Raw genomic sequence first — 134204 nt, 5'->3', positions numbered from 1 at the left:
AGAGAAAGGGATGTGGGCGACTTGACGGATAACGTCGGGATAACGGGAAAGGGATGAGATGGGATGAGCTCACTTCTTTGGCGGTGCTTAAAGGAGCCCGAGCCAGCTGCAGTGAGGGATTGTGCTTGCGATTAGGAAGCAAAAGGAAAGCTCCAGAGGAAGGGGATTTAGGCAGGAGAAACAGACGCAAACACTGATAGAGGACAACCCATCTGACGTTTAACACGTACTGCGCGACCATTAAAAGCGGGATGAGAGGCCTCCATGAGGCAACGCGCCAAAAGCAATATTTGGATGACGATAAATACATGTCATAAATATTTATCTGCTCCCACTTCATAAATCAGCCTCATTATTCCACCGCTTGACGTTTCTCTACCTGGGACACCTTGTTAATTTGTCTTTTATGCCCGCGACGTTGCCGTCGACTGTCAGCACGGCCACTCGTTGGATTTAAGCACTCGTCGATAGCTTTTTATAGCAAAGAATGGAGTTGTGTGTGTGTGTGTGTGTGTGTGTGTGTGTGTGTGTGTGTGTGTGTGTGTGTGTGTGTGTGTGTTGAGCGGTTACTGTGTTTGGCTCCTGGATATGTCGTAACGCTTAATCCGCTAACTGGACCAGTGAAGGGGCCAAGAAGGCGACTATCCATAAGACCAATCTCTTCAACATCTGCGTCGTTGCCTTTCCCCGAGCTGCAGACAGATGCTGACTACGGGTTAAGCTGCCGGGGTTCTAAAGCATAAGAAGATAGCAGCGTGTGCCACTCGGGTAAACAAAAGCTTTTTTGAGAGGAAAACAATCAAAGAAAATGCTCAGTGCATTATAAGCAGGTGCTTTGGCATGGTGAAGAAAAATCAAATGTCTTGCCTCTTTCTCATGCAAACAGCTTAAGGCGGGCTTTATGTCACACTGCTGCATCACACCTGATTCAAATGCCCTGCCCAAACTGAATAATGATCTTGAGCAGTTGAATCGGGGCCTGTTGCAGCAGAACATGTAGGACACTGGACCCAAAGGATCAGGAAGGAAGACCATCGCTTTAGGATTTCTTTGTAGGTATGTTGATTGATTGTCTGGCATATATTGAAGGGGAATCTTTTGCTGATTGCCAGACAATTACCCCTAAAAATTAAGAAAGTTGTATGGTGCGCTCTCTTCTTTGGAAGAGACAAGTTAATAATTTTTTTTTTTGGGTCATTTGACTTTTTGTCTGGTTAGGAATTTCAGTTTCGGCCCCAACAGAATTGCTCCCCAAACATTGGAATTAAAAATGGTACAGTCCAGTTGTTTCACATTCACGTATAAATTCAAGTATAAATGCTAGCTGTCATGATTTTCTTCTTCTTCGCACATACATTGTTGATGTACCTAATATTGTGGCTGGCGGGAGTCAACGCTGCATATTGTGATAAAATTCTCTGATGATCTCGTAATGTCCAGTTATCTGTCCATAATGCCGATGATATAGTTTGATTGGTTGGATTAAACACTTATCCCTCCCCTTAGTCTACTTTATTGATTTCCCCATATTCCCCCTCCTCCCTCCACCTTTCCTCAAAGGTGAGCTGGACGCCCGGCCTGATAAATGGCGGGCGATTGATTTGTATTTAATTAACAATTTACCTCAGACTGTCGCTCTCTCCTTCTCTGCCTGTTTCTCGACTACCCCTTCCCGTTTCTATAAGGTCCCCGAAGGCGAGGAGAGGTGATGCATTGGTAATTTATGGGCTGATCAATAAGCCCTGGCCTAACTTGCACGCGGCCCGGATGTCAGGGCCGGGGACTGCACAAACAAGGCGGGAAGTGAACTACAGGGAATTAAAAGAGTGACAGCTCGGGAATAAAGCCACACACACTCCATGGAGCAGTGGCGGTTATACACTAAATTACTCACTGGGCAAGATTATTTTTGAGCGCCAAATATGACATAAAAAATGCCGCTCGTGCCAAAAACTGCCATGGAGTGCTTTCACCTGACTCTTATAATAGACAAACATGGTTGCAATATTTCAAACTTCCTGCCAGGTTGAATTGCTTGCAGTTCATAAAATGGCTGCAAAGAATTTTGCCTTGAAAAACACAAGGTCACACAAATTGGATTATTTTATTTTTGAGCAGATAAAGCATTTTTTGTTTTTGTTTTTTTATTGCGCAGGAATGAGCATTGCATCATTCCTACAGCTATGACACTCGTGTTTGCTTGACAATTACTAACCCGGATCAAGGTGAGAAAAAAGACAATTAAGAGCAACCACTCCTCCCTTTGAACCCATCTGAGCTCTGATTCTGGACACCCCCAGAAAATGGGCCTCTGAGTGCGCACAATGGCTGTGTATAGTGACACCGAGGCATTTACAACCCTCCCTATAAAAATGTTTTATCACATATCTTGTAATGCAACACATTAAGGCTTGCTGTTGTTATTTCCTTACAAGGTCGTTGGTCTGCAGCCGCCACACTGTTACCCCCCCCCCCCCCCCCCTTTTTGTTGTTGTTGTTGTCACATACCAACGCATAATCTTGTTGCAAGAACATTTTTTTTTTTTGCGTTTACTTTTCAGAAATGAACTGAACGGTTATTGTCATTTGCACGGAAACATTGTGGGAGGTGCTTAATATTAAATCAAGTCTCTCAACTGCAGAGAGTACCAAGCTAACTATTTTTATGACAATAATAATCATACATTTAATGTACCTTTATATCAATAATAAACTATTTGTAATTATTACAATGTTCCTGGGCGGCTTGGTGACGCACTTGTTTTTAAATGTTGTTTATTTTTCCTCGATACAAAAATGCTACAAAAAAATATATAGTACAGTTATTTAGTACACTGAATATGTATGATACATATTTTGTATTGTTTATCCACTTTACTTGGCTTACCCTGGATTTCTTTTGTCGATCATCATACATGCGTGTAATCAAGTGAGTCGTGTTTCGGAATGCTTTACGGCTCATCCTTGGATTACAACTTTTGTGTTAGACCTTCTTTTACCTGTTTTTCACCATTCTAGCATAATCTACATGAAGAAAAATCATTATTATTCCTCTGTTCAATTTTTAAATCCTGGGGCTTTTTCTGGTAATCCTGTCATTCTGGGCTCACCCCTGTAACCTTGCTGAGACTCTCCTGCAGCTCCAGTAATAAAAGAAAAGTATAATCTTCTGATGTCAAAATATACAGTCGTATATTATATGTCAGAATCTGGATTAAGGTTCAGGATGAGGCAATAGATGTTAGAAGTTGTGTTGGTGTCGGGAAGGGCATACAAGTTGTAAAATACTATTACATTTTCTTTTGACAAGAATTTCTTAAAATAATATGTCCAAACTGTTTTGAATGAATGATACATAATTAAGTGTAACCATGCTTTTAAAAACAATAATACACTCTTCAATGTCAAAAGTGAGAAGTCATAGTCAACACATCTTCATTTTTTTTTAAACAAGAATGACCACACAAGTATGAAATAAATATGTCATCGATTTTCTATTCTGTTTGTTGTAATGTACGGGGGAGCAATAACCACGGTTGATTTGTTTTCTATGTTTAATCATGTGACTTGACCCCCCCACTTCAAACTATCTTTATATAAATAAAAAGAGAAGAGATAGTATAGTCTATAAACTGCTGCCTCATCGCGTTAAAACGTTTTCACGGGTTTTGGGGATGGAGTGAGGAAAAGGGCTAATTTCAGCAAGACAAGTGTCTAAAGTGTGCTATAATACTTGATCCCGATTCCTCGCAGTATTTCGACAAAAGCATGAAATGAACTTAAATCCTTTTCGCCTTTTCCCTCGAAAATGTACAGACTTTAAGGTGAGAGTTACATTTTTGTGTGCAGTGTGTGTAAGTAAAAGCAGCTATCAAGCAAATGTGTGTTTGCGTGCGCGTGCATGTGTGTGATTTATTTCTGACTGCCAGGATTTGAGCTAGAACAGGAAATTGGGTCGCTTTTTCCCCTTCTTTTTCTCTCCCCCTCTGTCCCTCATCCACTAGCCTATTTTACCGCACCTCTCTCATTTCTTTAATAAAATGTAAATCCGTATGCACACATGCATCCCCCTCCCACCTCGGCCCCGTCCTACCCCCGATGTGAATTTTATGTAAACCCCCCCCCTCCCCATAACTCAAGTTGACGACGTAACATATGACTCTGTGTAATTTCATTATGTAAAAGGGTTTTGTGTTTGTTGGAGAGCAACAACGACGTGTGTGCATGTGTGTGTGCGTTAAGAAGATAGAAGATGTGATTATCGGTAAAGCCCTAAGTGATGTAAAACACAGTCTGATCTGAACTTATATGATAAAGCTCCAAAATGAACAATAGAAAGCATGGAAATGTATTTTATTCAGCAAAGTACTACTGTCAACATGTTTGTGTCTATTCATTGGATTCTAATGCCTACCTTTTGGACTCACAGTGTCAGGGTACATATTGATTTCACAACATATTTATTATTGTGCTTGTAGGAGTTCTCAGTGGGCTGGGTGAGAAGAACCATATGAAAATTTTGTAAATGGTCTAAATATGAAGCATGACATTGTTACTCTCAATAACTTTGTAGATGAGTAGTTTATATCCCAAGCTGGTTTCCCTCACCTATGCAATGCATATTTGTTTTTTTTTGGGGGGGGTGACCCGAGCATACATACTACAGGCGCCTTGGGTACAGAACTGATTGGCCAGGGACTGTCCATCTTGTAGTATCATAAGACATTCCAGAAAATGCACAAAAACTGTGTACAGGTAGTCCGCAATTTACGAACGTTTGATTTACAAATATATGTAGGTATACGCACTGGCAGAGCTAGAGGGGGGTCGTGGGGGCACTGCCTCCCCCTGAAATACTATGCTTGAACCCTTTAGATGCCTGATAATTGACTTTTGTGTATTTTCTGATTTTCCAGGATATTTTTTTTCCCACATTTGTCACTGTAGGGAAAATACAGTATATAGGCATGTCATTAAAATGTATTTTTTCATTTAATTTATGTGAAGATAGCTAGTTGTATAAACAGTATATACCGCATATAAGTGATTATTTTTAAAATGATCTATTTTCTTTAAAAAATAATTTTAAAACAAAATTTAATGTGTTTCAATTCAATTTACAGTACAAACAGCTTATCGGAAACCATTGCGTTTTGTACTGTGAGCATTTTATCAAATAAGAGTTTCACCGATAAAAAAACCCCAACACACAAATAGGTAATTTGTGAAAAAGCTAACCGCGAATAGGCCGAGGGGTTCGATGTACACCGACATACGTGCACCTTTTCTTTTATTAAGCCCGTGCCAATCTATAATGTGGAAATCATGCGCTGCCGTTATTGATCGCGGGAGGCCGAGTTGGCGCTCTCCCGTGTGTGTCCGGGAAAGTATCCGAGCATATGTATTTGCCTGGAGCTTGTGCGTGCGGTGTAGCAGACACTCCAGTCTATTGGATTGAGATTCATTCCCTATTTAAGGGTCAAGGGTTCGGACCGGTGCATGCCTCGCTGATCAATACCTCCGCCGCACACCCGGGCTGACCCCGGCATTTTATCACCGTAAATCCCTCGAGCTGCCGCAGCCCAGCCACCCACCTTCCTAATCGTCCTTGTTTTGCTTCTTGAGTCATTTAAAAGAAGAGATGGAGTCAAGAGGGGAGCACTTTGTTGGATATCGTATCAGACAAGGCCATGTAAAATGGTCGTTTGATGGCTAATCCATTCAGTTTGGTGTCTTTTCAAGCTCTTTGTGTCTTGCGCTCACTTAAGGATGGATTTGTAGTAGTCAAGCCACACAATTCAGATTTTTTAAATTTTTGATCATCAGTTGATCACACTCCCTTTTACTACTTGAGTGTTTAAAGAAGGCTGGTTGCTATTCGCGTGAATAGTAAGATGATCACCCGAAGAGGCCGAAGATCTACACATACACTAATGCATGCGTGCAAAAATTAAAGTGTCACGGTAGTCTGCTTGGTTTGCATATGTCCTTCAGTCACCCTGAAGTGCTGCTCCTTATTCCAAACAAAGATGCAAAGCGTGCACGCCGCCATTGCCCCTTCACCTCCCATCACTTCTGTCGCACCCCCATCCTCCATCTTAGGTCCTCCGGTGGCAGCCGTCAAGAGCGACGCGGACGGCATCCTCCCGTTCTCTCGGCCGTGATATAGTGGCGCCGGGTTCACCTGATCGCCAAGGTCAGGGACGAACAATCTATTCAATCCACTCATTCTTATTAGGGACATAAACACATTTGGTTGGCAGACTGCACCTTGAACTTTGAACCTGTACACTTTGAGCAAATTCATCTTTTGGAATCATTTTTTTTCCCCTCTGCCGCCAAAAAATGTCCCTTGCCGCTTGTTTTGCTCCAAGCATCAAACGCATCCATTAAACGAATGAGATGGATGCTGTCACTCTACATATGCAATATTGGGAAATGCGATCGAAATAATTGAAATTATACTGATGTATGTGTGCACTATTATTGATTTGGATCTCATAAATCACATTTGGACTGTGTGTTGGGATCCAGTGTTTCAAAGAAATGGCTTTTCGAAAAACAACGACCTCTCAAAAAACGCAAACGAGATTATGGTCATTTCACTAAATTATCTTGATTGTCAACAAAGGTGTTTTTAGCTTTGGCTATCTTGTGTGGATTTTGAAATTGTAATATTACAAGAAATCGCATGAGCTTAAATAAAGACACATATTCATCATCCAATATTTTCGTTCTTTGTTATTCTTGAATGTTTCTTCAAGCTGTGTATTTTGAGTCTTTATGACACTGTAGATCAACATTTAAATGCTTGTCTTCTGATGCCATTGTACTCCGCACAGATACAAGACGTCCTGTGTCACATGGAGCAAAGCAGCCCCAAAATACAATCTTGTTCCACATGTGGTAGGTACAGTTTATAGTGCACCACTACAGTTGTGATTTTTCTTGATTTTCCTTCCTGATTTTTATTTTGTTGGTTGTATTTTCAGATTTTGAAAAGTTCAACCTACTGGAAGACTCTCCACTTTGATTAAATTTGAAGACTTCTCATTCAGTAAGTGAGCCATGTAGTAATATCAAAGCGAAAAAGTGTTTTAAGACATTTATTATTTTTGGTGTTTTGTATGAAACATATTGTCTGCTGAATACAAACGTTTGTTACAAATGTTTATGCATACAAAAAAATATTGGAACTGTGGATTTACTATAAATGTAATTTTTAAGGATAATTTGCTTTTTTTATTTATTGAATTTTCTCATTAAGCTGTCCTACAGTTTATGATCACAGCCCAAACTGATTTATCCCCCAAATCATATACAGAAATAAGAAAATTTGTGGTATTAAAAAAACAACACAAGGCAAATTTAACATATGCTAAAAAGAGACACTTTAAATTAGAGTTCCACAGGGTCAGGCTGCTTCTTGTGTAGAAAATCACCGGACTATGACTCTCTTGCCGTAAACAATAGTTCTGCTTTGTGTCTTTTGTCCCGCAACCCTCCCTCCAAAGCCGCCCCCCCGCCCTGACTCCCCAGAAACCAAATTATAAAATCATCGAGAGCATGATGAGATTGCTGCTCGGGTTATTAATCTTCAATAAATACATCTTGACCCAGGGATTAAGTGTGTGCCCTTGCCGCCCCTTGTACACTACCCCCCCCCCCCCACTCTACCTCCCTTACCAAACCAACCACACACACCATCCTCACTCATCTCTCCAGAGATGCTTTAACATGAATTATGACAAAAAATGGGGAAAGAAAACAACAATCTGAGGGTAGAAGGGAGAGAACGAGAGTCTGGAACAAATGTTCCAAGGGGGATTGGGCCTTGGCGAGTGATGGCTGTGACCTTGGAAGGGAGGGGTGGGGCGGAGGGGTATTGCTCTCCAGGTTGAAGCTGGATTGCTTCTTGGAAGACAAATAGCAAGGTTGGGGAGCGTGGTCTACTTATAGCTCATGCAGGGAGGTTGTCAGAATATGCTATGCCATGTTCGGGTAAGCAGTGGCTCAGTCTGTCAAACTACATTTTGTGTTTAAAAAACTAAAAATAAGAGAAATTGTAGCAAATATGACCTTTGTTTTCATTTTTGTCAATTGATTTAATAGATGAGCTTATGAGGTTTATTTTAAAGGTGTTTATTTTGACTTTGTGTGGCCATCCAGAAAAAAAGTCCTTTAGGAATTGCAGTTTAGTTTATTACTTATTGACCTACTCTGACGTCAGAAACTAATACAGACTAATAAAAAAAAAAAACTAAAACCAATACTAAAACTACAAAAAACAAAACCAAAGTGAAGCATTTTTAAAAACAAATCAAAACTACCAAACCCTTCTTGGAACAAATTAAAACTAACAGAATAAAAAACAAAAAAAGCTGCAACTTCTTTTGATGAAATCAGAAAGAACGTAACATAGAATTGTTTTTCACGTTAACCCAAAAAACAAAATCAAAACAATTGTTATTATCCTCCTTTAAGGATTGTACTCCAATCATAGTTCAAATCCTGACCCATTCACCTGAATAAATGCACAAACCTTGAACTTTGTAACATCACCAATGACCCGTGTGATTGATCACTTCCGGGTTTGTCAGGCTCCAAGAAGGACGAGCTTGTGGAATAATCAATTACCTGTTACAATATCCCCCAGGCAATACCCCCTATATCAACTGACAAAGCAGGACTAATAATACAGACATAAGAAACTGAAAAGAACTGCCTTGTTACGAAGATGAATTACATCTAGACAATCGTGGCAAGAACGTACCAACCGAAATGAAGCAGAGATTTCTTTTCTTCCAAGTCGCAGCCTTTCCGATTTGAAAACTGAATTCTACTACATTGCGATATTGATTTGAATTCAATTAACTCTTCAGCCCTGGTTCAGTCTGTTACGTAAACAGCCACATGTGGCCCACCTATAGTCTCTGATCAGCTCACTCAGTGATCATAAAGTTAAAATAAAAGGTATGCAGTGCTTTTATTTTGAAAGTTGTCCTTTTATTTTATCTGCATAGGTATGGATGCTAGTACAAGCTCAGTAGCATCGGAGTATCGGAGATACGTAGCAATTTATTGAGACAAGACAATCCGCTTGTTATAAATTGGCAAGTGGCCTCGGCAAGCGTTCCAGTTTCTCAAAATTAATTGTCCACCCTTGCTCTAAATGCCACCAGCAAAAATAATCTCTAAAGTGAAAAATGGCCTCCTGAAGCAAGACCAAAACCAATGGAAGATGTTCCCGGTTGGTCGTAACGAGGGGCTTTGCACGAGAGCTCGATTTCTGGTCTTCTTCCTCCAGCAATGGTTGCGCATGCAGGAATTCGGCGTCCGCCATCCATCCCGCTGACAGCTGAGCGATGACCTTCCCTCTGGCTCGTGCTGGTAATTGAAAAGCACGCCAGGCCGGCTGCTTGTGTTGCAACCATCTGTGAGTCTGAGTGCTCTGCCGAGTGTCGGGCGGGGGTGGGGTGGGTGGACGGGCGATGCAAGTGCCAGACAGGCTCCCTTGGGGAGCAGTTAACACCTCATAGCCACAAAGTCCCCCCCCCCCCCAACCCCCGAGATGGCCCTTTGCACGTCCAAGAGGCCTAATGAGAAAACGGGTGATTATCGCGTTGAGTTTAAGCGGGTGTACCATTATGAATCCTGACAACAGTAACAAGGACGCAGAGTTAAACATTCCAAGAGTGCGGAATAGTGGAGGGAAGATTTATTACCCATTAAAACTACTAATTTATTCACAGAGGATTAATTGAAACCTGATTCACTAATTATTTGTTGGGGTCATTTGTCAAAGGCTTGCTTGGGCTCAAATGAGCAAATTGGTATTTTAAATTTTTTATCACCATTGAATTTCTTTTTTTTCTTAATGTAGTGGCACGATTTTCAAGTCCAACTAACAAAGTTATTCAGTAGAATGCTGAGTTGAATAGTTGCTATTACCCAAGTACTATTGACATTTGTAATATAGCGTGATTAATCTCTGACTTCACTAAGTAATAAATAAGAAGTGAATGGGAAAGAAATTTGTCAGGCCACATTGTCAAATAAAGGAATTAATTGATGACGCTATTACATACATTATTGCATATCATAGCAATCCCCAGTTGCTTACGATCTCACAGAAGCAAGGAAATTGTGATTTTATACAAGTTGCCGGAAAAAAATATCTAAAATAATGAATAATTATTATTTTTTGAGAATGTAGTAGAAACAGCCCAAAAGCTTATTTTACGTGAAAATTGTTGTAATGTAGCACTTAATTTGTGTTTTTTTTAAATGTGATGTTGTAATATTAAGAAAAAAAAATGTTTTTTTTAAAGAAGAAAGTTTGTGTGAATTAGGTCATAGTCAAAAAAGTTAGTTTGGTACATAATGCAAAAAAATATCCAAGAAAATTGACAATCATAATATTGGGACATTAAGATGTATTTTAGTTGAATCACTACATCATGTCAAAATGTGGTACTTATGACAAAAATAAAACCTCACATTTATTATAAAGTAGTTGAGTCCATTTACAAATCAGTATGTAGCTCACACAAACACACTCCCGACTTGCATATGAAGTGCCGTGAGTGTTGCATAAAAAATGACTTAACACCGAGGACGGTGTCGCCTCGCAAGGAGGACACGAGTGATACATGGCTGATCTGTTTCTAATATGAATGTCCCAGAATACATTTCAATCAGGCACCACCGACACATTACCGCATATTGCATTCCCGTCTCGGGGGCGGAATGAAGAGATAATTATGCAGACGGAGATGTAATGGCCAGGCCTAGCAGGAGCCGTGATAGATTTGATTAAGGTTGTCAGTGACAACGCGCTAATGACCATGTTGATTAGTTGCACTGCGTGAATGCCGCCAATATTAATCTTAGGCGTAAACAATAAACTGAAGTTGTGTTGTCTGGTGTTTTGTCAACAAATTGTGGGGATACTGAAACTTGCTTCTGTGTGTAAACTTGTAGAATAATCATTTAAAAATGACGTACCTTGACGTCAATCCCTTTCCCAAATTTATTAGTGGGCGTAAATGGGTGAATATGAGGCATTAACTGCGTGACTTTATAAAGTTGAGTGGAGTTGACAAGCATTAGTTTACGGAGGGCCCCGACCACATCAAATATGGCGGACACGCTCACGACAACAAAAGTACTTAAAAGTTGAGTCTTGACACGGAGGTTTACGATTAAATAGTAGCTACTCCTAAATAAAAAATACTTTCAATGTTATAGTCCATTATACTCCATGATGCCTTACTTTATTGTATTAATTCTTAATTAAATGCAACATCAAGTTTAGTTTAAATTAAACTAGCCTACCCGAATCTGACGAATGAACGTCAACATCGTCACACTGCGGCCATCCCAAACCGGTAGCCAGAGTTGTCGGGGCTGAACTACGACAAAAAGAGACAAATATTTACTTTTCTTTTTAAAAACACAAGGCACACTATGTTAAATAATGGATTTCCAAATGTAAACACAATGACTTGTCAAGTCACAGAGTTCAAGTTTATGTCAAAGTGAGTCTTTCCGACCCTTAAAAGTTTGTTGGACATCTGAAGTTGAACCAGAGCTTAACTAAGAATTTTCAAATAAAATGAATGACTTTAATGACCGCATATTGATGAGATACCGCAGGCCAAAATGAAAAACAGCATTTAACACACACACTTAGATGCGCACGTATCCGCTTGGTCCACTGCTCCATTAGGTCTGAATTGTAGCTGTGATGTGTGAGACCCGAGGGAGGTGTTATTGTCACAACTGATTTACTCGCCACCATCTGACACGGGTCGCAGGGCCTTGGATGTGGGTGTGTGTGCGTGTGTGTGTGTGAGCGAGTGAAAGAGAGACAACGGGCTTAGAGTCCTTCACAGAAAGCACCATTAAAGGTTGTTAAATGCTTAACAGCAGCCTCATATCGTGAAGTTCGGTCACCGAGAGAAAATGAATTTGTGCTACATAATCTTTCAATTTATAGTCACATTATTCTTAATTATACCGCAAGTATGCACATTCTAAATTCTCTACTGCTACGAATGCCATAAAATGAATCTCACAATACTCTTTGAAATGAAAGTTGACAAAAAAAAACAACCTACAAAAACAAATCGAGCTCAAGTGATCACCATCCTACAAACAGAACTTTGATGAAAAAAATAATTAGATATCATGATATTTATTTTAAAAAGGGCCCACACATCATAGGAAGAACCCCATACAGTGATAATTGAACACAGATCTTCACTATGAGGCAGATGTATGAACCACTACTACACCGTGCCGTTTAAAAATGATCCAAAATTAATCAATATGAAAAAACAAGCTTATTTATCAAGAATAAAATGGAAAATGAAACATGTCTCAGACAAATCAACCAATTAAAAAAAAAGTGAATTATTACAAGAATTTTTTTTGCCACGAGATGGATAGAAATGACAGAATTTCGCTGCATAATTCTTATTCCACAAACACGATATTAATCTAAATAGCGTGTTTACACTAGTGGGGGCACACAAAACATATTGTAAAAACGATTTTACACTTGACTTCCCCAATTAATCAATTTGGTATAAATTAATTGTATGTGACACTGACAAGAAAATAAATTTCCAATTTCAATGTTAATTTAATACTTTGATATTGTTTTGAATTTTCTTGCATTCTAAACTCCCCCAAGTTGTACATTTACGCTGCACAAACACCTGTCGCGACTTCCTGCCATTGTGTTGTTAGTCATCCGACAAATTACCTGCCCGATTTATTCTAATTCTTTACTTTTGCAGAAAGTGTCAGGATTTGCAGTGCAATCTGTAAAAGTGGGTTGGGATAATCCCTGTTATTTGAGCGTGGGTTCAGTTCTTGGTCACCAAAATCTCACACCTGCTGAGATGTAGAAAAAAACCCCAGGTCAAGTGGATTCCAAAATTTCCTGCTGGTGACAAAATACTCATTTTGATGATTCCGTGACAGGTCAACATCTAGTTGAATGATTTTTTTGACAACCGTTCCCAAACTTGTTCGGGGTCAGGTTTCGTGACCGATGCCTCAGTCACAACATGTTCACCTGCTGCTCGACGGGAGAGATTCGAACCAATATCCTGCCTGTCCTACCTTTTCTTTTCCCGGCAACCTGAGAAGGGAAACAGGCGGCCATTTGCATCTGAGGAACGACAGCTGGCCACCCAGAACTTAATTGTTTATTCATCCATTTCAAAATGTTCCCAGGTAGAACTAATGGTGTCAATTTTTGTGGTCTTAGCGTATATAGATTTTTTTTATTTTTATTAAACTCGAAATTATCTTACCACATTTTATTCATCAACCATAAATATAAAAACCCTACAGGGAAATATATTGATCTATTAAAGGCGAACAACGCAAGAGCATTAATAAATAAATTCCAAAATTACACAAATAAAGCCATTTCAAATACACATTTCAACTCTTCCTTCAACAGTTCCCATTTAATTAAAAAAAAAGGGAATAATTCAAACATGCCCTAAACACATCCGGTCTACATTTCAGTACAAATCCTAAATTTCAAACAGGCAAATCAACACCAAACAGGCAAATCAAGTCTTATGAGCATTTTGTAGAGTTTGCTGGTGAGCTGATCATTTGAATCAGGTATGTTGCTGCAAGGAAACATCTAAAATATGCAGGTTGGTGGTCCTTTATCCATGCAGTAAAATCTTCCCTCTACAGTTGAGTAAATAAACATCCCATAAAATCTGCCAACCTAATGACTGCATGATATCCACCCCTAAAAATGTAGTGCAGTTCAACATCATTTAAAAACTTCAGGAGGTTATCCGATCTCCATATTTCAAAGGCCTCATTATCAATTAAACAGGTCAGGTTTCTGCGGAAATGCTCCGCTAATTATTTATGGAAATGAGGGGCAACTGCGACACATAGCGTGTATGTGTACTGTATATACAGTAGACTATATAAAACAGCTGAGGAAATTGATATAACACACACACACACACACACACACACACACACACACACACACACACACACACACACACACATGCACCCCCAACCTACCTTTCAGTTTTAATCCACTTAATTGAACCTGACTTTGAATGCCTAAACAAATGGGAGGAATTCACAGGGGGTATTTGATCCCTCCCAGGCTAATGGATTGCAGATTCCTTTCCCATAAGGGCATCTGAGCGCAAACAAGTCCAAGTAATCCCCCAATTGATGAGCGGACTCACTATCTGCATCAGGGGCCCGTTAAAAGCATCCCATGCAGTGTCGATTATTAGGCAGGTACTCAATTGGCAAAATTGAAGCTAGTTCGGAGGAGTCGATCTCATTGACTAATATCGGTATCAGTCAATATTCAAAAAAATTGCGAGGCCATTCAAATAAGTGACTGCCCTGTGTTTTGCATAAAAAATCAACTTGGAATTAAATGCATCTCGTTAGATGTATATTAATCCAACCAAAGAAAGCCAAACAAGTGACAAATTTATTAATTTATTAAAGTCCTGCATCAGGAATCGTCATCATCATAATGAACATGGTCATCACCATAAAGGAATAAATTAGACATAAAACATTTCTCCACATTAACAAACATATACATTACAGCCCCCCGAGTTGCTACAGCAAGCACCTCTTCTGGTTTTTTTTTGTTTTCGATCAAAACGAGACACACAAATGCATAGATGTGACTGGACCCGCCCCACTTGGAACGTCGTATGTCTGAAGAATGTACAAAGTCCTCCCTCGCTGGATTTTCCTTTTATGGGCCTCGTATAAAAATAAAGTCTCCACAATGATAAACCATTATGTATATATTTATATTCGTATATATAGACATTTGGCAACAACCAGACACTAAAAGACTTCTGCACCTGACCACACTGTCAACGACAAAAAAAAGCATTAGGAGGAGTCAAGTGACCCTAAATTCTCAATGCTCATATTGAGACGCCAATGAACACTACTTACAATATTAGGCCAAGTGCTTTTTTATGAAGGTGTTTGTCCTCCATCCAATCAGAACTGATGATGAGAAACTGGTTCCACCAGTCTGCCATCGAATCACGGTCTTATTTAGTCCATCGTCCAAACAGAAGACAAAAACCATAAGTCCAGTTTGTTAGGATCAAATGATCAGAACTGTCCGTGGTCCACTTCGTCCAACCAGGAGGCGGGACTCGCCGGGAAGTCCGGGTATCCGCCGCTGCTACCGGTGGAGAGGTCCGAGCTCGGGCCGTTGGCGGCGCTGATGGAGACCCTCACGGCGGGGTTCATCCCCCCACCTTGGGTCATGATAGATAGGCCCGACTCGGGGTAGACCAGCCCGGTGATGAGCGGCTGATGCCGAGGTAGCGTCGGGTGAGAGCCCGGCGATTGGGCTAGGCCGTAGGGGCTGTTGGAGCGTATATCGTGGAATTGCTCTTGCGAAGGCAAGGCGGCGTGCTCCAAAGGGAAGGAGGCGTGGTTGTTGCCCCCTTGGCGGGCCCCCATGGCTGGGGAGTTGCTGCTGTAGATGCCGTTGCTGTGGCCCAGCTCAGACAAGGGGGGTTCATCTGTTTCAGAAACGATAAATTAAGTTTGGTTCTTGCATCGTCGTCTTTTCTGGAGCGTGCAAATGAATCGTACCTGTAAAGGACACCTCGGCATCGCTGTCCATGCCTTCCTCCTGGATGCTGTCTTTGTCTGACTTGGAGCTTCCACGTGACCTCTTCATGTTACGGAAGTATTGACCCCATCTCTGGCGCCCAGCATCCTTTTTTAGCCTCTTTTCCTTGGCTCGCCGGTTTTGAAACCAAACCTGGGACGGAAAAAATATTTCATTTCATGGGATTAGCGTCCTCGTTGGGTTATTTGACAGTTTCTAATGCCTGCACCCTGAAAATGCTTCTTCCCTTGGATAGTCTGCATGGGGGCCATTTCAGAGTGCCTTGTTGTTGGCTTCAACTCTATTCATGTCAAAAAATCGTCACCATTTAATCCCACACACAAACGTAAAACTCAAAAAGGCCTTTTACATCCGCCTTAATGAGATTCCGCCCTAGGTGAACCTTCCTCTCTTCCTTTCCTTTCACGGAATAATGAGGAGCATTTTAGTGGTTTCCGTCCCCCACTTTTGTCCTTGCAAATAAAACAATATATACGGCCGCCGGCGTGGGGGGCTCCCCTGGCCCGGGCGACGGTACGAGAATGGGGCCGGCTCTCGCCATTGTTAACGAGCTTGCACTTAAACCACGCTGACTTTGATGTGGACTTCATTTTGCTCCATCTCGCCGTAAATTCACTCCACCGTTCGGGTGTACGGAGTGCTGCGGTGCCAGCTCGGCCGCCCATTGTCCCGCCGTAATGAACTCGGGACACTAATGGATCAGCTTCCTAATGGATCATAATAAACCTTACCTGCACGACCCGCATGTCCAGGCCTGTCTCAGAGGAGAGCTGCTCGCGGACGTGGCGGGCCGGCTTTGGAGAATTATTGTAGGCGTTCTTCAGGGTTTCCAGTTGTTTGGCCGTGATGGTCGTTCGGGGCCTTTTTGCGGTTGAATCAGCTTCTAAAGGGCAGAGTAGCACGAAAGGCACAATGGAGTAAAGAGCATCTTTAATTGTTGCCTTAAGATTTTATTTTATTTTTTACACTGGACAGTTTTGTAGAGTTCACTGTGTGGTAGAACACAAGACTCAGCAAGAGTAGTAGCTTGGTGCCTTTTTTTTTTTTTACCGGCTTTCATTTTAATGAAGTTAAGAGCATTTCTGTCCCTAAAAGGTAAATATGTTTTTTTCCCAAATGCAACCAATGACCTATAAGTGATCCAAAAACAAGTTGGACCAAAACAACGAGGCTAAAACAAGTTTAACAGCTAAAATGACCCATTAAGTAAAACCTGGCATCTTACCAATTACATCACATCTTTTGGCAAAACATCCTCTAAATGGATGCCCTCCTTTCCCCTAAGTAACGGCACCCTTTCATCAGTAAAATAAACGTGTGTGTTTTTGGGGTGGCAAAAACTTGGGTGTATATCCAAACAAACAGATGGGGAAATATAAAAAAAGGGATTTGAAATATAGTGTGCCACGAATTAATGCGGGTCTTTTGGGCCTCTTATAGCTGAGTGCATCGTGTTGCTTAATTGGATTAAAAGGAGTACTGAACAATACCACACACACACACACACATACACACACATGTGAACACACACCTCTCTGTTTGGCGGTCTCATAGTCAGCCTTGCACACCAATCGACTGTCCTCCATCAGGTAGTACTCGTCGCCCGTGGCCAGCTGCCGCTTACACACGATGCAGGCGAAGCAGTGCAGGTGGTACACAAAATCTTGAGCCCGCCTCACCACCTGCGTGGGCGGGATGCCCTGCTGACATGCTGCGCATTTGGTGCCAAATCTCCTATTGGGACATGAGTGTGGACAAGGTGGATCGTCACTTCACGTCTTGTAGACAAAATGATAAAACTATAGTTGTAAATGAATCAAAGTCAGCATGGCAGCTGTACCAAAAATGATATTTTATGAATGATGAGCTGAAGGTTGCTCATCCACAAAACCAGGTTATGCCATATTCACTTCATCAAATGATTTAATAGCAAGAACAAAAACAAGTCTGCCTTGCATGCACTACCTTTTGTAAAATTATATTATAATGAGGGAAAACTGCACCATCAATACTGAGCACAATCAAATAGGTCTACAGTTTTCAAATATTCTTTCTACACTCTACTTTCACGTTGTAAACACAAAAACTAACATTCAAGGTCAAACTGAGAAAATTAACAATATACAGCACAATAATCCTTATTAGTCTTGATAGAAAATTGAACTAAATGAGCACTTTTACATGTTTAACATTCAGTCGTTATAGTTAAAAGTGAAGAGTAAAACTAGAATAAATAAAATCATTTTTATAAACATAATCCTTGAAAATCAACATTTAAAAGCAGATAAACTACATTTATAATTATGGAAAACATGAATTTTTTTCTAAAGCCAATTAAATTCGAATGATGGTCGTGATCATAAAATTTGCCCGTCATTTGATCGTGATTTATTTTCCAGCAGGTATTTTCGACCCAAACCAGCCTGACAAGAAACTCATCTTTCTTCCAGCAACAGTGTGATGCATCCAAAGTCATTGTCATAAAACAGTCATGGTGATGAAAATATGCGATCACACTGTTCAAAAAAACATTGAATGAACACAAAATTTGAACACACCAAACTGGGCAAGACTTTTCTGCATCTCACAACCAAAAAATACGAGATATATTATCATTCACTGAACCCCAACTTTATTTTTACATATTTTCCAGCATTTGTTCATAACAAAGCCGACTATTTTTTATGGCAAAATCTTATACTTTGCCTTTAAAATCTCATGGAGTTCACGAGACCTTAATTTTAACTTTGTGTGTTTGTGTGTGCGCTCACTTGAAGAAGTCATCCTTGCAGTAGACACTGTCCCCCCGGCTGAAGCACTTGTCAGCCAGGGGAGTGTGGCAGTCGGCGCATTTGAGACACTTGCTGTGCCAGTGGCGCTCCAACACTTTAAGGATGAAGCGGTCCACGATGTGTTGGTTGCAGCCTGCACACACTGGGATGTCTGGCCATGTAAAAAAACGGTTGCAAAAATTAGGTCAGATGAATAAACCCAATATGCATGTTTTTTTTTAATGGGGCTAATTCAAACTATAGAAATACAAGAATACAAAATATTAAATGTACTTGGTAAATTGCAACCTGGCATGACCATAAAAAAGGCATGCCATTTTTTTTATACAAATAACATGTTTGCAATATAAGCGATATGACGTTACAGTACAAGATGTTTTTAAACTCTTATAAACATAATAAATAAATAAAAGTGATAAAAGCCTATAAATCCAGTATGTTGCCATCAAATGTGCTTGAAGGTAAGGTAATAACGTCCGATCATTTTTAGATAATTAAGAGAGAACAACAGACAGGTCATGGAGGCGTCACACAATCGGCTTATTATTTATTGAAAGAATTGCTGCAATGAATCTGATCATGGCCATTGTGGATGGTGACCGAGGCCATGCAACATGCATGAAGCCCTTTTCTGTAGTTTGGGAGTGCATACGGGTGACGTCATCTGACAGGTGCTCGATCATCTACTCAAGCATGCAGTAAGACCGTCCACCAAGTCATTTGCTCGCTTTTGGAGCTCCATTTTGAATATTAAAACAACAAAAGAGGCACTTTACCCGAACCCCTTTTAATAGAAATAATTCAGTGTGGAAAAAGTTGGGCAAAGTTTATTAAATGTAAAGTAAAATATGAATAAAAATCAAAATGTGTTTTGTGGTTTTGTTTACATTTTGGTAAGCATAAGTCATCTTAAAAATATTATTTTCGAATGAAAACAAAACAAAATATTGACATCTAAAAGTGGGAATGAAACCAATGCAAAATATATGTTAGGCCACATTTTTAAATATATTTAAAGTATTGTGGTACCTATACTTACGAACTGGAGCCTCGCAATTTATTTTGCATCTACTTCCAAACCAATTTTTCACTTCCGAACCGACGCACCAGCCAACAACCCGCCTTGTCTCCTTTGCCTTGCCATTCCCCTGTTGATCTCGGCACATAAAAGTAGTGTAGTCGAGTATGTCTCCAGACGATCGATAAGAAACGAAATCATAAAGGTGCATGGATCATCAAGCTCACCACGGAGTATAGCAAAGGTTGTGCCAGAGTAGGTATCCACTGCTGCAGGAGCGCGCACGCATTGAGTAAAAAACCAAAGCCGTTACCGTGCAGCAGACAGGACCAGCTTGTTTTCAATAAAAACATGAAGAACACACTTTTGTGTTTGTCAATTTTCATCTTTAGAAGCTAGGTTATTTTCTTGTGTTTATTTTTTTATTCTCACACGCTTTCTTCCCGAGGTAGGCAGTCGGAAAACTCCGGTTATCATCATATTGTCTTTAAGCAATACATTGAACTTTATTTTGTTCTCAGTTGCTCTCATCGCTTTAATTTTTTTTGTGTCATCTTGAGGGTATTTTCTCAAAGTGTAGCAAATTTGAATAGGTGTCCCCCTCTACAAAGAAAGTTAAAGGTGTACTCATTCTAACAATAGGACCTATTCGTAGAATAAGTCTACCCGTGAGAATAAGTACTAAAGTAATTGATATTAACTATATTTAATAATTAGCAGGCAATATTTCATTGCTAAAACGGCAGGCAACAAGCTTTATAAAGCATTGTATCGGGATTATTATGCACGAGTTTCTTTCACAAATTGTGAAAAATCTGCATTTTTAAATATGAGTCTGACTACATCGGATTTCCCATTGGTTGCTTTGGAGTCCTGTGAGACTCGTGTTTATTTAGGGCCGATGCGTGCTGTTCAATAGCAATGTTGATCGGGGCAGCACCCCAATGAATTTTATTGACGCTGATCTTTGGCACAAAATAGCGCCTGGGGAAATCATGCGGAGTGCAAGCATGCTGAGGAATCGAAAATCAATTGCGCCATTTGTCCACATTTGAGCAAGTGTATATGTGAAGGAGGGTAAACATGTCTCTTTTCTTATTTTGCAACTTCTTTAATCGCTTGTAGATTGTTCACTTTATTTTTATGCAATTTAGGATCTGTCTGAGATCAAATAAAGCCACTGAGGAACTGTTATGAAAACCATTGCAAATACAAACTAAACAGAAATAAATGATTTCTATATTTTTTGCAATATATCGTTTTCGTTGATTTTGTATGGACCCTTTATAAAAATGTAAGGCTACTGGTAATTAGAAAATCATTTCTCTCATTTTGAATTTACTCAAAATGTTCAAAAATGTTTTCACATCTGTTTCAAAAGAAAAATACCCTTTAAAGTAACATGAAAATTCATTCATTCATTCATGAATGGGATACTTATAAACGGGTGAATAAAGTTGGGCTTTATTACATTATCAGATTTTATGCGTGATTAATACCGGTGGCTATTTGTGTAACTCAAGTGTAACCAAAATACTATCCAAAACGTTTTAATGAATTGTTTCAATTTTCAACGAATTTCATTTTTTTTAAATGAACACTTGTTTATATTCTGTGTGCGTTAGTTTGCGCGTGCGCGCGCGTCTGTTACTAATTTTGAGCTTCAAACAACTCGTAAGTATTCAATGAGGTATTTGAGAGTAGTGTGTTAAGATTTACTTTAAATTAATGCAAAAATTTTCCATTCAATCCACCTGACCAGGAAACGTATTAACATGCTTAAACATTATTTTAATATCTGTATTTTCTTTAGATTATTTTCTTACATATCACGGTTTTATTTGTACCTAAATATTTGTTCAGATCATTTAAACCTTTCGGCCTTTATACGTGTTTTTCAATATATTGTATGGTATTGAATACATTTTAATTGGAATATATTTGCAGGATGAGTTCAAGGTGGCATTTTATGCAATCATGTAATATTTAATTTTTGTGTGTTTTGCCGTTTTAACTTCTTATTTTTATTTGGGAATGCATGTGCATTTTCCCCGATTCCTTTCTGTTTCGACCCCTTCAGGTGTCCCACCTGTCGGTCACGGCAGTGGGAACGTGACACCTGTTGCAGTACCTTGCCTAGCACCTTTTTTGGGTCGTTCCGGTGCAAGCGTTTTGTGTGTGCGTGTGTGCGTGTATGTGTGGCAGGGTGGGAGTGTGGCAGGGGTTCATGCACCATATCCGTTATCGTGACGACAACATGGCGACAGCGGCGGTGTGGAATGACAGAACGCGCACAACATCTGTTCCGGCCATTTGTGCAACAATGGCAGCTCATTACGCATTCATAACGTCTCCCGCACGCATGCTGCGCACCCAAACGTTACAAAAGTGCGCATGTGTAGCCTAGAATACCTAAAACACAATCTGAAGGCAATTTTTCTTTTAAATGAAAGTCTTTTGGCCCTCCTCATGATGTATTATGGAACCTTACACACACAAAAAAAACCTGCATGTGGTCTGATCGTACTTGTCTACCACCTGTGTATAACTTAATATACTTATTACTTAAAATATATTAAAAATATACTTGAAACTTTAAATATTCAACAATATTTGTTCCAGAAATAACATAATATTCACAAACGAACAAATCCGTCATTCGACACTTTAATGCTTTGGCTCTGCTCACGTTTAAAAAGTCGTGGATATCTGCAGAGTTATATTTGGTGAAATATTCCTCGATAACAAACGGTTCGTTTTTTTAAATTGCACTTTTAAGAAGCAGCTTCCATTAGTTTTCTAACATGAAATCAAAAGCAAATATTTTTAGCATTGTTGAAAAATCAGCAAATATTATAAAATATGATATTATCAAACTCCTACCTTGGCCTGCGCTGTAGCGGGAGAAATTGGCGTTATTCTGACAACTTGAGCCCGGGTGTTCAAGCAACATTTTGTTCTTCTGTTGCTATATCCTCCTCCCACTCCAAAAAAAAAAAAAAAAATGGATGCACTTGGCTTGTTTAACAACAACAACAAAAAAGAGCAAAAAACAAAACAAAACAAAAAAGTGGTGATCTCTTCAGAGACTTGTCACCCAGAAGAGGGAGAAGTCAGCAAATGTGCATGTGTTGCTTCCGTGTGGCCGTAGATGATGCTCAGGAGGAAGGAGGAGGGTGGAGTGCAAGAGGAGGAGGGGGGCGTTACTTGTACGCGGTCAGCTGATACGCCAGGGTAGGAGGTAACTGTCCACGGTCCTGAACGTTACCCGCACACATATTTGGAGGACATTGCATTGTATCAACAGATTTATGCCCTCCCCTCCTTCCTCTTCTTTTATAGATGCTGTGATGCACGTGTCTGTCTTTTCAGGCCACACAATAGGCCAATTGGACATTGTTGATTGTGCTTTTGTTTGCTTTTAATGCGGCATCCCATGGTGCATTTAGGGCAGGTTGTATAGTCGAAATATGCTTTAAAATCATCAATTTAGTTTTGTACAGACTCTGACACATGTTTTTTTTCTACATCCTCAAATTAAATACTTAAACATGTTTTAAGTGGTTTAAAAAAATATATATATAGTGTAACAAAATACTGTGTTACAGGACTGGACTATTTAATTGTTATTTTTGACTCATTTTAAATACACGGTTTAGCATTGACTATTTTTACGGAAATTAAAGTAGAATTTTCATTATTTGATATAAACCTGTTCAGTTTTATTATGCTTATGTTTGGATCTATTCATTGATTCGTTTTTAGAAACTTCAACATTTTTCAACATATTTGCCTCTCTGTCTGTCTTGTCCAAGGTCAGCTGGGACAGACTTCAGCACTATATGGATGGATAGTTGCACTGGAGAGCAGTTAACTTCTTTTTTCACTTTAATGACATCAGCAAGCGTGGTGAGGTCAGTTGCCTTCAGCAAGCCTCTCTGTGAGTATTTTTTATTTTATTTCCATTAAGTGGTGAGCACATCTGCTTCACAGTTTTAAAGTTCTGGATTTGAATCCTGGCTGGGATCTTGAGTGGCATTTAGGGATTAAAGGTTGGCTTTACATTTGGTGTTATGAACTGCATTCCAAATTATATTCAAGTGTCCAAAAATAGTATTATTATATATTTTTTTGCTAGCAATGATATCATTCATTTGTAGTTCTTTGGCTGCACAAAGCCACTTGAGTCATGCACATGCGTGATGTAGAACGCCTCCTTTTTGGCCAAGTGCCATGTCGCCATCCTCATTGACAATGTGCCAATTATCAGCCTCACTGCTCTATACAGCTTTGATTCTATTTGACTCCAATTAGACCTTTCACCTTCAAGGCCAATTAGTCTCCATCATTAAAAAAAAAAATCATCTGGTTCCTACCATCAAAACGCCTCTGATTTGAATTAGTGGCGGTTTATTTTCTTTTGTTTAAAAATAGTGTGTTTTTCTTCTTTTTTACTGTATTGGCGCTAATCTCCAGTCAACAAGTCAGTGTGCATCTCTCCGCAGATTAAGGTTTGTAAATCTGCAAGGAGGCGCACATACAGTAAAGCCTGCCGCCGTGTCAAAGGAGATTAGAAGGCGTAACACAGCGAAGCACAACAACAGCGAGGATGGCGAGGAGGGGGCGGGGGGGTTGGGTGGGAGGGCAGCATCTTCTAAGCCTGCACTACCATGCAGGTCAAAAAATATCTAGCACATGCTGAAAAAGATCAGAGATGAAATGTTAGAATTTTTAATGTGCTTTTCTGATTTACTTGAATATTTTACAGTTTATTCCTTTTTCACCACAACATTTGAAACATAACAAACTTTTTGCCAAAGTCCATCTTTTCGTCAGTACTGGAGGTAAATAAAGTTTTGAAGTCGTAGACTACTTGTTTTTTAGTGTGAACCGATCATGTCAGAAAACCAGGAACAAAAATCAGATTTAACCCTAGAACCAAAAATGCAGTTTGACATAGTGAATGGTAAAAGCTCAATACATGGCTCAGAATGTCAAGCAGGTACTAAATCTACAATAAATCGCAAAGTCAGGTGTGCTGAATGAGAAGAAACTTGCCACGCAGGCACACAACATCATTTATACTGTAATAATTTCTTTTTACCTTTTTAGGATTGATTACATCTCCTCTGCCACTTCCCTTCAGGATCCTGCCATCAAAAGGTGAGTACACAGATACCTTTACTTGTGAATTTAATTTGTTCAGTAACTTACTCTAATTGAATTTGCACTCTCTAGTAAAATATAAATGTAAAATCTATCATAATAAAATATCAAGGAGAATGCAAAGAAATCTGCATTCATAAAGTGTAATTAAGATAAATGTCTCACAGAGGCACACACACACACACACACACACTGTACAATGTGTTGTGATGGGGAATACCAAATGAAATATATTTAAATAAATATAATAAAAATAAAAATCCTGTTTGTATGACACCTGGGAATTGTTTTCAATTGTGAAAAGAATGCACGTCACATTTAAAGTCTTTGCAGCTAAAACAGATTATATGTAGGGAAAAGGTGGCTAAAGGTGCATCAACAGTTCTATTTTCTATATTATTCTTGACTTATGGCATGCTGTAATATCATGCAATCACCTCAGCTGTCTTCCCGTTAATAAACAAGCCTTTTCATGAATATTTTTTTTCCCATCCTCTGCCCAAATCTGAAGCATCATCGCACCTAATTGCTAAAGATGCCCACACAGCTGAGGTCCCACTCGAGAAAGCAGGTGCAAGCCGCCCGTGGCTGCCCTTCAGCGAGGCTCTCGTCCTCTCGCACCCTCCATGGCATTCGCGCTGCATGATTTTTGACCGTCGAACCTCTTTCCTTAAGGGTCGCTTCAAAAGAACAAACAAATGCGGCACAATTGGAGCCCCTGATAGGCTCAACCCGATTCCTTGATGTTGTTTCTCCTGGAAACATGCTGTTTTGAAAATGACAATGTCACAAAGGTCAGGCTTGTTGAAAAGGCAAACAGTAAAATGTGTTCATGTTTGAGGGAAAAAAAAAATCTCAAAATGACAAGAGGGGTATGTTGTTGCAAGCTGCAAGCAGGCATACCTTGCGGTGTTTGCAAATTTTCTGTGTCGTCATCATGGGAGCCGTTGCTAATATTTTGACCGGTTGTCCCAATGCTACTGCGAATGAATTCAATTACTACTTTAAATTTACTTGAAATTTAACATTTTTAATTTTAAAATGCCCAAATTATATATCATGTAAGAAAGAAATCCTAGGCATATTCAAAGGAAAATTAAATCTGTTTTAAAACAGATTAATTCAGCCTGAATGCAAAGGAAAATCATTTGAAGAGATTTGAAAATGTATTAAATTACAAATAAAAAAAATAAACATTTCACAAAGGTTAAATGTATAATAATCGTGAAAAATAATCAAATATACTCTACATTAAAGTCATTTATGTATGAGTCACTATGTGAAGAAAAGGAGAAAAAATTTACATCAAGAGTACAACGCCCATAGATATAAAATATAAATACTGTCACGTAAATATTATGTAGAATTTGTAAAATGCAGAATCTTCCGTGTGCCATGCATCTACAAGTGCCTCAAGAACATGTGTACAAAAAAACATAAGCCGCTGAGTAGAGGCGAGCAAAAAAAGGTGGGGGGGGAGTATTGCCGCGGGGGCACCCATGCCACCCTCCTGACACCCGGCCACCATTGTACTGCTGTCATGATCCATCATGTCCCCCACCCAAATAAAAAAAAAGACGGGCCTTGTTCGTGAGGGAGGGGACCAATCACACGCCTCATTAGCCAGGCTTGGTTACTCCCAAGCAAAGTGGTCCCAAGACACCTCGGCCTGTTGCGCGTAGAGCAGACAGCCCGTGTATCCAAAGCAGGAGCAACGCTGCCGTCCAAATAATACAACTGTCTCGGGATGCCGGCCAATGTCTATTTCAGGAAAATTCTTAGAGATTCCAGACAAAATAAGTGACCAATCGCACGTTGTCATAGACTGTAGATGAATTTCCTCCCTTGCTCTCATTGTTTGGAAAACGGCTCCATCTGGCGAGGTTTCACTGACTGGCCCGGGCGGTGCTGCTGCGCTCCCCCGGCAGCTGGCTAAACTGCCCAACCGCTTTCCCGCTTGGCTCTCGCAGCAACCGACACTCCTGTAACAACAACACACACACATACATACATACACAGCGCTAACTGTCGCCCCGGCCTGGCTCGACGGCACGGCACGGCCCGGCCTGGATGGTCATCTGGCGTGAGTCAAGCACAGGCGCTTGGTGGGGTGGTGTCGGCATCTTGGGCCTTTTGTTTTTCACCAGAGGGGATTAAATAGGTCAGAAGTACAGTATTGGGTACAAGCTTTGTTGTTTTAATGAGCCTTTGCCATACTTATTTGGTTGTTAGGGTTTTATGAAAAAAAAAAAAAATCATGAATTATAAAATTGATATTTGACCACTCCAGATGTTGATTGGTTCAAGTTTGTTGTGTGAGTTGTAATTTAATTAATTTATCAATTAATCAGTTTGTTGTATATTTTGTAACTAGATTAATGGGGAGCTCCCTTGAAATTGTTGGTTGGTCTTCTCTGGAAAATAATAATTCGATTAATTTGATTTTTTTTTTCTTCAGGTGTTTTGTGACATCCACCACGTTGACGGCATCAGTGATGGGAAAGTGTGACGATGGACATCGAACAGGAAGTGGAATCTTCTTGTCTGTTCATTACAATACAGTTAAGTCAACACCATAAATATTTGCACCGGGTCAAATTGAAGTCAGTTATGTCAAGTTGTATGGGTTTCCGGCTTGAGTCACCAGCTGGTCGTTGTGTGAGGGCGCACTCGAGACTAAAATGGCTGCCACCGCTGCCCGCCGCCCCTTTTAATATTGAGATGCTAATAGCCAACAACATCCGTGACAAAAGGCGCACGACAACTACTGGAAAGTGACACAAAGGGTCTTCAGTGGGGCCCTGACACTTTTACTGGGCAACATGTGTCCCTGCTTTCACGCTCGCACAATGAAAGGCCCAACAACTGCGCCGGCGGCCCGTTTAGTGTCAGGATGGTCCGACGCTCCCTTCTGGGGACCCCGGCTGCTCGTGTTGTCTTTGCTTCTTGGCCTTTGTTGGTGGGTGAGAAATATCAGCTTCAGACGGCAATGCTTAGACGCCCCCAGAGGCTCGGCACAAAGCCACCGAGGTCAGAGTTCAAAGCTTTCAGCCGGTGCTGAGGCTTGACCTCACTTGTCGTTACAGATGTTGCTTAGCCTGCTGTGAGGTCCACGTAGGGGACTTTCGAGGTGGTCCGAACCGGGCTTTAGATGGTCGTTCTTAGCCATATTGAAAAAGAATATATAATTTCTTAAATTAGTAAATAATTGAAATTGGTGTGGCCCTTAGTCATCCTCTGAAGAATTTAGTGTAATTTGGAGTTTGAGTGGCGGTCACGAGTACCCCCCCCTTGTCTTTAGCATGAAGGGGGCGGGTGGGTCGGACCAGTACGGCTAAGTAAGAGGTGGCCTGGCACACGCCTGCCCTCCTAATCCTTTGCTCTCAGACTCATGACCCACTTTTCTTGGAGGAGCGGCACTGAGGAGCCGCGGCCTCTAACCCGGGAGAAGCCTCCAGACGCAGGGTGGTGGGGTGGAGGAACCCCCTGCCACTCCCTCGCCCCCCCCCCCCCCCCACCACCCACTCAAACAAGACAAAGAGAAAGACACACTTAAAGGCAAATAAGATGTCAGGTGGCACTTCATGCCTCCAGCTGATGTTCTCAAACCAACAATAAATGCCATCGTAAGATTTCATGACTGCACCTCTTTAGTGGCACGAGTGCAGTATTTGGAACTATGTTGCTAACTAAAACAGCAGCACCTACTGAGGCAGTATACAACCTATATGCTGTCTATTAAGGTATCTGTCTATTAAGGCTTCCGTCATGAGTTGTAGGTTTTAAATTTTATTTCCATCTAAAATATTGATGATTGCAAAAATGATTATGTTGTATTTTTCTACGCATCTCACGATACCGCTGTTGTAAAAATATTACAATTTTCACTGAAGATATTCTATTTTATTTATTCTTACATCATATTCTAAAACAAAATATTGTAATGTCCATCGATATTAGCAGTTTTTGTCACAATTTTTCATCACATATCACGTATCGTAAATGCATAGCCATCAATCCGCAGTCTAATATAACTACTTCCACGTGCCAAAGTTATTCATACAATCAGGCCTCCTTTGTTTGCGAAATAAGGAAGCTGTGAGGACAGTAATGACCTGAGCCATTTCCTAATTAAAGCAACAAATTAAGCTGAGATGAGCCACTAATACAAACAAAATCAAAAGAACAGCTTCTCCATTATTGTGTCTTATCCCTTGAAAACATACTGACCGACTTCATGGCACAAGCCTGCTCCAAATAGGTCATATCATCATCTTATTACTATTTTGATTTATCAACCACCGACCCCCTCCTCCTTGTTGTCAACACACACACACACACACACACACACACACACACACACACAAATCAACCACAATACACGACGCTCTTACTTCTCTGCGTGTCTTAATCCCTGGCAGACTTTAAGTGTCTGGCATTGAGGCAAAATCCCAAACTGGAGAGGAGCATGTTTGGAGACCTAATCCCCTTACTCATAGACTCCACTTGCCCCCAATTCACCTCTGCCAAAATAGGCCAAGAACAAGGAGTCACAACACAGACACGCGTGGACAGATGATGTATAAGCTGATTGATATACAGTAAACTATACATGCTGGCAGACAAGCATACGAACCATTAAAGAAAGATGGATGTGTATATCTTGATGGGTTTAAAACTTTGAGTCATGAGTTAGCATCTTGTGCAATTGAGCAGATGTTTTTTTTTCCATTTATCTGTCCGTCTGTCCATCCATCCAGACCACTCACATCCTCCACCCCTCCATTCCGCCTCCGTCTGTCCATCTATCCATCCATCCAGACCACTCACATCCTCCACACCTCCATTCCGCCTCATGGTAGCAAACAGAGTTGTGCAAAAGATTACATTTGCCTTTGACATTATGCAAATGAGTTTGTCATTCCTGCCCCCCCCCCATCACTCCCTTGTGGTCAATTAGTTTTATTGAGTGTTAGCTTTAGCCTTGAAAGAAGAAAAGCCTAAAAGCAAATAGTCTGCTTTTGATCATGCACTTCACACTAATGAATTCTCCTTGTGTCCTGCATACACAACTAAAAAAAATGAGTAAACTTAGCTCACTTGTTTGTTTTTCAAGCAACTTGGTGACTTCTGATATTAGCGGCACAGGTTATATTTCTTGCAAAGTTGCTTTCTATGATGAATGGCAATGAAATGCAATTTTATAGTCTTCTTAATCTGCATTTTTACATGCATCCATCTGTAGGCCTTGTCCACATTGGGGTTGCAGGTGAGCTGCAGTCAATCTCAGCTGACCTTTGGTGAGAGGAGGGGCACACCCGAGACTGAGACACGCACACACACACGCGCACACACACACACACACACACACACACAGGCAGATGGTTTTGTTTTTGTCAAACAGCAAGAGGCAAATTTAAGTTGCTCAGTTTAAATCTGAAATCAGCTTATACCTTCAATCTCATTTTTGCTTTTGCTGCTCTTCGCTATGCTCCGTAATGAGCTAGTGCAGTTGATATGACCCCCCCCCTCCCCGAGGATTATTATTACTATTATGACAACAATATGAAAATGTAAGGCAGGAGACTTGAAGAATCGTATTACCCATGAGGGCAGTTCATTAACTTAAGAGGCTTCGCTGAAAATAATAGACCACAACCTTGAAGGGATGTGTGGGAACTGGGATTATTTGTATCTTTACCAGGGTAGTTTTTCCCCTTAATATTGTTTTTAAGCAGGGCTCACAAATGGGCCAAATCTAGTAGATTGCAATATCTGGCCTATATTGCAACTGTAAAAAAAAAGAAACAAGGCTCAAGCCTAAGAGGAACTGTTGAGCCTACACAGACCTGGCATCATGACCTCCCAGTTGCAAGGTCATGAATTTAAATCCTGGCTCTGGCGTTGGGATTCTGCAGGTACTCTGGCTCTCTACTGCATTCTGAAAACATGTTGTGGTCATTGCATAATTTTGATTGTCCATGCGATTTTTTTTTTGCATTTATCCCACAAAATACTTAAGTCTAATAATTAACAGTATTATACTATACGGTGCAACATAAATGAATACGGGTAGTGTGTGACTCATGTAGAATTTACTATACTTTACACAATCATCAAAAAATATTTAATGGGTGATTTTCCTTCATTGTTTTTTTTATGTGTATAGCAAACCAATTATTTGGCTCATCTTCATGAGAAACGAGAAAAAACGTTTTTTGCACCCGCTCGGTTCTGAAAATAGGCTTAGCGTTTCACCAGTACACTGCTGACCTCTAGTGGCTTTTCTGAAGTGTTGCATATCAGAGGAAAAAAATACGTCTTCCTTTTTTCATGTTCCACAGTAAATGGATTTTTTTTTTTCCATTTTTATTCAAAATGTATCCTTTTAACATTATGGTCGGAAGTAATAACGTTGGGAAGAACAATACGACTTGACATAACTGACATTGGGCATTGGGCATTCCTTATGGTGACATTAGGAAGTGTCACTTCCCCTCTGACTTCCTGGTACGTGACGTCATTTGTGGGCGGGGCTACGCAGTCGCTTTCTGCTGCCGCTGACATTACTGTGGTCAAAGAGTCGGGGGGGAAAGGGGGTGAAAAGGAGCGGAGTCAAAGGCGAGTGGTTAAAGGGGGAGTGGGCCTGTCAAAGAGCCATCTCGCCGTGAAGGGGCCTCTTTTTTGGGGGGTCTGGCGGAAGCAGGTACGAGGCGGTGAGATGGATCGGTCGCTAGCTAGCGGTGTGCAGCAGGAACTGGCTAGCAAGCGGCTACATTCAAGGTAAGCTGTTTTCATTCATTAACATATATTGTCAAACCCTGGAAATGATAGCAAATGACCACTCGAAGCTTTTAAGTGGGAAAATGGGCAGGCGGTGGTTTGTGACTTCCGAGGACGGCTGGCAGCCAGAGATCGGTTCCAAACCTCAAGAACACTGGCTCGACTTGCATGCAGACTGAGCGGAGCCCACGTCCACTTTTAAGGCGTGCAGTTTTTGTCCATACAAGTTAAATAAAATAATGCACATACAACATTCTAGATCCAGATGTCGGAATCAAATGAAATCTGCCCAACTATCCGCATCAGAATGAGACATTAAATGATGACCTGTGTTATTTGACAATGCATGAGTCACATTTACAGATCTGCACAGTGGGTTTTTAAAAAGGGGTCTTACTGCACTGATTCTGCACAAAACAGTTTGCAAGTGCCTTGGTTCACATGATATGCTTTTGTCAAACTAGATCAAGAATTACAGCACAATTTAACACACCCTTTTCTTGCTTTGCTGAAATTAGCTTCACCCCACCCTTGACATTGCTGTATGGTTAATGATTCTCTTTTTGTCTAAATGTGTTTTGGCTTGTGAACAACACTCCATGTTCGCCAAAAGCCTACAAGTAGTCGCCAGTTTTCTGAGTTTTGGATTATGTCGTGAAAATTTTTTTGAAGAATTAAAGGGAGCAAGCTGACCATTTGTTTGTTAGTGTGTTTTTTGTGTGGCATGTAATATAAGTAGATTACTAGACCTATGAATACATTAAAAAAAGTAAGTTGATGTGATAGAACATATTTTTTTCCATACTATTGAAATTAATACTGTGTTTTTAAATTGAATGAACATAAGAAAACAAACATTCTACACACTGTCACTTTAAATAAAGTAATCGAGACAGAATTGAAGGTGGGAAAAAAAATCCCAAATATGTCATTGTGGGCCGCCCAGTGTGGGAGTCAATGTTTATTGCTGCTATGTTGTCAAGTGACATTTTCACGGTCTGTGTGATTGTTTGGCACTCATAAGGTAAATATGAAGACTGACTCACACTTCTGGCGCTTGCCCTCTGTGACCAAACGACACGTGACCTTTCTGCAAGACACGTTTGTTTGTTTTGTTCCTTGAAGCAAACTGAACTAAGAAAAGAAGAGACAAAAAGAGTCGAGTGCCCTTTAGTGTCAATTGCATGAGGGGAAAGGTGGTGGGGAATAACATTCTTGGGTTAACCTCCGTTTTTCTAGACAATCTGTAGTTTATAATTATGGCTGATCAGTTTTTTTTTATGCTTATGAGTAGGATTGACCAATTTGAATGGCTCTATTACACAGTGCCATTCGTAAGTTAACCACAAGGATGTCAAGAATGAAAGTAAAAAAAAAAAATGGAAATGAAATCACTGTTTTCCTTGTGCGGTTGCTTTTCTTTTCCTCCCTTCTCTGTCTTGTTTTCTTCGCATTCCTTCCATAGATTTGACTCCTTGAATTTATTTGTCGAGGGTAGTGTTTGATATTGCAATTCGAGAACCTATTTTACAACTCCCTCGAGGGATTTTAGAAGTTGAATTGATGCACACTTGGATGTCTTTCTAACTACTGTCTGCAATGAATTCAACTGCCAAGTAGCTGCTAATCGTCATCAAGACGACTCCTCAGATTATTTAGTCTCCTTAGCGACTGGTGCTATACCAAAATCTCTTCCCACTTACACTTCCGTTTTTTCATGCAGAAAATGAGTCAGTAAGGGAAAGTGACGCTCAGAAAATGCCCCCAATGCGGTTAATTTCTTGCTCCAGGGCAGTTTGACACACTAACTGGGCACATGAATCACAGTTCAAATGATTTTAGTCAGTTTGACCTTAACGCATTGGTTGTTAAATTAAGAATTGTTAACGGTGCATTTTGTTTTTGGGGAAAATTACGAGACACTTCATTGGATGTCTGATGATCTAATAGCGTTCCTGCTGGAGTAAGCAAATAGTTGGATTAGTTAGGGCCACTTACTGTGCTGCTTGGACACAATTAAGAAGGTGTATAAGCTGTCCAATCCTTTGAAAGACTGAAAAGTACTCACAGAAGCAGCATCAACCTCTGCTAGCTTGGACTACTTTAACTCGTCTTCTGTTGACTTGAAGAAAAAAAAAAAAAAAAATTCATTGGAGCGGCTCCATCTTGGAATCATCTAGACAGTCTTGTTTTTGGAACCTGAGAAGCAGATGTGATTCTTGGGGCTTGAAACTTACACTTGGAATTCACTCATTGTTTTCTTTCGGACATTTTGGATTTCATTGTATTAATGGACACTATAGGAGGTATCATCTGTCATTTATACTGTTTGACTCTTTTTCGGCAAATTGCCAAGTCGTCCAAGGCCTTATCATGATGGCATCGGAGTCATGCCCTCTCACAGGGGCAGAGCAGACGGTGTGCAGACTGGTGCACCACGGCCCTCGACCTCACGCCGTGCTCAAGCCTTTACACTTGGAGTTGCAGAGGTTTGTGGACAAGACGATTGGCAAGCAAAAGCACAGGTAGTGAAATTTGGCAGCTTGTACGGTGAAAATTAGCTGAGAGTCTTACATTTTATTTTACGGATAGTCACCTTGTCCATTGTCTTGAATAGGAGTCAATAACTTGTTTACAATATTGGAAAGTGTTTTTTTAAGAATAAAAAAACAAAATCGGAGGCCCGCCTTTTAGTAAACTTACAAAATAGATGAAGCAAAAAATATTAAAGTTGCATTGAAGATTTGGAAACACGAGAATAGAAAATAGTTACAAGTTTCATTTCATAATGTTGTTTTTCGAAATAATGGAATTTTTATTCCTCTTAGTTCTGTTTTGTTAATTTTTGTGTTTTTAGTTTTCATACGGCCCTAATACTGACCAACTAGTTTGTAATATCTTCACAATTTTTTTTTCCATCCCCATTCCACAAATTCCAAAACTAATTATTGCAAGATTTTATTTCATGCAGACAAAAATAATATTCAGGTGTAATGATTCAAGAGTACAGTGAAATGGCCCCTGATGTTTTCCCCCACTAAACCTACTTACTGAGTCCCATATGGTACATGCATCCATCTTCCCTTCTATAGGCAGCACATGTAGATTAGATTTGATTAGACTGACGAGTAATCCTTGATTAACTCTGCAATCCGGAATTTCATCAAATACCCTGCCCTTTAGTTCATCCTGGATTATCCAATCCGCCCATACACTTTGCTGATGATGCTTTTCTCCGTTTGTACGATTCTTCCATTCACGCACTTTTCGTGGCATTATCTGCTCTTTTTACAATAAAGCACTTGTCAATGGACACAAAGATGCCTTGTACATGGCCTCAAACAGTGCATGTGATCCAGCGGTTTCCATGGTAACCAAAGTATTGCGTTTGAGAAGCCTCTTGTCGAAAGGCATTGTATACAGTGTGTCTTTGTGCACACGAGTTGTGCAGTGAAAAGGTGTCATTGCTAAGGCACCAGTTGTCATGGAGATGATGACAATTCGAAAAGAGATGTGAAAAGTGGAGCTAATGTTACTGTCATCTAGGATGGAGGCGTCCTGCTTGGAGTTGGCTTTGGAAGGGGAGCGCCTGTGCAAGGCGGGGGACTTCAAAGGTGGCACGGCGTTCTTCGAGGCGGCTGTGCAGGTTGGCACGGAGGACCTCAAGACCCTCAGCGCCATCTACAGCCAGCTGGGCAACGCCTACTTCTACCTGAAGGAGTATGGGAAAGCCTTGGAGTACCACAAGCACGATCTCACGCTGGCCAGGTGAGAAAATCGCAGCACATTGCTTTTTCAAAATGGAATTCCATTTTTTAAAATCAATTCACATGACTTTTTTTTTTTGTAGGTCTGATGATTGATAGTTTTTTTTTTATATTTTAAATAATTTGCTTAGCCCCATTTTTATTTTCCAAATTGGCATTTTTCAAATAATGCTAAATATGTTTTCCTCGTGCATTTGTTTAATTGCATGATTGTTTCATTTTTTTGTAAATTAAATAACCCCAATCACGTCATCTATCGAGAGTTGTTTGTTCAACTATTTTTTTTTTTTTAATTCATGTAGCTGATGGTTTGTTGTGTAGTGTTTTTTACACACTGTGAGGGGAAAAAAAAGTGAGTGAACTTTCAATTAGGAAACTGTGATTGAAGAACTCAGTGAGAAATGTGGCATCCCATTGTGAATGCAGGTGGTATTTTGCTACCGGGAGTGATTAAAAGACCCCTGGGGTCAAGATTTACCTCGTTACTTTGCAGAACTGCCAGTCCCATAGGGAGCTAGTCCTGGTGAAGCTGCTCATTAAAAGGCACTTTAGTGTCTCTTGTAATTAAATCAAGTCTTTAAGCGCCACACTTTACTCTTTAAACCAGGACCATTTTATTTGATAGAGAATTGCTGTATTAACACGCACACATTTTGCTCTCCTAGGACAATTGGAGATCGAATCGGAGAAGGAAAAGCCAGTGGTAACCTTGGCAACACTCTGAAAGTGCTTTGCCGCTTTGACGAAGCCGCCGTCTGCTGCCAGAGACATTTGGATATCTCTCAAGAACAAGGCGACAAGGTCTGAAATGCCTCTCTGGATATCAACTACAGCTTATTTTGACTTAATTGCGCTTTAGGTGGGTGAGGCTCGGGCGCTTTACAACATTGGCAACGTGTTCCATGCCAAAGGCAAGCAGCAGCTGTGGGGCTGCACCCAAGAGCCCGGAGATCTTCCCGCTGACGTCAGAGACACGCTACAACGGGCTACCAGCTTTTACGAGTTTGTATTCAAAACACGTGAAAAAAAAAAGAAAAACACCTTCATCAGACTCGATATTCCTGTCAGTAAAATACTGTTTCATCAGGATGAACTTGTGTCTGGTGAAAGAAGTTGGTGATCGAGCTGCTCAGGGCAGAGCGTATGGCAACCTGGGCAACACGCATTACCTTTTGGGAAACTTTGTCGAAGCCATCAAGTTCCACAGGCAGGTAAGACATTCTTCATTATCTCTCCCGGAGCAAAATGTGTGCTTAGCACAAACTGTGCGATGGAGATAATTAGCACAATTTTACATAGTGGGAAAACTGTCGACCCAGAAATGTTCTGTGTTTGAAGAAAGCATCAGAGCTGGAAAAGAGATGTGAGAGTGTCTTTGTATTACGCATCTTTTCATACTTTTACACAAGCAAGCATACCTTATTTCCTTTTCATGTCACAGATCAGTAAAAAAAAAAAAAAAAAGCTGTTTTATGTCACATCAGACGGTAAAAGGAAAAGGCAGCTCAAGCTTGGTTATGACAGAATTTTGTGGGATCTCTGGATAAAAGAACAAAACCTTTTCTGTTTTTCAACTCAAGATTGCATCTTGTCACCCACAGAGATTATCCATAGCGAAAGAGTTTGGCGACAAAGCGGCAGAGCGACGAGCCTACAGCAACTTGGGCAACGCTCTGATATTCCTGGGCCAGTTCAACACAGCCACAGACTACTACAGGTGAGGGAAAAGGAAGCCTGACATCTAGTGGTGGCTGGAGGACGTGAAACAAGCTGAGCAATATAGAGCAGTAGCTGCTCACGTAAGCTTACACAAAATGCCTTTTTTTGTGTGGATCTTGAAGGAAAACTCTTCAGCTGTCACGTCAGCTTAGGGACCAAGTGATGGAGGCCCAGGCCTGTTACAGCCTTGGAAACACCTACACACTTTTGCAACAGTATGACAGAGCCATAGAGTATCACCTCAAGCACCTGTATATTGCTCAGGATCTCACCGACAGGTAAAGCAAGGACATTTACACAAAACCAAGTACGGAAGTTCAAAAGAACTGGGCGTGTTCTGGCAGGGTTGGCGAAGGCCGAGCCTGCTGGAGTCTGGGGAATGCCTACGTGTCTTTAGCCAATCACAAACAAGCGCTCCACTATGCCCGCAAACATCTGGAGATCTCCAAAGAAGTGAGGTTTGAACGCAAACACATTTTAATGCAGATATGAATTTTCTACCTCTATGTTTCTATGTACGGCAGATTGGGGACAGGAACGGCGAGCTGACAGCCAGGTTGAATGTGGAGCAGCTGATGGAAGCGCTGGGTGTTAGTGATGGCGACCTTTCACCTTCCAGTTCAGAGTTTGAGATGCAAGGTAACGCACAACTTGAGTTGGTTTTGCTTCCGTTAGCCTCTCATCTGATTCTTAGGCCTAATTTAGTATGAATAAAGATATATATTAAAAAAATGTTATATGTAATTAGAAATAACTAATTAACAGAGTTAGTGTCACTTTTTTAGTTTGGAGTCGCAGTACAAGAACAATAAAGGACACATTCTCGTGACTTGTATCTCTTTTTGGGTCACATGCACACCCAGCTGTGTTCAAATGCGGTGTCCCTGTCAGCTGACAACTCAACATTTAGGTTGTCCATTTTCTCCAAGCCATCCGAAGAGTCAGACAGACTCTTGTTCATTAGCGTCACGGCCGCTGTGACCACAACGTGGCCGCCGGCAACAAGCTTCGTGTTGTCTCATGATGTCCTTGTTATGCTTCCTCAAGGAGCGAGGCCCAAATTCACTAAGAGGGACAGCATGGACAGTGTAGAGCTGTGGAAGTTATCTTCTTATAAGGTAAACAAGCTTTCGGGAGTTGTCCCTCTTTGCATTTGACCATCTCTTAACGACTCGTTTGTCGTAGGACGGTGAGGGCCACGAGACCGAAAGCTTACCCAGAAGGTCTACGAGTCAGACGGCAAAAAGGAAAGGCTATCCCGATAGCCGCTCGTCAGACGAAAGACCCTGGTTGGACTCTCCCGTCGATGCTGATGACATCAATCTGCAAGTCTTGCCCCCTGTTCCAGTGAGTAGACAAGACTACGCACAAATTCTGACGTCTAGATTTTAAGATAATAAGCAACTGTCTAGAGCAGGGGTGTCAAACTCTTTTTTTATTTATTTTATTTTTATTTATTTTTATTTTTTTGTCGTTGCGGGCCGCATTGTACTCATAGTTTCCGTCGGATGGCCGTTGTGACTGTCAACGCAAATATTATATCCAGTATAGGCTACACAACAAACTAAATGAACTAGACACTAGTAAAACAAAATTCAAATATTTTAAAAAGATGAATCGTAATTAAAAATTGCGAGCAATGTCTGTAGTTTTTAAAAGTGAAGACAATTAGTAATTTTAGTATTGACATAGCAAGTCAATGCACAGTTTGTCTTCGCGGGCCACATAAAATGATGTGGCGGGCCGTATCTGGCCCCCGGGCCTTGGGTTTGACACCTAGTGTACCTCTGCTAAGGAGATTATATTTGCTTCGCTGTTGCGCTAGTCTTTCAATTCTACTTTTACTCCATGTCCTGCGTGTCCTCAGGTCTCCTTTCATTATATGAGACACAATTAGCCAGGTTAAATTGGGGATTCTTTTAATTTCCCTCGAGCTTGCTCAAAATGATGTAACAGGTTGCCCACCGTGGACAGGAACTCACCCCTCATCTTATTTTTCTTTGAGCTGAATTTCTTAGAGGTGCCAAACGGGTTGAAAAAAACAAAACATGTTGGTTTCATAGACAGCGCTAAAAAGGCTTTTGACGTGCTAATTCGAACCTCATTTCATTCGCTTTGCAGCTGTCTGCGTTGACGGAATAAACAGTATTGCAACGTTAGTAACTAACTTTTGTTTACTTTCCCAGCTTTGAATTAATTGCAATCACATTCTAAAAAAAAGTCTTGTCAATATTGATTCCACTTAAATCATTATATGATCGTTGGCATGGAAACAATGGTCGCTTGACATTGTTGCTTCGAGTCGGCCAAGTGTTGCCAACGTTGGCATGCAACCTACTCATAACTGCGCCCCCCCCCCCCACCCCCCCACCAGCACAGTGATAATGTGACCTTGATCACAGAAGCGCTTCCCACCCCCTCCCCAGCGCCAAGCCTTCCCATAATGACTTGTTTTCCCACAGTAGCTGAATGGCACAAAAAAGAGTCGCAGAAGAGAGAGAGCGAGGGCGAGAGAGACGGAGGGAGGGAGGGAGGGAGTATCCGCTTGAAAGCAGAGTTGGCTGCAATAGAAGGACACAATTGGGGAGGAGAGGGGCTTTGAGGGATGTAAGGTGCTCGGGGGGGGACGTAAGGGGAGAGGAATGACAGAGGGCGAGTTGGGAAGAGGAAACGCAGCAGCCGGTGAGTTGGTTCATTCATGTTTTCAGGAACAAAGTTTGTCTTCACGCTCGCGTATGGCTACGTGTCGTAACTTTTTCCGAGCTGCAGTGGTTCAAAGGTAAATTCAAATCAAGCAAAATTGTGTCTTGTCGCTGCCGACGGCATTGTTGGAGCTCTGCTGACCTACTTTACATTAAGCCGTGAGGCGTAGTCAACTCAACTTTTATTTAAAGCGCGAATACGGAGGAATACAATGACTTGTTTTCCCGAGAAGTTAGCTAGTGAAACTTTTTGTTCGTTACTGTGTTTGTGTCTGTGTAACATTTCTGGCTGCCACCAAGAGCAAACAGTCCCGCACCATATTGGCACAGAGGTGATGGTCCTCACAATGGCTGCTGACTATGTCCTAAAATCTGTGCTGTGGTTCTCTTCTACAAAAAAACAGCACCAAAGGGGGTCAAAGTTAATTTCTCCACCTCTGAACTTGTATCGGATGCAGATCCTGCTTGTGTAAATCCCAATTTATACAGCCCTTTCGAAGATGTGTGGCTGTAATTTATGAACGACACAGAGTCTTCGATTTTCGAGATACTGTCAAAGCTGGTTTATTTATTTATTTTTTTTATACATCATATGAGGTACCTGGTGCCTATGACATCATATGGTGATGGTAGATGTGTTAGTGGCTGCATTATAACTGGCATTACCTGGAACTGGTAGGAATTGTTTAATTAAGAACCACACATGCTGGTTATTTTTTTTCCGCACATTTTCAATGTGCCTGGTTTTAATTAAGTATAAAGTATAAATCACGAACAACATCTCCCTGTCTTATGGTCTACTTCACCACAGGAACTTTGCCCTGGAGCTTGGAATCGTTGAAGAACCATGAGAACTTTTGTCTTAAGTTTTGTTCTGGGTTGATTTTTATTTTTATTTTTTTTCCCCTCCTCCCCCAAACTCCAAAAAAAGACTCTGCTTATCCGATTGTAACACTTTTAGGAATAAAAATGTAGCTCAGCTGTTGAAAGAGGACAGTCACATTGCACTAATGGAGCTCTTGTGATGCCATCAAATTATTTCCCCACGCTACTCAAAAGGACAAGCTTCATTACGCATGATAATAATGGACACCCTGTTTAGTTATCTCAGGGGCAGCTTAGGTGATTCCTAAAACGGCTGACCTTGCTTGCTTGCGTGTTATGTGTGCTAGAACATTGGCCGTGACCCTTCTGATGAGGACTGCTTTTTCGACCTGCTCAGCAAATTCCAAAGCAGCCGCATGGACGATCAGCGCTGCCGCCTCGATGGATCACAAAACGGCGACGGCCAAGACGGCAACGCACTGTGCGACATGATTGGTCAGTTGCTTGGTATTCACTCAATAAGTCAATGTGAAACTGACACCCCCCCCCCCACACTTTCAAGATCCCGCAGTGACCACCTCCCCCCAGACAGAGGAGCTGTTTGATTTGATCGCCAGCTCTCAGAGTCGCCGCCTGGATGACCAGCGCGTCAACGTGGGGAGCCTTCCGGGTCTCAGGATCACACAGAACAACCTGGAACACCTGGTGGGGGAGGGGGAGCAGGAACCCGGTGACGACTTCTTCAACATGCTCATCAAGTGCCAGGTAAACACCGCACTCACTGTAGATTGATAATTTGCATTTTTGGACAATATTATGTTAATTTATATCCTATTTTTGAGCAAAGGGATGCAAATTACAACATTTTTTTTTTTAAATCCCATCATCAATTAATTGACAGATTAATTAGACGTGGATATGATAGATTGAAGTACTAAACCCACCTTCAAGTAAATACAGCAACTATACGCAAAGAATGTTGAATATTTAATATTTTGCGTGTGATCGCAGTCCTCTCGGATCGACGACCAGCGATGTTCCCCACCTGAAGCGGGTCCTCATGCGCCTACGGTGCCCGACGAGGACTTCTTCAGTTTAATCCAGCGGGTGCAAGCCAAGCGCATGGACGAGCAGCGTGTCCACTTGTCCAACGACGAGCAGGACAGCCCAGGCGAGGATTCGCCCGATCCCGAGCCACCCGGCGGGTTCCTTAGTTAGTGATTCAGACGAAGCGGGCTCTCGGCCCAACAAGCCGAGACGATAATAAATGCACGTCAAGATGAGCCAGCCGCTTGCTAGCAAAAAATTTCCCCCGTGCAACAGGTGGTGCCATTTAATTCATATGTGTAAATATAATGGGGAAACATGCACATTTTTTTTGCACGATCATGGGATTTTTCAATATTTGACCACCTTGGCGTTAAATAACGTAACGTGTGAACTCCGATCTAATGCCTTAATCAGCATTTTCTGTTGCCAGACTCAAGATTGTATTTGTAGAAGCACATCAACTGTTCAGAACTCATCTAAATTCTAACTCTCAATGATTTTGCACAGGAATCTAAAATCCGATTTATGGACATTAGTAACACATTTAATCACTTATGGGTTTTTTTTTCCCCCCGGTATTTATTTAGTGGGCAACGTGGCGGATGAGTGGTTAGCACATTTGTCACACACTTCTGAGGTTTGGGATTTGAATCTCAGATCTGGACTTCATGTGTGGGGTATGGGACCGGCATTTTTTTTTTGTGTGTGTGTGTGCTATAAGGTAAATGCCAAATCTTGTTTTAATGATTTTTAGGCAAAAATAATGATAAAAATAATGCTTGAATTATTGCTGCTTTAAGCATTCATATAAGACTGGTATCACTGATGTTCAGTGATGTTATTACTGTAGTAAAATTCAAAAGCATGTGATGCTTAATAGTTGTAATTAAAATAAGTGAGATTCCTGAGCAAAAAAGTACAGTTCAGTATTAGGAAATGTGTCGTCCAGGCCGCAGTTAATGTAGATAACTTACTGTGCCCATGTGGTCAAAGCCCTGTATTTACCTCTGTAATTCAATTTATTGGGAGTATTGGCTGGTTAAGCGCCCCCTGTCTGCAGTAAGAGTAATGCTGTAGTGATATTGCACTTGACCCATGCTGAAACTCTGCATTTTTGTTCGATAAGTACACAAAGAAGGGCTGTGAAAGGTTTGCAGAGGAAACTCCTTGACGTGAAGACAAGCCAGCTAAAGACGTTTTGAAGCTGTGAGTAATGTGATCAGTTTAATGGTACGGAAATTATTAATATGACCTGCTAGGCTTGTCCTTTTTATTTTTTCTCCTCCTCCCCTCTTCTGACATATATACAAAGGTGGCTCATACCTCATTTTTGTACCTCAAAGTGTAACTCTGCAGAGGAAAGAAAATTGGGAGCTGCAGTTTTTGTGATTTAACTTACCAGGTACGCTTCCATTTGTCACTGCCATAATTTGTATATATACAGTATATAAATATATTTTTTATTTATGTTCCGTTTGGGGGATACAAGTAATTTTGCCATGCTTTTAATAAAAATGTTCCTGAGATTTATTGATCGGTGCTTATTACACGTATTAGTTTACAGACGTTGCATTGAATAGGTGGTATTTCACAATGTTTGCTAAGACGAAGCACAAAAGGCCTCTTAACAAAAACATTCCTTGTGTTGGAATGTAAACCGGTCACCCAAACTAGATTTGAATTCAGGCCCATTTTTTTTTGGTTACCATGTTTGACTTCTCTCATTCTTTTCCCTACTAAGCAAAAGCCTCCAAAATACCTTGACGTCCACCATTGCAGCGATTCCCTTTTTTTTTTTTTTTTTTTTTTAAATCCTTTTTTTTTATAGTTTAGTAAAATACAAACCGTAGTACTTCCTTCACGCTGAGCTGCAAAATTGCTTCGTCAGCATTTATCTGCCTTTTACACAAATCCAGAAGGACATTTGCGCAACTGTGCACAGTATCATAGACAGTCACATGGTATACCGTAATCAGAAATTGAATTGACTAAGTTCCTCTGCCTCACTTCTGTGTCAGTGCTATTTATGTACATTTGAACACAGACGGGGCAGCAACACATGTAAACAGACAGTATAACAATACTCACAGGCGGTCGGCATCACATCATTTGTTTAACCAATGCATCGTCAAAGACATCAAGCCATTTTCAACACTTTAGATTGATCACGATTGTAGAATAAATAAAATTTTACTGTTACTGAACAGTAGCGCTATTTTTCTTGAAAAACAACAGAATAGAAAACATTTTTTCTATTTCTTTAAATAGGCTCTGCATAAATTCGGTGTTGTCCCCCATGTTTCCAGTCTGTATTTATACAGAAGAGGAAGTAATACAGGGGGGAAAAAATAATTTGTACAACTGCCATCTTTTCCAGGTCTCAGCCTTCTCTGTAATTTCACCCCTGCCTCCTCCGACCATTCGTACTCCCCCCCTCCCATCCTTATCTCCTCCGCTGCCCTCTTACCCAGAATGCAGCGCAGGCAGACAGCGCAAGCTCAGCCGTGCTATAAAAAGGCGTTACGTGGGGGAGGGAGGGCTGCCGTTCAGCAGGAACCGTGCACGTTTGCTCACCCACTCACTGCTGGGGAGATCCACAGGGTCGGCGGCCAGCCCCTCATACCGGGAGATCAGGAGACAGAAGACATAGGACAGGTTAGTACCAAGGATGCAAATGAAGGAGAACGACAAGGCAAGTGGGGTGACGTCATCTTTGTCAAATGGGAAGGGGAGGGTTGGTCTTATTTGAAAGTCACACTGAGAAGATGTAGCTTGGTTGGCATCTTTAACATGGAGAAGATGCAAGATGAACAAGAAGGTAGTTTGACAGAGGTTGATGGGAAGAAAAAATAGATGACCAGAACTAGTAGAGCACAGTTCATTTCAAGTTCCAGCACAGATAGGAGAAATGGGGTTGATGATGCATCGAGAAGGTACAGTGGCAAGAAAAAAAAAAAAAAAAGCTTGGTTTGATTTTCAACCTTATTGTGGCTTAGGTCCACAAATTTCTATCAGGTAGGACCAAAGTGAAGGCAGGGTCGATGCTTCATCCTAATGTCAGAGAAAATGAGAAAATAAGATTCAGGCCATATTTTAAAAAAAAACCAGGATGAAGTGTGTTCTGTTGGAGACAAGGAAAAGAAAGGGACAAGTGAAGGCATGTTCAACTAGTGACTTCTAAAGTTTGGCCTCTTGCCCGACTGGGGAACTATATGAAGGCCCCAAGTAACAGTAGAGTTGACTTAAAATTTACGTCACAGTGGCAGTGCAGGCAAGAAGGCAGTTTGGACTTCACAGCTACTCAGAAAGTAAGCCTAGGCGGGAGGAGGAGACATCGGGAGTACCAACTTATCATAAAAAAAAAAGGCTTGAGACTTTTTTTAAAGATAGGAAGTCAAGCTGTCAATCATCATGAGGTCCTGGAAGGGAAAAAAAATTAAACAAGTATTTTGGATCATTTTAGGAGAGTTGAAAAAGTCACCACCTCTGACAACTTTTGTAATTGAAGAGTCCAGCAAGAACCAAATTGAAAATTGTCGTGTGGGGTGTCTGACTTCAGTTATGTGAAATAGGGGAGGTGCAAGCATCTGGACATCTGTCAATCAAAATGAGGTCAAAATGTTATTCAAGACAAAGTCTAGAAAAGACTGAAATGAACTTCTTGTGTTTCCTAACAAAGAAGACAGAGGATGTTAAGCAACAATGCAGTGTCTTAATAGCATGCCTTCTTGTGCTATACCATTTTCCATCTACGTCCATTAGCGTCCATTTTGCAATATAGTTGAAACATGTCCGTAATGGCAATTTCACAGCAGCCTATTGATTAACTCGAATGGGTTTTGTGGAAGTCAGGCTGCATTCACTGACATGAACTGCACCAGTAAATATCGCCCACTGCTCTGACGTCAAAGGGTCTTCCACATCGACTTGCCTGCTTACCTTAAAGGGACAGTAAGCGCTCGGACCCCATTGAATCACAAGAGCGAGTGGCTCTCTACAGCAACCAAAGGTGGAATGCGCCACTTGCCTTTTACTCGCCTTGGGAGTCAATGAACGCCTGACACACGATCCCTTCACGACAGCTGCGACCGGCTCTTTTTTTAGCAGGTTAAAAAATACATTAACGATATTATTGAGGCGGTGGGTTCCTGTTACATTTAAAATGCAAACAGTAGTCGAAAATCCACGGATTTAATACGTATGGAATTGAATCATGTGAAAATGTTTAACGTGCCATGAAAAGTCCCGGTCCCAAATAGGCAAGGTGCTGACTCAGATGCAGGCCTCCCGAGAGACCTTTACTGGTGCCACAGGGTCAACGGGAACAGGCATAAAAATTGACACCTTAGACGAGTAACGAGTATAGCTAGCCACAATCTAACCTTTGCAATTCGTCGTCTGAGTTTAGCTGAGTTTCTCATATGATAATTTTCTAAATTTTTGACTCAAGACCATGAGGCTTTTCATATTTGAAAGGATGAACTTTCTTTGCAACGTCAACCGTAACAGAAGGAATTGTCAGTTTGTGTTTTGGAGCTTGATCGATTTTTTTTCTAAAATAAAAGCAATAGTATAATAAATATACAGGAAGGAGTACAAACCTGGATTGAACCTGTTAAAGTAAACTCAAGGTTTGAGATTTCTTTTATGTTTACATTTAAATAAAAGATAACACCGCTGACAGGATCAGCAGCATTAAAAATGGCTAAAAAACGCCAATTTAAAAGAAAACAAATAAAAAAAAAACAACATACTTGTTGGGCAGGATTGGACATGTCAATCCAAATGCTGGCCCTCCTCTTTCCTCATTCCTTTCAAGCCTTCTGGGTGAAAAACTCCAGCAAGAGGAAAACAATGAGCAAATTGGTTTGATGATTGTGCAAGAGTTCATTTCCAAATGTAAGACACTGCCATTGTTTTTGTTTCATTTATGCATTTTAGGGCTTGAAATGGCAACACATCACAGCATGCAACTTTAAATTTGACAAGTGTGCACTATTTCCAGTCATGTGTATTTCCTTCGTTGACGTCACCAAGATGTTTTTGTTCTTTATTTCAGTGGAAAGGGAGCTGACAACTAACGCAACACAATGGCAGGTAAATGACGCCCTAAACGTGTCACTAAGATGACAACATTATTCTGATGTCATTGTTTAAGACGTGTGGAAGTGTTTGTATTTTTATATGACGTTGGGTGGAAAGCACTAAGTTTGCCTTGCTTCTTTTCTTGACATCTGCCGCCATCTTGTGGACATTTTGGAGAATACGGCGAGGGAGTACCGTACAAGCTCACATTTTTATTATTGATATTCCAAACTGAACTCGGAAAAAAAACCAGCTAAAATCTACCCCAATTTATGTGCGTTGGGAATATGATATTAATAGATTTATGAATCATATTTATTAGCTGTTTATTTCTACATTTGGACCGCCCGTTGACATGGTAACCAAGCCAAAGCAAACGTAAGAAGTGCGGCAGACATGGGGAATCTATGCAGCTCTATGCAAGACATTTCCTCTCGACATGGTCTGTAATAGCCGTTTCGTTATATATTTGTGCACGGATTAAATCTATTACTTTATTTGTATTTTATTTTAACTTGAAATGTATCTTACTGATCAATGAGTATTTTTGTTTATTGTATTAAGTATTATTATTTTAATTTAAAACTGACTGCATGAATGGAATATTACCTAACTGCCTTTTTTCCTTCATTTTTATTTTGTAATAATTTTTGAAAAATAATAGCTTTGAAAAAAAGCCACGATTGAATTTATACCCCAAAAAAGCTTTTAAAAAAAAATCACGATAAAGAAATAAGGGAATCACAACTAGTCTTTTTTTTTTTTTAAATAATGATGTTTTTTTTTTTCTATTTCCAGACAAGCTCAAAGACGCTAAAATTATCTTTGTGGTTGGTGAGTATAATACACAAGTGTGAATTTTGGCTCACTTGCAAAGGCACACATTTAAACACGCTATGATTTGTAGGTGGACCTGGGTCCGGGAAGGGCACCCAGTGTGCAATGATGGTGAAAAAATACGGCTTCACCCACTTGTCGTCCGGGGACCTGCTCCGCGCTGAGGTGGACTCGGGCTCTGAGAGGGGCAAGCAGCTTCAAGCCATCATGCAGAGGGGAGAGCTGGTGCCACTGGTGAGAGGAGCACACGAACCCATCGACCATGCAATTCTTGTTTTTCAAGAGCTAAGCTAAATATGGTTACCTTAGGTGAAATCGTGCATGGATTGTACAACTGGAGCGTGCTGTTATGTGTTCAGGACACAGTGCTGGAAATGATTAAGGATGCCATGATTGCCAAGGCCGGCGTGTCCAAAGGCTTCCTCATTGATGGCTACCCCCGCGAGCTGAAGCAGGGCGAGGAGTTTGAGAAGAAGGTAAAAAGTTGAGACTTAAAAAAATAAAAAAAAAACAGCTACACACAAACCTCGTATTTGCGCCCCCAGATCGGCAAACCGTGCCTGCTGCTGTACGTGGACGCCAAGTCCGAGACCATGGTGAAGAGACTTCTGAAGCGCGGTGAGACAAGCGGCCGCTCGGACGACAATGAGGAGACCATCAAGAAGCGACTGGACCTCTACTACAAGGCCACCGAGCCCGTCATCGCCTTCTATGAGAAGCGCGGCATTGTCAAGAAGGTGAGCATTACTGCACTGGTGACTCGAGTGCCGCCAATTATAGCTGTAACTAATGATTATTTTAATAGTACCAACCACAAAACATCTTATTACTGTTTGCTAGCGTTATTCTAAAAAAAAAATAATAATAATAATGCAAAACGTCATACACCATTGTCAAAGGTTTACTGTAAATAGTTGATATTGGAACACAAAGAGTGCAGCAAAAATAAAGCATGTAAGAATACTCATTATTAGGAATTCTCAGATTATAGGTTATACCGCCCTCTAGTGGTGATTAGAGTAATTAGCATAGTCTCAATAAATTCAATTCAAAGTCAATGTACAAATCTCATTATGGCTATTTGATGACATCATCATCTCGCCCTGCCTAGGTGAACTCTGAACTTCCGGTGGAGGAGGTCTTCGGCCAGGTCACCAAAGCTGTTGATGCACTGTAGTTAAAAAAAAAAACCAAAAAAAAAAAAACCAACACTCTTGTTTGTTTGTTGCTTTGAGTTTACAGTTAACTCCGCCAAGAACCAACAGTCCCAATTTGGACAATATGTCATCGGAATGTTAAGGTTGCCAACAATCCGAGGTTTGGGGTTTGAATCTCAGCGCCATCCTTCCTTGGTTAGTTTGAAGGTTCTCTACCTGCTTGTGTTTCTTTTTTTTTTTTCTTGTCTCTTTGACTTCCTCCCACATTCCAAAAATTGAAGAGACTAAATTAGGGCCATCCAAACGTTTTCTTCCAACAACTACAAGTATATTAAGAAATTGACCATTATGTTAAAAGATGATATCGATTTTTACCAAAACAACTTTATATGATTCGAACCCTCAAGAGACCAAGCAGTTCTACTCACAACAAAAACTTCCTTGGCGGAGGTAATAACATCACACATTTCCTCTCATGTGCCTCCAAAGTTACAATAAAAAAAGTACACATATTTAATAATCTTCATATATCAGGATTAACATAGCCACTTGCCGCCTTTTACGCCATTTCCTATTTGATGATTAGCATCAAAGAGCATTTTTGCAATCCTTTAAATGCAAGTTTTTTTTCCGACTTCTCAAAAGCACATTTACACGCGAAGGTTGCCATCAACAAAAAGCCGTCATGTATATAAAAATGCAAAAGTCTAATAAAATCTTCAACATGTAAAGTGATGCCGGTGTAGCTTAATATTTAAATCTGCCTTTATTGGTATCTGGCTGTAGCATTGAAATAATGACTTCTTGGCCATTTTGAAAATAAGATTCACATGACTCAGGGGAAAGAGGAAGTGCCCCTTCTTTAGAAATATCAGACACAACAGGATGACGGACATGCTTTGCCATCAAGTCAACACTTCATAACACAGGCACACTTCCACCAGGTATCCGGACTATCCTCCAAGGAGGCTCAAGATGATGGGGGAAGAAGTGTGTGCGTGGGGGCACAGGATGCATCTTTGTCGGAAAACTCCCGACAAGAAAAGGCGTCGCTAAGCACTTTGAAAAGAAGTCATGCCTGGAATGCCGATAGTAAATAAATTCATTGAAAAATGCCAGTGGACAAAAGGCCACCATCCAGGCCATGCGATAAATCACGTACGCAGTTGTAAAAGACAATAGGGCAGGAAGAGTAGCACGTGGATGACACACTGGGCGCATTCTAGACATGCAAATTCAACTAAAATGGAGACCAACCAACATCCTTGTGGAAATACATGACACCTTTTCATCCTCAGCTATGATTTAACGCCCTCTTGTGGCACGACAGGAAATGGCAGTTGAGAGATTATTTTACAGTAATGGTTAAAGACAGTATATCTTTTTCTCCCATAGTTAGAAATTGAGATATAGCTAAATGAAGGTAGAATATTTTCATTTTATACATAATAAATATTTCTATATTAAAATATACCATGGAATACATTTTATTTGTCATTTTATTTTCAAAATATTTGTTAATAGATAATTGTTTTGCAAAATAATACATCTTTCCTTCTTGAAAAAAGAGAACTTGATTTTTTTAAATACAATCCTTGATTTGAAAACAATTTACCTTGTACCTTGATACAAACCAAATGTATTTTTTATTGTAATACATAATTTGAAGTTAGATTTATTTTTCACACCGAAAAAATGTAATTTATTTTTCAAGTATAATATTTATAGATAATCTTTTTCCCTCACCTTCAGAGAGAACATAATTTTAACAAAATAGTCAAATTTATTGAAATGTTTTCAATGAGGCTGAGAGGACAAGACAACCAAGACTTCATACAGCACAAACATGATTAAATTTTTATTTTAAAACATAGCATGAAGAGTCACACGAATTATTAAATAATAAATACATTTTCCACTTTGCATTTATTATGCATTACCTGGTACCACAAAATGAGCCTTTTGGTGGCTGAGGAGTCTAAGGGATGACATCACTGATTAGACGCGTAGTTAGAAGCAATGCTGGGATGTCGTTCTTTCTTTTTTTAAAAATATTAGTGCTATTTCATTGCCTACATAAAGACAGACATTTTGTATTGGCTATCGTTAGAATGTGCAGTCAAACCTGGCATACGTCAGATATTCCCTCCAAGGGCCTATAAGGAAACAAGTCACCTGGCTCAAACTCACACTCACCCCCCCCCCCCCCCCCCAGCCCCTCACCCTCAATGTCTTGTGGGGTGATGGCGGGTCGACTGGCACCGCAGAGACCTGGTGGCACCGTGCGGGAACCGACGTCAAGCCGCGATGAAAGATGTCGGCCAATTGCTTCCTGTTATTGAAATATTAGGGTGGGTTGCGTGCTGGGGTGGGATAGACTGGAAGCACTCTTAGAAATGTGCACACAAGCAAAAGTCCAGTCAATGCTGATTTCCACCATAATTAAAACGGATACCACATTATTGCAGTCTACACACTCTTTTGGAGTCGCGTCATGATAACAAACATACAATTGTTTGTGGTTTCTTGGAACAGAGTGTACGAGAATAACCTTAAAACAATGAACCACATGCTGCTTCACCAAGACATTATTATCTGATCACACTTAGCAGTCTGTACTGGTACATTTCCATTACAATGGCATTTATAATTTAACAAATACAGACTGGCGAGGGGGAGTGATAAACTATTAAGTAGTCACAACATCCTTTTTGGACTGAACAGAATGACTCACTCCACTGGCACATACTAAATTCATTTACAAAAACACGCAAGAAAGGTTGGTAAGAAAAACTTGAATGTTTACATTCGCCGAGATAAATCGTAAACCTACTCAAGGTAAAGTTAACACCGAAGGCTAATTGTGATGATAATAAAAGAATAGTCTATTTCGATTGCTATAAATGACCAATCCGAGTTTGGCAATAATGGTGGTAATTGATTTAGTCATGATGATGAAAGCTCTTTTATGTTTTTGTGTCACTATGGCAAAAATACTACCGTGCATGACATTTGGTTGTATCGATAATTTTGCGAGAAGCGTAACATGCACATTTCATTGGTAAGATTGCGTCGATAGGGTGGCAACGCAAGAAAGCTGACCTTTGGCTTCTTTGTTAACACACCACTGAAAATGGTAAAAGCATCATCTCAAGAAATACAAAACATAAAAAACGTCATTTAATAATACTTTGAATGTTTAATTTGGTTTAACATCAGTTAAAGCTTGACATGAACAACTAAGGTATCAAATCCGGGTCCAGATGATTAAAAACTCTGCCACAGTTTATTTTCCGGCCACAAGTGAGTCTCATCATCCAAGTCCCATGTCCCGGAAATTTACCTGTTGGTTAATTGGAAGATTACCTGTTGGTCGATTAGAAGCACCTGTGGTTTAAGCCACACTGTGGTAGGGTTTTTACTTTCTGGACCTGGATTTGATACCTTATTGGCATTGTAGTTTTGAAGTTAAAAGTTGCATTTAGCTGTTAAATTAAAAAAGTAACAGTCTGAGATTTGATTGAAGAAAATCTTTTTGTAATATTCACTTTTTTTCCGTACAAATGAGCGGAATATTTGAGTTTATATTAGGCTGCCTCCGTGGGGGGCGTAGCAATGTGGAAGTGCGCCGCCCAGACGAGACCAGTGGCCAAAGTTTTGGATAAGTCTGACTCGCCTCAAACCGCTGAGAAAAGCCGCATCATCCACGCGTGGACTAAAATCGATCCAGCTTCTCTAACTCACTGCGTGCCGCTTTGAAAAGGTATGTTTTGTCTCTAATGTTTTACGTTTGTTCACTTTATGCATAGGCTATTTTCCCCGAATTCGAGTGTTTTTTTTATATTTGTAAACATTAGCCGTTTTGGAGCGCGTTGCTGCAAATAGACCAACATTTGACTTGTTTGAGTTTTAACCCGAGCATTTCCAGTTTCTAAATGAAGTTCTTTCAAGTTTGATTTGATCTGATATTAATGCAAAGTTTTAATAAATATTAACCTTAAGGTTGTCGCAAACATTCCAATTTCCATCAATTTTTTTTTTTTTTTTTAAATTAACCTTCTGGTTGTCGCTATTATTCCAATTTCCATCAAGGATTTTGCAACTTTCACTTCCTCCCCTGAATCCCACTTTTGGCATTATTTTTTTGGCTTGGCCGTTCATAAATTGAAAAAAAATTCCAGACCCCCCCCTCCTCCAATGTGATTCACATAACAGGAGTCAGCCTCCTGCTCCTTATCTGATCCCCGCATTGTGATTTTATTTAAAGCAAAAAGCTTTGCTGTATAAGCGCTTCCTGAAACATTCCCTGTACAGAGCCCAGACGATAACCGATTATGCATCAAGGAAGCCGGGGTGAAGATGTCAGGTGATTTTTGTAAAATCCTGTGCTCTCTCTCTCTCTCTTTTTTTTTTGTGTGCGTCGAGTGTGTTATGTTCTCGCTTTATAATAAAAATATGGATTTAGTTCAGGGAAGGCGGGGGTTCTCTTGGTGGTAAATAAATCTCATTGCTTTTACTTTGCTCTTCAAAATCTACATTCAACCTCATCTTTCCCAGGCCCTGAGTTATATTAACAGACGCATGCAACTCCAGGAGGCAACTGAAATTCTCCATCTACATCCCTTGAAAGGTCAACTGAAGTCCAATATGGAGTTGCTCTCTTTTCTTCTCTGCCTTGCTGCGGTTGTCTCAGGTGAGCCACATGATCATACCTTCATCAAAATACACTGTAAATACGATCTATGTGCAAATATATTAAAACTAGAAGCCTGCAAAATCCAAACAATACTATCCATGAGCCCATTGCAATCAACAGCGTTGCAGCTTTTGGTATGAACCGATATTGGGGGCTAAAGAAGAAGCTGCTGTAGTGATTTAATGATTATATTGTCCGATATATGAAATAAGAATGTTGATGGACACCAGTTAATAGTAAATAATGAACATGGGAGTTGTGTGCGAGACACGACTGTATTGTGGTCATCATACTCTTCATAAAAGTTGTTGGTCTATTAATATTTGTTTCTGAACACCCCACCTATTTTTTTTATTGCTAGGTTCTATTTTTACTCCTTTTCATGTTCTATTGTCTAGTATTGATGTTCATTCATTCAGTGTTTTTTTTCCTGCATGTGGCTCAGACAATGTAAGTCAATAATTTCAAACCATTGGAATTTTCTCAGTTCAATTCCGATTATCAATGGAATAATGAAACACAAATCTTGCAGTGGTGTTATTTCTCATTTATTTCCCATAATTTTACTTTTCTGTTATTTTTAGTTCAAACAAACATGTGAAATTATATATTTCCTTTCTATTCTCACAACTTTGTTGAAACAGTCTGTGCTTTCATTTTTCCAATTTTACGTAGGCTACAATAATAACAAGTCCGATTGGATTTGCAGCCAAATAAAGCGGCACATTTTATATCGACCGCTTTAAGACACAATTCAACAATCAATTCCACACAAGTTACTGGATGTTTTATTCTAATGACACGCGGCTCTGATCAACGCATTCAAGTGTAAATTTACATAGTTGTCTGTGCGCCTCACTGAGGTATTGATTCTGAAATATGATTTATGACTTACTTGGAAGCATTTTATCAGACAGGAAATGGTGCAGAGTATGCTACTGTACGTTACTTTTAGAGCTAGTGGACCTCCTGCTGTGAGTTGTGCCCACCCGGGAGCTTCTCTCCACAAGCTGGGAGAAAAGTACAAAAGCGGGATTACCCAGCACCTGGAGAAAAGAGGAGGGGTGGTTAAAACAGTTTTAAAAGCCAAATAAATCATACAGTACGAGAGATAGCAGATGGGAACGAGAGAATTCCCTTTTTGCTGATTATAATGTAACAGGAATGACGCTGTTAAGTATTACAAAGTGGAAAGCGATGATGACGTGAGAGGGTTTTCTCAGACGGAAAGGAGGCCGATGTCATGCGAAAAAGTGGCGTGGCGAGTCAAAACAGGCCACTTCCTGTGTTTTAATGCAGCGTGAGCCAGCCCCGGGCGGCCGTCAGACTGGGTGGCAGGGAGACAGACGCGACCACTTGTCGCTGGCTGGCCCAGACCGATTTCAATCTCCTTCAGTGTTATGCCCCTCCCAAATAACAATCCATTTCTGCCTGCCTTGCTTTTCCTCTCTTTCAACTCCCCATGCACTGCAAAGAAGGCTCCAGTGCCAATCTCCTTTATTTCTCATGTATAGTTGGAACTCTTGACTGGCCAGAAATATTCAACGTGGACGATATTGTTGACACATTACATTAAGAAAAAAGAACAATGGTCAAAAGTCTTCACATGCATAATAATACAGAAAATATCAGACATTGCTTTATTTGTTTGTGGTACAGTAAAATTATTAAAATTAATTCCAATTTCAGTTTAGTCTATACACAAACAATTGTAGTGTCTTACCCAGAACCTGATATCGGTCGTAGACCCAAGACTGACATCTGCGAAGCTGCATAGTGCCACAAGGGCATCAAAAAGTAAGAGAAGACGCTAGGCTAACTTTTGGCTTATTTTGTAACTACAGTGGAGTTGCAAATACTTCACCTTGTCATTTTTACTATTGGGAATTACTTGTGATACCTGACTAGTGGCTTCTCTGCTTTGTTCCCGCCAACAAAACAAGCTTCAGATCTCTTAATTGTCACACACGGCATGGACTATTCAAAATAATACTAACATTCGTCCACATTGTGATGTCTGGCCCAGTGCTCTTATTCCGCAGTTTGCTCTGAACGGCTCATTAGTCATCGTTGAGATAAATGCCTCGTCAGCATGGCGACCACTTGTGCCCATGTCAACATGCCTGCTGTCTGCACTGATAAGACCTGGCATTATGTACGCCGTTATCTCCCGACCGTTTGTGCCCACGGGCAGGCCCAGTGGCTCTCGCAGGAAGTTCCGACATTCGGGATGGATCTGTGAGGGTGCAATGTCATTGGTCGTCTTGACCGGCCACTGACCTAAAGTACTCAAAGACTGCAAGTTCATTTGTCGTTATGGCTGCGTCTTATCTTAATTTCACTCAATCATTCACTCGGGACGTGAATTAATGAGGATAATGCAATGCGGGGGAGCATAAGCGCTTTAATTGAACCCGGCAGATTAGTCACCAAAAATGATCTCGGCGCTAATGCACCGTATCGTGATTTTTTTTTAATTTTTTTTATATGCTTCGGCTCAATTTTTTAAGGTTGTGGACTTTGCCCTATAAATATTACATCCGAAACACTACACAATTTCTGTTTTTATGTAAGAAATTTTGATTTGTCAGTGTTGGAGGTCTCGTCTGCCTATAACAGTAGTGTTATGCTCAAGGTCACACTATCCAAGTCCGAGACTTTCCCAAGGCTAGACCTCACGAGACCAAGACAGGAACAAGACTTTTGGAAATCCAGTCCGAGACAAGCTCAAGACCTTCAAAATCAGTCTCGAGTGAAACACTCCATAGCAGCATTCTACCTTTTTTGAAGAATTTAGTTGCAAATCGTTTTAAAAGTTCAACCTGTTGTTTTTCCCAAGTCACCAGCCTAAAATATGTTGGTCCTGTACTGAATCTAGTTCTGTTACTTTTTATTCAGAAGCCTAGGAAAAAAAAACAATCCTCGTGGGACATTGGGAACAGACTCATTCCCAACGAGGTGTTTGCAAGCCTCTTGATTCGAGCACTGGGCGGGTAGTCTTCCTGTTGATTCAGGTGCCATACCGCTCAATCTTTATTTATAGACCTGAGATCTCTATCGCATCTTCATGGCTGAGGGTGACAATGTGTGTGTGCGTGTGTTGACGTAATAAGAAAATCCCGAGTGATTTGAATTTTATTTTTATTTTTTTTAATTGATGTCCCAAGAATTTATTTTTTCGCATTGGACCAAACCATGTTTACATATTGTGCTGTTTAAGACAAAACGTTTTCAGTCTTTTAGTTCTAACACGGAATCTTTATTTTTGGCCCATTTAGAAACTTGGTTCCTATATGTAGCAACTTTACTAACTTTATCGACTATTTTTCAAACGAATAGCAACAAACATAGCAACATTATAGGTGGTATTATTGGAGACTCCCTGTAAAGCAAATGTCTGTCCAGACAGCAAGCGAATAGCCTTTGAGTTTAAGCCGGAGTTGAAATCTGCCTCACAAATCCGTTTAAGATTCTGCTGATACCGAAACCCTGCTGTCGTTAACATTTCCAACTTTTCCTCATCACTGGAAGTCAAAGTCCTAACTGCTGCAACATTTTAATTAGCTCGTAATGTGTTGTCAGGAGTATTAAACGAGCTATCTGAGAGCGATAACCTCTCTGGTCTCATAAGCACTGTGCATTTCCCCTTGTTGTTTCCATTTGGCTTGTGTCTTGATTCAAATATCAGAGCTTTCGTTGTGTTCCTGCCTTCAAAACTGGAAGTCATCCATATCTGTTGGAGAGAATCAATCAAAAATGAACAAAAAATAAAACCCAACAACTCACCAATAAACAACAAGAAGCTAATCTTTGCTTGTTGCGGATGATGCATAGGTTGTTGCCGAGCAACATCAATCTCCAGTGATTAGGAACAGACAGTGTGGCATTTGTCTCTGCTTTACGTTGCGCTTAATTAGCACGGAACTTTTTAATTTTGTCTTTGTGCTCATCTAACATCCAGATGTATGATTATGTTACGCAATCAATCTTTTCTGATACAAGGGAAAGAGTACTACATAGCCTCACTAGTGGACTTCATTCAATTAAACGACATTTCTCAATTCAGCACCTCTTTCTAAAAACACACCCCAGATAGATTTTTATAGAAATATTTTATTAAGGTTAACAACATACTAGTGTGCATGCAGAGCAATCAACTGGATTTGGAAAGTTTTCAGGTCAGCGATTTTTCAACTCATGGGGCAGCTGCCCGAGGTGTGTATAGCTTGTTCATAGTATAAATTGCATTCGCCTAAAATTGTCATGTGTGTCCTTAAAGTATCTGGACACGCAGGCTACTGATATGGCTCCGATACAGAGGGTATAGATCAGGCTGGTCACATGACATCACTGTGTACAGTATTAAACATTATGAGTACCGATACTGGACAGAGATACTGATAGTGGTATCAATGTTACCGGACAAGAACTTTTCAATACTGACAAAATTGTTGGATATGAAAATGAATTTTTTGTAGTTGAGTTGAACCCCAAACTTCAATTTGCGGTAAAACGGTATATAAGAGCGTGTAGGTGAAAGTGATCTATTATTGTTGATGACGCGACAAAAGACAGCATAGACGCAAATATGCTTGCGTGAATGGGGAACGTCTCATTACGGGCATAAAGCGAGCACAGAGGAAGTGAGCCATAGACCTTCCATACGCCACTGCTGTACTCGCCGTTCCGCCGGCTTCCGACAACGATGAGGCGACGGACAAATGGCTCCCTGAGGGGTAAACAGCGTTAGTGTGAAGACAGGCTGTCTCCAGGCTCGGCGATTACGTCCTGGCTTCCTTTCCAAGCGCGGCCTGGCTGGAGTAGCCGTTTGGCTCGCGGCCTTTTTCTAAGCTGTCGAAACTTTGACACCACTAATCACCGTGCGTGAGTGTTAGTGTTTTATGGATAGTATTTCAGGTGGTTGAGGAAGCAAGATGCTCAGGAAGCTTGTGTGATGATGTACAGCAAGCACAGGGGTGAGAGGCCAAGGGACAGTGCATGCCCCTGCAGAGTACTGATAAGAGTTTGTTTACCTTCCTGTGGATGGTCAGGCCTCAATCTGCAGTTGCGGAAACGGCGGGACAATAGGTGTGTGTGTCTGTGTCTGTGTGTGTGCGCGCAGATGTGCGTGCGGTGTGTTGTTGCTTTGACCGCACGCCTTTTCCAGCCATAGCCAACAAGTCACTATGAAAGGAACTTTGGGCCCTGTCCTTCCTCGTTGCGATTTCCCCAGACCAACTTTACAGTAAGAGGGAGGCACAATTAATCGTCTGAGTTGTGTAATCGTTTAATTGTGCCACCCTAGGACAAAACATCAATTTAGATTCTTTAAAAAAAGATGAAATTTAAAAAAAAAAAAATGATGACATATGCTTACATATTAGATGAAAAGTGGACTGGAAAAACAAATGATTCTCTAATATGGTTCCGCGGCAAAATCAAATGGAAATTTCTGCTTCCAAGATTAATGGCTAAATATTGTTGAATTGCATTTTTTTCAATAGAATTTCATCTGTAACTGCAATTTAATGAAGCACTCCGCCTATATTTCTAACATGGGGCTGATCACATTCACTCCTCTCCCACAAAAATAAAAACTCCCTTCAGTCGCTTTTATTCAGGTTGAACCTCGACAGATAAAAATGTCCTTATCGCTATGATGTTTAACAGAGCGTGGAGCGATGTTACTCTGAAGGGAGGATTATGGGCCCTTAGAATAATAGTGCACGTATACAGACGGTACACCCTGCAATGAATACTTTACTAGCTGCCACGGTGTTGCTTCATAACTGTTTTTCTTATATTATAGCATAACTGTGTCCATTTTACTGTTATACACATTTTAGTCACGTTGTGTGCTGCACGTATGCTAAGTCAATGCAAACGAGTTCAGACACTTGCTGTCCGGGATTTAGCCGCTTGTGTGGAACAAAAGGGAATAAGTAGAACTACAGGATGCCAGCCAGCCAGCCAGCCAGCCTGCTCTGTGTTGGGCTGCATTGATCCCTGAAGAAGATAAATCACCTCAAAGTATCTAGGAACGCCCAAATACAGCCACCGGTCGCCCGTAGTGCAACTCAAGTGCACTCTGCATAATTATATTGGCCCTACACGGACGGTGAGCTTTCATTTAAGAAGTAATAAGAGTGTTTTCCTTTAATCCTGGAAACAAATGAGAGGAATACTCTCTGAGGGAAATGGACTCCCATGGGCAGTCTAGTACGGGGAGATGATAATGTCGGCTTGCTCCTCTTTACATTGTTCAAGCAACAGTGGTATATCGTTGATATACAATTATTAGTGTGCTATTATCCAAACTGGAGTGCAAAACTAATTATTTGGTAAAGTGATTAAAAAAAAATTACTGGAGCACCACCCCCAATAAAACCAAGTGCATTGTACCATGGAGTAAAAACTTTATTTTTAATATGTGAAGAAATGCATCCAAAAGTCTGCTGCTAGTTTGGTTTAGGTTGATGCTGAGTTTTGCAATAGAATATACATTTGAAGAAAAATACGATGTCTATATTAAGTTCCGATGATGAGGTATCGATCGCATGCGAGACGATGCAATCGTCACATCCCTTGTCTTTACAAGGGTTATGATGTTCAGTGCTGTCCAAATGAAGTCCCTTTTAAAGTCTGATTACAGCACTTTTACGCTTCAGTTGTTTGACTCTCCATCGAAGCATGCAAATGGCTCAGCCGAGCTGAGAAATAATCGGAGAGAGCGTCGATGATAAATAATGATAAACCAATGATACCTTGCAGCAAATGTAGCAAATGAACCAAACTCTGTATTTTAAAACCACTGTGGGGCCCACCTTAGTCCGACACGGTGTGAAAAACACCGGCAACCGCTGCAATGGGGGCATTTGTCTGCATTCTCGTGAACAGCGGTTGTTTTTATTTTGCCGCCTACACGCAGTGATGTTTTATCCTGTCAGATGCAAGTCTGTCTCCGCAGGGATCCTTACCCGAGTAAATCTGTCAAATGGAAAGCCTCGCTCAAGGAGAAGTTACACTGTGAAATCTGGTGGGAGGTGAGTTGTTGCAGGAAGTGTAGAAAACGAGGGGGAGCTCGAGCGAGGTGATGTAGAAATTATATATATATATTTATATATATATGTAGTTATTGAGAACTCTAAGCAGTGATTGGTGCTTGTGCTAGCCCAAACCAAATTTAGAAAACAAAGCTATACTTTACAATGTTTGCAATGTCTGCCGTCGATTGCACCTTAGAAAACGAAGACTCTGCAGGGATCTTTTTAGACAGCCAATCAAATTCAAACTCCTTCAGTGAAGCACTCTATTCCAAGATACTGTAGCTATTATTTGGAGAGGAGAGTGAAGACAATATGGTTATCCGACGGTATTATGTATCGTTCACGTAAAAGCAACAAAGCTTGTCACAACTAACCTGCGCCTGAGGGAAGCGAGACATGAACACAAAGGTTTTTCTTTGGATATTTGCTTGAGTGATATTCTAAGAATAGTTGGATTGTGGAGTCAATGTTATTTGCTGGAGGTCTTGTGTATATCAAAGCCACAAACCAGGTCATGTGCACCACAAACACAAATTTTAATCTCTGGATATTGCCCAGAAAACAGTTATTCCAAGAGGAGTACCGAAGAAAACAGTAATTTCTCAAGAAGTCAGAGATCTAAGCCATTCCATTAGTGAAAGGTTAACCACACACTGCATTTTTGCTCAAAAAAATGTGTGTGAAAGAAGTTTGACTTGAGGTTGATCACTGGATCTTGGCATCCTTTCATCGTGATAACCGTGTCAACGACCGATGATATCCCACGGTCTTACTTAACAGCTATTTTGTGGACCTGGTTTTAAAATACCACAATCACTTGTCCGTGTCGCTGATACGCCGAGACATGAATTGGTGGAATTCGGTTAATGTTCTTCCCACATCTGCTAACCACCTACTCAAACCCAAACATCAAACTGGAAATCAGCAAGCTGCCGTAAACATTTCCCTCTCACATGAAATGGGAAATGGAGGCGGGTGATATAAGTGGATAAAGAGGACACGGAATGAAATAGTCCTCCATACCTCATTTACCAGCAAACCGCTTAGCGAGGCCATTGGCATTTCCTGGGTCACGAGGGCAAAATGAATGTTGTTCATATCCTATGGTGCGTTGTAAAAATGTGACACATGCCCACGCACACACTCCCAATTGCAATCCGCAATCAACACGATTTATGAGCGAGATCTCCTGGGGTGACTGTCATGGAAAGTTGATTCCGTCACGGCAGAACAAGAGAAAAATGCCTTTATGGCTGTGGTGGCTATTGAGCTAGAGACATGAGCGCAGAAAGGCAGAATAACAGGAAGCCGGCCTTGACCTCCGGCTTGATGGGGATGGACAAAGTCAAGCTGCAGTACAGAGCAGGAAGGCGTGAAGAAGTTGTTCCATGAATGACACAACTGCCCTTCATGCCTCTTTCAGTTTGAATCAAAGCACTAAGACCTGGACTGTGCTACAGTAATTTATGGGAAGGCAAAGTTATAAGACTATGCAACCATTGGAAGGTCATTGTCCTCTCCATAAAATAGTCAGAATGTGATGATGATCCAGTCTGAAGTGGTGAAGTTGGAATAAAATGACAAATTACATTTGAATTGTTGATTGTCTTGCGCTACTTGAGATCAGTCAACTATTAATGTGCTAATTATTCACTCGACTACTTTGCAGTAGAAGAATCGCATCACTGATTGAAAATCCCAGAACCAGAATGAACTGGATGGATTGCCATTCCCCATAGTAGTACACTAGTTAACTTGTACCCTTTTCATGGGACATGGGTCAGGAAAGAATTACTGATCCAGATTGGCTTGAGAAAGTCATGTGACCCTTTCACTACTTTCCTTCTGGTCAGTGTAAAGTATGTTGACAGCGCTGTGTAACATAAGAGCATGGACACATGTTGCCCAGGTCACAGCATTCATTTAACCCTCCCATGCCTCATCCGTGACCAGACAGGTCGCTCTAGATTGATTCCTCCTCCAGAGGCACGGGTCCCCCCCCGGGGTTAAACATTGCCTCATACCAGTGGATTGATGGATGACTGCGGCTGCTTATCCTGACACATTTGATAAACGCGTCCCAGACGATTGGTTTTTAAACAGCGGCGTATGAGTCACACATAGAGTGATACTCGGACTGTTACTACAATGAGTTCAAACCCTTTTGGACCATGAGTCCGATACACATACCTGGGCTCAATTTATCAGTAAAACAAGAATGTGCCCCAAGGGAGAGCACGCTACTGCAAAGGCCAAGCAATTGCCTCGTGTTGCTCGTGACAATTTTCAACATGGCTCAACAAATTTCCCTCTGCGGTGTCTTCCAGCCTCACCTCCGATGTGTGATCCTGTGGAGGTAAGCGACAATTCCTGGATATACGTGAGGCAGTTGCAAGCGGGCTGCTGGACCAGCTTCGTGGGACAGGACAAGGTCGAGGTCCACATCCTCAAGCTCAATTTTGCTGCCACGGTAAGAACGTCGAGCCGATCCTAATGTAGTAAATACATAACCGGCATTAAGGACTTTACTTGGAATTGTTTATGTAGATTTTATGCAATCGTCACATGTAAATCAATCCCAGGCACAAAAATTGATTGTTGCTTTTATGTAAGCGTCGCTTTTAGCATCTGTAGGAAGACACGATTTCATAGACCCCTCCCTCAACCTCAGTTAAGTAAACTTCCGCAGCCGCTCATACATAAATATTCAGCAAAAAGTTGTGCAATCATACCCATCATCACTGCCAAGTGTCAAGATGTCATACATTGCTTATTTGATATTTATATCCATCGCACCACGCTCTGGCACGTGGCCGACATCACTGCCTGATGATTATCTGCAGCTGACAGGACAATACAGTATGTCAAGGGCGGTTTCTCCTTTTAAATGAACGGGAGGGTCTGGATCAGCATTGAAATACATTTTTCATATCCGTATTCCTGCTCTAATGGAATCTGCCATTCACAAATATGTCAGCAAAACTGTATTTTGATCCAGTTTTAATAGAATCATGTTTTAATATGCTAACATAACAAAGTTAGTAATGTCATGTTGGTATAGGGTTGTGCAATGTATCATAATAGAGTCAGATTTAGATTTCACAAAATTATTATTTACTTAGAGACCATTTTTCCCCTCGTCGTTTATAGAACAATCAAAGGTCGAGTTTTACTTTGTTTTCTTTCCCCCCCCCTTCTGGAATTTGCTTTATTTCTCCTGATACCAACGCGAGTTGTTTTTGCCAACATGAATTTCCATACAAATAGGAATTTTTGTTTATATTTTTTGTTTTGATGTGATAATTGTGTACCTTATATTAATATCCGAGGATTGAAAACATACCGAATCACTGTACAGTCAGTAGAGATGCTCGCTGCAAAGTATGACGTCATGTGGTGGTGACTCTACTGGGATAAAAGTTCCGCAGTAGAGTTGTTGATATCCTATTCAGGTGTATTGATACGGTATTCCCAGATTGCACTCCACAATCAAATAATGTGCCCTTTGTTTTTGAAGGAACTGGGATTCACTTGGCAGGAAAAGAGACTCTGGAGTCTTTAACACCTTCTTATCGCTGTTCCACACTCCATATTTCACCGACACGGTCCGCATTTGTCACGAGCTTATCAGCTCGTGCTCACTCGTCTTCTGTTTGCTGTCTTATAAGATTCTCTGTTTTCGACCGTCCCTCGCAAATGTTTATCATTACGATAACGTAGGCGTCTGGTTGCAGTCACTCAGTCAACTTGTAGAAAGATTCAATCTGGGAGGTAGCAGCAAGGCAGCCTAGTGAAAGTTGTCTTATGAAATACCACAAACCAAAACGGATTTTGTCGAGGTGCAACATTACCGATAAAAGTGATGGACGTTTTAGAATTTGTAGTTTGACCAAGGAGCTGAATAATTCAATATTTGGTAGCCATTGTGCAAAATGTATTGTTTCTTGTTTAAAAAACAAACAAAAAAAAACTACATAATTTAAACGATTTTTTTGGTTTTGTTGTTTTCTATGTGAAGCGAATGTGTTTAACTTGCTAGACAATTAGTTTAGGAGGTCTCCTCGGACTTAATTTGTTCAGCACAGGTTTTGCAAATTTTCTTTGGCCGGGCCTGGCTCATTACTATTCTCTTGGCTCCTTCTCAAAATGTGGTGGAAAGAAAATTAATTTAGCGTTTAGACCTGCACATCGTCTCCCTGTTGGATGCAGCCCAGAAAATAATCTTACACTCCAAACCCCCCCCCCCCCGAAAAAAATCCACCTTAATGAGTTTCAGTGATCCTTAAATCTTCACTGGAGGGATATTACTGACTTGCGTTTATTTCCAATAACTTGTACAGTGTCATGGAGCGGTGACGCACAAATGCTCATTTGGGCTGATTCAAAACTATAAATCTCATCACACTGTAAGTTACTACTTTCAAAGGATACATATTGTATGCGAGTAACTCGTCCCTCAAATAGACGTCTCCGTTTTTCCAGTCTGGAGAAAGAAGCATTGTTCGCACACAGACATCAAACACTGCTACACTCTGTGAACTGTTGTTGTTAAAGAGCAGCAGCACTAACAGACGCCTTAACAATTTCTCAATGTGAACATTGCACAGTATTAAATCTGATTTTATGTTACGAAGAGACAGCAGCATCTTTTAATGACAATTAGTGTTCCTGTGGACTACTCAACAATATTGTGGGCGTCCAGGTTCAGACTATGGGGGGAAAAAAGTGGCTAAGCATCTGTTTTGGTCATCATGTCAATTTTGCAAAACTACGCACCCCTAAACTGCAATAAATTGTTCCCCGGTTCTCATTTGTGTGTGACATTTTCTGCACAGCACAGAGTTGTTAAAAATAGCAAGCACATTTTACCTCGTTAGCATCTGCACCGAACAAGTGACTGGCACGCCGCTTGTTCCGGAGACGTGTTGACATTGCATAGCTGTCACACCCTCGGCTGATTACGCAATAGGCTGAGAAGTGTAAGTCAGATTCGACTGCAGCTGGAAGTTATTTTTAACACTTCAAACGAAACGTCTCACTCCTCTGAGCCAATTTGCAGCTTTGTTAATTGAGTCGACGCTGTCGGGATGCGGGAGGAGAGGAGGAAAATGGCTTAATTACAATTTGGATAACTTACGCAGTGAATGAGCATCGTTGGTAAGGCCTATGACATCATAGGTGTTAAATTCAAGGCCTGGGGGCCAGATACGGCCTGCCACATCATTTCATGTGGCCCGCAAAGACAAATTGTGCATCAGTTGATCAATACTAAAACTACAAATCGTCTTCGTTTCAAAAAACAAAAAAAACAAAAAAAGATATTGCTGGCAATTTTTATTATCATTCATCTTTTGAAAATATTTGAACAGTTTTTACATTTTGTGGCTTATTCTGGTCTAGTCTTGGAAATCAGAACTGTTAGGTTTTCGGTTAGGCAAGATCTTGTCTATCATAATATCGTAAATAACTGACATGAACGTTGTGTGTACGTGCAACCGAATGTAAGCTTTTTTTAAAAATTTGGAGTGGTTTTATTTAGTCTATTTCTGTTGAGTCAACTTGGCAGTTTTCTTCATTTACTGTGTGGATTATTTTTTTAATTTGGGTATTTCTATTGCTCACTCTGACAACTATCACAACTAGAATAACAAACTTTTTACCATAATCGGTATCATTGTACATTGTGTGCATGTGACCGAGAATGTCATGATCTTTGTTCACTCAATGGATTATTTTTACCTTTTGCATGCTAAGGTGGAGATTATGAATAACTGACAAGAGAAGCTATTTCATTAGTCATATGCTAATACACTGCACACACTTTTCCAGCATGACCCCACATTTTATGAAATTCTTTTAAATCAGTAGTGAGAGGACCTACTCCATTAATGATGTGATATATTAAATTGCACAGGCAGAGCGTGTCTTGGAATGTTTTTTTTAAACCTGTGGTGAAATTCTATAGGTTTATTATTATTATGCATAACTGAGGAATATAGATTATATGTGATAGTACACATATTATTTTAATCAGACATTTATTTCTGTTATGTAACGTGATGTTTGTGGTTAGCGACAGGTACACACGCACACGTAAATGTTATTGATTTGGTTAGAAACAGAGTTCACTCATTTTAGCACGCTCCTATTTCTACGTCTCCCTTTATGAACTGATGTCATTCCAGGTTTTACTGAATGAGCAAAGAGAGGCGTCTGTATGAGGAAACCCGTCGCTTGCATTTAATAAAAATATGTCAATGAGTGTCCTTTAACGTCACCTCACCATTTTCATTCTATTCATCCTATTGATCCTCGAGAAGATGGTGTGCCATCCCGTATAGTTGTCCTTTGTTTGTGCAACACGGCGTACACTCGGCGAGCCTCATTACTCGGCTCCTCCGTAACTCTCACCGGGACGCTTTGACAGCGCGGGGGAAATATTTACGCCGCTTCGCTGGAACGTCTTTCCCTAATCACAGGCCGTCTTTTCATCTACTGCCAAACCTCCCCCGCAGCAGGACCGATAGCACCGTATTATGAATCTCTCATATAAGCATTACTAGTTATTGTCTCATTCCTATGCTTAAACAGTAGAACATTTGCATATAAAAGTGACGCATTGCCGATCCTATCCTGCGTGACTTAATTATTCATGGAGATGCAACAACGTACACAATAGTCCTTTTTTTTTTTTTCCCCCCCTCTTTTCAATAATACCGCATTGCTTTAATTTTCTCTCAGGACGCCAAGATGTTCTCTCTAGAGATGAGAGACGCCAAACCCATGAACCTCATCATCACGTCGCGGGACACTGCCTACGGTCTCTGCTCGATCAATGCTGGCGTCAACATTTATGTGAGTAGTCTTTACATTTCGCTTAGTCGTGTGACAACTTCAGATAAAAACTTTTATCTCAAATTTGTTTGCTTGCCAAGCAGCGCCAAGTCCCCTGTGCTGTCATGTAACGCCGTTGTACCTTCCTCCACTATTGCACACGTAGCACTTTTTCTTTTGTGAGCTTGAACTTTGTCTGCACTTCTAAGTGTTTTCTTGATTGACAAATGTGCTTTTTGTGGCCTCATATCCTGCTACTGGTGTCGCCCCGTATCAACTACATAGCCTGGAAGCAGGATTTAGATTTGAAGCTCTTGTCATTGCATCAACATTAGCAGTCGAGATTGTTTTAAATAGGCACCTCATCCAGTCTACCCTGGGAAGGACTGAAACCGTTTGTTCAGATTTATAGTCCGAAGATGAACGTTAATAAAATTTATTTGTTCAAGGGTCAAACTCTCACTAAGTTCCAGTACATCTTGTACTTTTGATATACACAGTGAGATTTTCTGACCCGGATGATTTGCCGAGGTGTCAAACTGCAGAAGAGGACTTACACAATGTCCGATGATTATTACCTCAAGTATCGGTGGCTGGTATCGGGAGCCATCCCATACCTGTTCTCAGTACTTACCCATCCTTAACTAATATATTGGAAAAATCAAAATTTGAGCGTCTTTGTAAAATCCCTTGAATTGTTTTTCTTTTATGTGGGTGCGTGAAAGATGAACCACTACTATGGTGGTTTGCTGTAATCTAGAAAATATTACCACAACACTTAAAATTCAACATATCAACTTATTCAATTATTTATTTTACATTACGCAAGCAGCCCGCCATTGGAAACTATTTCGTATGCTGGAAAACAGTGTGACGTCTGTCAGATATGCTGACTGTTGTGTGATAGCATTACTGTTATCATGACTGACTAAGGGTCTGGACAACGTTAGCCTGAGAGCACAGGACGTTTTGTTCAAATTCTTGTTTTGTTTCGAGGGGTGAGCTGCATCACCGGGGAATAATAGAGTTGAAGTGCAGTGTCAGAGAAAACAGCAGCTGCTCTGCAGTAATGAGCATGTATGATCTTTGTATTGATTTGTATAGTTGCTCAACATGTTTGTATTGATTTGTATAGTCGCTCAACATGATTGTTGTACTAAGTTCATTCTGTTCAGAATTCAAAAAGGCGATTTTGAAAACAGGTAAACCATCTTTTTGAGACGTGGAACATTACACACAAACAATAAGTGTTGCAGGGGCAATGGACAATTCATGTCCATCAGAGGACATGTGTCACGATTGTGACAGATTGGCTCAGGGTCATCCTCGCAGCTAACGCCGGGACATTGACTCGGTGCTTCGGTCACAGCAAGTGACAAATGCAAACATTTGACCCTGCTGAGTGTGCAAAACGGTGTTTCTTATTTTTTTCAAAACTAAAAATTCATTTTGCAGTGCACCATTTAATAAACAGCCCACTGTGACTGACATTTTTGGGGGAAACTCAAGTATAAAGAAAAATCGGAGTCATCCAAGAATACTAGTCATGGGGAAAAAAAGATGAGAGAAATGAAAGGAAACGATACTGCAAGGAAAAACTTACTTTCAGGTTAGAGAATGCAGTTGTGTTAAATCACTAATGACAGAAATATGACAAATTAGTGAATGTGCCCTTCCAAAACAGGAGAATAAAGTGGAAAAAAATCACTCAGATTAAAGTTGTTATTCTTTGGATGGGTGTTTCTTCCATTGATCATATTTTTCTTATCAATCTTAAACTTAAATTAAACTTAAATCCCTTTTGGAGTTGGATTTTTTAATCCTCACTTTGTACCAAAACAACTAATGAGAACCATCTTTTAGATCTCATCTCGGATTCCCACAAACTCCCCTCGAGATCCTTGAACGCAACACAATTCAAACCTTAAACATGGTACATCACACTGAATCAAATCTAAGGCTGAAATCCGCTGTGGTGTCGCGATTAAAAAAAATACCATTACCTTCTTTCAAATTCCAGTGTAAGTGGAGTTCCCCATTTGTATTTTTGGTAGATTTCCTCACATACATACTATTTTTGGTTTCAGCATCAGTGAAATGGTCACATTAGAATCAATGACTCCCTGCAGGATGCATCGCCTTTCACCGCTCTTTCTTTTTCGGTGTGACACACTCGAGTGAGCGACTGCGTGCGTGTGTACGTGCGACCTCTGTGACTTAGACTGACACAAAAGCCCCGAAAAGATAAGTCATTTGCGAGACTCAGCACTTTTACTTCTTTCAGGATCAAAAGCTGACCTGGTTATCATTTGTGCTCCGTCTGTCCCTAATCCAATAACACAGAAAGGTCACTTTGCGTCTTCAAGATAAAGAAGAGCCAGATTTGAGAGAAATTGTTAAAAGTACGGGAAAGAAGTTTATTTTATTACAAGAATTTAGCAGTAGTTGTTACGACACAAATTCTAATGACCAAAAAAGTCATTTGTACAAGAAAATGTACTTTAAAAGGGTCAAGTTTTAATATTACTAAGAAATTCTTTAATTTGTGTTAAAAAAAAAAAAGGTTCTGTAAAAGTCATAACGTTAACAAGTAAGATTTTTGCAAAAAACATATTTTGAATTGTACAACATAGCGACTAGATTTGAGACTAAAACTGTCAAAGAATTACAGATTAAAATGTCACATTATGGGGAAAAGGTCATGTACTAAGGTTGTAATTTTATGTGATTAAAGCAATTAATATAACAGGGGGAAATAGGTAAAAAAAAATTCCCCACAAAAAGGGTTAATGCTAAATGAAAATAAATTCAGAATTTGTATACATAATAATGCATAATTTTCCAGAATGACGGTTTAGGATTATATTATGAGCATTTATGGGTTACGCTTTGGGGGATTTCCTCCGCTGTTTTATTTGTAGTCTGGGTTTGTAGCAATATTGTTAAATATTAAATTAATAGCTCTTTAAATCCAAAGGAATATAAATGGTCAACACTCTATTTATTTTTTAAAGCGTCACTCTTTTTGCATACATATCGTTGCATACACAGCCACTTTCGTGTCGAAATAAAGTCCATTATTTCCCAATTGGCTCAGACACGGAAACGGCAGTGTCTCGTCTCCAGCGTGGATGTATATATTTATACCTTGTATGGAGCCAGATTCCAGCCGACCGTGGTGACGCACAAAGCTAAAAAAGGTCCCATTTCCTGGCCCCAGTCAGGAAGCAAAGGAAAGACCTTGGCTCCAAAGGGGGTTGTGCAACCGGGCCCGTGGACGCTTAACCATAATAAACATTTCTTTTCGAACGAGAGAATAGACACAAAGTAGAGCTGGGCGGAGGCGAGGAATAAGTGAATGAGAGAACGACAGAGAGCGAGCAAGAGAGAGAGAGGGAGAGAGAGAGAAGGGGCCGACAAACATGTTTGATATGGAAAAAAAGTCTGGGAATGCTGGAGGCAAATAGAAATAGAAACAATGGTGACGCTACGCTGGCTGTTCTTGGGCTTTCAACTATGACCTCAGCATTCTTGCTATTGTTTTACAAATCAAAAGGTTCAAATCAAGTTTTTCCGTATGATCATTTAGTCATAATAGATGATAGCATGATCAGTGAAATTATCGTTGGGATCCAGTCGTTTGTGTTTATCCGCTTTGTTTATTTGGTCCCAATAAATTTCTATTCTTATTCTTATTAATACTACTACCTCATCCTCAAATGATCTGGGCCTTAAGTGTAAGAATTTTCCCAAAGTTGCTCCAGACATTCATAGGATCATTCATCCGTTAAATATTGTTTCCACTTTACAGAAAAGTAACACTTCGACACTGGGCCTTCACTCCAATGAGAATCACAGCAACGTCCACAAGGTCGACTTTCCCATTGAGGACGAGGAGCTGGTGAGGTGGGCCACTCGCAAGTTCGGCGGCGTGACTTCTTTCACTACCGTGGAAAATCTTAAAGTGCTGCTTTCAAGGCGCACAGAAGGTGAGGTCGCCTTTCCTGGTCGTACGTGTGTTGTTTTCCTATCACGGCAAGGTGAATACAAAGCGGAGCGAACTGAGTTTCCCTCGCTCGTGTGAACACAATCATTTCCCCAACAAATCCTCCTTAAGGCGCACTGAGCAACAGAAGAGCCCTGACACGGATCAAGCTGGATACGGCGCATGCTAGTGGTTACGTTTTTTCATCCTCTTCCATTCCCCCCCCCATGACATTGGTGTTTATCAGCTGGTCTCGTGTTCCATAACACCAAACAAGGATTTAAACACGCCAATAAATATGAGCCTTCAATTGAGTGATTAATGCAGTCATTAATACTGCAGATATTCCGAGCAACAAAAAGATTATTCTGTGTGAAAACGTCTCTTGGGGAAAATGATGTTCTCAAATAATCAGACTTTTTAATGAAGATTACAGATTGGATACATCTTATTTCTATCTCTGCGCCAACAGTAGTCTTATTATAACGTGAGCAACTTTTATGGGGTTATGTTTTTATCTTTTACCCTGCACAAATTGACAGTCATGTTTCTTAACATGTCCAGCTTTTGTTCTCTAGGGATGAGATGTGGCTTTGTTGAAGATGAACATGTCATAAGAAAGATTTCAAGTAGTCCAGTGAAATACTAACTCACGGTTTCCTTTTTGTTGGCTATACAGTGTTATTGATTAATATTCCTTAAGGATTTGGAAAATTTAAGCAGAAGTGACAAGTTCCAACGTTCCATGACCTATGTGGGCGTGTTGTTGGTCTTGTTGAACTCTTGTGCATCTAAATACTGTGTAGAATAGAAATTTTGAGTTCCCCCAGAGTGCGCGAGAGAGATTCTGAATTCACGCCATGCGTGGTAGCAACAGGAAAATGCATAATAAGCCGCTGTGGGCATTAAAATTCTCAATGCCTCCGTTCCTAGATAGTCTGAGTGAATGTTAAAGGAGATGTAAGTGATTATTGGAACCTTTGTAGTCGCTGACACTCTCGCCTCCTCGAAACTCAGGTTTTTGTAAAAAGCTGTTTAATATGTGGGTGACGTCCATTTTTGTTTGCAAAGGTGATTTCAAAACTACTTGCAAAAAAGTTACCAAAATAGTTTTTTTGCAGTGACTGTCTCAAATGTTTGTGCATCAATATATTAAGTGAAGGGCACGATGATTTTTGTCTGGGCCTATTTCATGAATTTGAAGTAGAAGATGAAGCGCTTCCTCTTTTACGTGGCTTACGTCAGACTCGTAGTCAGTTGCAGTTTCAATTATTCCACAGGCCTAGAGCGCCTGCATGCGGTTTAGTGTGAAGATAACATGTGAAATGATAGAATAATGTGTTAATAATTTCACACATAAGTCACTCCTAAATATATGTCGCTTATAGTCCGGAAAATACGGTAAGCATGCTTAATAATTCTGGCTGTCAATCAGTAGTGGATGTTTTCATTTTCTTGTCAATAAGTGCACATGAGTTTCAAAACAATGTTACTTTTGCAGGAACAAAAGCCGGTTCTCGAGAATGCGTGCTGCACAGCGAAGATCCATCAGAGAAGCACTTCATGAAAATTGAAGCCGCGCCCTTGACGTCTTCATTCAAGTCCTGCTCCCCGCCGCCGGAGCCAGAGAAACAGCGGGTACGCGGCCCCACTGCCGACGACGGGGAGCTTCATATCATCAATATCCCAGAGGATGCCAAAATTCGGTAGGCGGCGAAATAATATATTGTTCCGTGCCCCCTGAAGTGCAAAATTCAAATTCCATCTTTCCTTGTTGGCGTTTCAGCAATGTGTCAGTTCGTGTGGACACAAAGAAGTCCAGGGTGTTCCTGAGGGGTCCTCGGGGCACCACGTGGACTTTCCTCAACGCACAGCACACCAAGTTCTGCGTAGGTCTGGCCGCCTTACATTATTTACTCTATCCGTCCCAGTGTCATGACTAATTCACTGGGCCTGCCTTCCCGCCTCTCCAGTCCAACAATGAGATTGTGCTGCCTGCCATGGCCCACAGAATTCAGCCTTTGTTTGAGCTCAGCAGCGATCAAGCCGTGGACGTGCAAAAGAAGGCTCTGGATTATTTCAAGGCCGACGCCTTTACCAGCTACACCGAAATGAGACCCGAGGGCTCCCAGTTGTTGCTGGTGCTCGGTCGAGACAGCCCAGCAGGTAAGAAAATGTAGTGGCTTCCACTCTACGCTGAATGGACTCGCCTCAATTCGTATTGGGCCATCTCGTGTATTTGAAGAAACTGCGAAACACATTTTTGTTGCTTTATTTGATCAAACAAAGGCAAAACTAGTAACATTTGGCACTATACAAAAAATATACACACTGTCTCTGTGCCTCAGTGACAGAAACTGTAACAGAAGCCGTGCCGTCAACCACGGCGGAGCCTCATCAGATGCCTCTGCTGATGCAGTTCTACACGGCGCCTGATTACCGCTCACCCCTGGACCCCAATACCAAGGTGCAGTGCGACAAGAAAATCTATGCCGAGGTAGGAATAACAACACGTCCCAGACAGTCTCAATGAAGTTGTAGGTTGCAATAAGAGCTCCAATGGCACCAGATGAGTGCGGACCTCTCCCAAGGTCGTGCTCTGATTGATCGTCACCAAAATGTAGTAGTATTGTGTTGTCTTCCTAATGAACTAACTTACTAGCTCACTAACAAATGAATGAACACACCAACACACATCTGATTAAACACTTAATTACCAAAATGAATGATTAAAATAACAGCCTAACTGAACTAATGAAACAATAAAGCAAATTACCAAATTAATAGAACAAACACATTACCAAGTTAACTGACTAAATGAGCAAAAAAAAATAAAAATAAATAAATGTATGAATTTCCCTAATTAAATGAAGAATTGAATGAATGAGCAAGCCAACAAAAAAAAACTTATAAAGGGAATTACTCTACCAACCAGCTCACAAACTAAATAAACAGATTAAAAAAAATGAATGAAAGAAGACCGTAACAAAAGTAATTGATTTCAATTAACCAATTATTTTCTTGGCACTTAGAAACATCTGATTATTTTAGGGGAAAAATTATGTGACAGTTCCCTGTTTGGATTAATCAGGATCTTTTGTTTTTTGCATATTTTTTTCAGATTTCGGGCCATACTCTGGGTGACATTGTTCTGACTATCAAAGTGATGAGCTGCTATGTGCGCTCCAAGGGCTCCTCCTGCCCGGTAGTTCAGGAGCTCCGCTTCATACCAGAGTTCTGCTCCTCAAATTTATGCCCCAACAGCACACGACTGAGCTTCTCCTTGGATAACCTGCAGGAGCTCAGCTCCACCACTTGGGACCTGGAATGTTCTGTCAAACTTTGCTACAGCGAGGTAACAACTCAAAACATGCTCTACTTTTTAAAACCGCAAGCGAGACAAAGGACGTGACAGCTCATTCAATCTCGAGTGAGGAATGAATCACGTCACACACTGTCTATTAAATAAATGACGAGCATGGAAGATACCAGGGCAGGATTAGGACTCATTAAAGCTCAAATGCGGGGCCACTTGGCCAACTGTTTGTCTTTTGCTGCTCACCAGAAATGTGGCGATGGAGGACGAGTGAAAAGAAACTTGGAGGTCACCCAGCCTTGTCAACAAACACTCAGTGAGTTCATCTTAATCTCCAACATTTGTTCTACTCGCTGCTTCCGTTATACATGTTTAAAGATGATATTGATTGATTGTTATTAGTATCATATATATATATATATATAGAAGCTTTTACATCCAATTCATATTTTGGACATTTAAAATATTTTCTTTTTAGATTTTTTTTCTAAAAATAAAAAAAAAAACGTTTATTTATTCGTATTTAAATTTGATGTGATATTATGTTCATATTCTTCCCATTTTGTGTGCTTTTAAAATGTGAAAAAATATGTAACTTTTTCAACGTTTACGCTTCAATGAAAGTACATTTATTGACTATTCTTCTCACAAAGTGCATCAATTGCAGAAATTCCACCAGTGCAGTGTAATTTACTTTTTCTTTGCGAAGATGACACAGAACTGAAGGAGTTCCAAATGGCCAGTGGTCTCCTCGCTGCGTGTCCTCACTACTGGCTGTAGTTTAGCTATTGTTTCTTTGAGTGCGCCAGTAACTGCGCACAGGCGGTCGTCATAGCAGTGAACTCAGGATGCCGCCTTCCAAGTGGGTGCGGAGCCGAGAGAAGGCGGAGGGGGGGGCTCGTCCTCTAGGAAGGACTGCAGCCTGACCTTGTGGCCACAATCACAAGTAACGACTCTCGGGGGACGCGGCCCGGAGCCCTTTGTGTTTTCCACGGGGGTTTTTGACTGCGTCGCTGTCCAAACACGGGCGCTGGGCCTCCAGCTATTGTCAGCCCAATGGACAGCCATTACTCAAGTGTGCAGAAACACTTCGAGGATTCCAGCGGTGGAATCACGCGAGGAAGTGGAGTCTGATTAAAAGTCGGGAACCCTGCTGTTAGTTTGGCGTCGTCCCACTTTTCTTTGTCTTTCCTTTGGTTTATGCACAGTGGTTTGGCAAAACTTTTGTGCAATTCTGTTAAAAAGAAGAAAAAAAAAGTCACAGCCAACCCCACGATTTACAACAGAACTTACGAATAATGTTCCTCCCGGGGACCCGTACCTAAAAAGGGATACTTGTAGTTTTTCAAGGAAAACAAAGCAGCAGTTATTTTTCCCTTCAAACTAAGAAAAACAAGTTTTTTTTTGAAAATGGATTAAAAGTTAGAGCTATTATTAAAAAAAAAAAAACCTTTGGAACGTCAAACTCTATTTGTGGTTTTCCCATCAAAAATTAGGCAGCCACAAACAAAACAAAACATAACAAAAGCAATTGGAGTGTCAGCATCACAGCGCTGGCCCGCTGTCACGTCATCCTTTTCCACCTGCTCCTGCTTCCTGCCGCTGTTTGTTCAGCTTTGCCATCAAAGCGCACCAACTGACACGGCAACCAATTTACAGACGACTGATGTCACTGTGGCCCAATTTGGTGCGATTTCATTTCTCGTGACTCGTCTCTCTTTATGCAATAAGACCAAACGTCCACAAGAAGTCACTACTGCGATCAACAGATGCTGTGTAGTTTCTTTGACGATGCTTACGCAAACTTAGGACGACTACTCAGTAATATTGGCATTTTTTGGGGGCATTTTATATATATATATATATATAATATGTATCTTTCGTTGTGAGTCCATTCTGCTGCATTGAAGCAGCAGGAATGAAATGCTCTTGGACAGCCTGACATCATGCTTGCCACATTTTGCCTCCAGGGTGTTCACTCTGACTGTCAACATAGTGGACTATTGTGTGTACCAATAGAGCTGAAGACGTGTGGAAAAGGTTCAATGCTGTCGCCAATGTTGAAGGTTACGTCATGTTTTTTTTTTTTTTTTTTTACTTGTGTATGTTTCAGACACCCCCTGCTTTGATTTTGGCCTCCCCGCCATCCTGGGCATCGCTTTTGGTGGCTTCCTAATAGGAGTGTTACTAATTGGAGCGCTGTGGTTTATCAAAATTAAAACAGGTAGGCCAATCTTTCATAAGCTTAACAATACAACAAGGTTCTTTCAGAAATAGTTTGTAGAAGGAGTGTTCATTTGTTTGCTCATATGCAAGCAATGGAGTAGACAATCAAACTGTGCCTTTTTTTAATGGTTGAGTTTTTTTCTTCAATCTAGAAAATCTTTGTTTACGCCATAAAAATTTACATCTTTTTTTTTTTTTTTTAAAGACAAACAAAACTCAAATTTGTTTGTTTTATAAAAACTCGATAGGAGAATCTTTTTAAACTTCCAAGGCATATTTCCTGAGAATGGTTATTTTTCGACTCAAAAGATGGTAGTAGTTGATTTATTTTTTGTATTTTTATTTTTTTAAAAGGAAGCTGCATCCAAAAAGCAGAATTTTATTTTTAACCCAAACCTTGACATTTGTACACCCTTCCTCAAGAAAAAGTTTTGGCGGTCGATTAATGGGGAATTGTTACCTAGCACTGCTGTGAGTGAAAAAAAAAAAATAATAATAATTGACGCCAACCCCAAAAGATTTCTGATTGCCTAAGGATGCTACTGGATGGTGAAAGAGCACTATTTTTCAATTGTATTTGATGGCTGGAGTAAATAAAGCTCCTCTCACTTCAAAATTGTTCCTTGGGACCAAGACACCACAGGCAATCCTATTCCGTATACTAGATAGAGCTTTGGCCTGAGTGCAAAAACAACGAGGAGGAATTTTATGGAGAATAACGGAGAATAGGTTGAATTGAATTGGGTTTGTCTTTCCATGAACAAACAAGCATTTACCACCGCCCCACTTGTTTTCGGAGCTTGGCAGAGGTAATTGCGTGTCATCCTGCTTGATTCAGGCTACCCGACCGGACTGGACATGGCCTCCTCCTTGTCGTCCGGTTGTCCTTGCTCAGGAGCCAAGCAGCAGCCCGTATCGTCGAACCCTTCCGCCTCGGAGAACAGCAGCGCAAACGCGAGCATCGGAAGCACCCAGAGCACCCCCACCAGCAGCATGGCGTGAGATTAGGGCAAGGGAACTTTTTGAGTCAGTTATGGGTTTAATTTTTTTTATTTCATAAAGAGGCCCAACCACCCCCTTGCCCCTTTTATTATTATTTTTTTTTTTAAATTGAAACTCGCCATCTTTGACATACAAGCCTGGAATTGATACAATTGCGTTGTTTGTACTGTCGGGTGGCGGCAATGTCTAATGGATGGCGTGTGACGCTCACCTCTGTGGTCGCCCTTTAAAGTGTGGCTTCCAGACAGGAAGTTAAAGAGGGCAAGAGGAAAAGAAAAACAAATTGGCTCCCAGCAACAGGAAAAACAAACCCTGTCCCCCCCTGAGAGCCAGCAGGAAATTCACTGCATTCCTCCGCCGATTGTGACGGTTGCACTCCCCGGCACAATCAAAGTCGGGGCGGCGGGAGATGAAGCAAACGACAGACGTGGATAAAGGCAAGCCTACTGCTTAAAAACGGTTAGCATAAGAACCAACAAAAATCTATCAAGCGGTCTCCAGTTCCTTTTGTCCTTTTCAATAAATTTGATGGCTAACCGCTCTTGTATTAGGCAGACAAGTTAGGTAATGCAAAGACAGATTTGAAAAAAGTTAAAATAGCTGCTCTTAACAGACTGTACTGTACTTTTTGTCTCCTTAGTCCCTGTTCCCATTTTTGACAAATATGATACGTTTTTTTTTTTTTTTTACCTTATTGAGGGATTAGTGATGAAGTGAAAAGACAGAGATGTAAAACAACCATCTTATGACCCATGTCCAAACGGTTAGCAAAACCTCGAAAGGTAAACATTCGAAAGACACAGCTATGACCATATTTTGTGTCACCCTTTGACAAATTTGATGCTACGAAAAATGACAAAAGTTCTTGTTGATACAAGAATGGAAGATTAAGGGGAAAAAGGGTTAGGGTTAGGCTTGCCAAAAATATTCTCTTACTTGCCTGAAAAACAATCAAGAACCACCAACGAAAGGACTCTGAATGCTTTGAAGGTAGCAATCTGTTTGACAACGTTAGGAAATGTAGCATTTGTCAGGAAGCACAACACTGTCTCAACAAGGACAGAACATTGACGTTGCCTCAAAATCAGCTGCTGGACTGCAAATCGGATTGTTAATGTATTTTAGACTTTTTTTTTTTCCTCAAAATTCCTGTATTGCAAAAATGTATAATTGCTGGCAATGTAGAAAAAAAGTTATCGTCGTCTCTTACTGTTACAGCCATAATGTGATTTTAATGTCTTATTTTCATAAAGTAGATGCAAGCAATAATTTCCAGCTGGTTTCTTTCAACAATCCACTCTCCATAATCAATATTCTTGATCAGTGCTTTCCATAGCAGCACTGCATTTTGTGTCTAAAAGTCAATTAATCATCTGTCCAATGCAAAGCGATTAATTTGCTGATTTTCATACACAAGTCATTATCTTTTTGTTTTTTGGAAAGGTCACTTGTTTTACATCATATCAAATTTTTTTGCTACGTTTCAAAACTGGTCATATTTTTTTTCCCCCTACAAAAACAAACAAAAGTCCAAATGTTTGTTTTTAGGGAGAATCAAATACAGACTTCTCTTTCTCGACAGTCATTTGTTGTTGTCCCCCCCCCTAAAAAAAAATCACCAACTTTTCATTGGACAGTGTTGATTTGGTGAATTTCTCCTTTAAATGCCTTTTCTCTCTGCCCCACTTTTTTGTGCTTCTCTATTTTTGTATGTATGCGGATGACAGAGGGGCCAGTACAAATCACCACTTGAGTATTTGTGCAATATATGGAGGAGCGATGACACACTTTTGTCTCTTCATTTTTAATGTTTAAAAATCAAACTGTTTGAGTCCCTGCCTTCATTTAAATCATTTATACAAAATCAAATTGTGCTGCTGATGAATCATTACATCCTGTATTAATATGTATCATAGGAGAATTACAGGATCAATGTATCATCACCATATTTTAGACTTTTATATGTAATATCTATCAATTTTGTCCCCCCTCCTTTCGAAGAATTGGGACCATCCCTCAATGAAGGCACTGACCAAATGCACAATATTTTTTGTAAATTTACTTTTTCTTAATAGTTACTGTATACATTTGACTTGGCATCAAGACTAACAAAAAATGTCCATTTGTTGAGACTGTAGTCCAGGGACTGTGTATTATGTTTGTGAAGGAATACTTATTTTTTATGAAAATTACATGAATAAAGTGATAATGACTTTATTTGCAAAATGTCCTTATTTCACACACAGCTGATGACGTGTGGGCAGATCTTTGACATTCAATTATTTTCCAAACCGGGAACCGCCTATTCCGAGTTATTGCAAACAATTGACCCCCGTGTTTAGTGTTACTCGGAACTCCAAAACGTTTGTGTCATGCATTGTTAGGCACTTTTCTTAAATTGCAGGAATTTGCGAGGTTATGTACTTTGTACTTCCCATCATACATCACAAACATACTGCTGAAAGTGACAGCAGTAATGAGCAGTCTGCTGGCTTTTATTTTGAAATTGAGATGCCTTTTTTATAAATGGTAAGCATTTGTGTACCATGCAAACACTGCATGTTTGCAAATGTTATGCTATTTTGCATTTTCAGTTGACTTTTGGGATTAAACAGGATGCACATTGTGTGCATGAGTGTGTTTAGCGTATGATGACCAAGTGACCACCACTAGATGGTGATATTTCTTAACCGTCCTCTTTTCCCATAAATGTCGCAAAAGAGAAATATATATTCAACAACCATTTATTTATACATAATAATTCAGTACATAATTTGAATGCCAAATATATAAGATCAAGAAAAAGATGCAACTTTGAATAAATCAGGGCAGCAAGCTGGTCTTTCTGGGTGAATGTTTTTGGATGTACTTTGTAGTAATTTAAATAAACGGGATGAGAAAGTTACAACATATAATAAAAATAATCAACAACTGGAAAACAGTTACTCAAGCAATCAGTAACTTAAGCTACTTTAAAAGTCAGAGGTTACTTTTTCAAGGTAGCTGGCAACATTGATCATAACTCATCTCACTTCAGCTTTATTTATATACCACTTAAACAACAACCACAGCTCTACAGAAGAAAGAAGTCAATGCACAAAAAATGCTGTCAGTGTTTACACAGAAAAAAAACAAGGGGGAGAAAAAGTGCAGACTGGGAATAGACTGTGGCGTCTGTTTTGTAAAATGAGCTTAATTTCCAATATCTTTTTTTGTCAACTTGTACTCCTTTTTTTTGTCATATTGTGCTGAGCAGCCACGACAGAGACGCTTGCACTGCTCTCTTTTGTAACAAAGTAACTGCATTGCAGTATCTTCCCTTGCTTTGGCTCCATGTAACATGGCTCAGCTTTAAACTGCAAGCCGCCACGTTTCATCTCTTATCTCCTAACAATGGGTGAGAGAGAGAGAGCAAACACAAACACCCGAGCTGCTTCTAACCTTTTGGCTGTTTAGGCTAACAGACAGAATCCCCCCCCCCCCCTCCAATCCCCTCCGAGATTGGGATGACTTTGATATTCCCTGGGCACCGGAACCAAGGTGGCGGGATTAAAAGGCTTTTATTCACCGTGACCTTTCACCGGCCATCTTCTCTCAGAGAAATCCCCCTCCCTCACCCCGAACCCCCTGTCCATCTCCTTTCACACCGTGACAGGCCATTCCCTCCAAAAATAAAAGGCCAAGTGGGTCGTCTGACACAAAGTCAATATGGGCCTCGTGGTCAGCGTTTAGAAACATAAACTCTGTGCTGTTTTTGTTTATGTTGTGGAAACTATGGTGGGTCATTTGAAGAGCAAATGTTGATTAATCTGATCGATATATCTAATAAATGTTTGGATTTGTATATATATTTTTATTTTTTTATCAAATTATATTTTATTTTTATAAGTTATGTTCTTATTAATTCTGCAATTAATTCTTTTAAAATTTACTATTCTAGATTTTTGGTATTTTAGAAATATGCAAGCCATTTTCAACTCTTTAGATTAGGCAATAATAAAAAAAAACCATATATATCCAAACGATATGCTAGCTCCTCAAGAGAAGTTCTACAAAGACTTGCTTTATTTAATGCCTTTTGATAGAAGAACTTTGTTTGAAATTGAAAATGTTTCTAAACCATACAAAGTTAGCCCTAATGCAGTGTGAATTTAAGAAATTAAAACAGTAAATTCCATAAATTAATTGTTTATGAAGTGAAATGTATGAAGTAAAAAAAAAATGTTTATCTGAATTCAGGTACACGCTTATTTTTCTTGCCTTTGTAATTGCCCACGTGGCCACTATAGTATATTAATCTGTCCAGGCCAGCAACCTCCACCATCCACAAAGACTCCCAAGCTCCCCCCATGCCCTATCATTCATTTTCATTAAGCCAACTGCAGCTAAATAGCGGCAGCTTTGTTTACAAAGCGACCTCTGCATTCCGCGCACGGAGCCGCCTTCGACTTTGCAAGCCAGTCGCTGCTTTATCTCCAACCGCACTTACTGCTTTCTTGTATCCACGACTTATTTCCATATCTGCCTTTGCACAGGAGGAGAAGGCGTATCAGTCGCATTGACTTTAAAAATGTAGCACTACTCAAATTCCATGCAGTAAGTGAGCAACCTACGGTTCACGGGCCATATAATGGCCCAGAGAGCATTTTCTACTCATTATTTATGTAATACATATGTAAATATACAAAATGTATTATTTTGTTTAATGTTTCTTACTTAACCACAATACCATAGTGATTGTTTTGACTAGTATGCCAACATGTTCAATATTTTATTGTGTTTGTTCCACACATGGGATTGTTATGCCACACATATATATTGTGCTCCACTCTAGCTCTGGGAGTGATTCCGAAATTTTACCCAGTTTGGCAAACCAGCCGCAAAAAGAAAGAGAGCTTTTCTATTGTGTAATGGACATTCTTTAACCCGCAACATTCTTGCTTGCTTTTGAAAGCTCCTGTGTCAGACCCAAACAAAATGCTCTGTATTAAACTAACACTCCTAAAGCAAAAAACTATTACCTTTTAAAAGGTAAAAAGCACAGGTGAAAGGGTTGAGCAGAATTGTAAACAATGTTTTGGACCAGGTCTTGTACACATATTTTACAAGGAACATCGAAAGTTGAAGTTGTCATGGATAATTGGGAATGAAGTCTGAGTTGGGGTGAGAGTTGTTCTTTTGCTATGCGAACTCCATATTCAGCATAGTATTTTGAATTCAGAATATGACATTTGCATACAAACCTCCAAAAACAAAAACATCCTTCCATCCATTTTCTACAGTGCTTATTGTCATTCGGGTCTTGGTGAGCTGGAGCTTGACCGATTAATTGGTTGGCTGATATAGTCCCCTATTATTAGCACTTAAAAATGAAATAAACAGCAGATTTTAAAGAACACATTAAGAAAAAGGTAATGACATTCAAACCACCCTTAAAATAATAGTTGTACAAATCTGCTGATCTTTGCAGTTTTTCTCTTTCTGCTGTACAATTAAGTACTCAAAGAGCAAATATTATAAAACCAAATATTCAGCTATCCATTTTATATATATAAAATATATATAATTTATTATATAATTTTATTATAATTATTTTTCATTCAGTTTTATTCATTCATTCAATTTTATTAATTACATATTTTTTTAATTAATTGGCCGATTAATCGGCTCTTGAGATTTTCTCTTGCCAAATATTGGAATCAACATCAAAACTCTATAATGGTCAAGCACTAATAAATACTTCAAATGAACCAAACCGAGCTCTTTACAGCTCATCCTGACCATCCCCTGAGATACAAAGGTGCGTTGGACGTGATATCTTGACACCATCTTGGACAGGTTACCCTTCTTGCTGACCTTTTCCTGCACAGGAATACTCTTTCAGGAGGCACTTTTCAGAATTAATACATTCCTCTGTTCTACTGAGGCGGATTAAGTGACTTAACAGGATCTGTGTGGCCAAAAAAAGAAGTCAAAACGCACCAAGAGAACGCTGGCCTAAGCAGCGTCTAATAAGAACTTGCAAGGTAATTAAATGCGGCGAATGACTCGAGTCGTTTTCAAAAGCAGAATGGTGGCGTGAAGGTTGATGGAGGATGGAGGGGAACGAGCCCAGCTGAAAAGAAGACGAGTGCGCGTCGCCGTAAATCAAAGGTGGCAGCGCTCATCAAGCGCTCGTAACGTACCAGGGTGTAAGTCAGAGGTTCTGGCAGGTGTTTGGGTCTTTGTTTCCAGCACATGCGCCATTCATCTTGCACAAAGCTCATTTTTGAACTGTTCATTAGTCTGTGCCAGCTGTCGGTGTCTGGATGCGCTCTGTGAATCGACTAATTACAGGTGAGGATGTGAAGAATTCTGACCTCTGTTATTATACTCCTAAGGCACAAAGACATGTGGAACTTGTAAAAGTCGCATTTAGGATGGATATTGATTCAGGTCCGTGACTACAATAGAAATGGAATTCATCATCTTGACTTTTTCGTTTGGGTCATTTTGTAGACTTTTTTTTTTCCTTTTACAGTCCAAAGTAGTTCTATTCTTAGGTACCTAAAGTTCCTGTGATGTCACAGCAGGCAACCCACACACAATGTGCTACAACTCGCCTTTGGCAGTGCAAAGCATGACCGTCACCGTGACGTACATAAAAAAAAATAATTTGCCCTTTACTTTTAATTAATTTAGCCCATGCACCACTTCAAAAAAAAAGGTGTTAGCTTTTTCTTTTTGAAAAGGTTACACGTTTAAAAAAAAAAGAAAAAAATGGACCCAGGTTTTCAGATATGAGACAGAGAAATGTTTAAACATATTGGAGGCCACTTGGAGCTTATTGTTGGAACGCTACTCAAATAATAATAGAAATATTCTGCATCTTTCGTGTCACACTGCCCTCCATAACTACTATTGGCACACCCGCTTAAGGCGTGTGTGCTTGTGTGGATTACAGATATCCCAAGTAACTCTCATTTACGCCAAGTCTCTCTTAGAACGCTTTTTTAAACGCAACGTTGCGTGCGCTTTTAATTACGCTTTTCCTGCTATGCATATTTTGGCCTCATCAGGGCAGTGTTGTGCACGCATAGTTTATGAGCCCTTCAAGTATTTTTTTCTTTCAGAAAATTAGGTAACCTCATACCTAAAAACAGTTGAATGCAAAAGTAAAGGAGAGGAGGTGAACTAATTGAGTATATTTGCAGGTATTGCCAGTTGACAGTGATCGGAGGACTAGAGACAGTTTGACGGCGAAACTCTTACAGGTAAGAAAATATATACCGTATTTTCCGGACGCACCGGACTATAAGGCGCACTTTCAATGAATGGCCCATTTTAAAACGTTGTCCTAATATAAGTATAACTTTTAACTTTTTATATAACTTTGTCCGGACTATAAGGCGCACCATTCATTCATGTCAGATTTTTAATCCAAATCAAATCATTCTCCATTTTATCTTTTTTATTTCAACTTCAGATGCAACAAATTACTTTATAATCACAATATAATGATCCATAGTCTTTTTGATTCATGATTCATAGTCTTCAGCGAGCCACTTATGATTGATTTTATGACACAATGCTTCGGGCCAGTTTAAATTTAGGAATTTGGTCCATATATAAGGCGCACCGGACTATAAGGCGCACTGTCGTTTTTTGAGAAAATGTTTGGTTTTTAAGTGCGCCTTGTAGTCCGGAAAATACGCTAATCTGAAAAAAAAAAGAAAAAAAATCTATTGATTGCAAAGAAAACTAGTTGACTTCATTGGCCACGTATCAGAAAGCAACACGTTGGTGTTGTGCTTTGCAATATATTGGTGCATTTAGGTGCATTCTGTTCTTGTTACAATCATTTTAATTCATTACAAAGCAACAAAATTATACATCACATATGTTTTGAGGAGAAATGACACAAGAATAGCAGCTTGTTTCAAAGATGGCACCGATTTGTAGCAATGCGTTAACGGCCACGTAAATGAACACAAAACAAAGCTCGTATCGGCATCGATACATCTTTGTGATTCTTGACTCAAAGAGCGATCTAAATGATGGCGGCCTTTTAGCCAAATCAAATTTCGCCTTAATTGGATGACGGCTCTTCGCGGGCCCCCTCGGGATATGGCGACGGCGACATACACACCAGAGAGCTCGGAATGATAGCGGGAACAAATTACAGTGGGGTTTAATGTGATGAGAAAACACTAAAAGTACAATTTGCACATTTATAGCGTTAATGTTCACGTTTTTTTCCTGCAGAAATATTGAACGGTTCAGTGCATAACGTGAAATAATGTTACTGAGACAAAAACAACTTACCAATCGTGATTCATATCTCATAGAATGTATTTTGCTCACTAAAACTGTTTGCTACATTAGCTAACTTTATTGAAGTATTGATCATTCAATTTTTTTTAAACCTTTGTGGAAACCAGCAACACACCACCGACTGAAACGACTGTGACGAAAAGCATCCGATCATCGCAATCGTGATAACTATGGGCAATGGGATCGTGATATGAAAATTTCCTTCCATTTGGTGGCTAATTTTGGCTGTGTGCGTATGAAGTCAATGTAAAATGATGACAAAATCATCCTTCCTGATATGCTTGACGGGCCATTAGTTGGAAGGTAGGACATCTGACTGGGCGCTGTTGCAGTCAATCGACTGTTGTATTTGGCGGGAAAGGTCAGAGGATATGGTGCGATAGGACACCTGCTGAAGAGTAATCATTAATTGGCCTGCTGTCCTGTCAGCGGCCCCCGCTTGGCTTTACCAGATGTGGGTTTGACACTAAGGATGGGGATGGATCGCAGGAGGGTAGCTTCATGTATTCCACCATGTCATTATGAGCTCTTCCAGCTTAAGTTTAGTTTAAGAGAAATGTGCTAACTGCCATCCCTTTTTTTTCAGTTTCCATTAGTCAGATAGGTGACCTTTTTAAGAATGACGGATCGCATGACACAGCGCCGAAAAACATCCAATTTAAAGGTTTTTTGAGACGTTACCGAGACAGCCATCTGTCATCAAGGGCACATGTTGGTCCTTAGCAAGAGCTGTTGCATTTTGAACGATACATTTTTATACCTTAGTGTTTGTAAAACGTGAGCGTCGAGTTTTCCAAGAAAAACTTTCATACTGTTGTAATATGGTAGGTGACATCCTCTTTTTGTTTCTAGTCTAAGCTTCTCAAGCTTTTTGGCAACAAAGAGCTGTGATTTGGATGTTCTGTGACTGTCGTCATGAATTGGAGTCCATTTATTTGTGTTGCTTGACAAGTTGGACCGCTGAGTCAAGATGAGACATCTGTGTTAGGTTCTCGGACTAGCGACGAGCAAGCTGGCTTGGAAGGACATTATTGACCAACTTTTTATAAACGCTTCAATTTGTTTTGGACACAGGTGGGCATTTAATCCGTCCTGATCAAAGGTCTATCAGTCAGTCAGTTAATGACAGCCGCCAATTTTGCTAACGAATAAGGAGAAACACGCCCTGCCTGTGTCGTGTGTGTTTGTTCACGGGGGCCTCGCTCAAGTCGACTGCATTGGCTATCTATGGAAACGCTTTGCACGTCCCGTCCCGTACAGTAGGTAGCGGCCAAAGAGCTGTGATGCGATAATAAACTAAGAAGAAGGAGAATAAGCCAGCTTGACAGGACTCCCAGTCATACTTGTTGAATGGGTGGATATTGCATTGCCCGATTAGTATTGCTTGCTGCGTACTTCTTAACTTTTTTCTTAGAGAGCATTTTTTACTTCCTTGACACAGTACAATTTGCAGAAAAAAAGTATTGGATTACAATTGCGGGTTCGCCCTTACATGCAAATCATTCTCAGGTCCTGCAGAGGAAAAAAAGGTGGGGGAACCAAATTGGATCGAATGTAATTCAGTTCAGCGAGCGGGGAATGAATCGATAATGCTGAGAAATGCTTTTCAGAGGAGGAGGAGGAAGAGACTCGTGCCCACCTTCACAAGGGGGGCCTCTTGTTCTCTTTCTCAACCTCAGCCTCCATGCTAATGCGTTTCAAGTTAATCGAGTCTTGCTTTACCTATACTCCTTCACTTGACAACTTAACTTCAGAAGTCTCTTTAAAAACTATATAATATGTATATATATATATATATATATATATATATATATATATATATATATATATATGTATATATATGCCTATTTTTACGTATTGCTTCGGATGATATTTTGACTGCAACTATGAACTCCTATTTTTCACACTGTGTGAATAAAATTGGAATAAATCTTACCACCTTGAGCATATAATAAGTCCTACAAATTTTCTGAAATGTATGAAATATATGTTCACATTCAACCCAGAAAATTATTCTCATTGAAAATGTATAGAAAGGGAAAAAGCTCATTTGTTTCCTAAATTGTGGTTAATAAGGTAATTTTGGTCAATCAAAGGCCTGATGGAAATTATTCCTGATAAAACGGAGTGTCACGCTTTTACGATCTCTCCCGCCGTCTTTGTTCAGTGACCTTAAAAGCTGTTCGGATGTTTGTCCTGTTGCGCTTTATACAAACAAATCTTGTAAGGATCAACCCGTACAAAAGTTCTGAAAAGAAATTATCTGTCATCTTTCTTTTCCTGTAATTTAATCAAATGAAACAGCAGAAACATTCATTAATCCCCTTCAGGTATAAACTAAAAGATAATATATATTTTTTAATTATCTTTTTGAAAAATTATCCCTCTCTGGCCCAATGTTTTGTCTCAAATTCAGCCACTTTGGTCATTCAATCTCATACACACATAATGTACATCTGTGTGAATGTGTTACAAGATAATCCTTGTGCCGCTATTATAACTCTGAGAGAAGAAACAGTTATATAAAAGTGTGCTGGCATAAAGCTGAGTCTTTGTCTCTTTGCAGTGTAGAGAACCGCCTGTACGGGAGAAATCCAATGTGTACATTATATAGATATCAGGGAAGCAGGGATCCATTAGTAGGGCATTAGCATTTTGTTTGAACAGTCGCTGGCTGCGTCTCTGCTTGTTCCAAGATGAAGGTTAGCGGGGGACGGGGCGGTGAAGAGGTGGGTGGGGGGTGGGGGGGGAGCACAGTCAAATAGACGAAGAGATGCGCCAAGTAAAGGGGTGAGGCTGAGATGAGGGCGGGGGAGGGCATAAAAATGAACGTTTCATCTTGTGACAGTGATGAGAGAAGAGCTGAAGGTACGCTTTGGGCAAAGGCAAACATGATATCCAGATTTTTTTGCGTAGGGGGAGGGTGGGAGAATACACACATAAAATCCTAATAAACATCCAGAGTAATTGTGGGAGAAAGGACTGTAATTAAGGTTCCGTTAAGTGATACTAATTCCAAATTAGCATCCATGTAATTAAACCCACTGTAAAGGGGAAACAATAAGCTTGTAGCCAACTGTCAAGTAAACAACCCAGCTGCCTTATTCTGTAGCTAAGACTCACTTACAGTTGAAGACATACTGTATTCTTTTACAGCAAATAATGCAAAATGTTTGCTTGGAATGTAAGAACATAAAAAACGGGTCTGGATCGTGCACTAATCATTTTGAGAAACCTGTTAGTACTAATACACTGTATGGTTAAGTGGGAGCAGCACTCTGCTTATCAAATGAGTTATCATCTGTTGCTAGGCGGATTTCAAATGCCACAAAGACACAATGTATTTACAAGTGACATATATTTATGAGCATGAAAGTGCCAGTGTTGTCTATTGTGATGCCTTGTGTCCCGATTGGTACCATGGACAGCTCCTATTCAACAATTAGGCTCGAATGTACAGGCAATGGTACCATGGACAGCTCCTATTCAACAATTAGGATCGAATGTACAGGCAATGTTAAAGAAAAACATTTGATCATTCTTGAAGCTATAGTATAGTTAATAAATGTATAATAAGAATAAATATGAATACAATTCACAAAAATTTGCAGTTAGCACCTGCGTGAAACATTTCTGATCAAAATGACGTTTTTTTTCGATAATAAAATTGTCTTGAATCGACATTCACCCAGGTGTCCACCACAAAAGAACAGAAGAGATTTTAATGGGCCACAGGCAGCGGGGAGAAAATTACAAATGGTTGTTGGTGTGCTGCTGATCTCCTGATAAATGACCCACCACTAAGAAGCTTTGTCAAGCTGCTGAATAAGAAATCCAGAGTCAGCGTCTTGGGAATGCTGCATCAATGCTTCTCACGTAAAATTCACAAAACCAGACGGGCTGTCTTATTTGGAGTAACTCCACCACCCGATTGCACGGTGGCAAAAAGGAAGCATACAAAAAAGCAGCTGTGGGATGAAACGTCTTTTGACCACTGCTAGGATTTGTAGACAGAAAAAGAAAATTTAATCCAGGATCATGTCAGACACACTAATCTCAACGAAACCGACAATATAAGATTTTAAACTTTACAATAACAATCCACTTCGGAGCCATTATATAACCTTGGGAATAAACAGTCAGACAATATAAATGTCCTGTTGTTACCATGGTGATGTCATCACTATTCCCACAACTTCTTAGCTACCAATTTGTATTACTACGTAGCCACTCGATATCATATACCACATCTAGTGTTAAAGCTCGTATACCATGCGGTGTGTCTTGATCTGTATATGGGACATATTTTTCTTTCATTCAATTGCTTTTGATTTATGCAGCTTTTACTTTACTGAATTACTATAATAGTAGTTATTCAGTAGTATAATAGTATAATAGTAGTAGTTATAATAGTAGTTAGCACATTGTGGGCTACAGATACATATGCAATAGCAGAGACTCGTTGAATAGTTGCCATAGTAACGATATCACACTTTTGTAAGCTAGCGTAGCACATGAAGAATTTGTTTTTATTTCAAGCTTCCCTTTTACACACTGCTGCATTCAGGAACATTCATGGCATTTGTCAAAGGTAGAGTTGTGAAATGACAAGCCTCCCAACATCTTGAATGACATAATTAGAATATTTGCCAAGGCAGCCAAAGCTAGAAGGTCACGGCTTTTGACCAAGCAGCGCAGGGCAGCGCTAATAGAGGTTTACACTCACAAACAAACAACAGAAATAATGAATAAAAACTAAAAAAGGTCAGTCTATCGTGTTGCGACCAAGCTGGAGCTCTTTTGAAGGGAGCAATTACAACATGGGCTACAGGCAGGAACACGACTTATTTCTCCAGCGAGACGGCTGCCCTGCATGATTCACTTTTTGCTTTGCTCCAATTTGCCGTCCTTGTGTCCTCACATGCTGTTTCACGGCATCTTTATTAAAATCAATGCGGCTCCTGGTTCAAAAAGCTAATTACGGTAATGGCTGGGGATGAACAGACAAATGAGAAGGAGCACAGTTTAGTGATATGTTCACCCCAACGCTTGCCGCTAAGGGGTGACATGGACGGCAGTGATAAATACATTTTCAGGACTGGAGTATATATCATCCTTTATCGTTAAACAAATTATCTCTTGACGACCACAACCATGGCAATTTTATTATTGTGACATTCTTAATGTTATCACTGTCAAAATATTGCTTCATTCATTTTTCAGAATATTTATGTTATGCTTCCAAATAGTCATGACATCAAATCAAACTAACGTCCAATATATTTCAAAATTTCATGTTGAAAGTCCAGATTGAAGGTTTTCACAGGTTCGGGCAAATATTCCAAGCATGTACAACAAGAGCCGGAGGCGCTCCTGGCGTTATAACATTACTAGGGAATCAGTGCGACTAATGAGGACTTGTTTACCCGCCCTCTCTTGGACCTGTGCTCAATCGTGACCGCGCATACCCCCCCTAATGTTCAACCAACTGTCCGTTTGGTGTCTGGTTTTGTGCCGAGATCCAAGGATTTGTCGTTGTCCTTGCTCGGCTGGATTATTGATCCAAGGAAAACCGCTAACTCATGACCGAGGGCAAAGTGCAGAGCCAGCAAAAATCACAGCACCACCTTTGTTGCCTAAAACATTCCCTCGAGGAAGCCTCATTTTCCCGCTTCTCAAAACAGTTTTCTCCGGTTTCCCATTGACATCGATTACACGACACTTCAGGCAGCTATCACGGTTGCATCGCGTATTAAAGTACAGTACACAGCAACAAATTTAACGACGCATCATAAGAGCACATTTGAGCAATCGTGAATCATTTCCTGGAAGGACATAAAAAGAAGAGAGTGCTTGTGTAAATGTTTTTATTTATCTGTCAGGTATATTTAATGGCGCTGTGATAGCCCACTGACCTGTTCAGCTTCTGTTAATTATCTCCAGGCAGCTTTAATTTCCTCCCAGCCCAGCATTGAATGATTAGATTCATGATTTGTTTGAGATTTTTATTTCTTGGCTGCACATTAATACGGCGGCATGAAGGGGTAAAATAATTGAACAATGTGTCCATTGCTAAAATAATTTAGTTTTCATGCTGACATCAATGTGGTTGATTTGGCTACTTGTTTGGTGTTTACTCGAAGTAAATTGTGTTCTTGCTTAGTTGGTTGCCACGAATGGCTGACGCTGTACAGTTTCAAATTAAGAACACAAGAAATGCGATGTAAATTATGATAAGAAAGATTGTTTTTTTTTTTCTTTTCCAGAATACTTTTTGTTTTTGGATAAAAAAAACAAAAAACAAAGAGTCACTGCGATGATTGGGGCAGGCAATAGAATGCCCCAACCATTCCGAATGATATGTATTTTATATAACACTCTTTCAATAATTCTCATCGTCTGAGTGTCTGTAATTTAATTTCAGTTGCAAATCTAAACATGCCTTTCATTTAAAAAAAAAACTTTCATGACAAATGAATGCCCCAATAAATCCCGCAATGTGTAGTCGTTTAATAGTTGCTATGTATAAAATAATCATCTCTCATAGTAATCATCAGGTAGTTTGGGCTCCTACTTTATCATTCAAATGTCCAAATGGGGGTTTCAGGAAATTGTCTCATCTTATCTAACCCTATAATCTGCCTAAAAGAAAGAATCTCATCCATTCCTTTTGTTTGTGTGACTGATAGCTAGCTCGACTTTAATTGTAATTGAAAAAAGTAAATATATTTGTCTTATACCACAACAAACTCTCCAACAGATTCAGTGACATGTATATTGTAATACACACAAGGCAGTCTATCAATAACTATTGCATGGACAGTAAATAAATGTGTTGTTTTAGCACCTAATTTATCATTCAAACAGGCAAGTGGATGTGGCCATTTAGTTTTTCAGTGACCCATGGGGTATCTCTAGCCTCATTTATTCCACCTGGCAAGTTTGTCTTACTGCTAGCTTGGATTTTATCTCAGTAAATATCAAATATATATAAATCAAAACAAAGTCAGGAAAAAAAGTTCATTCCAAAGCAAAAGAAAATGATGAATTAGCTGTAAGAGAGCAGTTAGAGATGTATTCATCTCTGCAAAACCAGAAGCACGATCGTCAGCATTCATTCGACTATTCATGTCCTCGTACAGGTGCTGATCCGTGCATGTATTAACCACATGGACTGACATCAGTGGAGTTCTGATGGCACCAGTACAGCACTTCTGTTGTTTGTCGCATCCTCGCTGCTCAAGTAGTTGATGCTATGAAGACTGGAAAGGAAAATTGTCTGTTTGTTGTGTAGGCGGAAAAAAATCAACCAAAACAGGTGCAGCATACCAGTTGTTGTATGTTAAAAAAATTATTGTTTGATAGAATCACAGCAGCTGCAGTTGTCAGACAAGTAAGTACTCAGTTGAGTATGTTCCGATACATCATGAATGGAACCTTATTAAAAGCTGCGCAATACTGTTTGATTGGTAAGAACATTTGTGAATAAATTAATTTGAGACCTTTAGGAGAGTTATTAGAGAGGCGCCATGCATTGCTTTTAGATTCAGGGTAGTCAACCCTCCTTTTTGAGAGACGGGGACAGAGGCCTGCAGTGAATAGCACAAGAACGTGAATAACGACATTAAAAATGTGTTCGAAAAATATTGATAGCTACCTTCATTTATAAATACTTTAAAATTGTAACTGCAATAAAGAAAGTGATTTAATATTTGTTACTCGTTTTGCAACATTCCCCTTAAAATGCACATGTGGCAAAGACTCTCCTTAATTTCTACTAACAACCCAGGCTAAACTTATTTCCTCTCTTGACAAATAAAAATCTTACTTCCTCAGTGGTGATGCATCACTTAAACATACTTTAACACAATTGCTCCCGTCCTATAAGCTAACTCGGGCACCACACATATGGGGAGGATGTTCACTATGCTGCCTTAAGTTTTTGAATCAAACCATTTGAAATTCCCGTGTACTGTAATTAAATCAGCCGGAGGGCAAGTCCGACTCTAATCCATCGCCTGTAACTACTAAGGTCCTGTTGTGCTCCCAAACTGTAAAAGTCAACTAGCAGTTTTTTAAAGGACACCATTTCCTTTTACCACACGACCCACTATAGGACACAATCGGGGACATCTGCCACCGTCACTCTCGTCACCATCACGTAAGCCCTTGTCCGACCCCCAAGGACGAGCTCACTCAATAACTGTCCCTGTCCAGACACGCTAAGCCTGTTCCGCAATCCCTTAAAGCCCTGAACTCTGACATGTTTCAATGCCGGACATGAAATAGCCTCCTCTGGGAGATTAAATCAAGTCTTTTGCCACTAAACTCCTGATTAATTGGCTTTTGCACTCTTCTTAAAAGAAAAAAAAAATAGCAGTTGTGGATCACGGTTGAGCGATTCCAAGTTAGGTGAGACATCCTGTTGTAATGACTTCCTAATTTATTGCTTTTTTTCTCCCTGCTGCTAACTTCTGATGCAGTTATTTTGTTTGTTTTCTACAGCCAGAGACAAATGTGCCACTTTTCCTTTTCTTGCAGGCCTATTGTCACTCATTTCCCTCCTATCTTGAGTCCTCCACGTCGTGCCGTATTTACCCTTCACAAAGCGTGACAGTCCCAGACAGCCACTTCCATACAGATTTATAAGCTACTTTTATCATTTGTTTCAGCCGCTCGCTTTGTCACGTGCAAACGGCGACATTAATCAGTGTTATGACAGCGCGACTGGCTGCAGGGATGTGAGCAAACCCTCCACCCGTGATGTTTATCTGTCTTTTACATTCCGCCTTTCTTTAATACACACAAATGTTTCCTCAGGTGAACAAAAAAAAAATCTTCATGTTGTCAGACACTCTTGTAGCCACTAAAGTTAGTTCATGAAGAGTCTATGCGGTGAACTTGAAAATGTTCCCCTATGGGGTTTTCTAGTATAGTGTCTAACCTATATTATCACTTCTGACTTCTAGCTAGGCACGGTGCCAGGAGCTCAGGTCCCATGTATCATTCTGATATTCTCTTACATGAACTCGAATAACCCGGCTACGGTCCTTTTTCTGATTTTTTTTTTTTTTTTTTTTTTTTTTTTTGCAAGCACCAAATTGTATATCTTTGCAGATAGTCCTTGTATAAGATAAAGTGTTGTATAATGATTTGAGGTTACCCTCATTGCACACACAATGAATGGTTTGATGACATAAGATATGATCTGCAAAGTGCAGTATGAGAAGGGATTATGAGATAAGAGTTTAACCAGGACAAGCCTATACACTAACATGAATTACGAAAGGCAGTGTCAGGTATTTATTAACGGTGCTAGTAAAAGATCATTAACCACTTTTGTGAGGAACGTCTCATTTGCCTAAATATAATATAATAAATAGAGGCCGTGTGATCATTAGTTAGGCCTCGATTTCTTTCAGGAATTGTGAAGATGAAGGGGAGATTTGACAGCGGTCTAGAATGACTCTGATGCCTAGCGTTGAAGAAAGCTGTATTACAGTGCCGTGTGTGTGTGTTTGGGGGGGGGGGGGGGGGGTCGGTGATGTTGAGAATAGGGTTTCTCAAACTGGAAACAGCTCTTTAATGAAGGACTGAGTCGAGCAAGCATGTCTGTTTTGTTGCACTCAAGGTTACTATTACTCAAGGTGTGAGTGCAACCAATTCTACTTTAGTGCCCATCTAAATCCGAACAATCACGCTTCGGGTCAAAGTGACTTTTTGACCCTTCGGAGTTATAGGTTTTGAGTTTGAAAAATTGCATGAAATCATTAGCTGAGTAGTGGGAACTGTTGAAACTGTAGGCCGCTATTGGGTTAGGGTTTTAGGGGTATTTCTATTACATATTTATTTATTCATACATCTATTTTTAAGAGGTGAACTAAGGATTTTGAGCCAAAGCTTGGTTTAATGAGAATCTTTTGTCCTTTTTCTGACTTCACGCCTGCTTTTCTGACCACAGCTCCACTTGCTCCTGACACGTTTCAGGTTTTTTTTGTCATTCATATCTCACTCATCCATGGAATAGTATTGTGAGTTATTCCTGCTTAATGCCGTAAACAAACCGTGATAAAAGTACCCTTCAAGCAGATTATAGTCCACGAATCATAAAAGCTGGAAATGTCACTGACAATCAACAAGAGTAATGGTAACAATAATAATCGGATATGGGGTAAGTTTGCTTGCGTTGTCGTTGTTTCTTCAAAAGGATCATATGAGAATGTTGCTGCCTACATGTGAACAGTAGCTACGTACTGTTGCTAAAAAAAACTTGTCGCTAATGAGCATGTGACTCTCGTCTTTGTCGTTGTTTATGATGTTTGTTAAAAAAAGAATTCACGTCGCGTTTAAATAAGGTTTTGAATGTTCAATGCAAATTTTACTCAGGATGTCATTGTTTCCATGGCTACATAGAACATTTGAATGGAATATTAAGAAGTTATGTCCTTGCAGGTGATTTCATCACTGTCCTTCAGACTCAATGTTTTTGTTTCTTAGCAAAGGATGCGGTTCCCTTTTTGTATTGAGCAAAACAATGTTTATTTTCAAGTGATCTCAGATTTCATGGCACATTGCATCCATGCTTGACAAGTATTAGTCCTCAAGTGCTTCATCTGGGAGCAGATGTCAGATCGTGGCTTGATTCCTCAGAGAACTTTGCTGGATATGAGACTCCCGCTATCGGCCCTCTTATCATTTAATACGCTTTGTGTAGGCCTATCCAAATTAAAAGATATGTCTCATCTTGCCTTTTTCGCAGTGAAATCATTTTTTTCATTATTTCGTTTTTGTTGTGTTGACTCCGTCGGGAAAAGTGACAGTATTTTCTGGTAACCTGGATAGCCACGCCGCCTCAAACAGATTTCAGATCTTGCTACTATAACAGTGGAAATGCCAAAGAGCAACCATGTTTTTCCTTAGTGTCGGACCTGTCACATTTTAAAATACAGTTAAGATGATAAAAAACCCTATGAATGAACCCTGCTTCAAATGTTGGGACTCATTTGGATCTCACCCAAAGTGACCCACGGGGATCTCCACTGCACTTTTATCGCTTTCACCCCATCTCTTCACCGTTCTGTGGGTGAGGTGCTCGTAAAATAGTCAAGTGAAAAGTCAAATAAATAAAATCCAGGTGCCAGCGCTGTGACAGTTACGGGCCGGTGAAAAGTGAACAAGTTACTCATCTTTCTATCTCTAAGTTATTCGTGTACACAAAAATTGTACCAGTGTCCATCACATAGATATGAGATGACAGACATGCGTCACACAATATTGGAATTCATGTGTTTGTATTACACAAAACACACTTAACATACCAAGAAATGTTAATGAGACAAATTTGGCTTTTAGCTGCAAGAAAATAAAAACAAACATCTGGCAGACTCCCTATTATGGTCTACTCCTACGCTGACAAGAGTTTGGCATGCCAACACATATTTTTAATGAAGTGCATGATGTCTTATTAAAGAACACACACCAGTGTATGCATGTATATCCACATATATACAACACAAGGAAACAAAACATTCACCATAAAAGGAACAACACAGGGAGTAAAATACAAGCAGTGTGGAACAAAATAAAATTCATAACAATGCAAAAGTCTACCAGCACAGATAATAACATTTTACTCTTGTCATGCATGTGAAGTTTCCAAAGCAGACCGTCTTAACCATTTTTAGAAAGATAATATAGCGCCCTTTTGGCATTTACAATGTACTTTGTTACCATTTGCAAGTTCAGTGAGTTAATACATGCAATTTATGACTAGTTGTTCTCCACAAATCCACACTGAACTCCCATTTACTGTATATATATATTTTTTTATTATAGTATTAGCAATACTGCATTCTTTTCCTTTTCTTTTCTTTTTTTTTATTGGCTAGTAAGTGTCCATAAAGGAGGTTTTACGCCGCCTGGCTGCCCCGCATCCTATTAAAGGCGGCGATTTTTACAATGTTTTATGTTTTCTAATATAATGCGAAGCTGAATTAAAGCCATCATGGATGTGTTTTATGGTGTTGCATCAACCAGCTTGCCAGTGTAGTTTGCTACCACTCTGCGTTGGTAAGATATTGAAACAAAAAGTTGCTTTTCTTCCTGCAGATGATGGGGGGGAAAAAAAAAAACCTCCCTGCTGTGTGCTGTGGACTGTTTTGACTCGAAGGCACAATGATTCATTATCTGTGCAATTACGCAACGTAATTACGACAGCTAAAGGCAAACTCTGCCTCCCGACTGTCCATCTGGCATGCATCCTTGAGCTGCTCTTTTACCATACGTATTCTTAAACTGGAGTAGGGGTAAAGAGGCAAGCTGCCTCCATTCAATACAGAGTTTCTGGTGAATTTGTACACTTTGACCTGCGGCTGTCGGAGGAAAGTTGCCAAGAACATATGGCATGCTCGGTCTTCTTAGTTGGTGGCCAACACCTGTTTTCGGAAATAGTTGCAAACTGGTTGCAACAATCTACAAGGCTTTTAAACAGTTTGTAAAAGGTTGTTCTTATTTTTGTGTGTTTTTAGATAAGTGCCTTATAGAAGTGACATTCAGCTTTCTGGCGTCAGACTTCCTCATCACCTGAGATCTCTCACCTTTTTGATTCGTTTAAGTTGTTAAAATGTTTTATGTGCTATGTTTTCTCTTAATATGATAATTTCAGTGTTTTAACGTCTTTATTGCATGTACGATGAGGTTGGATGCATGTAGTTGATGCTAATGTGATGAAATGCAAATTGAAATAAATCAGTCTGATGATGACATTGATATTATATTATATTATATTACCTAAAAAAGATGCTTTGATTGGTCATGACTATTATTGGCTGTGACCATTCCCACAGTGGAACAGCTCTCCCTCTCACACATTTGCTGGCTTGCTTTTGTAAAAAGAAGACAAGTGATTGATATGATTAATGAACAGTATCCATAAAGTTATTAAACTGATTTTCAATTCTAATGGAGAAAAACATTTCCAAGTGGGAAGGAATCAGAGGTTGACCAGCATCACAAAAAGTTTAGTGTTTAACTTTGGAGGTTCCACTGTTAAGCAATATAACAAGCAAGACAATTTTGTGGATAAAGTTCTATTTTAATTATCCAAAATACATTTGGATGAAAAGACCAAACGCATATCCCTTTTTCAGTGGACATGGCTTGTGTTTCAGGAAAATTATACCAAAAAGTTGTATTAATTGTCCGTGAAAATGCCGTTAATTACCGCCGCAGTTCAACGGAAAAGGATTACAAAGTTCCGTGCTGCTTGCAAGTGCGTTTCCCGGACATGCTGAATCCTTTTATCACCGTAATGCCGGCAGCCTGCCTCGGCTAGATTGCTAAAACCCTGCCATGATTTGGCAACAGTGACGGGCAGCGAAGTGGGAAATAGGAGCGCTAAAACTGCTTCCTGTCTGTGGCTAATAGCCATTACATAAAATGCATTCGAGCTTGGCTTGCGTGTTTTTTAATCACTGGCTAAAAAACACTGACTTATTTCCCATTCTCAATTATTGGGCTTTTTCTAAACAAGACCCTTTTCACACATCTGATTAATTCTCTGAATTCATGTATCTCTAAAATTATATATTAATTCTCTATTCTCCCTGCTTGGACCACATCTGGCCTGCATTGACAAGATATTTTGTTTTTAGATTACTCATAACCATTGCTATGACAACCACTACTTATTCACTTTATTATGCAGTTCAAAATGCCTACTGTGGAATCTGGGAGGTCAAATCCACATAAATTCTGGTCAATGGAGTGTTTGCAATTAAATGCAGAAATAAACAGGCATATAACAACAAATGTCTGTAAGTGAGTCGTTCGGCCTCACTGCGAGTTAACAGTTGGGTAAATTTGCATAATGCCCACACACAAAATACGTGCATGCGATTTGGCCATTCCCTAAAAAAGTAGGATAATTGTGTGATAACTCTTGACTCTCAAAGTATTTTGATGAAGGCATGTCACAGGCATGTTTCAATAAAAATAATGCAGAATAAGTAACTTGTAATGTTATAGCTAGCACTGGCAGAAAAGGTTTTTTCAGATTTCATTATGGCAGTCAACTAAAATATTTCCAACTTTAAAGTTTGACATTTAGCTAAATTTAAAATTTGTGAATTTTGAAATTTGCAGAGTTCAGATTTTAAAGTAAATCTAGCTAACATGAGCATTCCTCTTCAGCCTTTCTACAATCTTTTCTGTGCTCAGTGAAGTTTTTGTAAAGATTCCTTGTTTCTCTCTTTAGAATTTGAGTAAATAATCACACCCACCACAATATACTGCCAAGGAGCATCTTTGAAATAGTGTTTTAATAGTGTGTGTTTTGCGGCAGTCGGGATTTCCTTTTGATGTAAATGCTTTCAAATGGCCAACTTTGAAGCACCATTGCATTGGGTACACTTGCACTGACATGCCAGCAGTATCAGCGGGATGCACAAACGCTGACATTATTCATAAAGGTGAGCGGGGAAGCCTTGATGAATGAACGGACTTTCTCGTTTATGCATCCACAAAAACTCATCCATAATAAAGACACTGCACACACGAAGGAAGCTTTGAAGCCACTTCCGTGAGTCCAAGTTGGTTGAAAAAAAAAAGTATCACATTAGTAGTCTTCACAAGCAGACCATCAAGAGAGAAATGGGAGATCAGACATTTGGACTATTAATGAGCCACATCTCTTGAAATTTTGGGGACGTTATGGCTGACAGACGATTTTCATCTTCATTATGATCGTGGAATGTATGCGAAGCAGCCAAGGCAAGATGACATGCCTACGTAGACAGGAAGGAATGGAAGGAATTGTTTTTTCTGAATCTGGTTATAGTGAAAAGATCATTGTGGAGTATAACGAGCTGGAATTGTGTGAAAAATTTCCAGGTCAGCTGAACTCAGTGAGGGCTTGTCCTATCAAAGCTGGTAACAATTATCTTTTGAACTTTTACGTATAATTTTATAGATCATATTTGATCTGAACTTTTATGAGGAATTTCAAGTCAGTCAGATTAATTGTGCGACTTGGTTTATCCTGTTGTATTTGGTACCTTTCAACCTTAATCGGGTGGAGTTGTCATTTTTGTATGAGGACACTCAGCTGGAGTTGTATGAGAAGTTTCAAGTCACTTGGATTCTTTGAGTGAAAGCTTTGCCTCTACGATTTTGGAATCTCTCAGCTTGATAGCTTCTGGTAAAAAAAATTAAGGATTTATTACATTATTATTATTTATTACATTATTCATAAAGGTGAGCGGGGAAGCCTTGATGAATGAACGGACTTTCTCGTTTATGCATCCACAAAAACTCATCCATAATAAAGACACTGCACACACGAAGGAAGCTTTGAAGCCACTTCCGTGAGTCCAAGTTGGTTGAAAAAAAAAAGTATCACATTAGTAGTCTTCACAAGCAGACCATCAAGAGAGAAATGGGAGATCAGACATTTGGACTATTAATGAGCCACATCTCTTGAAATTTTGGGGACGTTATGGCTGACAGACGATTTTCATCTTCATTATGATCGTGGAATGTATGCGAAGCAGCCAAGGCAAGATGACATGCCTACGTAGACAGGAAGGAATGGAAGGAATTGTTTTTTCTGAATCTGGTTATAGTGAAAAGATCATTGTGGAGTATAACGAGCTGGAATTGTGTGAAAAATTTCCAGGTCAGCTGAACTCAGTGAGGGCTTGTCCTATCAAAGCTGGTAACAATTATCTTTTGAACTTTTACGTATAATTTTATAGATCATATTTGATCTGAACTTTTATGAGGAATTTCAAGTCAGTCAGATTAATTGTGCGACTTGGTTTATCCTGTTGTATTTGGTACCTTTCAACCTTAATCGGGTGGAGTTGTCATTTTTGTATGAGGACACTCAGCTGGAGTTGTATGAGAAGTTTCAAGTCACTTGGATTCTTTGAGTGAAAGCTTTGCCTCTACGATTTTGGAATCTCTCAGCTTGATAGCTTCTGGTAAAAAAAATTAAGGATTTATTTAGTAGAGGGCTAAAAAAGAACCTCAGGGAGGAAAGTCAAATTGATGCGTGTTGGAGAGCGCATTATGCTTTGTGTGAGACATTTCAAGTCTCTTGAATACAAAGACTGATGCTATGGCCAATTATACTTTGTAAAATTGAAGCTCAATGACTGCACCATCTGGTCAAAGTTAAACTTTCAAGCTGATCTAGTGAACTTGTCAACATGTTTTATGTCTAAGACAATTAGCAGTAGCCCTGTGGGCATTACAATAAATTCTACACTATGAATAATGATGAGAGATGTGAGTTCAATTTTGTGTGTGTGTGTGTGTGTGTGTGTATGTATATATATATATATATATATATATATATATATATATATATATATATATATATATATATATATACACACACACACACACGCATTTGTGTGTGTGTCTTTACACTCTTGTGAGTTTCAACCTTAGCTGCGTCCCACCCACGCACACTTGTGCAAGCGAGCAAAATGTCCACGAGCCGCCCACTTTGCGGCTGCATCAGCAGCAGCAGTGGCTACTTGTTTTTTGTCCAACAACAGCAATCAAAAGCTATTTTCTTGTTCTGTCTCCAAGAAATACAATATAAAAAGGAATTTGCCTCCTGCACCCTTATTTTTTTCTATTTTTAAGCCACCAAAAAACCCCACAAAATTGCCAGCATTCAAGTGCTTTCACTTATGTTTGGGTGCCTCAGATTTTCCATTTGACGTCTGGCTGCACGTGATCGCATTTACTAGCTAAAAGCACACAAACCAGGAAGGCAGTACGACCCATCAGGTCTATTATCCAAAATAGGCTACTTTAGGGTTGTTTCGGTTCTGGTCTAACAAGAAGACCACTTTTAAAGGACATTGAACACCAGGCAACCAAATTTGTCAGTTTTCAAGGATTGCATAAAGATTTCATGTCACAAGCACAGTCTTAATAAGGTCAAAGCAGTTCATAAGTCACCTGACACGGCTCAACCAATCAGCAGCCTTTAGGGATCGTTGATTTTTATGTCCAAGCAAGAGCCTGATTGATTTTGACTTATAAATCGATTGGAGTTTCTCAGTAGTTGGACGCAGACATCTTTTTTTTTTGTCTTTAAATAAATTACTATTACATGTCATCTACTTGTGAGAGATGACAAAAACACTCAATGCACCCCATGGCACAGTTCTCTAAAATACACACAGGGAGTGCATTTAAGGCAATTTGGGCGAATGTAATAGAGGTGCAGGGAGACAGATTCTGCCTGATGAAGCTGTTGGGGAGGCAACTCAATGTGCTTCACAAAGCCAAAAACACAAAACCTAAAAAGTATTAACAAATGGAACAGCCAAAACATTCAGAAGCAAAAACAACAAAGGGTTATGAAAATGACAAAAAGACACTGACACGTTTACGTCAGCATGTTCATACATATGTATGTATTCAACCATTAGCAAATAAAATGGACACCCGTGTGTTCTTGCTGGTGTCATCGTGTTAAGTACACAAATTTGCCGTAATTTGGAACCATTATTGCCTCCGCTCATTCCGTTCCCCTGAAGAAGTCCGCGTATTGACCGACGCCATCGATTCCCATGTGCAATATTTGCCGATAACCAACCAGTCGCCTCGCTGTCGTGAAGTGGTGAGGCGCACAAGCATAGATGACTGTTGTCCCTTGGCAAACAAGTCAATAAAACTCATTTCCTTCTGGTCAATTGTTAATTAAATGCTAGTTTCCTTTCAATTAAAAAAAAACCTTCAATATGAAGCGTAGTGATTTTTTTTCGCTCTGGCAAAACACATTATTGGCAATAATGCTCACTCCCTCCCACCCCCTAAAAATAATTTTCCGATGCCTATCTGCAAATTGTCAGCGCCCTCAAAGCTATAAGTGGGCTTTATCAGCCGTGCACCTGTTTGATTTGAACGTTTGATTGGTAGGATTACTCCCGACACTGGTTACGAAAAGGGCATCCCACATTATCTAAAGGGCACGGCTTGCAATTATGCATAACAGGATGTCGAACGTTTTAAATCCAAACATAAGAGTTTTTAAAATGGCAAATGTAAAAACGCTCCAAGCAAAGCCAGCGTTTGTTTTTTTGTATTTGTCTCAGCGTGCCACAGCCTGTTCTTGCTAGTTTTTAACATTCACATTTGCATATACTAGAGTATTCATGGTCTCTTTTGTGATGTATTGTAGTCACTCCACCACTGATATTATACATTTACTGTATATTTAATACTGCCGGTGTTTATTTTGTTCTCAAGTACTTGTACTGTATATAGACCATTTGATTTAATAATTTTATTATTTTAATATTTTTATATATTTTTTTTTCTTTTATATTTCTGGGGCTACATACAATCCTCCTGACAAGCTACTACATTATCGCGTTCATATAATATGAACACAGCCATTAAATTCAATTCGCAATTCAAAGGATTTGCTTACTCAATACTAAATTCTGGGTGAAAGTTGCTGAATCGGTATTGAATTGCAAAGTAGGTAGGAAGTATCGCGATACATTAATGAATTATTATTCTTTGGATTTAATTTCTAATTATTAATATTCAGTTTGCCATTCACAATTTCATGTACAATATATGATGAATTATTCAGGTACAGTTGCCGCAAACACTGTTGGTGCTCATTCTAATTCGTGTCATTGTCTCATTTAAATACCGTATGTGCATAGATCTTACTTTGATCTTAGATTTTATTTTTCTTGTATGTCATCAGTGTACATGTTAGAGGTTCCGAACCTATTGCAAGACTATTTTACTCGCCAAAAGTGTAATGATGACAGTGTTGCATTGCCTTTCAGTCAAAAACATTTTGGGAATATTCAAGTATTCCCAGATACTCATGCGGTTCACCTGGCTATAGCCTAAAGGCATTCCACTGTGTCCATTGGAGCAATCGCCATGAAGGCAGAATCATCCATGAAAAGCGAGGAAGAGACCGCAGATAAAGCTTAGGTGCTTTGCTGTGAGTTATAAAGCTCACGACAGATGCTTCTCTTAAAAAATGCGACAGTGTGCTCTCAGGGCTGGAAAGCATCAGAGTTCTCCAGAGAGTTGATGGTGCTGAAACCCTCTCACAACTGTCAACCTGCATTCTTCTTTTCCCCTTAAAAGGACACCAAATACATCAGTCAATGAATCATGCAGTACAAACATGTCAAAACTACACAGAAAAGTGCTCCCATTTTCTAGTATGCATACCAAACTTCTGTGAAGATCAAATTGCCATCAAATCGTGTTTCCGTATGTTTCTACCCTCAACGTTGTTCACATTACATTGTGATCTATTTCGAAATCCATGGATTTTGATATGCAAAGTGCAGAAGCTTTGAGGGCGAACTTTAAAATATTTCCAACAGCGTTTTTACTTCAAGGTCGACAAATGCTTCAAGCAAGGCTAAAAACGTTGTACGGATGGAAGAGAGCAATGAGTGCGTCGTCATTGTTGCAGCCACTACTGCTCGGGCAGAACGTCTGTCCGTCTGTACTCTGCTGTGGAGATAGCACACATGGTCCAATGTCATCGTGCCAAAGCGCCTCCTTTAGGCAGCTTGTGTACAAATTGACTGTCACTGTTCAACCTTCATTTTCTCCCCCAAATCTGAGCGACCCCACAAAAACAGGAAATTCATGTCTCGTTTTCACTATCTTGGTTATTTTTTTTATTAAACTTCATAACAGTGTTTTTGTGTTTTTGCTTATACTGCTTTTATGTTAGGGCTTCATCTCGTTTTTCCATTCAACACTGATTTCATAATGTCTTTGCCTCTGTTTGGTAACGGTAGCAAACTAGTTAATAGAGTCTTCAGATCGACTAAACACCGTATTGACCTGACACTTATTATTTCCCGTTGTAAATATTGAACGGGTTCAACTTTTATAATTATCGGTCCCTAGATGTGGCAAACTGAGAATTATCGCTCACATCATAACCCTCACTACAAAATCACTCAAGGTAATCTTAACATCCATAATTGACTTGAATCATAAAGACGAACAAATGCTCAAATCTGGCTTGATTACCGCTTTGTGTACTCACCACAGGATATATCTGACAAGTGAGCCTTTGGTGTTTTGTGAAAATTTGGTGTGGGGATGTCTGATTATTGGTATATATGCAGCTTTATAAAGCCAAAAACTAAATATATTAAGTAACCACATCAAATCAGAGGATCTGACAGGTATCGAAGCCAAATGGAAAGTACGGATGATTTCCATTCTGTGATTCAAATGAAGCGATGCAACATATGATTCAACTAATGCAATAACAATTATGATGCCTCGTAAATCACACTCGTAATATCCCCCCCGTCTCTACGTGATGTGAGGCGGGGGAGGCACAATCTCTGCTGAGTGTGCCAGGTTTAATCTGTCAAGCGCAGACCCGCGACGTGCACCTCACCGTGATGAAGACTGATTGTTCAGGGAGGCGTGCGGGCGGGATGGATCATAAAAATCGATTCGTACCGCAAAGGCGAATTGGTAGCGGGGGTCCCGAACGCACCGGTGTGGACTTGAAGACAGCTGCAAATTGTTTGGGTCAGACAGTGTTAAGTGTCGCATCCCGGCTGGAACGCTCCAGTCAGCTGAGATCAACCTCACAACAAGAAACAAAGACACAATAGTTATTGCTAGCGATGTATTCAACAGGATAGTCCTGATGAAAAGGGTGGACTTAAACTAGAAAAGACATTCATTTATGATCCAGTCTAGTTAGTAGTCAGTCATTAGTCTTGGTGCAAGATTTGTTTTGATATATTGCTGAGCAGTTTGGCCTTGCTCAAGAAAATGCCAATAGTCTTTAAAGACCTTGTTCCTCTGTTTGGTCAATACCATAGAAGCAAATGCAGTATACATTCATTGATTTCCTTTGAGGTTCTCTTTCCTAGGTTGATTTAATGGTACCTAAAATAAAACCTCCACATGTGGCAGATCTAACCTTGTTCATTATTTTGGCAAGAACTGAAGTTTCTCATGAGACGATTCTGAATGTTTGATGTCAGCACCTATGGCGTCTACAAAAACCAGAAAAGATGAATTTGTTGAAAGGCTTTTACATTGTTCTTTTTTCTCTTTCTATTGGAAATGGAGAAAGCTGGAAAGTCAAACAGGTGATGGTCCCAAAAGTAATCGGTGCTTGTTAGGCCGTGTAAATTGTGTGCATTTCCCAGCGGAACGCTGTAACCAAACAATGTTTACTCTTGTAACTGAGGCACACAAGCACGCACTTGCACTGAAATGGAAAAATGTTTTTTTTATTTTGTATTTGATTCCTCAAACATACATTGCACTATCAAAATAATTGTTTTCCTAAATGTTTTGCACTATTTGTTGTTCAGGGGAGTCAATAATAATAATTAGTTTTCTGGTAAAAGAAAAAAAAAGTAGTATTGTCTATTTTTGAATTAACTATGTCCTAATGATGTTTTGGCTTTTAACTATTCAATAGTAAAAAAAAAAAAAAACAAAAAAAAAAAAACATCACCAAAACACATAAAGGTTATAAGTTGATATTTGAAATTTTGAAAAAGTTTATGGTATTATATCTGCGATACTGGCCATATATTTACTTTGTATCGGATTCCACAGTTCGTGTCACTTGCTATAAAGTAATTATTTTGCAAAAATACCTCCTGTAAAAGTGTCGGTCTCCTTAACATGCCAATTAGTGAACAAACAACAACTCCTGTCATTAGCTTGTTACTTACGTAGGCACAAACTCACTCATCATTATTGTTCTTTCGAACGTACCAGTGTACTAATTGCATCTTGTTTCCCCAAGTACACGACTCCCTAGGACATGTTATATAAAAAATAAAAAATAAACTTGATTTACTCAATATATGCCAGAGCGTTACATTTTTCCTCTATTAGTGAGTTTGCGCTTGAGCGTGTATAATGTATGAAGTGACTAATAGCTTACACAACCTCGCAAAGTGTAACTCCCTCCAGCATCATGGCAACAGAATACCCACAAGCCTCTCATGCAAAACAGTTTGACACAACACTTTTCACGCACTCCCCTTCACACGCTGAGACCGTAGGTCGTTTCGACTCCCTTGATCTTCTTGTAACGCTTATTGATTGCCCTCCAATATTGCCACCCTCTTTCATCCAGCAGGCCCGACGAATGATTCAAAAACTTGACCTTGTGTGGTAGATGAATCCGCAAGGGTACGTACGGTATGTCATCCTCTAAATCCATCTTGCCGCTCTGTCAGCTGATACATTTGTGGGCAGTTATATATGAAAAAAAAAAAAAAATGAGTGCGTACCAATCAGCTTTTGAGCCGATGGAGGCGGCAGCTATGGGGGTGTTTCAGATGCGGTAAACAACGGCGGCCTCTGAGATTTGAGTGTCAATATAGTCAGAAAAGTCAGAACTGGGCAGTAAGTCTATCAAGACGAAGCTCTTGACTAAAAGTAATCTTAACAATGTACAAGAACATCTGACAGTTTTTCAAGCACACCAGCCGGTGTATGCAAATATATACCTATATACTATTATTTACAGTTTTGCCCAACTGTTTACCCTTTTAGAAAACAGTCTCTGCTTTGCTTGAATGATTGAGAGACGAATGATCCAGTGGTTCAATTTGAGCTTGAAGCAACTGTACCTTGTACAAATTGCCCCATCTCGCCTCCGCCGCATGATTTAGCCTCGCTGCCTCTTTTCAATACGTTGTTGCAGTTTCAGACCAGCCCTCAATCAATTGCTAGACACCGTGCAGCTGTACTACGGTGAACATTCGATTTTTAGTTTCCAATAGATGGCTGTGATTTTAAATAAAAAAACAACATCTGTGCTCTAATCATCAACATTTAATGCATAAGTTGGAAGCATCACCTTAAAAGTTCTAGCTTATATAGAATCTCCTTTCTTCAAGGATAATTGGAGTGTGCATGATTTTTCCGCCACTCTGGTAATAACCAAGCCAGTCTTGTCACTTTGTTTTAGACCTCCATTTTTCTTTTAATTTTAATGCTTGTTTATTCTAATTACATTTAGCAAACAGCACAAGACCAAAGGAGATCCACACTAATTACATTAGAGCGGAAGGAAGATTGGCCCGTGTGATGAAGTGGTTTGGCCGTTGGCGCTCCCGTCGACCGAGCTCAATAACTTAAAGCCGTGCCCGGTCGTTTATGAGATTGAGCTGTCGTCCGAGGCATCACTCACGTTTAGGATACTGCCCCCATCGTCTCTATCGCGGAGACCTCACAAGGGATGCTCAGGGGCCGAGGTGATGAGTTTGACATTATGGAGCAACTCTGATTAAAAGAGCCTCAGGCAAAAATCCAAACAGGTTACCTTTAAGGACCACAATAGCACATAGTTTAACATTAATTATTCATCCAGTAAAGTGGAACCTGTCCCCTGTCTTAGAAATTGCAGTTTGATAAAAACGATGCCTCAAAGGTTGTACATATTGGAGTATGGTAGGTATTTATTTATTTATTTAAAAAAAAGAAAGAATCAGTCCTATACTTTAGAGGCCCTGTTCGTAAAGATGTTTGCGTGAGGTGACAAAAATGATGGAACGATTTAAATATGCCTACTCTGCAAGAACTATAATAGCATCAAACAGATTCATTCATTTGAAAATGTATTAAGCAGATGCATTGCTGCAGTTTTGTTCGATCTACTAATTGTTTTTTTTTTCCAATTGGCTTACCCCAAGTAGAACCTTGTATTGCATTGTGCACTGTTGAATCTGGGTTGAGTATTATACACAGGACAAACGCTGGATGGGTTATCTTGTGTGCTGGTAGTTGCTGAGGCCACAGATATATAACAGCTAGATTTTGTGTTTGGCTCATAACTCATTGAATTCTTTAGCCATTTTCACCACACTATAGTTGACCTGCAGCATTTCTTTTGTGTTCATACTGTATGTGGTTGTCCCGTTGTTGAGGTTTCTGACTACACTGTGGTTTTCTGCTTCTCAAGTCGTCAGCAACAGCTCAAACGTGTCTTAGTGACTTTGAGTTGAGTGTCGCTCTCACCACTGTATACACCCTTTCAACAGTCTTCTGTTTGCCTCTCTGTGTGTGTTTGTATGTGTGTATTTGTTTGTCTACGTCTGCATCCGCCTCAGGGAGGACGAGGCGGTGGCGGATGGGTTCTGTTGAGGAACGTTGCGGTTTGCAGCTGTCACAATGAAATGTCAATATTTATGACATACTTTATGTGTATGCTTTATTCATTTTATGTTATGCCAAGGGAGTGATAGAATGATGGAACAAGAACAGTAGCTCAATGTGACGTCGTACAAGTCCGATGTGGACATAACACATTATTAAATGGTCAGTTGTTGGTTTTATCCTAATTTTAATACATCAGGCCATCAAATAATCAAATCATATTTAAACATTTTAATAATGGGCTTACAGTTGTGACCATTTCACGCTGACAGAGATGTATTTCATTTCATTGATTGACCATGGGGCAAAATTGTTGACTTTGGAACTTTTGTGTTCCTTGGCATTCTTCAGTGTACCGCATGTTGTGAATCAGCGTATCTTTTGTTAGAATCATGACTTAAGTGTTTGATTTATAGTCAACATTGGAACTAATTTTGATTGGCCTCAAGGATTTCATTTATTTATTTTATTTTGTAGCCATTGTTTGGCTGTGTGCTGACTCAGTCGTGCAGGCTACACAAAATATGGCAACACCTCGCACAACTGAGGAGGAAATCAAACCTCGCCAATAAAAGTAATTGAATTGCTCTCCACTGCGGACGACATGAATCGAAGTGAGAGCACATCATCTTGAAGCACTTTTCAGGTAGAAACTCTTTTTTTTTTTTCCCTGCACCTCTAAGGACTCAGGAATGTCACTGATGCAAAGATGTAAAGAAAATAGAACTTTTCTTTGACTCGTTAAAAAATAATGAAACCATGCTTGAGGCCATGTTTTAAATTGTACTGAACACTCAACTTCTGTCCTTCTCACATCTCCCCGCTCCCACCTTTTTTTTTAACAGCAACTAATTAAAATATCACAACTTAAATCACATCCTTATTAAAGCATTGACTTATTAAGCCTGGTTGCTCTGCAAACAAAACTTACAGGGTTTCAACGAATGACAGTAATTGTCAAACGGATTAAACGATCATGAAGGCGCGGAGAAACAAAGTATCACAAGTGGAATATATTTCACAAAGTGCCCAGAGCTCCAAAACACAGTGAAATTCAAAAACACATTAAATAATGATTACAAACGTTACGAACGCTCGTTTAAAAAAAAAAAAAAATCCCACAAAGGGATAAAAGAGGGTGGATAATTTTTAGAAAGGTGGCAGAGACAGGAACTAAAAAGTCAGTTTGAAGCTTATACAGCGTAATGAAGCCATCTTGTAGTGTTCAGCCGCTGCTTCCTCCTCAATAATTGCTTTGAGAGCTTTCTTTAATAATATTGTATCTGCAGATTATTTTCTGTGCAGCCAAAAAAACAAACAAAAACAAACAAACAATAGGGAGAGAACACTCTCTAGAATAAAAATTAGACGATTAAAGAGGTCATATGAGAAATTACACCTTAAAGCCAACAAGGATCACGAATTCATGTCCAGTTTGTCTACTTTTTAATCATTAAATTACAAACATTGTAATGTATTGCAATATACGTTTACTTCCTTTTAAACATATTTTTAATGATTACATTTAAGAATAAGAGAGAAAAATGAAGTATTTCCTCTGGACAAAAAGCTATTTAAAGTGTATTTCCCAATCCGCCCACTTAGGTGAGGCATCCGTCTGAGCCAAGCACTTTTCTTTCGATACCTAGCATAGATATACCAACATTATTCTTGAATATAAAACTTTTTTTCTCTCTTTAATTATAGAAAAACATTTTCTCCTTCCACACAATATATTTTGTTTGATCCTATATATACAACTTTATTCTAGTTTTACTACTTTAATCTCAAATACCCATTGAAAGTACACAACTTTAAGAAAGAAGTTGACAATATTATCAGAGATGGAGGCAGTACTTGAGTCAAATAGCATTCCATTCTAACATTATGAGTCAAACATTTTTGCGTTTCAGCCAGCTTTCATATGTTCTCAAGGAGCTTCTTAAACTTATATCTACAAGTGCTTTGCTCAATGGTGTAACATGACATGCACTCATGCTGTGCTACCTTTTGTGCCAGATGGGAAATTAGAAATATGCCAACCACATGCAGAGCGCTTGGTGCAACACATGCGGAGGGATTCTTTTTTTTTAGCTACAAGAAAAAAAAAAGTACTCCTTGTCCTTAAACTCTGAGCTTGTTGATAAAAATCAGAACTCTACGGTCTTGCCTTTGTGGATTTTGAAAGGCTTAGTCTAAAGATGTGTTTCTATAGACACAGATGATCCAATAGTCAAAGTCAAAGTCTGCTTTATTGTCAACTTCTTCACGTCAAGACACACAAAGAGATCGAAATTGCGTTTCCAAATATATATACATCATATTATATTGGTCCACGGACAAACAAAACATTCAAGTAAACAACACAAAAAGTAAAAACAAGAAGGCACATACAATGAATAAATAAGAGCAATGAATAAATGACAACATAACAGAGCAACATGGTTGAAATGGAGCAAATGTGGATACAGCAGACAGTCAGAACACAGCGCAAAAGTATAGGAGGAGTAGTGCAAGGCAGCCAACGTGGCCCAAAAGACCAGGACGTTATGCAGCCGAGGGTGGAGAGAGTTCAGGATCCTAACAGCCTGGAGTATGAAGCTGTTGGTGAGTCTGGTGGTGTGGGAGTGCAGGCTTCTGTACCTCTTCCCAGAGGGCAGTAGATCAAACAAAGTGTGAGCTAATAGGACTGCCTAACGAAATTAATTTCTAATGCAAGGACATCGCAGTAATAATAAAAATAATAATGATAATAATACATTATTTTGCACAGAAATCTTGAGATGGAAATACACCAGCACAAGCTGCTCCATGTGACCAGATTGTCTTTTGAATTGGCATAGCAGCATGTGGTTTATTGTCCGAGATTATCCTTGTATGCCAACAACATAAACAATTGTATGTTGTTGATCATGAGGCTTCTCGGGTTTAGTGTGAGTTCGACAGCAGCTGTCACAATAGTATTTATAAGACCGTCTACATTACATTTTGGCCACACATTAATTTTTTTTTACAAGGAATTAACGAGAAGTTTCCGGACAGCTCTAGGTGTTTACCCATGTTTATTGCCCGACACCATATATGTTATACCAAGACTGACCTATAAGAGGCTGCATGGTGCCAAAGGGCATCCAAACTGCCAGAAAATGCAGAGAAGAACTAAGAGTGGTACACAAGAAGAAATAGAAGTTACACTAGAGGTTGCAGGTGAAAGTGTCTCTCCTTTTCATTTAGCTTGTGGTAAATGACTTTTGAGACACGGTATACAAACACTCAGCCTTACCAGTTGCTCCTCAATTTGTGCTCGACAACAGCAAAAGCTTCAGTGAGCTTTGTAATTGGCGATTGTTTCACACAATCACGGCATCCACTCAAATGCGGCCCGATTGTCAGCATGTGTGCCTGCGCCTTATCGTGAGCCATTAGGTGATAGTTGTAAAAACAATGGAGTACCCAGTTAATTCAGTGACCAATTCTTTTAAACGTGAAATAATCACGGTTTTATCTCTCCTGACAGCAGGCAGGTCCACGGTCAACATACACGGTAGCTCGAGCAGATAATCGGCGATAACGACGTAAACATTAACATAAGCTGTTTGTGCCGTTCCGCCTCAAAACGTTGTATCCGTGGGGATTCATCACGTCTGTGAAGTGTGGCCTTTGTCGGCTTGTTTACGATTGAGCGCACGCAATTGGCTCAGCACGCGTTATCTCTAGTGGAAGTACTCCGATTTCAGTCGATTGTCGATAGCAGTTGCCACTCTGTAGCTCTTCGGTTATAAGACCGATCTCGAGTTAATGCGACCCCCCCAGCCCCTCATATGCCCCTCCCTCAACACCTGCCTGTGCTGGTATTTTGCCAGGCCGCTGATACATTTAGCATGAGTTATGTCATTTTGGTAAACGCCAGCACCATGAGCGATTGCCCCTCATGACAAACATTTACAAATCAGCTTGAAGCGTGCATCTGGCCATTGGACAATTAGGTGGAAAATGTAGCATGCAGGTTGAGAGCAAACATGAAATGAAGAATAGGGAGTTTATTTTTGTTTCCCCATATTTTTTTTGTGCAAGCTGCTGCACTGCATGAAAAAGCCTTTTTAGATAAGCGCTAAAATTGTGAAGTGATGTAATTAAAAGATTTGTGAATGGGAGATGTTATAGAACAACAATAACAATGGAAATTTAAAAGTGGCTGCAAGATAAAACTGACTCTCTTTTAATTGATGTGTTTGGCACATTGCTATGCAAATTGCATCTGTATGTTCAAATGTGATTACTGAACCGCGCACAGTAGGAAAAATAGCATTTTTCTCATTAAAATATGATTGTTACGATGCAAAACACATTCTGTTTTACATCCACTATGTTAATGCTCATTCAGTTTATTAAAAATTTTTTTTTTCTTTGTTTTGGCACCCTGCTACCGTGGTAATCACAATAGGGGTGAGGTACCTAAAGGACGGAAGACACACCACAGTACCTTGATTGGTTGACAGGCAGTGGAGGGGAAAAATAGATGTCTCACTCAGTCCATCATTCCATTTACTAAAAAGCTTCTTCTTCATTAGAATTTGGGTGGATATGAGCATGAATATGAAATTGGCCATATTTGGACATGCGGGGTTTCTAATAGACAGTGATGAGATTTAGCAAACATTCCTGTTTGGAGCTTTAATGTGAGAAGACTCTTGACATTGACAAAACAATGGGTCAACCTCAGAAGTCAGGCAATACTTCAAAAAAAGTTCAAGATCTGGCTGTTGGCCGCCATTACTCACTGGGCCCCCTTCGAATGAGTTTGTTTTTCATTAGAGGAGCAGAGATGCTAGAAGGGTGCCATCTTTACTCATCAACGCTTCGCCCCTCCTCGACCCTTACGCACCAAACAAATCCTTGTGAGTGATGAACCTTTGGGCTATTTGGACATCTGTCTTCTCCCTCGTCGCCGCGGCAGGGAAAAGGTCCGGTTACAATGTCACGGGCTTCCCGAGACAACATGGATTAACACCGGGTAGAGACACCTCCGTGGCCTGGGCCTCGGAGATCCGCCATTAAGGGCCTGTCAATCTAGCGATAGGCTTTATGCTACTGTGGGAAGCTGGAAGGAAGAATCGCCTCAAGGTAAAAATATGATCATTACAGATTGAGTCAGCCGCTGAAATTGTACGGCACTTTGTCCCAGTTGTTAAATTTCTAATGTACTGAAGGCCTGTGGTTCACAGTAGGGCGGGGTACAGAGGTGCTCAGTTCACGACCATGTTCTATTCCTGCAAAGGGAATATTATACAAATTAATTCAGTAGTCATTTAGCTTCAGAGCACTCCAACTCACAAATTCAGGGAAACATCAAGGACGTCTCTTCAAAAATCTATCTAGTAGTGTGTGCTTGTTTCAAAAGCTTAAAAATAAATTTGTTTTCTCTTTTTGTTTGTCCTATTTGAAAATAATATATTAATTGTTTAGAATTCTGAAAAGTGTTTGCAAACAGCTGTCAATCGTTTCTTGAAGCTATTGATCCAAGATGGAACACTAGGTTGCAAAAAAAAAAAAAAGAAGTTGCAGCTGGGTCATTAAAGATGTAGCCTGCCAAACAATTTATTGAATTCTGTCAATTGATTTCACTTTGAATACAATGAGGCAAAGTGGAGTGAGCTGTATTTTATTTTGGTTTTCTTGGATTTTATCCAACTTGAAACCAAATCAATATTTAAGACGCATCAATTGATTTGGACAAGAGCAAGCAAACTATCAGCGTCGGAGAATCCTCAACTTCTAAATCTGTTGATGTGAATGTTTCAACATCAGCCTGACTAGCTGGCTGGGTGTCAAAAAATGTGAGACCATACTTATTGTGAAGCTCCTACATCACTTTTAGCAACGCCTGTTGCCACACCATATGTTCATATTTAACGGTTTTTAATAGATAAAAGCTGTATTTAGAAACTTGTGTTAAATAAATTAGTATTATGCCTCGTTAATTCACCTAACGAAAAATGATGAGGGAATTTGATGTACGTGACTTTGTGCTTTGCACACAATACTTGGCAACCATGATGAACTGGCAAAAAAAAAAAAAGACTTGTTTCTTGGTGTGCTCCAAAGTTTGTATGAAAGTTATATGTCAAATAATGTTGTGGTTTTCCGCTTTGGGCAGAGAAGTGTTGCTACATACTGAAGTTGGCAGGAAACTAGATTTTTGTAGATGAGTTATGGCTAAAGGAAAAGTCAGACAAAAGGCAATGTTTTTAAATTAGTACAAAAATACTTCCATGGATGGCTGGAAAAAAATACTTATTTGTGGCTGACTTGAGTAAAATCTTCTATTTATTCATTTAAATTTGGATTATTTCGAAATATAGTGGCTTCTCAACCTCATTTCAACATTTGTGTCCTCAAAAATGCCCCAAATTTACTTTACCTCTCTCGAAAGTTAGATTTAATGCCAGATATCCCCCACTTTATGTCTCTCATTAAAAACATATAGTATTGTTGTAAGGTCTGGTGAAGCCAAGGTTTGACTTTGTGGCCATAATTCTAAAAGTTATGTTTGGTACAGCACTGCACATCACCAAATCCTGAGACAATTGACCATGCTGACTTTTGTCGAGTAAAATCTCATCCTTCATTTTCTGGGCCACTATATGAGGATATGTGGCTCCTAAATTCAGTTCTGGTCCATTACAGTGCAATAAAGATAAAAATATATATGTTTATATATTTTTGGACACCCTTTCCCTTGTCGCTTATAGTCTATCCTGAGCTGCAGGAAAACCTTTTCAAGTGCCAACATACACATAAACACTTTGACAGGTGTTGATAGCGCCTGCAGCAATGATGGATGTTTGGCTCTTGAAGGCATGAACATGTTTACACACCCTTCTAACCTCAACTATATGCTTTTGAATTCTTCACGCTAAAACCCTTTTCAGTGGAGAAATTAAAACCCAATCATATCGAATGTTGTCATAGCTGCCACTCCTTCTAATGCGAATCCAATGATGATGAAGTATAATCGAACATTGGCTCCAAATAAGCGCAATACATGAATATTCATGAGAAATGGACTAATATGAAACGCCAGGATCCCTGGAATATTCGACGTGGGTGATAAGCAAAAGTCAAATTGTCACGTTTCACCACCGTCTCCGAGCTCTAATGACTCAGTAATGACACCATTTGTCCATTTAGCCTCATTGGCTTTAATGCTGCACAGGACTCGCCAGCTTCCTCTGCCAGTCTTGCACAAGTGGACCATTGAGTGTATATGAGCAGTGAAAGGGAAGAACACAAAGTATCAACTTACTTTAGTCAATGGAGGTACGATTTTTAGTGCGAGTCTTATGATTTGGAAATGTTAAATTAAAAGTTTGCTTAAGCAATGCTTAGAATACTATATGTGTCATTATAAAATAAATATGAGGCAAAAATGAAGTGTAAAATGACAGTAATAATGACAAAAAAATACAATTGTTTTCTAAGAGACTTTTAAATGGCTAAAAATCTTAGACTGCTGTAGATGTTTCTATCAATAAGTATATGTTGTCTTTAAAATTTGATCAAAATAAATACGTGCAGTACAAGTCAACAAATGGCTTAAAAGTTAATGCTGACCTACGTCACAAACAGTGACTGAACCACTTATTTCAAGCTTTGCGTCATATTTTACTTTACATCACAAGGATCTGAAGATCGATCAATCAATCAATCGTTATTTTAAACAGCTAAATGCTTTATAATGTTATAAAACATCTTCCTCTAGATACATAATTCTAAAAGCATATTGCCATTTTAAATGGTTCACTCGTACATCTGTGTTTCTATCAATACATTTAGTTTGAAACAGACTTTGTCAACCACCAGTTTTTATTTGAAAACATCAACTTATCAAAGGTTTTGGAATGTTCGCCTGCCTTTGATACCGCAAGAACCGAAACGGATGGTCGGCTTAGAAAGGTTGGCAAAGAAAGGCGTGCACAAATGACTGCATCTTTCACCTTAAAGATGGCGTCATTAAAAGTAATATTGGCCGTTTAAATGTGGAGGATAAACACAGGAATGTAACGCTTGGTCGCAGAGTGCCGGTTATAAAAGTGATGGAAAACTACTCGGGCTTGCTCAGCCCTGTTTTAAGTCTATTACATTTAATAGAATTACATTTAGAATGCATTTATATGGAAATTATTGGAAGTTATTTAATGTTTGGAAAATAAAATGTCAAAGAAGTGAACTAGCTGTGTAGTTTTGTGGAGGAAGACGTAGGCGGTTTGACTTGTGGGCTTTTGGCATAGCAGTGTGTGTGTAAGTTAAACAACAGCAGCAAACTGCAAACGTGCCGGTCTCGTTGAATGGTCGTGTGTGTGGGTGATGATCGTCAAAGGGCTTGCTTGTTTGGAAATTAGAATGCAAATATAAGGAAACGTTACCAGAGCAGGATGAAATGTGATGGGGTAAAGAATAAATCTTTTGACTTGGTGAAGCAGCATGTGGCGCTTTACCTACTGGAGTTTTTTTCCCTGTTAACTTTGTCAAGTCACGAGAATCAATTCGCCCTGAGACAGTAGCTGAACTCTTCAAAGGAGAACCGGTTGCTGGCGAGACGGTCATCTCTGTCGCTGTGCCACGGCTTCAATGGTCCGTCAAATTATATTCTGATGTGAAATCGGTCCGTGGTGCATAAAAAGAGTTGGACAACGGACAGCTGCCCGGGAAGAACTGCAATGGAATGTAATTAGGAAATAAAAATACAAAACTGATAAATGTTTAGTCTTTTATATCAAAATAACAAATCTACACATATTAACGATAAACCTTGTCCACATATGCCGTAAATTCATCAATTAGGTTGGAAAAATAAAATTACCACCAAACAATAACACCGCTCAGATGTGAATCATGCCAATATATTTTTATGCCAATATATTTTTATGTGCATAATAATGACAATGAAAAATGTCAGTGTACCTACCAATTCTCTGGCTTTTAATTAAAAAAGATGAAAATATAATCAATATTTTAAATAACTCCCCAACCTTACAAACCTCAAAAATATTGCCCTATATTTTATTAATCAAAACACAGCAGTACACGTCTGCAAGAAGCTGAACATTAATGATCCTTATTAGCATTGATGCTGTCAAGAAAGCCTTAAAAATTACAAATAAACAATCGAAATAATTTTTGTGGGCACCCGAGATTCTTATTTAAATTTTTTTCATATGGACGACATTATGAATATGAATGTTGGCCATTCATTATGAATTAATTAATGAATACCCTCACGAGTGAACTTGTAGCATCGATTAATGAAATATACATTTTGACCACCCAAGCCTAACATCCAAGGCAAGATTTTTTTTTTTTGTGAAGACTAATAAATTAGATTTAAGAGCTAGTTGCATGCATACCATTAGGCATCTAATTAATGATAAATATTCTGCTCATAAATTACTGAGTAGAAATTCACATCTCTGCATGTTCAGCATAATGCTATGTAATCTTCACGGCAGACAGTATTTGAGATGTGTTCTGATCTGCTGGTGAGGTTGGAGTTGATCAAATTTGAAATCAATGTCAGTTATGGGTAGCTTTAACTAAAGCTGCAAATTCTAGTTATTCGAGTGTCTCATTTATTTATTTATTTTTTTAAACTGCTGTCAAGATGAGAAGAAACTCCATGCCATTTTGGGTTTGGTTTGAAATGTAAGATTCTGTATTATAATACTTCACAATGTCGTATTGGCCCATGGCTGGATTGATTTCAAAAATATATATGAGCCAAGGAAGTATAATTGAGCTCTTCATTCAGGTGTACCTAATGTTATGGCTTGTAGACTCAGCTGCACTCAAAAGTTGTCTTCAGCACCAAGGACAGCAGCCAGTATCTTTTCATTTCCACTCCCTCTTGACTTGGTACTCAGTGCGTGGCTTGTTAAAGCGTGTCATGTTCAGACGTTCTCGCTGGTGTTGCTGCTCCACACAGCCCACGCGTGTCACAGGAGTGTGTGACTCCTACCCGCCTCTGCAACATCTTACACCTTCTGCTTTCTGGATCTCTAATTAGGGATCCTTACAACGTGAGTTGAACCAAAATTTTCTGTGAAAAAAGTAACTTGAATTTAAAATGTATAAGAAAATGTAGTTTAATGTGGACTTCAGCAAGCAAGAAGGGAATCCAGATGTGTATCATCTACTGTATCATGGACGCACATGGACTTAAGCGTTTCTGCAGTTTGAAAAGTAAATGTTTTGACAGAATTTTCAGATGGACCTGCACCAACTTTTTGAGAACAAGCAACTTTTTTTCATCTGTTACGCATTTGAATCTATTATCTGTCGCGATGAGTGAAAATATAAATGGCGGTTTTGGAATTTGACTAAAAATTGGTCAACCCAGCGGGAATTGTTTTCAGACAATTAAATTGGATGAATGGTGTCCAGCATCTGAGTCCATCCTTTTATACTTGCTATCGAGAGGGAGCAATGAACATACAGACCACGACTATCAGCTTTTTTTTTGTATGCTAACTAGTTCGCTTGCCTGTTCTTTGATTTTGGATCTTGTTTGACTGGCATTTGAGGCAATCTGTTGGTGCTGTTTGACTAAAAGGAACATTGAATAAAGATGTAGATGTTCTTTCTAACTCATTTGCTACCAGCCATATGCTCATCACTTAGAATTAAAACGTACTCATATATATATATATATATATATATATATATATATATATATATATATATATATATATATATGCGCGGTTAATATTTTATATTTTATTTATATTATATTTAATATTTTATTTTCAACTTGACTAGTTGAAACAATATATTTGAAACCCTGTATAACTGATATCAATGGGATTTTTTTGTGCCCAGTTGTACTAGAACATCCCCAACCATATACCGAAAGGTTCTTGTCCTCATCCACCCTAAGCACCCACCCCTCCCCTTGGTTACCTCATCCGGTCCGCACCCCCCCCCCTTTTACCGTCTGCATGGACCTCCCCCTTTTTTCTCGCCTCCAGTCTGAGCATCCCAGCCTCCTCTCCCTCCCACCCTCCACATCACACGCACACACACCTTCTCCAACCGCAAAGCCCGCCGCTGTGTGACAGGAAGCCACAGGAACGATATAGACCCAGCGAGTAACACACTCACACACACACATACACCGAGAGAGCTCCTTCCTGACGGACTTTTTTCTTCTTGTCATTCTGTGTGCACTATAGCGACCGAGCCCTGGATTTCCTCCCCCCCGAGCATGAAAAGGATTGCCAGGATTGCCCAATTAGCCGCAATCCAGCATCAGCAGCAGCAGAAGCATTGCCGTCACCGAGCACCGGATGCTCCAGCAGAAGTTGTTGTCCGCGCAAGTCACACAGGGGGTCCGAGACTCGGAGGGGAGCATCTGATTTAGGTGAGTGGTCCGTACGTGTGCATGTGAGCTTTTTGTATGCATCTGTGCGTGGTCAGCATGGTTATTGTGGAGTGCAGTAAGCGCTGATTTAAAAAAAAAAAAAAAAAGTGTGCAAATGACTTGAGTGTATTTGTGTTTCCAGGACAGATTTTTCATTCCGCACACGTGTGTCACATCTGTGTTATTGGAAAAAGGCTTGCTTCCTGTAAACCATGCATATCATGTTAGAAATAGGCTGAAAGCCAAGCTGGTTGCTTATGTGTTTATTTACATATATGTGTGAGCAAAAGAGTCGAATTAGTACTCAGTGGCGTGTGCATGTTCTTGTGTTTAGAATCATGTGAGCAGCACCAAGTTTCAAAACGTCTCACTGTGCACGCAAAACAGACCAAGGACATCTATTATCAATACACACTCTCCAAGTTCAGGATGAGGGTTAAAGTTAGGATGATTTTCCCATTCAAAGAAATACTTTTATAGGATCAAGCTTAAACCATAAAAGAAAAATACATTTTCCAGGCATTATTTTTAATATTACTAAAAACCTCTTGCTGAAGTACAACCTGGCACGTCACGACAAAGTTGTTTGACCCAAAAGTTTACCTTGATTGTGCTGTTCCACCAGCACACTGCGAGGGGAGCTCATGCTCTTTTTCACTAAAGGTGTCACGCTTCTGGCCCAAGGCGAGATGGCTGCTAATGATCCTCCGATATCAACTCCACAGAATCGGCTTCTGTTGGGGAAAAATGGGTCCCTGAAGCGATTCCAGACTCGAGTACCCGCCCGCCCCACAACCACCCCACTCTGTTTTTTCACATCGTGATGAGACGGCACTATATTTACAGCATAGTAAATGCATTCTGTGATTATAGTTTGATCTCCCTCCAGATAAAAAACCCCGCTGCCTTCTAGTTGCAATGCCTCATTCGATTCTGTGGCCTTTTCATTTGCAATCCGCCATAATCGTGTTCGCAAGGATCCCAGTGTCACAGAAAATGCCAACATTAGCTTTGAGCTATATTTGCATTTTGGCTTTTAAATGACCCAGTGTGGATGGTTTCTTTCAAGTCATGTTGTCAGCACTGGTCAGTGGTGATTTTGCAGCAGGGTGTGAATTCAGGCTTAAAACTAAGTATGACTAAAGCTGGCAGCATTGAACGATCCCTTGTGCCTGGCTTTATCCTGGCAAAAGTACAAAAGGGTAATCAAATGTTTACACTTATTTTGACTAATTCCTTAGTCAGAGTTCTTCGAAGTACAAGCCCTTAATCCACCCAAAATAGTTTCTCCCAATCAGAAGTCTCAAAATTAATCGACAAATTGATAACTAATTAATTAGCAAATTAATCAACAACTTTTTCAATCATCGCAAAATTGTCTACAGACATCTTTTAACTTAAAATGTCCAAATCCTGTGATTTTTAACCATGTTCTGCCCATCCCCCCAGTTCAAGTGGCCACTAGCCGACTCGTAAATTTCTTTGCAAATTTGGGGCATCATGTCCAGAGCCCCTGAATTCCATTCATTTTCTCTTGCTCGCAAAAATTGATGCACATGCCAATTCTTGAACAAAAAAAATATATATATATTTTAAGAAAATATTTGCACTCAACTACTCTGACCTAAATATTTTCTCGAGGTGATGGACAGTGATACAAATCTAATTGTTTGCTGCTGCACTGGACCATAAAGCTGCCTATATCCTCTGAGAAAAATATCAGACAAAATAACTGAGTCACATAATGACATGCAACAACTGAAAGAAAAAAAAAAGCTGCTGAGTCATTGAAGCCATGTCACCTACAGTTAAGACTGGAATTACTCATACCCCGGTCTAATGTTTTATCTTTTATCTGTTTTATCTTTTGAAAATCATGGGGAGAAAGCGCCTTCCAAAATGTTTTGTTTTGACAGAGTCAATGAAAATAATAGCTATTTTCATTTTTAATGAATAGCAAGGCTGTCGCATAGTCGTTGTGAGTAGAACAAAGGTCATAGTTGGCGTAAAGAAAGAATAATTTGCTATTTTGAGAGTTTTCTTTTGCCCAAGATTGCACTTTTACCAAGAACTCACTTTTACGAAGCAACATGAGATTTGGTAGGCATGTCTGTCATGAATAGACGCACAAAAAACAGTGAAGAATCTATGCCTATCAGGATAAATAGATCTAATATACATTTCACGGGTAAAGAACTTACTTGAACTCAAAATTTTGGCTGCATATGAATAATTTTAAGCCACAAAGACTCTCAGTCTGGTACTTAATTGCAGCTGTGCTCACCATTCAAGTAAAAAGGCAGTTTGAAAACTGAAGTCTGTGCCGACTGAGCCTTTTGGGAGCCCGGGCAGGCACAGGAAATTATCACAATAGAGAGGTTTTATTTTTATAAATTTTTTAGGCTTCCAGACTGCTCAATTGCTCCTCTGAAGAGTCACATATGGTCCCACTTGCTCTAGCTTTCACTTTCTGCCACTATACTCTTGTTCATTCTCCCTTCAAAGTGGGCAACGCCTCTTAGCAGCATTTGCATTTGTTACAGATCCCCTCCAAAGCCTTAATTGAGTCCTGAACTTGCAATCGAAATAGTTGCACTTTGTTACGTAAACCCTTTTACACTGGACGTCAATCCAAATGCTGTTGTTCTCAATGCATTTTGAATTGTGCACAACTAGCCAACCAATCAAGATCAATGATAGTGCTTCTTCAATTAATGCAAAATGTAAAACCTTCCTGGTCTGGATTGTTATCCAGCTGAACTAAATATGGCCGAAGACTAATGGGCTGCTGCGTTCACTTGGTATAGACTGCAAGATTTTGGGTTTTAGCTGGATCTTTTTACATATTAATTGGGTCTGGCCTATACATTAGCGTTACATAGCCCATAGTTGCAATCATAATTTCAAATGCAGAAAGACTAAAGAGATTGTAATTTGGCCTTGATTATGTGGCTGATTCAGTGATCAACTCAGTTGCCAATTAATTAGGAATGTAAAAATAATGCTATCAATCTTGCCTTTGTGAGGCTTTTAATATTTTTTTCCCTTTAATGAAACGTTTCCAGAGAGATTTGTGGTTATTTTAATTCTTACTTTAATTTGTGGGCGAGCTTGAAATGAATTCTATAAATTACAGCAATGATATACTACTTAGCCTCAAGATAAAAATTCTCATTTTCAGATTTCATATTCTTCGCAGCTTTAAGTATCTGTATTAAATTCTGCATTTCACATTATCTCTCATAACTCCTTCCAGGAAAAAAACACTATACGGTTGAATTAAAACGAAATTTCCAGAGGCGGAGAACCAAAACGTTTTTTGTGTACCACAGATAAATCATTATCTCTCACAGCTTGTGCACAGGTGAGCCCAAAACAACCACTTGGGAGACAGAAATGGGAATGGGAGAGGATTTATTGTCAGCCTGAAGAGGCGCTGATGTTTGTAGGCGACGAGAGAGGAAGTGGCCGTAACCAAGTCAGCTCTTGGACTATCGACTGCTGCGTGAATTGCAGTATCACTTGCTTCTCTGAGAATTTAATGCAGCAGGGCACCTCCAATCACGTAACACGAGTGTTTGTCAATTACTCGGTGCATGTTGAGAAAGGCCGTGGTTAAAAATCTGCAACAATAAAAGCCGTCACTTATGTCAGCAATTCCCATTAGCAACATGTGGATGAAATCTTTGAAGCTCACTAACCACATCCTGTCACATCTAACCTGTCGGGAACATTGATTTGATAGCAATTAATACGCATTTGTGGTCAGCCCATTTTACTTCCTGGCTTGTTGCTATGGTAATACCGACCCCACTTGACACACAGCTCTACCTTAATTTCGTGCTTTATCATGAGGTGTAAATCTGCTTTTTTAAGAATAAGTACCATGACAACCCCGTCTCTACTCTTTTGGATCTACTGATGTAATTTTTTATTATTTTGGATGCAAAATTAAAACACTTATGTTTGGAGGGCAAACATTACCCGAAGGTTGTGACCTTATTGCATTCAAACAAGACTCGCCTCAGGGTGAAGAATGTTATGAAAATCTAAAATATAAGTATTAAATTGTCGATTTATTCTTGCTGATTTAACAATGCGATTACCATAATTAAACTTGTGAAATAAATATCAAGGTGACCAAAACATTCCAATTAGATTTTCCTATCTTAAATAATAAAAATATAAAGAGCTGAGAGCAACTCGATTTTTGCATTACTGTGGTAATTTGCTTTAATAATAATAAAAAAAAATTCTCAAAGTGGTACTATTTGGAGTTCAACCAAAAATACGCCTGAAGCGTCAAATACAACTTGCCGTTAAAATAAGAATACAATATAATATGATATGATAGGATAATAATATTAAAAGAATAATGTGAGACAGTCCCCAAATTTAGTAAGACAAGCATGAGACCCAATGTTTGGACATATTGCACGTTAATTGCAGCGATAGCGACAAATAACTGCTCAGATGGGATTGATTATTTTGAGGAAAAACAATGAAATACATTTGAAAGGTTCTAAGGTAACATATTGTAAAAGTAATGCATTGGTAGGGCCTGGATTGGAATCTCATCCCCAGCCTTGTGTGCAAGCTGAACCTTCCTCACACACTTCCTCAAAAACTGTAAATTGCCAATAGGTGTAAGTGTGAATGTTTGTTTATGCTGGAAATATGTCCAGGGTGTACGCCGTCTCTTGCTCCAAATCAGCTGGGGTAGACTCCATCTCAGACACAACCCTCAGGAAGACAAGCAATATGCTTTCCATCTGCATAATTTAAAAGGGAATCATAAAAGTTGATTTACTTACAGGAGCGAGGGTGAGGTCAGCTGTCAGCATGGTTTCTGCGAAAAAAGGAAATGGCGTTGAATATTTTAGTTATAGAACTTGAGGCTGGAGATAGAGCAAACGCCCAATGCAATGAATTATAAATGTGGTTTGGGAAGATTTATGAGACAGGTTTCGGACTTAATGCAAGATTATAAAAATATTTTAAATTATATTTATATTTTATATTTATATTTTAAATTATGTCTCTTAATTTAAAACGGCCCCCCTGCTGAACTCCTTTTTCTCTCCGTGATCATTCTCTGCGCCAAGGTTAGAGTGTCACAGTGGGAATATGATTTGAGATGGCCGCTACCATCCTCAGTTGGATTTTTCGAAGGTCCACTCCTCAATGCACTGGAGGTTTGATCCCCAGCCATTGTGACAATGTCGAAGTGTACTTGAGCAAGACACTGAACTCCCTCCTGCTGGTATGAGGATGCAGGATGAAGCGCTTTGAGTTGCAAAGGTACAAAAACGCTATAGCATTATACAAGTAGAGCCCATTTACCATTTAAAAATAGCCACCATAACAGGAAAAATGCAGAGTCATGTGTTTGCACAGGCTCTTAGGAAAGTGAAAAAACAACAACAACAACTCTTGAATAAATGAACATGTTTCAACAAAAGCTCAGAGGACTGTCATGTTGGCTCAGCTAGTTGCGATGGCAAAGGACAAGGAAGATGAAGTAGACATTATCATGCTAATGTCAGCTGTATTTGGTTCTACTTCAAAATAAAATACCATCCTGCAATTTGCCCTGCTGTGAGTGGCAGAAAAAATTCCAGTACTTAGCCCCACATTTTTAAAAATAAATTCCTGTAGTCTAATTTGTAATTATACCATAAATATGCCCCCCCCCCCCAAAAAAACCCACCTTTTTATCATTTCAGATTCACCTCACATTAGCCTTAGAATAAATGGCTTACATTTTAATTTGGAAAACAGACACCCAAACTGCAAGTGTATACCATTTTAGAAATGTGTGAAAAGACTTTGGTCGATTGTTAGCTTGAGCGATTTTGACAGACATTGAGTTTTTGTGTCATCTTAGGGTACTACAGAAGGAGTAAAACCACAAATAATTTAGGCTAGGTTCTACAGAGAAAATGCAAATAAGTGAATTTATGAATAACAAAAAGTACAATGATACACTGTAAAAACACAATGAAAGCATCTCCCCGGAACAATAGAGGCCAGCTGGATGGTCTACCCTAGTTACTTCTCAGATTTTTGAGGCTCACTGAAGCAAAGCTGCAAAGCTTGACTTTCATTGCTGATTATAAAATGTTGCAAGAAATTGTTGACCAATGATAGCAATTAATTTATACATTTTAATCAGCGAAGAATCTTTGGACAAATACTCATTCCTAGTGAATAGCAAGTACAACCAAGTTAGGCATCATCCCTCCCATCTGACCCAATTCATCCATCCATCCATCCATCCATCCATCCATCCATCCATCCATCCATCCATCCATCCATCCATCCATCCATCCATCCATCCATCCATCCATCCATCCATCCATCCATCCATCCATCCATCCATCCATCCATTCATTCATCCATTCATTCATTGATTCATATTTTCTAAATTGCTCGTCCTAATTTAAGATGTGCAGCGTTCCATCCTGGGCTATTCAGGCTACTAAAAAACAATCGCAGCAGTTCGGTCTTGGCAAAGCATGGCACGCTCGTGGCTCTCCGCATAAAGATAGAGAGAAAAAAAAAAAAGCCCCACTGTGCTTTGTTGTGCAGCCACTGCGGGTTATACAACACAGTCAGAATGTCGAGGCAGAAGCTGTACTGAATGTTCAGAGACGTGTACTATCAGCGAGATTTGTTGCGGAGCGAGGTCCTCTTGGTAAGAGGCGGCCCGGCTCGAGTACGGCGTGGTCTCACTTCAAAGGAGACGGCAATTGGAAGGTGAATAAAAAACTGGTCAATTGGCCCTGAATTCCCTCAACTAAACTGCAATATCAGCAGTGCCAAGGAAGCAGGACCATTTTCAGCTTAAATCACTCAGCCTTGCACATTGACACGAAGGCCAGGCGGACAGGGAGGAAGCAGGAAGTGCGCCGGTTTTATCAGTAATTATAGGAATGCTATTTTCTCCCGTCAGGATGGGGAGTAGCCATTCTTTAATCTTGACACATGGTCATCATGTAGCACACCTATTACGAGTCTGAAGTGTTTGAATTGTATTTCAGGGGAAATTGGGGTGACAGAGATGGAGAGTGTTGGGGGAAGTGTGAGCCCGAAGGAGAAATGGAATTTGACACAGGATAAAAGTTGAGTGCAATTATATGACTTCAAAAGCCCCACTGGCTTTGTGCAATGATTTTTAAGGGGAACATATGGGACCTCTAAAATCTCAACGGCGGGCCATGAACAGCTGGACAAAAATAAATCATAAATTGACGCTTCCCTTTACCCCTCAGATAAATAAAACATTTCGGACCTCAAAAAATTAACTGCGGGGTTCATGCGAAGAATGTTGCTAACCAAAACAGCAGCACCTACCATAACACAGAAGAATATAAAAGTGGTGTTCTTCGTACACGTTATGTTCCTACTCAGTTGTGTGTTATTGTAAAACTCACATTTTTCTTCGCACTGAGGAAACATAAAAGCTCATTCGTTTTCTGAGTGTCGTCACTTGAACAAATAATCGTCCAATGTGATCAGCTCTTAATGATGTCATTGTGCACTCAGTTCTGAAGTTCTTTCATTATGTACCGGAAGTATAACATGCCTCAATCTGTATTTCAGCAGACTAACATTATTTTTTCATACTTCAGGTTGTAAATAAATTTCCCCGAGTAGTATTAAACACGTAACATCAGGTTATGTTGTGCCAGCTTTCATTGCCTTTGGCCATAATATTCAAACTCAAACTTGAAATAAAGTGTAATATCCTGGTAATAATGTTCAATATTGCTCCAAAAGTGCTTCTTCCTTGTGTAGAAACATGCAATATTTTCCCTGACGTGAAATTGCGAGGCATTTATGTTTCTTCCCATGGGCTGTCTTTGAACAATTATAAAACACAATCAGGACAAAAATGAATTGTTTTGCTTTTGGGATGTTTGCGCATCGCAAATCATCCGATGGCAATAAAGCCAATACTGGAGTGTGTGTTGCAAGATCTCTTTTGATTTCCACCAGGCAAGAAGCTTGAATGCTTTCACAACACACACAAAATATGTTGTTGAATATGCACAAAAGATTTAGCACACACTGCCAGTCTCCCAATTTTAGCATATAACTCAAGTGGAGCTGTTTCAATCATTTCACATTTCTTTTGTTCTTTGGGGCATAGAGGAGACAAACAGTACCCTTAGAACTCAGAATAAAGAAACCCAAATCAACCCATTTTTGAAAATTGACATTGGGCCTTTTACTGTCACGGCTTCTGTTGTTTTTTTTAGTTTTTTTACTGTCCTGAAATTGATTTTACACATTATACAGATATTTTAGTCATTGGACCCACTGTAACACATAAATGACAACATTGAACAATCCAATTTGAACTCTGTTGCTCACCAAAACAGCAGCACCGTAGCATGAAAACGTCAATTGGAATCAGTGTTAGTTAGTTAGTTAGTTAGTTAGTTAGTTAGTTAGTTAGTTAGTTAGTTAGTTAGTTTCATCTCTTCCACTTTGCTGATTGTGTGTGGATGCACACAAACTGTGCATTTACAGTGTGGATTCCAAACAATCAATTCTTAGAGGGCGGCCGCTGAACATTGACACAAGTCCACGAGGAGCTGAAGAGCATTATACTCCCACAGATGCTGTGAGTGCAGCCTGTGCTGATGGAGCTACTGTTGTTAGTGGTAATGACAGAGAGAAAGCGGCCCAGGTGAAGCTTAGCGGCACTGTATCGTGTTCTCGCAACGTGCACACTCAGCATGCCGCCGCGTCTCCCATGTAGGGCGCAGAAAAGGCAACACAGCACTTTCTTGCAGTCGTTAGCAGAAAAAAAAAATGCACAGTTTGCTGCACAACAATCTTGATCATGCTAGGGCTAAAAATAAATCCAGTCAGGACTAGGCTTGCAGAATTACAGGAATGCTCAGAGCTGACTAGTTTACATACAAATCTTGCTTCTTGAAAGACTTTATCTTGTACTGAAATTACTGTGTTTACAATCATGTGATTTTCTTTGTTATAATCAAACAGCAGAAAATATATGAATTTGTAAAAAAACGTCATTTAAATATTTCAAGTACTTATACTTAAGAATACATCAATTATAACAAAACAATTATAACTTCACTTATTAGTGGTAAAATACCAGCCTGACTCCTGGACAAATTCAGGTTACAAAAACTGTACATTGAAAAAAAACTGTAGTCGACTTTAAATTTAATGCAACAAACTTCGAAAATAATTTAAGTTAGGCAATTCAACCAAATATTTAAGTTTTGACAATATGAAAGTTTTCTTTCCTGTTTCCTCATTTTCACCAGAGTTTGCGGAATCAATTGTACTTTGTATTGTAATTTAGCAAATTGTTTTGGAGGAACTAACTAAATTAATTTCAGTCCTTTAAAATACAAATTGTGTTTTTACAATATAGGAGCACAACACACTTCTAAACGAAGGACCCCCTCAAAGTACTTTATTTATATTCTGCTGACACGTCCAGTGAGCTGCGTAATTTGGCAGCGGAATGATAAGGCCTTGAGGCTTTTTACCAGTTTACTTTAAGAAGCTTAAATATAAATAACACTTCTTCCAAAAGGTACTAAAACAGTTTGTCACAGACATACGGTCGGCCTTCAGTCATGTATTTTGGCGAGTATGAAAAATTTTGAGGATTCAGATTGTTGCTCATTGCGAGATTGTTATGTTGCTTTACCTTCCTTCTTGAAAAGAAAGGAGATGAGAATTGGAACCGCGAGCCCGGTGGCTAAAGCCTCTGAGCCGGAAAAAAAAGAAGACAGCTCAAGGGAGTTACGGTGGCGGTGGGAGAATTTCAAAGGCAGGAGGTCAAGAGCACTCTATTTCCAATCTTAACACTCGGAATGGCTGCTCTAACCTGTATCAAGAGGGCGTTTCTTGCCGAGGATAACCGCAGGGAAGAACAGGTGAAACAAGAAGTAGAAATAAGAGATTTCTCTGTGGTATGCCAATTTTACGCAATCAAGATGGACGTGCCTTGTGCAACTTCTCAAAGACTCAATGGAGTACACATTTGCAGGGCTCACGGAGAGTGACGTGCCAGATGGGTTGTTTGCGTTGCCATCTGGGAACAAGACAATGGAAGCAGCTCGCAAAAAAGGTTCCGTTCCGTCTATCACATCCATTTGCAGACAAGTCGAGAAGTAAACTACTTACAGTGAGCCGGCGGTTCGGAAATGTGGACAAATCTTTTTAACATGAACAATCCTTAGTGATGTGCTTCAGTTGTAAAAGACCTGCAGTGGCAAGTGCTGTTAAGAAAAAAAAAAAGAAACGAAGGCCAAATTTTGAATTCAATTTAATTTGCATTTATTTTTAAAAGAGTGTGACCTATTATTCATTTTTATATTTTATTTATTTGGATACCTTGGATATATTTGTATTCAGGGATAGTATGAAGGACAAAATAATGAAAGAAGCAAATTTTGTGGAAGTCTCAAATCAATTCAATTTGTCATATTTGTTGACTTCCAAGCTGTTCAAATCCCAAATGTTTACATTGGAAACAAACGTAAAGCTGTTCCATTGCAAAACCTGAATTGCACCTAAGCAAGGAACTTTTTTAGTTTAAGTTTATTGTAATATTCTAATGTGAGTTTGAAGCCTAGCAAGACAAGCTCAAATATTGTTGCGGTATTCTCAATCCAGTATGTGCTTGCTTCACAAGGTTAGCAGCCTTCAGTGTGAATCGCCGAATGTCCTGACAGACAATTTTGGTTTGTAATTCTGTTCCGTTCACTGCTCAGGGCCATTTCATCGAAAAATCGTGAGCAGGAAAAACATGACCTGTATTTATAATTAGGCACTCTCATTACGAGTCAACTCCTTCCTCCTATTTATTCAGAGCTTTTAAATGAAGTGTGCGGTTGTCAGGGTGGGCTGGAAGATCAATTCAAACGTCATATCATTTAAATGTCTTGGTTTTAGACAGCATATTTACAGTATTTTTTCTAGTTTTTGTTTTGTTTGGTTATTGTTATCATCTGTAATTTTGATAATATATATTTGATGCAACCATCCAGAATGACCTGGGGCTGTTTGATCATCTTTGGAGGGAGTCCATTTAAAAGACTATTACAATATTCAAGTGTACTGGAGATATTAAAACCATAGATGTGATTCTCCTGGTCTGCTTAAAGCATGCAACCATTTGTTTACTGACTCCAATCCTTTTTTTCTTAATAAGAAAGACCACTCCCGCCAACTAATTATTTGTGTGTTTAACAAACTTGACCCAAAGAATATGAATAAGAATACTGGTTGTTTAGTTCAATGGAATGTTTTCAATTTTGAAAACTTGGCAGCTCTAAAAAGAAGGCAGCAAATGTTGGATGTCCTCTATTTTTCTGGATATTTGTCTTTCTTCTTCTGGTTGAAGTCATTGGCGGGTGACATAATGTCACGTTATTTAACAGAGCTGACAAAGCACATCTGTGTGATTCCAAAGTTGGCTTCTAAATGCTGGTTGGCAGAAGATAGGCCGGTACCTTCTGTGGTTGTGATTGAGCTCGGCAAGATACAAAGGAGGCCTTTACAATATTGATATTGGTGACACAAGGCACTGGTAATGTGGGCCCGTTTCGCTTTGCAATTCTTAATCTGAAAGGAATCGAGATGGAAGTCACTCGGAAGAAACCATCTGCCGTGCGTCTCGGCCGATTTAGCCAACTTATGGAACCCTGTGAGTCTCTTCACTTGTTCTTCTGATTCCCCCTCATTTCCACAAAATGTATGACTTTGAATGTAGGAAGAGTGGGAGGCGGCAGGACACCGACTTAACACTTGATTTGCTCTGCCCGCCCAGTAAACCGTCAGCCCCCAAGTCTGCTCATTAGTAATTCGTCAGGCGGGCGAATTGGAAAGTAAACAGCAAATTGGGAAGAAATGAGGTCGCTAGATTCAGGGATGGCACCTCATCAGAGGAAGTGCAAAAATAAACCTGCTGCAGCTGGACAAAAACCTCTCTGCGCATTATGCGGCCGGTCGCATTCCTTGAGAAGGCAGCAGCTGTTCTTCATTTTCTTCCCCATTTTTTCATTACGTATATTTCCTTGTGATATATGAACATCTGTCGGTAAAAGCGCGAGTCGGAGGGGGCAACGACATGATTCCGCTCAAGCGTCATTTTCCGATAAAACCCCAGGAATGGGAAAACGACTCGTATTTATTCCCTCTCTCTCCGTTACCGGAATAGGACGAGCAAAACATGGCCTCAGCCTGATAAGGTGTTACTCGCTCTCTTTTTTTTTTTTTTTTGCGTACATCTTTCCTCACTTCAACTGCAATCTTCACAGTCGCCTCGCAACGCTTTGATCACAAGCAACGAGGCGACACCCGCAGTGAGACATGAATTCATTATGACATGAACGAAAGGTGACAGATCAGTCGCAGTGGGGAGATACCATGGAAATGCTGTCTAATTCGTCAGGTAATAACAAGTGGAAAGTGTTAATGGGTGCTTAGGTGAACTGAGTCCCTACGGAGACCCATTCATACATGCAGGAGGTCCAAATAAATCCAGAGATCCAGATAAATAGTTGAATAGTCCCTTTCTGAAAGTTCTGAACATCTGTCTTGACCCGTTGTG

At 39.8% G+C, this 134204-nt stretch overlaps 4 protein-coding genes across 9 annotated transcripts; 3 read left to right on the top strand and 1 right to left on the bottom strand.

Annotated features, from left to right (window-relative positions):
- Positions 1-14798: 14798 nt before the first annotated feature.
- Positions 14799-22451, bottom strand: lhx3 (LIM homeobox 3). Its single transcript, XM_085927118.1, has 6 exons — positions 22376-22451; positions 18460-18631; positions 17220-17422; positions 16420-16571; positions 15649-15820; positions 14799-15575 (listed from the first exon to the last, which is right to left on the bottom strand). Exons 1-6 carry the CDS (start codon positions 22449-22451, stop codon positions 15157-15159), a joined length of 1194 nt encoding a protein of 397 aa, XP_085783244.1. The 3' UTR covers positions 14799-15156.
- An 8847-nt stretch (positions 22452-31298) lies between these two features.
- gpsm1b (G protein signaling modulator 1b) lies at positions 31299-43040 on the top strand. The gene is made up of 14 exons (XM_085927111.1): positions 31299-33972; positions 34994-35215; positions 35880-36015; positions 36074-36216; positions 36302-36425; positions 36816-36931; positions 37056-37211; positions 37278-37386; positions 37458-37572; positions 37981-38051; positions 38119-38280; positions 40808-40955; positions 41023-41225; positions 41472-43040. The coding sequence occupies exons 1-14, from the start codon at positions 33821-33823 to the stop codon at positions 41676-41678; spliced, it is 2064 nt and encodes a 687-aa protein (XP_085783237.1). The 5' UTR covers positions 31299-33820; the 3' UTR covers positions 41679-43040.
- Positions 43041-43966: 926 nt separating this feature from the next.
- Positions 43967-49339, top strand: ak1 (adenylate kinase 1). 5 transcript variants are annotated; one of them, XM_085927114.1, is made up of 7 exons: positions 43967-44165; positions 46570-46607; positions 47394-47429; positions 47503-47666; positions 47792-47908; positions 47978-48169; positions 48544-49339. In XM_085927114.1, the coding sequence occupies exons 2-7, from the start codon at positions 46601-46603 to the stop codon at positions 48607-48609; spliced, it is 582 nt and encodes a 193-aa protein (XP_085783240.1). In that variant the 5' UTR covers positions 43967-44165; positions 46570-46600; the 3' UTR covers positions 48610-49339. The 5 variants fall into 5 exon arrangements, with proteins under 5 accessions (XP_085783240.1, XP_085783242.1, XP_085783241.1 ...); XM_085927116.1 differs by having other exon boundaries at positions 44046-44202; XM_085927115.1 differs by lacking the exon at positions 43967-44165 and adding an exon at positions 46323-46409.
- A 2684-nt stretch (positions 49340-52023) lies between these two features.
- eng (endoglin) lies at positions 52024-98687 on the top strand. 2 transcript variants are annotated; one of them, XM_085926616.1, is made up of 14 exons: positions 52024-52352; positions 53147-53282; positions 62659-62801; positions 67073-67186; positions 70977-71154; positions 72652-72856; positions 72937-73039; positions 73124-73316; positions 73499-73647; positions 74272-74505; positions 74716-74782; positions 76580-76690; positions 84888-84947; positions 98535-98687. In XM_085926616.1, exons 2-13 carry the CDS (start codon positions 53171-53173, stop codon positions 84899-84901), a joined length of 1623 nt encoding a protein of 540 aa, XP_085782742.1. In that variant the 5' UTR covers positions 52024-52352; positions 53147-53170; the 3' UTR covers positions 84902-84947; positions 98535-98687. The 2 variants fall into 2 exon arrangements, with proteins under 2 accessions (XP_085782742.1, XP_085782741.1); XM_085926615.1 differs by lacking the exons at positions 84888-84947; positions 98535-98687 and adding an exon at positions 77531-79904.
- The last annotated feature ends 35517 nt before the right edge of the window (positions 98688-134204 follow it).

This window comes from Syngnathus leptorhynchus, chromosome 12 (assembly GCF_054491065.1).
Source record: "Syngnathus leptorhynchus isolate UIUO chromosome 12, UIUO_Slep, whole genome shotgun sequence".
NCBI classification, from domain to species: domain Eukaryota; kingdom Metazoa; phylum Chordata; class Actinopteri; order Syngnathiformes; family Syngnathidae; genus Syngnathus; species Syngnathus leptorhynchus.
The sequence above is the reverse complement of the archived record's forward strand: the minus strand, read 5'-3'. Positions and strand labels throughout refer to the sequence as shown.

What these genes read in the sequence shown, in the direction of transcription:
- lhx3 (XM_085927118.1), bottom strand. Translation starts at nt 22,451, where the DNA reads ATGTTGCTTGAACACCCGGGCTCAAGTTGTCAGAATAACGCCAATTTC. An exon ending in CAGCGCAGGCCAAGGTAGGA is followed by an intron (nt 18,632 to 22,375) that starts GTTTGATAATAT and finishes TTACATGGCCAG; the next exon opens with ACATCCCAGTGTGTGCAGGC. An exon ending in TGCCGAGGTGTCCTTTACAG is followed by an intron (nt 15,576 to 15,648) that starts GTACGATTCATT and finishes TTTCTGAAACAG; the next exon opens with ATGAACCCCCCTTGTCTGAG.
- gpsm1b (XM_085927111.1), top strand. Translation starts at nt 33,821, where the DNA reads ATGATGGCATCGGAGTCATGCCCTCTCACAGGGGCAGAGCAGACGGTG. An exon ending in ATTGGCAAGCAAAAGCACAG is followed by an intron (nt 33,973 to 34,993) that starts GTAGTGAAATTT and finishes ACTGTCATCTAG; the next exon opens with GATGGAGGCGTCCTGCTTGG. An exon ending in TTCAGAGTTTGAGATGCAAG is followed by an intron (nt 37,573 to 37,980) that starts GTAACGCACAAC and finishes TGCTTCCTCAAG; the next exon opens with GAGCGAGGCCCAAATTCACT.
- ak1 (XM_085927113.1), top strand. Translation starts at nt 46,992, where the DNA reads ATGGGGAATCTATGCAGCTCTATGCAAGACATTTCCTCTCGACATG. An exon ending in AGACATTTCCTCTCGACATG is followed by an intron (nt 47,038 to 47,393) that starts GTCTGTAATAGC and finishes TTCTATTTCCAG; the next exon opens with ACAAGCTCAAAGACGCTAAA. An exon ending in AGCGCGGCATTGTCAAGAAG is followed by an intron (nt 48,170 to 48,543) that starts GTGAGCATTACT and finishes CGCCCTGCCTAG; the next exon opens with GTGAACTCTGAACTTCCGGT.
- eng (XM_085926615.1), top strand. Translation starts at nt 53,171, where the DNA reads ATGCAACTCCAGGAGGCAACTGAAATTCTCCATCTACATCCCTTGAAA. An exon ending in ATGCTGGCGTCAACATTTAT is followed by an intron (nt 67,187 to 70,976) that starts GTGAGTAGTCTT and finishes TCCACTTTACAG; the next exon opens with AAAAGTAACACTTCGACACT. An exon ending in CGGTCGAGACAGCCCAGCAG is followed by an intron (nt 73,317 to 73,498) that starts GTAAGAAAATGT and finishes TCTGTGCCTCAG; the next exon opens with TGACAGAAACTGTAACAGAA.